General features: G+C 43.3%; 1 protein-coding gene and 1 pseudogene across 1 annotated transcript; both read right to left on the reverse strand.

The window, feature by feature from the left end:
• Nucleotides 1-33,824: 33,824 nt before the first annotated feature.
• LOC126485051 (glutamate receptor ionotropic, delta-1-like) lies at nucleotides 33,825-119,462 on the reverse strand (the record flags this gene model as incomplete). Its single annotated transcript, XM_050108652.1, has 7 exons — nucleotides 119,184-119,462; nucleotides 90,564-90,688; nucleotides 90,315-90,485; nucleotides 68,034-68,260; nucleotides 63,856-64,067; nucleotides 54,994-55,268; nucleotides 33,825-33,936 (listed from the first exon to the last, which is right to left on the reverse strand). Coding segments are annotated over exons 1-7 (1,401 nt in total), but the record flags the coding sequence as incomplete, so codon positions are not given.
• Nucleotides 100,450-100,567, reverse strand: LOC126485325 (5S ribosomal RNA; annotated as a pseudogene).
• Nucleotides 119,463-121,896: the final 2,434 nt, after the last annotated feature.

Consider the following 121,896-nt stretch of genomic DNA (forward strand, 5'->3'; position numbering starts at 1 on the left):
TTTGAAACAATGCTAAAATCCATTTTACCATAAGTTTATTTTTCTAAGCTGAGTGCCAACTCTTTATCATAAATATTAAACAACCTGAATGAAATTTTTGCAGGAAGGTGTCTTGATGTGATTACGCACTTCTATGCATTAATAATATCACAAATGTAATTTATTTATAATATAATAACATTTATGTACCGAGAATTAAAGAAAATTTAAGGCTGAAATTTGACATAAACACTGAAAACAAATTATTAAAATTTTTCATAAAATGAATGCACTGAACCTTTGGATTATGTCTTGGGGACGTGCCTAAAGAATTCGGGATGTGGCAATTGTGGTGTGAGTACCAAAAGTTGGTTTTAAAGAATACCATGAAAAAAATATTAAAAATCCAAAACCTGATAACCAGTGAAGATGCTGGCTTCCAAACTTGGGAATTGCTACATCTTTACATAACAATCGCGATTTTAAAATTTGATTGCTACCGGCAAGGTAGAAGGAAAGTTAAATTTTTGGCTGGAGTCTGCTCTTCAGCACCGAGACGTATAAACTGTATGTTCGTTTCTAACGCTACGCCAAACCTACAGTAATGACGGTCATTCTTCTGGAGGGAGCACATTGTTTGCACTTCTCCTGCGCCACCAGTCGGCCATGTGTTATTAGAAATTAATTTTAATGTATGTTGAAAGGCTGCAAAACTGCGACCAGTCACTTTTATATGATAATTCGTCTTTACCAATTTTATGCTGGTCTGCCCGTTTTCTAAAGAAGGGTGGAAATATGGATTTAATTGCTTGTCATTTGCCTGCGTTTCCGCTTCAAAGATTTTGTATTCGGTGTCCACCCACACAAATTGTGATTCTAAGAACCTCTCAAGGCGAATGCTGCGATTAATCCCTAGAAAAGGCTTGGCGTTTGAGATAGTCTTGTCAGTCTTTATCAGAAAATATTTTACAAATTTCCAAAGGCATATGGCCCACTTTGCGTCGTTTCCATGGAGCACCATGAGAAGGTAGTCGCTTTTTGACCCGCATTAAATTAATTTACGATGATTACATTGAACTACTTTTCAATATTTACAAAATTTTCAGTGATTCTGACGTTTTAGTCGTCATTGTTACTTCTGTGCGTAGGCAAAACAAGTCAGAAATGATTTTAAGATCCCATCGGTTCGAAGTTTCCTTAAAGCCTTTTCAGTCATTCATCAGTCCTAATCGCTGACTTTTTTTCTTCTTTTCCCATCAAAGTTTAAAATTAGTCGATCAAACTTGTATCCATGGTACTCTGCATCTTCTTGAAGATTTTTCACTAATGAGCAATTCGGATGATTTTCCGATATTAATGTATTTATTATTCGGTCCCATCCTTCTGAGAGATTATTAGCGCAATGGCGACTTCCACTGCAGTTGCACATCTCTCTAGCCACATTTTCGGTATCAAGCCACTAAACAGTCACAAACGTCCTGAAGCTTTTGCTTTTCATGCATTCTCTCCTGAACGCACAACCGACCATCATCCAACACTCCAGGGGAAGATGTACTAGAGCAGAACACATTCTAATGTGACAGCATATTTCCTCGTTTTTTTTTTTTTCATAGACTGGAATGAGGCCGTAACATTGAACTTGTTTCCACAAGCAGCGATTAAAATGAATTCTGTAACCCGTAGCTTCTGTTCCAGGAAACAAACTGTTAGATACTTCGATGATGATAATTTCGAAGTCCATCATCAGAGTTTCAGGGTTCCTCCCAGGCACATTAGTTTTAATAGCTTAAAAGAAAAAGTTCGTGTTTCTCACTTTTTATTTGGCAGCAAAGCGTAAACAAGAGCAATACTTTTTGTTTCATCCTAAGAACTATTAAGGTCGGCGTGGAATACAAACAACTGTCCAAACTGCTTGCCCAAATTCTTGAACGACCCATCCACAAAGAAGGATTCGCAGTTTGGTAAACACCAGTATTCTGTGATTAGACCCCCTGTTATATAAATAAAAATTGCTACCACCATTCGTCAGTAAATTATTTTCTCGGAAGAAAAAATGTGCTACCCCAGAATAGGTAGGATCTTGTGTAGTTCCCATACATTTCCGCCTAATACGATGTAACGATAGTTTCGCACCACTGTGTGATGGTAATGATGTTACTATGTCGTAGCCTCGGTTGAATAGCTACCCTACTGATTCAACTTCAACAGGTGAAACTGAACATCTGTTTCTTTTGCCCGCTTCTTTGCGCTGACAAAATGTTTTCACACCTTCATTTGTTGCTTCATCTGGAATAAAAACATGGCTAACTTTCCCTAGAAGAGTTTTATTTTTTGTGGATAGTCTCCGTTTGCTTTTATTCTTTTTAAGGCTTACTCAATGCCAGTAAGTCACTTCTTGTTTGTATGTACAGCCCACTATGTACCGACGCCCATTGTAAATCAGTAAAGGCTTCCCTTTGGTGGTCTCGTTGACCTCCGTTATCTGAGCACTAAAATACGGAACACTACTTGCCAGTCAGAGATGAGCTGCAGTACTGAACTCAGAGAGAAAGCCACACACGCTACGAACTTGTACAGGGGCGGGCAGGGAACTTTGTGCATGAAATGGGCTTTGGCCTTCTCCAGAATACGTCGCAGGTAGTGGCGGACAGGCCGGTGTATGCTACTTCTGGAACACCCTGTCTACCTACAGTGTCCTCAGCTCCGTGCAAATGTCAACACGTTCCATTTCCATACAAGTGTCACTCCGTGCAAGTGTCACAAACTCAGCAAAGTGTACTTCATTTTCCAATGTCACTTTCTACTTTCCTGTTGCAATTACACAGGCCAACGATGGAAAAACATTTTTGTTGAAAATACCTTATTCTTATGTTCTTTTAGGATGGGAAAGCCAAATATGATACTTAAAAAACTGTATCACACACCATTTATGCACATTTTACAATTAAATTTATTAAATTAAGTGATTTTTTAAAAGAATTTAACAGCTTTTGTATAGATAAAATAATTTAAAAAGGAGGTCTAATGAATGTAGATGACATTGGTAGCACTGCTGAAAAACATTTGCTGGCAAAAAAGATCAATTCTATTTTTGTGTTAACAGATGTTGTTTTGTTTACTGTCAACCTAACCTCACTTTCCCATTTCCTGTTCAGGTGCTCAGTACAATGTCTAATCGTGGTTGTAAAAACTCTGCTGTCAGTTTTTGTTATATTTGTAGTGAATTTGTGATTAAAAAGCACCAAAGAAACATTACAGACTTTGTGAAAAAGGTTTATCTATCATACTTTGGATCTAAACTTGGTGATCAAGATACATCTTGGGCGATGCATAAGGTACGTTATGTGTGTGTTGAAGATCTGAGAAAATGGTTCAAAAAGGAGAAAAAAAGCCTTTAGATTTGCTGTTCCTATTATATGGAGGTAGCCAAGAAATCATTCCGATGATAGCTGCTTTTGCAGTGTTGATATTGCTGGTCATAATTCGAAAAACAAGAAGATAATAAGTTACCCTAACATTCCGTCTGCCCCGACCAGTAGGAAATGGTGTACATTTGTTGGTTCCTGAACCACCAGATGATTTAAATTCTATTCCAACAGAAGTATTTTCTGATGTACAATGTGATTTAGATGAACCAAATGATGATGAATTCCATTGTAATACAGAAAGTCTAGAGCCCGGATTGTTTACTCAGACTGAGCTTGACGATTTGGTTAGAGATCTGGGCTTAAAGAAAGAAAAAGCTGAATTGCGTGGCTCTAGATTCAAAGAAAATGCCTTATTGGCAGTTGGAACCAACATATACATGTGTAGAAAAAGAGAACAGCAGTTTTCCAAGTTTTTTCAACAAGAAGGTGATTTAATGTACTGCTCAGACATTCCCAGTCTGATGAATAAGTTTGGTATTGAATACAAAAAGGAAGACTGGAGGCTGTTTATTGATTCATCCAAAACTAGTTTAAAGGCTCTTTTACTAGACAATTGTAACATGTATGTATCCACACCTCTTGGACATTCTGTACATATGAAAGAAAGCTATGAAAACCTAGAAATAGTGCTAAATAAAATAGGCGATTATGCTCGTGGTTGGATGATATGTGGCAATCTAATAGTAACATGCATGCTCCTTGGTCAGCAAGGAGCAAATTTCCTTGTTTCTTGTGCGAATGAGACAGCAGGGCTAGGGATCAACACTGGTGCAGAAAGAACTGGCCTGTGAGGCAGTCTTTAAAACCTGGTGAGAAGAACATTCTATGCAAAAACCTTGTACATCCAAAAAAACGCACTCCTACCACCTATATATATATATATATATATATATATATATATATATATATATATATATATATATATATAAACAAAGATGAGGTGACTTACCGAACAAAAGCGCTGGCAGGTCGATAGACACACAAACATACACACAAAATTCAAGCTTTCGCAACAAACTGTTGCCTCATCAGGAAAGAGGGAAGGAGAGGGGAAGACGAAAGGAAGTGGGTTTTAAGGGAGAGGGTAAGGAGTCATTCCAATCCCGGGAGCGGAAAGACTTACCTTAGGGGGAAAAAAGGACAGGTATACACTCGCACACACGCACATATCCATCCACACATACAGACACAAGCAGACATATTTAAAGACAAAAAGGAAGACTGGAGGCTGTTTATTGATTCATCCAAAACTAGTTTAAAGGCTCTTTTACTAGACAATTGTAACATGTATGTATCCACACCTCTTGGACATTCTGTACATAGTTTTTTGGTCTTTAAATATGTCTGCTTGTGTCTGTATGTGTGGATGGATATGTGCGTGTGTGCGAGTGTATACCTGTCCTTTTTTCCCCCTAAGGTAAGTCTTTCCGCTCCCGGGATTGGAATGACTCCTTACCCTCTCCCTTAAAACCCACTTCCTTTCGTCTTCCCCTCTCCTTCCCTCTTTCCTGATGAGGCAACAGTTTGTTGGGAAAGCTTGAATTTTGTGTGTATGTTTGTGTTTGTTTGTGTGTCTATCGACCTGCCAGCGCTTTTGTTCGGTAAGTCACCTCATCTTTGTTTTTATATATAATTTTTCCCACGTGGAATGTTTCCTTCCATTATATATATATATATATATATATATATATATATATATATATATATATATATATAAAGTTAGGCCTAATGAAACAGTTTATAAAGGCTTTGCCTAAAGATGGACCTTGTTTTAAGTATTTCTGCCAAAATTTTCCACACCTTTCAGAAGCTAAACTAAAAGAAGGCGTCTTTGTGGACCTGACATTAGAAAATTGATGTTTGATATTAACTCTGAATTCACAATGACCTTAAATGAGAAAGAAGCATGGGTATCATTCAAGGAAGTCATTACAAAGTTCTTAGGACATGAAAAAGACCCAGATTATGTTTCTACTATAGCTACAATGTTAAAGGAGTTTAAAACTGTAGGATGTTTAATGAGCCTAAAAGTTCACTTTTTGAACAGTCACCTTGATTACTTCCTGGACAATCTGGGAGATGTTAGTGAGGAGCGAGGAGAGCGTTTTCACCAGGACATTAGTGATGGGAAAACGCTACCAAGGCCGTTGGAACACCAAAATGATGGGGGAGTACTGTTGATCACTTCACTGAGAAGCTAGCTCATAAAAATCTATAAAGATCGGCTATCAAAGTAAAAAAACGTTTTAAAAAAAAAAAATTTTCGTTGACCTATGTTATTAACTGGCTTGGGAAGAATGACACCTGTCAAGTCGCCCTATAACCTCTAATCTATCTAATTTCAAATAAGTGCCGTTTTTCGCGAGGTATACGTAGGCTTACTCTTCTAGGAATGTAAGCACACGGAACTTCGACAGTAACCCATCCTATGATGTTAATCTCATCTCTTGTAAGTTTGCCATTGGAGTTAGATCAGCATATTTGTGACACATTCTCACTCGATGGAGAAACGCGTCAAGAAAGGAGCCATCGATTGCAGTTGAAGCCTAAGGGTGCACTGCCCTGCCACCTAAACCTTTAGGTAATCAACCTGCATCAATATGTAGATGCCCAATGAAGAAGGTAAACTATCACTTGTTATGCAAGGATTTTTTTTATTAACGTTAAATTATGACCATATAGACTTGAAAAGGGTGGTGGAATAGTGACAATGTACACTACTGGCCATTAAAATTGCTACACCAAGAAGAAATGCAGATGATAAACGGGTATTCATTGGACAAATATATTATACTAGAACAGACATGTGACTACATTTTCACGCAATTTGGGTGAATAGATTCTGAGAAATCAGTACCCAGAACAAACACCTCTGGCCGTAATAACAGCCTTGATACGCCTGGGCATTGAGTCAAACAGAACTTGGATGGCTTGTACAGGTACAGCTGCCCATGCAGCTTCAATACCTTACCACAGTTCATCAAGAGTAGTGACTGGCGTATTGTGTCGAGCCAATAGCTCGGCCATCATTGACCAGACGTTTTCAATTGGTGAGAGATCTGGAGAATGTGCTTTCCAGGGCAGCAGTCGAACATTTTCTGTATCCAGAAAGGCCCCTACAGGACCTGCAACATGCGGTCGTGCATTATCCTGCTGAAATGTAGGGTTTCGCAGTGATCAAATGAAGGGTAGAGCCACGGGTCGTAACATATCTGGAATGTAACGTCCACTGTTCAAAGTGCCGTCAATGTGAACAAGAGGTGACCGAGACGTGTAACCAATGGCACCCCATACCATCACGCCAAGTGATCCGCCAGTACGGCGATGACGAATACACGCTTCCAATGTGCGTTCACAGCGATGTCGCCAAAGACAGATGCGACCATCATGATGCTGTAAACAGAACCTGGATTCATACGAAAAAATTACGTTTTGCCATTCGTGCATCCAGGTTCGTCGTTGAGTACACCATCGCAGGCGCTCCTGTCTGTTCAAATGGTTCAAATGGCTCTGAGCACTTTGGGACTTAACATCTGAGGTCATCATTCCCCTAGAACTTAGAACTAGTTAAACCTAACTAACCTAAGGACATCACACACATCCATGCCCGAGGCAGGATTCGAACCTGCGACCGTAGCAGTCGCGCGGTTCCGGACTGTAGCGCGCTCCTGTCTGTGATGCAACTTCAAGGGTGACCACAACCATGGTCTCTGAACTAATATTCCATGCTGCTGCAAACGTAGTCGAACTGTTCGTGCAGATGGTTGTTGTCTTGCAAACGTCCCCATCTGTTGACTCAGGGATCGAGACGTGGCTGTACGTTCCGTTACAGCCATGCGGATAAGATGCCTGTCATCTCGACTGCTAGTGATACGAGGTCGTTGGGATCCAGCACGGCGTTCCGTATCACCCTCCTGAACCCACCGATTCCATATTCTGCTAACACTCATTGGATCTCGACCAACGCGAGCAGCAATGTCGCGATTCGATATACCGCAATCGCGATAGGCTACAATCCAACCTTTATCAAAGTCGGATGCGTGATGGTACGCATTTCTCCTCCTTACACGAGGAATCACAACAACGTTTCACCAGGCAACACCGGTCAACTGCTGTTAGTGTATGGGAAATCACTTGGAAACTATCCTCGTGTCAGCACGTTGTAGGGTTCGCCATCGGCGCCAACCTTGTGTGAATGCTCTGAAAAGGTAATCATTTGCATATCACAGCATCTTCTTCCTATAGGTTATATTTCGCGTCTGTAGTACATCTTCGTGGTGTAGCAGTTTCAATGGCCAGTAGTGTAATTTAATTTTGTGAGCTGGTGAGATACGTATGTAATTATTATTCATTATTATAAATCATCACACAAAACAAGTTCAGTAGTTGCACTGACGTATAACATGAACATTTTTAGTGACACCCTGTTCACTAACAAATGATCACAAGAACACGAAACAGTTGCAAGTAATTAAAACTGGCGGAAATTGAAGGCAAGGAAACTATAGGTAGGTTATTACATTATCCATTTCCGTGATCTGATAGCAGCGACTGCCAAAATTTGAGTTCGTAAAATTATTCATGCTAGAAGGGTGTCTTCCTCCGACCCAACAACACTCTAACGTTAACTGAATACATTGCGACCACTTACCCGATTAAGTCAACTGCAGATCTTACCATTTTTTCAACAGCGTCGTTGTGTTGTCGGCCATTGCTGCTGCTGTCGGCGGCCACAATGTCAGACTAGGCCTCTGAATCCCGAAAAGCTACCTAACGCAAACCTTACATCATCCTCCAGTTGGAACTGCAAAGTGAAATCACTACTTCTCACATCGAATTCTGCAAGCAGAACTCGAAGTGATTCTCTCACTACCAGAGGACGAAGTGACTCTTTAGTTCCTCCTATCTGCCTTCGTAACATTTGTCCCTTCTTCAAGAGGCAATCCTAGCCTCTCACGAGAAATCATCCCATGACAAGTGTCAATTCTCCTATAGTGTCCTCCCACTTCTCAGTAATTTTTCAAAACTACTACGTCAAACCAGGCTGACCAATGAAATTCCCGCATTTTCGCGCCCAGAGGCCTATAGTTAACGAAGCGAATTTGTTTTGACTCTGTCCTGTCGGTGCCTCAAAGGAGCACATTATTGTGTTACGGTATGTTGTTTCCTCCAACAGTCCTAAGATTCCTATCAGCTTTATATACACACATCAAAAAAAGTTTTGCATCAGCCCAGTTGCCAGAACTCCTGAAGACAGACGTTGACTGTCGATAGTGTATCACAGACACAGTCCCTTTGACTGTTCAGAGATGACACTAAACCCGCCCAAAAACGTAAGCAAGCATGCATGAGCAGCGCCTATTAGACGGAGGGGGTCCGACAGCCGATCAGTTGCAGTAATTCCACCAGGAAGGAGGTGTACGGCTCGCGTTGTCCGTAGTTCAGCCACGCCTAGACGGTCAGTACCGCGGTTCGATCGCGTCCGCATTGTTACTTTGTGCCAAGAAGGGCTCTCAACAAGGGAAGTGTCCAGGCGTCTCGAAGTGAAGCAAAGCGATGTTCTTCGGACATGGAGGTGATGCAGAGAGAGAGGAACTGTCGATGACATGCCTCACTCAGGCCGCCCAAGGGCTACTACTGCAGTTGATGACCGGAGGAACCCTGACAGCAACGCCACCATGTTGAATAATGCTTTTCGTGAAGCCACAGGAGGTCGTGTTACGACTCAAACTGTGCGTAATAGGCTGCATGATGCGCAACTTCACTTGCGACGTCCATGGCGAGGTCCATCTTTGCAACCACGACACCATGCAGTGCGGTACAGATGAGCCCAACAACATACCGAATGGACCGCTCAGGATTGGCATCACGTTCTCTTCATCGATGAGTGTTGCATATGCCTTCAACCAGACAATCTCCGGAGACGTGTTTGGAGGCAACCCAGTCAGGCTGAACGCCGTAGACACACTGTGCAGCGAGTGCAGCAGGTTGAAGGTTCCCTGCAGTTTTGGGGCGGCATTATGTGGGGCCGACGTAGGCCGCTGGTGGTCATGGAAGGCGCCGTAACGGCTGCACGATATGTGAATGCCATCCTCCGACCTATAGTGCAACCATATCGGCAGCATGTTGGCGAGGCATTCGCGCTCACGGACGCCAATTCTCGCCCCCATCGTGCACATCTTGTGAATGACTTCCTTCAGGATAACTACATCGCTCGACTAGAATGGCCAGTATGTTCTCCAGGCATTAATGCAATCGAACATGTCTGGGATAGATTGAAAAGGGCTGTTTATGGGCGACGTGACCCACCAACCGAATTGCCTTTGAGGAGTGGGACAATCTGCACCGACAGTGCCTTGATGAACTTGTTGTTAATATGCCACGACGAATACCGGCATTAATCAATGCAAGAGGACATTCTAGTGGGTATTAGAGGTACCGGTGCGTACAGCAATCTGGACCACCACCTCTAAAGGTCTCGCTGTATGATGGTACAACATGCAATGTGTGGTTCTCATGAGCAATAAAAAGGGTAGAAATGATGTTTATGTTGATATTTATTCCAATTTTCTGTACAGGTTCCGGAACTCTCGGAACTGAGGTGATGCAAAACTTTTTTTGATGTGTGTGCATGAGGGGCAGCTACAGGTAGTTTTGAGACGAGAAAGTTGCATTCTCACACTTATAGGATTCTCTCACCTCGCCTGCCGTCTTCTACCGATAGCATAGAGGCATACATACATATCAGTAGCTTTCACAGAGCCTGCATACTGTGGATTGGTATATTGCTCTCCTATCGGCAGACTGGCGCCGTCTTCTCTGCTTCGTCCAGCCAAGTGTCATTGTTGCCTGCCTTCCGGGACCTTCACTGTACTTCATAACAACGTCGCCGCAGAAAAACGCTTTAATAACCTGGGAGTGGCGGTCATGTCGTGCAGAATTCCAACTACTCCTCTGCGGCCGTCCGGATGGCCACGGTATTACATGCCGATGGCTCACGATGGTCGTCCGCTCGTCCTGTCCAGGTCACACAACAGTCTTCGGTAAACGTTGTCCTACCTGGAGTCGGCGTCATCTTTTACAACATTCGTTGAGTTAAAATTGCCCTTTGGCCTGCTTTGATCTGCTGTCTGTGTGAAACTGCCAGCCCAGCCAAACATAATTCTCAAGACATTAAAGGCCTACGAGTACTTCATGTATTGGTAGTCACTACTGGATAATCTTTTAAAAAATAAAGGAATACGCTATTTTAAAATCAAATTAATTTGATCTACATATCACTCTATATAATTTGTATCTCAGATATCGATAACGTGAAAGTCGACGAAATCGTCAGTTTCGCCGTCTTTCAAGGGAAATGTGTTGAGACGCTTGTCAATAATTTATTTATTTATTTATTGTTCAGTTAATTCAATCCATACAAGATGTAGCCTCTTTAAGTTATTAAATACATTTTTAAGAGGTTTTTTCCCATGCATCTCTGTCTTCTGCTGTATTCTGCCAGTTGAAGCCCGCAACTTTCCTGAGTTCCTTATCCCAGCGATCACGTGTTCTCCCTGGTGGTCTTCGTTTTTCTCTGGCACTCCGCTCTAAAACTGATTTTGTCCATCTTCCATCCATCGTTCGTGCAATATGTCCTGCCCACTGCCATTTTAGAGTCTTAACCCGTTCTGTAATATATTTTACTCCTGTTATTGCTCCAATGTCTTCACTTTTCTGTCGATCTTTCTTAGTGAGACCTAACATTGACCTTTCCATAGCTCTATGAGCGGTTCTAAATTTCCTTTTGAAAAACTCATTTAAAGTCGAACTTTCACACCCGTACGTTAAAACCGGTAGGACACACTGATCAAAAACTGTCTTCTTTAAGTAGACTGGCATGTTAGATTTGAAAACTGTTGCATTCCTTCCCTAATCCCTCCACCCCAGTTTAATTCGACGAAGAATTTCAGCTTTCCAATCCCCTTTTGTGTCAATTAATTGCCTCGGATAAACGTATTCTGTAACACTGTTTAGGATGTTTCCGTTCAGTGTTATTTGTCCTGCAGCTGCCCACTTATTATTCATAACCTTAGTTTTAGAGTGAATTATTTTAAGTCCAACTTCCTGTCAACGATCTGTTAAGTCTTTTATAGAGGATTGTATTTCCATCTTACTGTTAGCTAGGACCACTATATCGTCTGCAAATCTCAGATTGGTGAGCCTTTTACCATTTATCCTTATTCTCTGTTGTTCCAAATAATTTTGGACATAGCCATCTCGAGAACTGCTATAAACAACTTCGGGGATATAGGATCGCCCTGCATTACTCCTTTTCCAATGGGAAATTCGCACTTGTTTTTTCCTATGTTGATAGATGCTACAGACGTGTCATAAATGTTGCACAATATGTTAATATATTTTGTTTCCACTCCTTGCTCGGCCAGTGCTTGTAAGACTGCAGTGTGGCTGACAGAATCAATGGCTTTTTCGAAGTCAATGAAGGCTATGCATGGTGACATTTAGTACTCATTGGCTCGACTGATTACCTCACGCAGTGTGTATACACGGTCAATTGTACTGAAACCACTGCGGAATTCAGCTTGTTCTGTGGGCTGTGCAGTCTTCACTACCATTTTAATGCGATTTTTCAGGACTTTAGTGAACACTTTATATGAAGGGCTTATTTCAATAGTGGTACAATTCCATTTGTGTTCATTCTGAGATACAGGGTCCTAAAGTTAAATGAGCGCTGAAAAATCTGCAGTTGAGATACCAGAAATATGTAAGTATATATACTTGAATATTTATGGTATCTTTAAGTATATATATTTGAATATTTATGGTATCTCAACTGCAGATTTTTCAGCGCTCATTTAACTTTAGGACTCGTGTATCTCAGAATGAACACAAATGGACTTGTACCACTATTGAAATAAGCCCTTCATATATAACGGAAAGTAAGCTAATGGGGCGGTAGTTCTTCAGATCGTGAAGAATACTTCCTTTCTTATGTAGTAAGATTATGTTTGCTTTGTTCCAGCAGGTTGGGATGCTGCCATTCTGCATACACGAAGTAAAGACTTTAGCCAGGTATTTTTCTGTTTCCTCCCCTGTAAGCTTGAGTATGTCAATTGTCAGACCATCATGACCCCCTGCTTTGCCAGTCTGCATTGTCAATAATTGTCTGTATTAATTACCCGGTGGACAACATTAATGGTACTGTCCAACTTCCTACAGATGATGCTATTATCTACAGTGAAATACTTCTATAAAAGAGCTGCGCAAATATCCAGTCAGCTGTTGATAAGGTTTCAGAGTGGTACAAAGATTTGCCAACTTGCTTTAAATGTTTTGTAAAGTAAAATTGCACAGTTCACGAGTCACAAAAACATAGGGTCTACTGTTGTTTAACTGCAGTATCAGTGAGTCACACTCTGAATCAATAAACTCATACAAATATCTGCTATAACGATTTGTAGGGATACGAAGTAGAATGATGACAAAGGCTCAGATGCACGTAAAGCAGCTGACAGACAATGTCTCATTGACAGGATACTTGTGAAATGCAAATAGTGTACAAAGGAAACTATCTACAAAACACATGTTCGTCCCATCTTAGAATAGTTGATATTGTTCAGGTGTGTGAATCTATAACAAATGGAACTAGCAGGGAACATTAAACGTATCCAAAGAAATGTAGCAAGAACGGCACAGGTTTTTTTTGTTTCTGCTTTTTCCCCTCTCACGGGAGAGCGTCACGGAATGTTCAAAAATCTGACCTGTCAGATACTTGAACATAGACGCCAATTATCACGCGAAAACGTTACAGGCGAATCTTAAAGAATAAGTGTTAAGGGAAGAGTCTGGAGACATTCTGCAGCAGCCTACATATGGTAATGCCGGAACAAGATTTAACAGTTACAGTGAGAGGCACCCACTTGCCTTTCTCATACTGTGGCATCAAGCAGTCAGGCCTGCAAGATGTGTGGTTTGCCAAGCGAGTGGAATCTTCCTTAAATTTATCGAGCAACATGAATTCTCGTATCTTACTATTTAGTTACAAATTATCCTCCTGTATGAATAATACGCAACGGAAACACGCATCTGACTATCAGTGATTTATAGAACTCTGACTGTACACTACGCACTGGCAATACCACATTTACCTTTTGTCTTTGATTTAACGGCTTTTATATAAATTCGGGACATTACGATAACATACAATTTAATGAAAAAGGCCACCAATCTCTTTCTTTTCACTATTTGATTTATTCCTAAACACACAAATTCTACAACCTACAACAAAATCACATGAGAAATTCCGCCCAGTGGGCATGGCTTTACGTTAGTGAATCTCTATACTATGGTCTCGTAATCTATTTACCGCAACAGTGCACTCCCTGGATCGGATGGTGGATCTTTTATTATACCTCACACTTCGCCTCTCACAATAATCCTCACGAAACTTTCCTCCAGATCGAGCGATACAGAAGGAACTGGCATACCCACAAATCTTTCGAAACTACCTTGCTACTCCCATGCAAAACACACATACCTAAATTACAAGACATACACAACACAACAATATGAAATATTACACAAAGAACGGTTACAACTTCTTCACTTTCCGCTTTCCCACTTCAATCAATATTTATCCGTTTCATACGACACTGCCCCACTTTGTAATTCTACTTTCCTACTCTGAACTCTGGAGATAAACGCACGTCTTCCTGTGCAATGCAAGCCAAGTGGCGTTGCTGGAAAAACGGCCGACTCACCTTGATTCTCTCTCAGAGTTTAAATTTAGCGTCACACGGAATGATATTTCTTAAATACTTCAACTTATGATACACACGCTATTTCTTAAATATTTCAGCTTATTGTACACACGCTATTAATTCTTAAATATTTCAGCTTATTGTACACACGCTATTAATTCTTAAATATTTCAGCTTAAGCTCACGGAAGTATCTCAACTTATATCTACACGTGGGCTCTTTGTGACCGTTGGTTTACTACAATCCCCTTAAAATTACCTGCCTCACTTTGTAATTTTCCCCACAAAAGGTCCTGTGAAAGAGAAATTATTAATTCTAACTACTCTTAAATATTCCACATCCATACCATGCCTCCACTCTTTCATTCCGGAGCACAACAAAAAAACAGGTCTTTACAGCAGAAGGTTCAGCGGCAGAGTGCTGAAACATGGCCGTATTCTGATTCTCTCGCACCTCTCTCGAAGTGGGAGAAGCACCTTGCTACCTTATTGGTCAGCCACATTTCAGACGCTCAAAGCTCTGGTAACTTCCATCTCTTTGGTCTCACCAAAGGTAGCCAAAGGATCGACTCAAAGATGATCATATATTCCGATTCACTATCTGTGGTTAGCAGACGACCATACATTCATTCCTTTCACAGATCTCACCAAACTGGATGTAGGGATTTATTTTGAGGGAGTGCACATGTGATCAATTAAATAAATAAATTGTCATTCTTTCCCACACTGGTATCCGGCTTCGCTGTATTAATTGAAATTGAGTTACTTTTACATAAAAAATGTGTTGTTCTGACAAGAATTTCGTACCTATTTTCAGTGTTGGGCGGTACTGTACCCTTTCAACAGCTATCATTCTCTCTGCTCTCAGTGCCGTACTAGAATGAGAAGGAACGCTAGCGTTTGGAGCAATGATAAATATCCTCCGCTGTGGTCCTGACAATGTTTTTCCGAGTATACACAAAGGTTGGACAAAAATATGGCAACACGTGCCTCATACGGTGTTGGAATCCCGATGGCGTTCAAAACAGCTGCTAGTCATCTCGGAATGGATAAATACGGTTCCTGTACCGTTTTCAAGGAAATCTTGGACCATTTTTCCTGCTAAATAATCGCAAGTTCAGGTAACAGTGATGATGTGGATAGAGGTTTCCAAAACAGACCACAAAGGCTCAATAACATTGAGATCTGGCGACTATGGAGGTTATCAATTCATCCTCGTGTCACAAAATCAGCCCCGGACAATGAGAGCTGTCTGAACAGGGTCCTTGTAGTCTCTGAACGCAGCCTCAGCATTGGGATGGACCTGATCAGCCATAATGGTCACATAATCCTTGCCAGCAATGAGTAACCATGGCGACGGCGAAATACCATGATATACCCGCATAAATCGTCACCTAACTCACTTCATGTTTCGCTGTTACGACCTAATCTCGGCCAGAAGATGGAAACGGAGTAAAAGAAGACCTATCCGACCAAATGATCCTCCATTGCTCCACAGTCCAGGTTTTATGGCTTCGGTAGAACGTTTTCACCGTCCGGGCATTTGTATCACTGATGAATGGTTCTGGAATTACAAATCGCCCTGCAATTTCCACTTGTGGAGCTCTCTTCACATTATTTTAGTTCTGACAGGGTTCGCGAGTGCGGCATTGAGTTCTGCAGTGACATTTGCAGCTGTCGCCCTTTAATTTTTCTTCACAATCCTCTTCAATGACGGTATGTCACGATCCCTCAACACAACCACGTTGTCACTTCGAGCAAGATGTTTGTCCGTTTCCGCCGTGTGCGGTGTAAATTTTCGATACGGTGCACCTTGAAAAACGTAACACTTCGGTTTCCATTTGAGTACGAAGAATTTTCCCGCGTTAGAACTCACATAGCTCCGACATAACGCACTCACAACTACACAGAACGCTGTTCCGACCACGACCGACATTTGCAACGCATTGAGGGCATTGCACAGCTGCCGTTCGTGGTCAAATACAACAGCGCAACCTGCAGGGCTAGCTGGTATCTGCATTTATGTTTCAGCATACATTTCTCGCAATGTTTCCATGTTTTTGTCCAACCCCTGTATGTACAAGTAAAAGTTAACTTAGGAAAATAGTTCTTGAATTATGAAACGCAGCATTTGAAAGTCAAATTATTGGAATTTTTTGCAACCATATTTAAACTGTGTTTTTCTTTTAATCTGTTACTGTAATGTGAAACTTTTTACTGCAATGCGTACTCTCTCTCTATTTCTGACAGTTAATTTTTCCTATATACATTGTGCTGCTAAATGGTGTAGTGAACCAAAGTGTACCAATAACTGTTGTTGGAGATTCATTTTCATTAAAATTGTTGTACCGGTATTTGACTGAGAGAAATTCAATAATGTGATGCAATAATCTTTATTATTGTTGCGAATATTCATTTTTAACAGACAATAACACCCAGTGTGGTTGTTTACAATCACAAAGCCTAATGACTCACTGAAGATACTGTATTAAATAAAAATACATATAAAAAATAAAATACAGCACTGATTACGACTTTGCACAACAAAACTATAACGTTTATGAAATACTCTCTTTTATTCCTACCAATACTTGAGTCTTTCATGCTGATGTAATAACGTGACGAAAGCAAAATTCGTATCAAATGGTTCCCTATGTGGAGTATGGTTCACCTACTCACTTGTGCAGAGATTCTAGAACTATGTTCATTGCAGAGCTGTGATAGAAGAGACATTTTCCTACAGCGGCGAGAGGATGTAGCGAAGTTGGCCAGCGTGCAGATTATGAGATTCTCAGCTGTCATGAATTTACTGTGAAGGGTCGACCTGGTCCCAGTAGATGTTCTTGTCGAGAGACGGTAGCAATTTGACGAGCGTCGCTGAACTGAAACGTACTTTCTGCCGTCCTGTTTGTAAGTATCCAAGTTTCTTCTTCAGATTCTGACCGGAGAGGTTTGGCACCACAGGGATCACTTCAGTCTGCGACCTGAAAGAGAAAAGAACAAATGAAGAGCAACATTGCGCCATTAACGCCTCAGAAGTATGCAGTGCCGGTTCGAGAATGATTTTCCACGCAAGCGATACATCATTTGGCGCCTACTCCCTCCTCCCCCTACCCTGCCCCACCAGACAGACATTAATTACCTTTCCACAACACAAAGATTCCTCTACAACAGGACAAAAGTTTTGAATCGTATTGTAGTACTGCGTATGAAAAGAACAAACAATTCATTTGCATTTCAGATAAAACATAAGATCTTTAAAACATTAATGAAAGCTGGAAGAACTAGACCTTGTAAGCTCCTCCTCTCTCTGCGCATTATTTTGGTACTCGTCCGAATGTCCATGTTGCTAGGAAGCCAGCTCACAAACTTTGTTGTTCGGATCCTGTACTGTCACGTTAACACATAAGTCATCAGATACGAATGAAAGCCTACGTTTATTTTATCGATTCCAAAAATCTTAAACAGTTATTAATTTCCTTAATGACCATGCGCCACTAGCAGATCGTCCTACACGTAATACAGGGCGTCCCACTCAAACCACTCTGATTTCAAAGACCCAGGAAAGAAAACCACAGTAGATACGACATTGAAGAATGCGCCACATTGTAGAGCATCTCAAAGAATTTATTTATTTATCATCAATACACCTCTACATGTGAACCATTTGTAGCACGAAGAATATCGAGTCTATGTTCAATTTCTTGCAAAGTTCTTTGTAACATTTCCCCTGTTATTGTTGCAATCGCATTAGTGATACGATGTCGCAACGTAGGAATATCGTCCACTTTGGTCGCGTACACGCGGTTCTTCACGAATCCCCACATGAAGAAATCAAGCGGCGTAATGTCGGGGGAACGTGGTGCCCAGGTAATGGGTGCTCCGCGTCCATCTAACGATTGGGAAATTTCCTATCCAGGAACTTGCGAACAGCGGTTGACCAATGCGGTTGAGCTCAATCTTGTTGAAAAATGATGTTGGGTTGCAAGTCTTGTATGTGAGGGTACACAAACTGCTCCAACATGTCCAGATACTCTGACCTATTCACTGTTTGTTCCGCAAAGAAGAACGGTCCAACAATCCTGTCGTGCATTAGCCTGCACCAGACATTTAATTAAGGGCTATGACGAACATTTCAATGACAACGAGCGGATTTTGCGAACCCCAAATCTGAACATTATGCCTATTAACCCTTCCTGATAAATGAAGGGTTGCCTGATCTGAGAATAAACATCTTTCCAGGAAGCTGGAATCCATATCAATACGCTGCAGCATGTCCATAGCAAATTGTTGTCGGCATGGTTTGTCGTTCGGCGTCAGATGTTGCAGAATTTGCACTTTGTAAACACACATACGAAGACGCTGGTGAACAGCACGATGCATTATTGATCGAGGTATATCAAGTTGCCGGGATGCTTGACGAATTGACTCGTGTGGGCATCTGACAAGGGAACCTCCCCATCGCACCCCCCTCAGATTTAGTTATAAGTTGGCACAATGAATAGACCTTGAAAAACTGAACACAGATGAATGGAGAAAACAGGAAGAAGTTGTGTGGAAGTAGGAAAAAAATAAGCATAATATACAAACTGAGTAGTCCATGCGCAAGATAGGCAGCATCAAGGATAGCGTTAGCACCGGAGCGTCGTAGTCCCGTGGTTAGCGTGAGCAGCTGCGAAACGAGAGGTCCTTGGTTCAAGTCTTCTCTAGAGTGAGAATTTTAATTTTTCATTTTCAGACAATTATCAAAGTTCAGGCACTCACACAAAACCAACTTCGCTCTCCAAAATTCCAGGACATGTTCAGATTTACTTGGACATATGCAGGATTTGACGGTCTACACACGGAAAAATTTGAAAACGTTAAAAACATGCGTTTTGACAGAGCACAGGGAAAACTGAGCGACTGTGAAACTGTTGAATTCATTTGTTGCAGTTTATGTGACAAACTCTTATGTTTTCATCACTTTTTTGGGAATGATTATTACATCCACAAGAAAACCTAAATCGGGCAAGGTAGAAGAATCTTTTTACCCATTCGCCAAGTGTACAAGTTAGGTGGGTCGACAACATATTCCTGTCATGTGACGCACATGCCGTCACCAGTGTCGTATAGAATATATCAGACGTGTTTTCCTGTGGAGGAATCGGTTGACCTATGACCCTGCGATCAAATGTTTTCGGTTCCAATTGGAGGGGCACGTCCTTTCGTCTACTAATCGCACGGTTTTGCGGTGCGGTCGCAAAACACAGACACTAAACTTATTATAGTGAACAGAGACGTCAATGAACGAACGGACAGATCATAACTTTGCGAAAATAAGTAAAGTAAAATTTTTACTCGAGGGAAGACTTGAACCAAAAACCTTCTGTTCCGCAGCTGCCCACGCTAACCACGGGACCACGGCGATCCTGATCCCAACTCTCCTTGATGTTGCCTATCTTGCAGATGGACTAGTCACTTTGTATATTTTGCTTATTTTTTTCATAGTTCCACACAACTTCTTCCTGTTTTCTCGAATGATCTGTGTTCAGTGTTTCAAGGACTATCCACTGTGCCAACTTATAACTTAATCTGAGGGGGGTGCGATGGGGAGGTTCCCTCGTGAGAAACGTTTGTCTGATGTCCTCCACTGTATCTTCTGAAACTCCGCAACGTGCATCGCCAGAATGTTTCAGAACACTTCCTGTTGCCAGAAACTTCCTATACCATTGCTTAATTGTTTTCACGTCAGGTGGATCACATTCATACACACGACGACAATTTGTTTGCGCAGCAAACGGCGATTTTGTTTCTGCAAACCACACTACTGCTTGCGCGCGCTGCTGTGGAGTCGCCAATTTCACTTCATGTGACCATGCTGCGCTCTGGCGACGATACTTGGTACTTCTGATGTGGGAATATAAATTATTTGAGATGCTCTACAACATGGTGCATTTTTCATTGTCGTATCTACTGTGGTTTTTATTTCCTGGATCCTTGAAATCAGGGAGATTTGAGTGGGACACCCTGTACAAATCATGCTACTCAATATACGTGCCAGGCCAATGCAGTCTGCTAGACAAGCATTCACTCTCACGCACCCTATGCATTGCATTGAGCCCATCTGATTTGCACTTCTTTCTGTCTCTGTTAGGTATTGCGAAAATTTTATGCCGTCTTTTTGTTCTGCTGGCTGACTACTACAAATTAAAAATGAACTTTAAAACCATTTTGAAGTCCCATTCTGTCTCCATTCTTCTCCTTGGCTGATGATCAAAACAAGGTATATCGACTCCTCAAAATAGTTTTTCACCTTGTGAGGAAGAATATTTGGCACTAATAAAATGCTAGCGTGATGCCTCTAAGTTCCTTGTTTGGTAGTTCTGGTAACTGTGATTGTATGCGCTCATTTTTTTAAGGCACAAGTTCGAACTTGCATGTCTGCGTAATATTTCAACACTAAATTCATTTTCCGTGCTGTGATTCGAGTCGGCAGCCGCTGTATTCCGAGGAGCCAGATGTTATGGTGCAAATGGCTCTGAGCACTATGGGACTCAACTGCTGTGGTCATAAGTCCCCTAGAACTTAGAACTACTTAAACCTAACTAACCTAAGGACAGCACACAACACCCAGCCATCACGAGGCAGAGAAAATCCCTGACCCCGCCGGGAATCGAACCCGGGAACCCGGGCGTGGGAAGCGAGAACGCTACCGCACGACCACGAGATGCGGGCAAGCCAGATGTTATGTCCTCGTTGCTAATGATAAATGGGTGGAAAGTGGCCAAGGGGATCTGTCGGCGTAGGAATCTGCACAGGCCACCATAAGATTAGCTGACACAAGTGGACTTTAAATAAATGTATTGTACTCAACTTGTGGGTGAAGAAATGCTACACTGTTGACAACTTGTGGCAGCCGTGGCTAACTATAGGCAGACACCCGAGACGGGCATGCGTCTATGTATACCGAATGTTTGCCGGGAGAGCTAGCTGTCAACAACTCTGTGTAATGTTCAGCACCAACTACCGACATGGAAATAATATTGTACTAGAAGACTGGTGTCCAGGTGCCCGCCGCTTTTAACACCGTCCTGATGGTCTTCATTGGCTGGCGGCCTGGAAGTACTTCATTGGTGGCGATGTTCAAAGCGCAACTAACGGCGCCGGCAGGAAACTTCGAGGCATCGGCTTCGGCAGTATCGATAAAATACGACTCTACATTTGGCATACAGTAAAATGAATTTGCTTCACGCCTTGAGGCACCAGATAGAGCAATCATATATAATATCACTTGTTTTGATTTCAAATGCGTTGCACATTATACCTACCGCGTCAAATATACTTACCATTCCTCCAGTAAGCTTAAGCCTGGCACTTTCCTTCTCCAAGGCTAGATATATGTGAGCCGCTCGTGGGAGAAACTCAACTCCTAGCAACCACAAGATTGTAGCTGATCCCAATGACTGATGGTCAATCGTGTGGTGATGTGGCATCGGATCTTTTCTTCTACTTACGCTCATAACAGAGCATTTTTTGTTGTTCACACTCAGATGCCAATCTTTGCACCAAGCACTGAACATCAGCAAGTCTCTCAATATTTAGTGTAAAGATGTCACTTACTTGTAAATAACTATATCTTCTGAGAATAGCCTCCACGGTCTACAGATGTTATGTGCCGGATTATTTGCACTGTAGCGAACCAGCACGGTTTTGGACGGACAGTCTTCAGATACGGCCAACCGATTCGGCTTACATTTAGCGGGTCGGCTGTGCATAGCCTAAAATGAAACGCTCCGAGATATTTTGCTTCAACATGCCTCCATTTTCAAGAAAACCACCTCAAAAATTTCTTACATGCAATCGATTCAGAACTGACGGGATACATATACAAATAATGGAAAATTTCACATTTTCGTCGTCGTATATGGTGTCCGCAAACGCCCATTTTCGTAGACATGGAGGAAAGAAACTGTTACGACTGTCCCTTACGTACCCACAAGGTAGACGCTGATGAACGGAAGCGCAGCTGGCGTGCCGACCAACGAAATTGAGAACCTGTGTTCTGTTCCCACCAGAATTTTGCTTTTTTTTATTTGTACTTTCTTTGCAAAAAAAGGGAGAAATTGGTAAGAACACCAGCATTGATAAGGTAAGTATACCAATAAGGAATAATAACAAGGTAGTGAAGCGTTACATGAAGAACGTCATTTCTTTCTATGTACAGATTATTTCAAAGTAATTTTCTTGAGTGAATGTGCGCTTTTTTACTAAAGAAATATTTTAAGTTGCCTATGAAAAATGTAAAAAATCGTGTATGAACCGTAAGTTTCAGATATGCGCCGTAACTGTTTGTTGCAAATTTTTGACATGGTTTTCACATCTTCGGAAATACTAGTTTTGACTATTTTACGATGATTTGAAAAGGAGTTTCGGCCTGAAACTAGTCGTCGAGTGAATAGAACAAGGTAAAATTTGAAACTTTGGACAGGTCTTTCGTTGTATTAACTAGAACTGGGGCACTTCTGACGATATCCTTGTCTCTGATGAACACTCGCCGACGAGGGCAACATATTCGGTTCTCAGTCACTCACATATCTGTGAACCTGTTCTATAGGTTCGTACCTTCGTTAACAGTCTGCAGAGGGGCACCATGTCAAATGATTTTCGGGAACCTAGAAATATGGAATCTGCCGGTTGTCCTTCATACATAGTTCGAAGTATATCATGTGAGGAGGGTAAGCTGAGTTTCGCAAGAGAGATGCTTTCTAAAACCGTGCTGATTCGATCTCTAGGAAATCTATTACATTCGAACTGAGAATATGTTCAAGGATTCAGCAGCAAACCGATGTTAGGGATATTCGGCTGTAATTGTGAGAGTGCGTTTTATCAACTTCCTTACATACAGGACTTGCCTGCACTTGTTTCCAGTCGCGTGTGACTTTGAACTGGGCGAGAGATTCGCGGTAAATGAAGATAAGTACTCTTAAATGGTCAACGCCGTAGAGTACTCCTTGTAACTTAATTGGGATTCCATCCGGACCTGGCAGCCTATTTGTTTGTAACTCTTTCAGATGTTTCCAAAAAAAATGTTCAAATGTGTGTGGAATCTTATGGGACTGGACTGCTAAGGTCACCAGTCCCTAAGCTTACACACTACTTAACCTAAATGATCCTAAGGACAAACACACACACTCATGCCCGAGGGAGGACTCGCAACTCCGCTGGGACCAGCCGCACAGTTCGTGACTGCAGCCCCCAGACCGCTCGGCAAATCCTGCGTGGCAGATGTTTCCCTACGCCAGAGATGCCTGTTGCTATGTTCTCCATATGGGAGTCTGCGCGATGGTCAAACGACAGTATATTTGTACGATTCTCCTGCGTGAACGATTTATTAAACGCGAAATTTAAAACTTCGGCTTTCCTTTTGCTATCTTCAACTGCCACACCAGGCTAGTCAACGACCTGAATTTACTGGCAGCAGCAATTCCTCTAGGACAGGACTTTACAGACTTCACACTTTCTAGTACCACGGTCCGCAAACCCCTCACTGTGAGTGACTAAGGGCCGCATAATTACTTCACATCATTTGTTTCAGAAATATTGACTTTATGTATCAGATATACAGCGCGATCAAAAAGTCAGTATAAATTTGAAAACTTAATATACCACGGAATAATGTAAATAGAGAGGTAAAAATTGACACACATGCTTGGAATGACATGGGGTTTTATTAGAACCAAAAAAATACAAAAGTTCACAAAATGTCCGACAGATGACGCTAGGGTGGGAGGTACGCCGATATGTTACAGAATCGCATCATCCCCAGCCTGGCTGATAAACACCTGCTGGAACGTACGATGTTTATGCAGGATGGCGCTCCACCCCATATTGCTAGACGCGTGAAAGATCTCTTGCGCGAGTCGTTTGGTGATGATCGTGTGCTCAGCCGCCACTTTCGTCATGCTTGGCCTCCCAGGTCCCCAGACCTCAGTCCGTGCGATTATTGGCTTCGGGGTTACCTGAAGTCGCAAGTCTATCGTGATCGACCGACACCTCTAGGGATGCTGAAAGACAACATCCGACGCCAATGCCTCACCATAACTCCGGACATGCTTTACAGTGCTGTTCACAACATTATTCCTCGACTACAGCTATTGTTGAGGAATGATGGTGGACATATTGAGCATTACCTGTAAAGAACATCATCTTTGCTTTGTCATACTTTGTTATGGTAATTATTGCTATTCTGATCAGATGAAGCGCCATCTGTCGAACATTTTTTGAACGTTTATATTTTTTGGTTCTAATAAAACCCCATGTCATTCCAAGCATGTGTGTCAATTTGTACCTCTCTATCTACATTATTCCGTGATTTATTCAGTTTTCAAATTTATACTGACTTTTTGATCACCCAGTAGTTACAACAACGTATTCTCAATACAACTAAGTTCCGCAAAGGTCCACCCTCCCCTTTTCGGCAGCGAATGAAAGATGAGTGGAACGAAAAACTTAGAAGAACGAATGGACAGGGGCAGGCCGTCATCGGATCGACAGTCCGGTGCGGCAGTTGAAGGTTGGAAAAGGAAAGCCGAAGTTCTGATTTGTGATGGTGCCCACGGTCCGCGCTCTGTGCATCCCTGCAAATCTACTGCCTTTGCAAGGCGTGGTACTCGCCCCCGTCGATCAGGATGTTTACGCCGTGTTACATGGCTGCGAGTGGGACAGCATTCCTTGCAGACAGGATGGAGAGTTCGCGTGGATTCACCTACAAACAGGACAATTTCATTCAGATGATAACTCCTTTTCGACACTGTGTCACGTCTCCACGTCGGCCTTCTTACCGCATTGACTACATACAACCTATTGTCACGTACACACCCCTCCACCGCGATATCTTGCGTCAGTGGTCGAGGGTCGGTCATGTGACTGTCTGGTACCAGTTGTACATCCACCAACAACAGAGCTCCAGTTCAACCAGGCAGCTCTTTCATTCAAGGAGGAGACTAATATTTTTTCCTGTGAGCTTTTTTACACTGGGTGATTTTTCTGAATGGTGACAAACTGCAGGAGACTGTCGCTGACAGGATAAGCAGCAAAGAAGGTCTTATGGGTTTACGGCTGGAATATATGGTGCCCACGCAGTAGGGTATTTATTAATTCATCATGCCTGTACAGTACAATGCAGTGCACGACATGCTGTGATGAGACCACAAACAGACAAAACATGGAACGCATTCGCAGTTGCCGGCTGGAATGGCCATGCGGTTCTAGGCGCTACAGTCTGGAACCGGGCGACCACTACGGTCGCAGGTTCGAATCCTGCCTCGGGCATGGATGTGTGTGATGTCCTTAGGTTAGTTAGGTTTAAGTAGTTCTAAGTTCTAGGCGACTGATGACCTCAGAAATTAAGTCGCATAGTGCTCAGAGCCATTTTTTTGCATTCGCAGTTGCCAATATGGACAGCCATCAACTGTATAATGGAATGATGACGATGAACATTTGTGTGGGACCGGGACTTGGACCCGAATTTCCCTCGTATCGCGAGCCGTCGCCTTAGAAAGAGGCTATCCGAGCATGCTTCATGGCCAGACCCAAACTTCCATATGTTGTCAACCACGAGTTTACAACTTGCACTCCATCCATTATGTGTACTGCCGTACAGGGGAGACATATTAATTAAAAGTCGCTTGCCCGGTGTCGGCGGATAAATGCGATATTGCAGACCTTGTGTTGTTAAGAAAGCAGCGCGGAGTGGCCGCGCGGTTTGAGGCACCATGTCGCAGATTGCATGGCCCCTCCCGCCGGAGGTTCGAGTTCTCCCTCGGGCGTAGGTGTGTGTGCTGTTCTTCGAATAAGTTAGTTTCATTTACTTTAAGTAGTGCGCAAGTCTAGCGACCGATGACTTCAGCAGTTTGGTCCCTTAGGAGTTCACACACACGTACACATATTGTTCAGAAGTACTTTGCAATGTTCCTTCAGTCGACAACGTATGGAAGTTTGTGTCTGGCCGTGAATGGTGCTAAGATAGCCTAATGGAAAGGCGACGCTCATGACAAGCGGGAAACCCAGGTTCGAATGCAAGTCCGGCACAAGATTTCATTTTTATCGTTTCATTATACAGCTTATGGTTATCCATATTCGCAACTGGGAATACATTTCATCACGGCCACTGTAATATCGTACAGTCGACAAGGTGTTGCAGGCAGCTCCAATAGGCCTGTGCGAACACGATGCAGCAGCAACTGATGCACTTGTTCAAGTGTGCTATCCTGCAACCAAATGGGGTCACTCGCCGCGTGAATACGTTGTTCCAGTGATTGTACGCCCAGTTATGTGACTTCTCTCAGGCACGCCCACAGCGTGGCTCAATGTAACTGGACCAGATCACTCAATCCATTGCCCAGAGTAGATGGCGTCGAGATGCCTCTGCGCGAAAATGCGGGTGAGCTGGAGCACCATCATGTGGGAGTCACATTACCCTTCGTACCACCAAAGGCACGTCTTTCCAGATGGGGAAGCAGGGTCGCTCCCAGGCAGTGCAGATGTGCCTCATCTGTGAAGCATTGTGGAAGGGTGAAGAGTCTCACGAGGCGGTCACCAATAATCCCCGCCCACACTTTGTGGCTGAACTGGTGCTGTTGCTTAGCTGCCACGATACTATGGGAATTCTCGCTAGTCCACAGGTGGGCGTTGTGGAGGTTGACGATATCGCCCCTCGTAAAGGTAGTCTCGTCTGTGAATACGGTATATGACAGAAATACCAGCAGCTTGGTGGCCTGTACGATAAACCAGCGTAAAATCGTGGCTGCAGAGGCAGGTCCATAGATAACAATATGTAAATTACAGGTGGACAGGGGAGAAAGGAAAGGAAAGGGGATGGACTATTGATGTCAGCTACATCGCGACTTCACGCGGGATCAGCAGCGACGAGTGAAAATGTGTGCCGGACTTTGTGGCTGAACTGGTGCTGTTGCTTAGCTGCCACGATACTATGGGAATTCTCGCTAGTCCACAGGTGGGCGTTGTGGAGGTTGACGATATCGCCCCTCGTAAAGGTAGTCTCGTCTGTGAATACGGTATATGACAGAAATACCAGCAGCTTGGTGGCCTGTACGATAAACCAGCGTAAAATCGTGGCTGCAGAGGCAGGTCCATAGATAACAATATGTAAATTACAGGTGGACAGGGGAGAAAGGAAAGGAAAGTGGATGGACTATTGATGTCAGCTACATCGCGACTTCACGCGGGATCAGCAGCGACGAGTGAAAATGTGTGCCGGACTTTGTGGCTGAACTGGTGCTGTTGCTTAGCTGCCACGATACTATGGGAATTCTCGCTAGTCCACAGGTGGGCGTTGTGGAGGTTGACGATATCGCCCCTCGTAAAGGTAGTCTCGTCTGTGAATACGGTATATGACAGAAATACCAGCAGCTTGGTGGCCTGTACGATAAACCAGCGTAAAATCGTGGCTGCAGAGGCAGGTCCATAGATAACAATATGTAAATTACAGGTGGACAGGGGAGAAAGGAAAGGAAAGTGGATGGACTATTGATGTCAGCTACATCGCGACTTCACGCGGGATCAGCAGCGACGAGTGAAAATGTGTGCCGGACCAGGATTCGAACACAGGATCACCTGCTTCCTAGGGAGCTACGGTAACCACTGCGCCACCCGGTGACAGCGTGTATTGCAACAGTGTGGACTATCTCGACATGCTTCTGACCCGACCCACACTCCCCCCTAGCGCCACCTATCTGTAGTCCCTGCTCGCTACTCTGAGATTCCCACACATCAGACGTAATTGTGTAATTCTTCGCTGAAGAAGATGGATTCGCTGCCCAGCTAGGCGAATCAGTTATATGAATCCGTGGCGTCTGTCCTTTTGGACATGTCTGTAACAACTGACATCACGCCTTCATACAGGGTGTTTCAAAAATGACCGGTATATTTGAAACGGCAATAAAAACTAAACGAGCAGCGATAGAAATACACCGTTTGTTGCAATATGCTTGGGACAACAGTACATTTTCAGGCGGACAAACTTTCAAAACTACAGTAGTTACAATTTTCAACAACAGATGGCGCTGCAAGTGATGTGAAAGATATAGAAGACAACGCAGTCTGTGGTTGCGCCATTCTGTACGTCTTTCTGCTGTAAGCGTGTGCTGTTCACAACGTGCAACTGTGCTGTAGACAACATGGTTTATTCCTTAGAACAGAGGATTTTTCTGGTGTTGGAATTCCACCGCCTAGAACACAGTGTTGTTGCAACAAGACGAAGTTTTCAACGGAGGTTTAATGTAACCAAAGGACCGAAAAGCGATACAATAAAGGATCTGTTTGAAAAATTTCAACGGATTGGGAACGTGACGGACGAACGTGCTGGAAAGGTAGGGCGACCGCGTACGGCAACCACAGAGGGCAACGCGCAGCTAGTGCAGCAGGTGATCCAACAGCGGCCTCGGGTTTCCGTTCGCCGTGTTGCAGCTGCGGTCCAAATGACACCAACGTCCACGTATCGTCTCATGCGCCAGAGTTTACACCTCTATCCATACAAAATTCAAACGCGGCAACCCCTCAGCGCCGCTACCATTGCTGCACGAGAGACATTCGCTAACGATATAGTGCACAGGATTGATGACGGCGATATGCATGTGGGCAGCATTTGGTTTACTGACGAAGCTTATTTTTACCTGGACGGCTTCGTCAATAAACAGAACTGGCGCATATGGGGAATCGAAAAGCCCCATGTTGCAGTCACATCGTCCCTGCATCCTCAAAAAGTGCTGGTCTGGGCCGCCATTTCTTCCAAAGGAATCATTGGCCCATTTTTCAGATCCGAAACGATTACTGCATCACGCTATCTGGACATTTTTCGTGAATTTGTGGCGGTACAAACTGCCTTAGACGACACTGCGAACACCTCGTGGTTTATGCAAGATGGTGCCCGGCCACATCACACGGCCGACATCTTTAATTTCCTGAATGAATATTTCGATGATCGTGTGATTGCTTTGGGCTATCCGAAACATACAGGAGGCGGCGTGGATTGGCCTCCCTATCCGCCAGACACGAACCCCTGTGACTTCTTTCTGTGGGGACACTTGAAAGACCAGGTGTACCGCCAGAATCCAGAAACAATTGAACAGCTGAAGCAGTACATCTCATCTGCATGTGAAGCCATTCCGCCAGACACGTTGTCAAAGGTTTCGGGTAATTTCATTCAGAGACTACGCCATATTATTGCTACGTATGGTGGATATGTGGAAAATATCGTACTATAGAGTTTCCCAGACTGCAGCGCCATCTGTTGTTGAAAATTGTAACTACTGTAATTTCGAAAGTTTGTCTGCCTGAAAATGTACAGTTGTCCCAAGCATATTGCAACAAACGGTGTATTTCTATCCCTGCTCGTTTAGTTTTTATTGCCGTTTCAAATATACCGGTCATTTTTGAAACACCCTGTATATTTGCCGTCATATATTTACCGGTTGCCCATGCCTTCCATGTCACCCATTCTCATAAACGAGCGAGTCTCTCGCAAACGGAGGTACGCTGTTGCAAACAGTTCACGGGGCAGCCGCTGTCAGCGGGGCTACTTTTACCCGTACAGTTATGCTGCTGCCCCCGCATTATCACTCGCCTGTCCGTAGGAAAAGACGACATCAGCTTGTTCTTGGTTGGCATAGTAGGATAGAGTCTCTCAGCACTGCACTACACGATACGGGTCGACACCAAATTGGGCAACTGCGGTGAAGCAGATAACATAGCACCGACGCACGTGCGCACTGCTATCATGGATAACATTACTGCCCTGACGAGTGCGGCGATAACACAGAAGTACACACAGAACATTTCCACTTGTACGGTGAGCTCTAACGTGTGCTTTCAATTGCTGAAACCTACAGTGTCAAAGAACTTTTATCTACACCTCTATGTGGGTCTAATTCCCTTACAGTGCTTTCTCGGCCAGAGGTCCATATGAGCTTTTTTTGCATCTTATCCTCTCAGCGCTTTTTCCTGCAGTTTGTCCACATTTAGCATAACCATACTGTATAAGCACACTAGTGTCTCCGAGTTTCTCAGAAAATAGTGCTTGTGTAAAAACTATCTGCCAAAGTGTTGGACCATGAAGTTTGTGAGGTGACAGAAGTCGTGGGTTACCTCATAATATCATGTCGGAACTCCTTTAGGCCTGCCTGGCGCTGTGCAGCAGCTCAACGTGGCGTGGACTCAACAAGTCTTTGGAAGTCGTCTACAGAAATATTGAGCCATGTTGCCTCTACAGCCGTCCACAATGGGAAAAGTGTTGCCAGTGCAGGATTTTGTGCGTGACCTGACCTCTCGGTTACGTCTTATAAATGTTCGATGGGGTGCATGTCGGGCCATCTAGACGGCCAAATCATTCGCTCAAGTCGTCCACTACATTCTGAGAGGCACCCGCGTGCCTTGCTCATACTGTGGCATCAAGCAGTCAGGCCTGCAAGATGAGTGGTCTGCCAAGCGAGTGGATTCATTCTTATTTATCAAGTAACATGAGCTCTAGTACTCACAATTAAGTTACAAATTATTCTCCTGTTTGAATATTACGCAACGGAAACGGATAACGCACATCTGACTATTAGTAATTTACACAACTCTGACTGTTCACTACGCACTGGAAATTCCACATTTTCTTTTTTAACCAACGGCTTTGATCAACACGTGGCCATCGCACTGAATATGAATGGCTCATATATTATAAATTCTGGATATCATCACAACATACTATTCGAAGGAAAAGGCCATCAATCTTTTTCTTTTCACTATCTTTTTTATTCCGATAAATTCTATAACCTAAACACACCATTACATTTTCTACAACAATTACACATGAGAAACTCCGCCCAGTGGGCATGGCTTTACATTGGTGATTCTCTGTCTTATGGTCTCGTAATTATCTAACACTACAGTGCACTTTCTGGATAGGATGGTGGATCTTTTGCTGTATCTTACACTACGACTCTCACACCCATCACCGAAAATTTCCTCCAGACCGAGCGGTACAAAAGGAACGTGCATAACCCACTGCCTCTGTACCTATCTTGCTACTCTCCCATGCAAACCACACATACTTAAATTACATGAAATACCCCACACTGGCAACATGGAATACAACACAAGGAATAGTCACAACGTTATAATCACATCACTTTAAGCTTTCCCACTTCCATTAGTATTCTTCCAAGTTTCACACGACACTGCCCCACTTCGTGACTTTTCTTTCCTACTGTGAACTCTGGAGGATATATGCACGCCTACCTGTGCAATGCAAGCCAAGTGGCGTTGCTCGATAGACGGCTGACTCGGCTTGCTTCACTCTCAGAGTATTATAGTTTGAATCAAGCGTCACACGGAAACATAACACGCAAAGTAATATTAAGAACATATTCGTCACACACACGAGTCTTCAACTGATACCATGGACGAGTACTTCTCCTTATCCTTTGTCTCATACACAGATTGAGACTCACACGGTACTCACCACGTGGAAGTACTCGTCTCTAATTTCAAGTCCTGCACACGCCATTTCTTAAATATTTCCAACTTATAGTACACACGCGAGTAATTCAGCTTAATTTAAGCACTCGGAAGTATTTCAACTTAGTGCTACACGTGGTTTCATTGTGACCGTTGGTCACTTCCGAAAATTACTACGATCCCCTTAATATTACCTGCCTGACATTTAATTCTCCCCACAAAAGTTCCTGAAATAGAGAAATAATTATTCCAAACTACTCTTAAGTATTCCACATGCATACCATTCTCTCCACCCTTTTGCCTTTACGGAGCACACCTAAGACAGGTCTTACCAACACTAGATCCAGCGGCAAAGGTGACCAAAGGACCGTCTCAAAGATGATCATATATCGCACATTCACTATCTGCGGTTAGCAGACGACCATACATTCATTCATTTCGCAGATCTCACCAAACTGGATATAGGGATTTATTTTGTGGGAGCGCACATGTGATCAATTAAATAAATAAATTGTCCTTCTTTCCTACACTGGTATCCGGCTTCGCCGTATTAAGTGAAACTGAGTTATTATTACAAAAAATATGTTGTTATGACAGGAATAACGAAAAATGTTGTACCTATTTTCAGTGTCGGGTGCTACTGTACCATTTCAGTTCTTCAAACCGATTGCGAACATTATGTCTATTAATTGCTACAAATGATCCCTAAGTAGCTGGACATAACCATTTCCAGTCAATGACCGGTTCAGTCTGGCCAGAGAGCCCATTCCATTACATGTAAACACAGCCCATACCGTTGTGGAGCCGTCACCAGCTTTAACAGTACCACGGTGACCAAAGGACCGTCTCAAAGATGATCATATATCGCACATTCACTATCTGCGGTTAGCAGACGACCATACATTCATTCATTTCGCAGATCTCACCAAACTGGATATAGGGATTTATTTTGTGGGAGCGCACATGTGATCAATTAAATAAATAAATTGTCCTTCTTTCCTACACTCGTATCCGGCTTCGCCGTATTAAGTTGACAACTTGAGTTCATGGCTTTCTGGGGTCTGCGCCACATTCGATCCCTACCATCAGCTCTTACCAACTGAAATCTAAACTCATCTGACCGCGCCAAAATTTTCCAGACGTCTAGGGTCCAACCGATAGCGTGACGAGACGAGAAGAGGCGCTGGAAGTGATGTGCTGTTAGCAAAGGCACTCGCGTAGGTCGTCTGCTGCCGTAGCCCATTAACGCCAAATTTCGTCGCACTGTCTAACAGAAACGTTCACCGTACGTCCCACGTTGATGTCTGCGGTTATTTCAGTGTCGCTTGTCTCTGACACTGGCAGCTCTACGCAAAAAGCCGCTGCTGTCGGTCGTTAAGCGAAGGCATCTGCCACTGCGTTGTCCGTGTTGGGAGGTGATGCGTAAATCTGGTGTTCTCGCCATACTCTTGACACTGTGGATCTCTCAATATTTACTTCCGTAACGATTCCCGAAATGGAACGTCCGATGCGTGCAGCTCCAACGAGGATTCCGCGTTCGAAGTCTGTTAATTCTGGTGGTTTCAATGATCATGTGTGGTTTGTGGAGCGCTCAACTACGCGGTCATGGGCGCCCCTACAAAGTCCCAATTTTTACATAATCCAATCTAGCCACTGTCACGAATGATGACGATGATGATGATATGATGAGGACAGCACAAAAACACAGGCCCCGACCAGAGAAAATCCCCAGCCCGGCCAGGAATCGAACCCGTGATCCAGAGGCAGCAACGCTAGCCACTAGACCGCGAGCTGCGGACGATTCCGATGGTGCGGCCATAATGACGTCGGTCACCTTTTCACATGAATCACCTGAGTGTAGTTCCGTCAGTGCACTGCCCGTTTATATCTTGTGTACGCAATATCACCGCCATTTGTATATGTGCATATCGATATCCCACGTCTTTTGTCATCTCATTGTGATAAATGAATAGAAAATGTTTTGTTGCCATATACAGAGCTGCAACTGGCACATCGAAACTCCTCGCAATATGGGGCCACGTGTAGTGGCCTGAGGTAGCGATGTCAGCTTACCGACGGTACTGCCGGACCTCGAGCAGCAGCAGCAGGCCGGACAGGAAGATGGCGCAGCCGAGCAGCATGAAGGCGGGCGACATGGGCACCAGGTCCACGCTGGCGTACTCCGTCTCAGAGAGGCAGCGCACGCGCGTGAAGTACCACGCCTTGCGCAGGTAGCTGATGTGGCCGCGCTCCCACATCATGCGCAGTCTGCAGACACACCAGGTCTTCCTCACCAGCCTCGTATTATTATACACTACTGGCCATTAAAATTGCTACACCACGAAGATGACGTGCTACAGACGCGAAATTTAACTGACAGGGAGAAGATGCTGTGATATGCAAATGATTAGCTTTTCAGAGCATTCACACAAGGTTGGCGCCGGTGACGACACCTGCAACGTGCTGACATGAGGAAGGTTTCCAACCGATTTCTCATACACAAACAGCAGTTGACCGGCGTTGCCTGGTGAAACGTTGTTGTGATGCCTCGTGTAAGGAGGAGAAATGCGTACCATCACGTTTCCGACTTTGATAAAGGTCGGATTGTAGCCTACCGCGATTGCGGTTTATCGTATCGCGACATTGCTGCACGCGTTGGTCGAGATCCCATGAGTGTTAGCAGAATATGGAATCGCTGGGTTCAGGAGGGTAATACGGAATGCCGTGCTGGATCCCAAAGGCCTCGTATCACTAGCAGACGGGATGACAGTCATCTTATCCGCGTGGCTGTAACGGATCGTGCAGCCACGTCTCGATCCCTGAGTCAACAGATGGGGACGTTTGCAAGACAACAACCGTCTGCACGAACAGTTCGCCGTCGTTTGAAGCAGCATGGACTATCAGCTCGGAGACCACGGCTGCGGTTACCCTTGACGCTGCATCACAGACAGGAGCGCCTGCGATGGTGTACTCAACGACGAACCTGGGTGCACGATTGGCAAAACGTCATTTTTTCGTATGAATCCAGGTTCTGTTTACAGCATGCTGATGGTCGCATCCGTGTTTGGCGACATCACGGTGAACGCACATTGTAAGCGTGTATTCGTCATCGCCATACTGGCGTATCGCCCGGCGTGATGGTATGGGGTGCCATTGGTTACACGTCTCGGTCACCTCTTGTTCGCACTGACGGCACTTTGAACAGTGGACGTTACATTCAGATGTGTTACGACCCGTGGCTCTACCCTTCATTCGATTCCTGCGAAACCCTACATTTCGGCAGGGTAATGCACAACCGCATGTTGCAGGTCCTCTACGGGCCTTTCTGGATACAGAAAATGTTGTACTGCTGCCCTGGCCAGCACATTCTCCAGATCTCTCACCAATCGAGAACGTCGGGTCAATGGTGGCCGAGCAACTGGCTCGTCACAATACGCCAGTCACTTCTCTCGATAAACTATGGTATCGTGTTGAAGCTGCATGGGCAGCTGTACCTGTACACGCCATCCGAGCTCTGTTTGACTCAATGCCCAGGCGTATCAAGGCCGTTATTACGGCCAGACGTGGTTATTCTGGGTACTGATTTCTCTGGATCTTTGCACCCAAATTGCGTGAAAATGTAATCACATGTCAGTTCTAGTATAATGTATTTGTCCAATGAATACCCGTTTACCATCTGCATTTCTTCTTGGTGTAGCAATTTTAATGGCCTTAGTGTATATAAATTGAAGGTGGATGGGGCAGAAAGGAAAGGGAAGGAACTATTGATGTCTGCTGCATCGCGACTTTATGGGAATCAGCAGTGACGAGTGGAAATGTGTGGTGCACTGGAATTCGAATCCGGGATTTCCTGCTTACAAGGCAGTTATGTCAGTAAGTGCGATATCTTGAACCATATTCGCACACCTTCCAGTTGACCCACATTCCCATATGGCGCTAGCTATCCACGGTCCCCATCCACGTTTTCCGTGCTCGCTACTTTGAGATTCCCACACGAGGTCTAACTTAACTGTGCACGTCCGAAAGAACAGACATCACGCATTCATGTAACTGATTCGCTTGGATGGGCAATGAATCCCCCGCCTTCAGGACAGATGCCCAGTTACGATCGACCTTGTGTCGGTGTCGCAGAGTGGTGCCATGTGGGGATGTGGGGTGGCCGGGAGGTGTGCCGAGATAGTCCGCGCAGTTGTGACAAACACAGTGTCCGGATGGCGCTGTCGTTAACACAACTACCTCTTAAGCAGGAGATCTCGGGTGCGAGACGCAGTTTGGCACGCATTGTCACTCGCAGCTGCTGATTCCACATAAAGCCCCGATGCAACTGACATCAACAGTTCCATTCCTTCCTCCCCCCACCACCTTCAATTTACATAATTATATCACAGCTGCGGATTCCATGTGGTGCCTGTTCTTTCTGACATGTCTGACAGAACAGGTTTTGTTCTTTCTGACATACAGACTCCATTCATTCATATAAACTCATCTTAGATCCATTAGTAATAGTACAGTACATAATGGTACACGAAAGATCTGTGAACGAAAATGGTACTCGAGAGACATCGGTTGTGTCGCTGAGGGTTCGTGCTATTTCTATGAAGTCCTCCCTCCATCTTCAAGCGAATACGTTGACTACTACGGTATCAAACAAGATCTGTTACTGGGTTAAGGATTCCTTGGCAGGCAGGATGTGGCATATTATCGGTGACGGAGAATGATCAACAGAAGTATAATAAGCAGTTGAATGAAAAGGTGAAACATGGAAAAAAGTAAGTAAAATGTTTATTATTTTAAAAGTAATCGCCATAACTGCTAATACATTTAATCTACATGAGATAAGACGGTCAGTGCTTTCATGCAAAAATGTTTGCGGTTGCCTACGGAACCGTGATTGTACCCAGGTGTGTATCTCTTCCTCCGAAGCAAATCGGCAGCCATGAATGTCTTACTTCAGCGCTCGAAGATATGGAAATCACAAGGGGAGAGATCGCGCGGGCAATATCCTGCAACTGAATGATGCCGTCCCTCAATATTTCCAGGTGTTTGAATTTATGGCACGCTTTAGTTTTTGTGAAGTGTCCATGTACCGCTGTACGGTAATTGCTGCGCCGCGTTCCAGAAAGTCGATGAGCAGCGGGCCCTTCCAGCTAAAGAAAAAGGTCATTATGACTTTCCCGGAGACGTCGTGTCTGTTATTTCGACTATGCTACTGAAATCTCGATGGGGAGCCCTTAAACATCCTCCATACAGTCCAGATCTCTCTCAATGTGACTTCCATAGTTTTGGAGACCTGAAGAAAGACACTCGCGACCGTTGATTTGCTTCCGACGAAGAGATCCACGCCTGGGTACGATCATGGTTCCGTAGGCAACCGCAAACATTTTTGCATGAAGGCATTGATTGTCTTGTCGTACAGTGGGATAAATATATTAACAGTGATGGCGATTACTTTTGAAATAAAAAACAGTTTACTTACTTTTTTCCAACTGTTTTCATTTGAGTGTCTCTTATACTTCAGTCGATTACGATCCAAACGCGACAACATGCTGCGTCCTGCCTTCCACGAAAACCGCAACCCAGTAACAAATTTTGTGTGGTCCCCCAGCAGTCAACGGATATGTCCGAAGACGGACGGTGTACTTTCCAGAAATGGCATGAATGCTCCCACTAAAGTGTGTTGAGACTTATGTTGTATGTTAATGACCTTTCAGACAATATTAACGGTAACCTCAGACTTTACGCAGGTAATATACACACATCAAAAAAAATTTAGCATCACCTCGGTTCCCAGAGTTGCGAAATCAACATAAACATCATTTCCGCCCTTTTCATTGCTCATGAAAATCATCCATTGCACGTTGTACCACGATACAGCGAGACCTTCAGAGGTGGTGGTCAAGATTGCTGTAAACACCGGTACCTCTAATACCCCGTAGAACGTCCTCTTGAATTGGTGCATGCCTGTATTCACTGTGGCGTACTATCCACAAGTTCATCAAAGGCACTGTTGGTCCAGATTGTCCCACTCCTCAACGGCGAATCGACGTAGATCCCTTAGAGTAGTCGGTGGGTCACGTCGCCCATAAACAGCCCTTTTCAATCTATCCCAGGCATGTTCGATAGGGTTCATGTCTGGAGAACATACTGGCCACTCTAGTCGAGCGATGTCGTTATCCCGAAGGAAGTCATTACAAGATATGCACCTTGCGGGCGCGAATTGTCGTCCATGAAGACGAATGCCTCGCCAATACGCTGCCTATATGGTTGCACTATCGGTCGGAGGATGGCATTCACGTATCGCACAGCCGTTACGGCGCCTTCTATGACCACCAGCGGCGTACGTCTGCCCCAAATAATGCCAACCCAAAACAGCAGGGAACCTCCACCTTGCTGCACTCGCTGGGCGGTGTGTCTAAGGCGTTCAGCCTGACCGGGTTGCTTCGAAACACGTCTGGTTGAAGGCATATGCGACGCTCATCGGTGAAGAGAACGTGATGTCAATCCTGAACGGTCCATTCGGCATGTTTTTGGGCCCATCTGTACCGCGCTCCGTGATGTCGTGGTTGCAAAGATGGACCTCGCCATGGACATCGGGAGTGAAGTTGCACGTTATGTAGCCCTTTGCGCCAGTTTGAGTCGTAACACGACGTCCTGTGGCTGCACGAAAGGCATTATTCAACATGGTGGCGTTGCTGTCACGGTTCCTCCGAGCCATAATCCGTAGGTAGCGGTCATCCACTGCAGTAGCAGCCCTTGGGTGTCATGAGCGAGGCATGTCATCGACAGTTCCTGTCTCTCTGAATCAACTTCTTGTCCGAACAACATCGCTTTGGTTCACTCTGAGACGCCTAGAAACTTGCCTTGTTGAGAGCCCTTCCTGGCACAAATTAACAATGCGTACACGATCGAACCGCAATACTGACGTCTAGGCATGGTTCAACTACAGACAACACGAGCCGTATACCTTCTTCCTGGAGGAATGACTGTAACTCATGGACTGTCGGACCCTCTCCGACTAATAGACGCTGCCCATGCATGGTTGTTCACATCTGTGGGCGGGTTTAGTGACATATCTGAAGAGTCAAAGGGACTGCGTCTATGATACAATATCCACAGTCAGCGTCTATCTTCAGGAGTTCTGGGAACCTGGGTGATGCAAAACGTTTTTTGATATGTGTACTTATCTACAGGGTATTTCAAACTTTTTGCAGGAAAGATCAAGGTATGATAGATCAAGACATAGGCAACAGCTTTTATGGGAGACAAAATGCTCGTTGACGATTCCTGGTGACGTTAGGCGTCTTTTTGTTGGATTCGCCCTTCCTGAGACGAGGAAGTTTCACCGAATGTCAAGGCATCGATAATTACGCATATAAAATTTTTTTCGTGATTTTCTTTAGATTTCTATTCTTTTTCTTTTGTTCATATGGGCATTTCTAATTGTGATTATGTAACATTCTACTGTGATTTTTAAATGTAAAGATGTAATTGTGGTTATTTCGATAAATATGTTTCTTGCTTTGTACCTGTGGTAAAGTTTGTAAAGTTCTCTTTTGGAATATTATTAATTGTGAAAATTGCAGTCAATAACATTTATAAAGATTTATGTAATTTACGATAACGATATAACATCTATAGACAGGGGACAGTGATAGTGAAATCGATAGTCGAAAGGTTGTTGTGTAGTAGAGGGGATGGTGGAGCGTGGGCGGAAAAATAGTACTGTGTTTTATGAAAAGCATACGTAATTGTATGGACAGTGATACCGAACTATCAGATTGTTAATTCTCCTTACCACTACGGTATGTAAAGCCACCGCCAGGGAACTTAAAGAGCAAATAAACCGGACTTTGAAAGTGCCGCTAACAATACTTTGTTGTGGCCGACACGAACAGTGCTTTTATGCGAATGAACTTTGCTGGTATTGGTTTTTGGTGGTGGAAGTGTTGTCTATCACATTCTATAAAGCCGTGAAAGAGAAGACTTTCATTAACTGTGCAATATAAATGACTTTCAGTGACGTTGTCGAAGTTTGAAATGCGAGAACAGAGTGGACATTGTTTACGGTGTGCTTCACACACAAGAACAATTCTATGAACTGTGTAATTGTGGCTAAGACTATATGAATGTGACGAATTGTGTAATTATGGACGATAGCGTCACGGACAGTGCATAAAGTGTAAAAACGAGCGATGTCTACGTAATGTACTTCGTAAGAGAGGACATGTCAACAACGTTCGTATACTGGCGCCTTGTGGTTTGTTAATCACCACGTGGTTAATGACACAGCTGTGCCGGAACTTTATTTGCGTTTCGCCGGTGAAGATTAACCAGCGGAACTGCCTGTATCCTGCTCTCATCATCGTAACCCGCCGACATCGTGCTGCCCAACGCAACGCTTCGTATTTCGCCGAACACTATCCCCTGACCTAGAAACTTTCTTTCTCTATTAAAAGTATAAGAATTACAGACTCTATTCAAATAAATTCTTTGTTTAGTTTATGTTTGCTTTCTGCTAACGAAAATAAAATTACAATCAGTGAATTAAAAGTTGCCTGGTAGTCATTGTTGAAACACCAGTAAATATAAACTTCTTCCTCTCGTTAGAACTAATTCTCCTTGCATGTCAAAATTATTGTAGTTATTTTATGTAGTTTTATGTATTGTTGTGAGACTAGATATATGACAGTGACTAATAAGAGTATTTTGTGACTAATAAGAGTATTTTGTCGCGAAATATGGCGTCGCGCGAAAATTACGGCGACCGCCATAATTGCTTGCGTTCTGACCAATAACGTAAAAGCTGCTATTCCCGTATTGGTGCATTTCCTGACGTGAGCGTGAATTATAAATGTCAGCTGTCAAATCATGTAGGGACTGTTTGCCCAGTAATAAAAGGTTTTGATAGTGTATTGCTACGATTCGTAGTGTTAAGAGACACTGGTTATACTCAAAAGTGGGTAGATGTATGGTGAACGCCCCCAGTGTTCATGCAGTTATTAACAGTATTGTGTGTGATTCACGAAATTTTGTCACTTTTTCTAATTCCTTTCAGATATTGTCTTAGATGTCTTTGAAGTTTCAGAGAATATATACACAATTTTGTCGGTTCAGGTTAATTTCAGAGCAGTTTCTCGTGAATATTTGAGTTTTCAGTTCATAAACAAATTGGGATCGTGACCAATTGAGAAGTATAACAAAGAGTGTGGTTTTCCAACTAGAATTTTGGATGACTTCACAGTTGAGATTTTGATAATTATTTTTCCTGTGTGTTGAGGTCATCACACGAACTAGCAGTCATTTATTAACCAGGTGTGCTGTCTCTGCATACTGTCTACCCCAGCAAATTGACAGAGTAATTTTGAAAAGAAAACCATACGAAAGTATTTCTAATTGGAGACAGAATCAGGAACTTGGCTTGCTATCTTTAACGTGGAGGAGATGACTGAGTTGTAGTTAACACACATTGCACCCACACGCTCCGCAGTGTCTGCGCTCTGTAACCCCACATGGACGTAACCAACATTAAAAGACGCATAGCGTCCCCGGGAAGAGTCACCAAACATTTTGTCTGTAACAAAAGTTTTTCCCGATGACATGATCCTCCGCCCCTAGATGTTTGATGCGAAGGCTTTCCGACTTGTATAGTGAAGTGCAAGATGAAAAATCTGCAGAAATAAGCAGTCAGCTCTGGATAACATACGTATGTGGTATCTATTCTTTCTGACGGGAGACGTGCTAGGGTAGTCATTGCAGTAGTTATCAGCACTGTGTCCTGATGACTAGGTGGTCATAGTATCAGCCTAGTGATCCGGCGACCCGCGTTCGAATCACGGTCAGACATAAATTTTCAACTTTCCCCATTGATGTATGTCAACGTCCTCCGGCAGCTAAACGTCATTAATTCCTGTGTGTCTGGATCTGGACAACATTCGAAGTGCTGCAAAGACCGGCAACTTGTTTTAACCGTACGGAACTGTTAAATATGAATTTCACAAAACGAAAAAAGCATAGTATCCTAAGCGTACAATGTCTGTGATTCATAATTACGAGAGATGTTCGGCAAGTAAGGTCCCATCTGTCGCGAAATGGAAACCACAGTATTTGCAACCTTTAGCTACACTTCCCAGCTGCCGGCCGGAGTGGCCGAGCGGTTCTAGGCGCTAGAGTCTGGAACCGCGATACAGGTTCGAATCCTGCCTCGCGCATGGATGTGTGTGATGTCCTTAGGTTAGTTAGGTTTAAGTAGTTCTAAGTTCTAGGGGACTGATGACCTCAGATGTTAAGTCCCATGGTGCTCAGAGCCATTTGAACCATTTTTTGAACTTCCTAGCTACTTCTCTACATAACTGCAGCTCCGACTGATATATTTGTCATAGTGTTTTATCAACTTCCCGATATCCTTGTCATGCCTGTGCTTTCTGCCAATTCTCTACTCTGACCTGTAGCTTGTTGTCTGTGCCAAAATGTTGTCTTCGTAACCAGCGGTTCGTGTGAGCAGGGACAAAAATCTGAGGGAACCAAGTCCAGGCTGTATGGTGGGTGATCAAACACACCTCGTCGGCAACGCTGCAGCAGCGTCCGCATTGCGCTTGCAGTAGGCGGGCGAGAATTGTCATGAAAAAGGAAATGTATGACAGTTACGTTGTGTGGGCTGCACGAAATCAAGCGAAATGCCGCACAGGTACTCATATTTGGTGGAAGGCGCTATTTGCTAGGCATCTTTATGCTCTCACTGTGCGCTCAGAACGGAAAAGAACGACATGACGCGATCGACGAGCGTATTAGAGACACTGTCCAGCACATCCATGCAAAATTCATTGGATTTTCATTACGGTTTCTATTTCGTGAGCGATCGGATCTTACATTCCGAATAACCCTCGTAGAACCAGCCAACTCATACATGGTTTTGTTGTGGTCTTCAGTCCTGAGACTGGTTTGATGCAGCTCTCCATGCTACTCTATCCTGTGCAAGCTTCTTCACTCCCAGTACCTACTGCAGCCTACATCCTTCTGAATCTGCTTAGTGTATTCATCTATTGGTCTCCTTCTACGATTTTTACTCTCCACGCTGCCCTCCAGTACTAAATTGGTGATCACTTGATGCCTCAGAACATGTCCTACCAACCGGTCCCTTCTTCTTGTCAAGTTGTGCCACAAACTTCTCCTCAATTCTATTCAATACCTCCTCATTAGTTATGTGATCTACCCATCTAATCTTCAGCATTCTTCTATTGCACCACATTTCGAAAGCTTCTATTCTCTTCTTGTCTAAACTATTTATCGTCCACGTTTCACTTCCATACATGGCTACACTCCATACAAATACTTCCAGAAACGACTTCCTGACATTTAAATATATATTCGATGTTAACAAATTTTTCTTCTTCAGAAACGCTTTCCTTGCCATTGCCAGTCTTCATTTTATATCCTCGCTACTTCGACCATCATCAGTTATTTTGCTCCCCAAATAGCAAAACTCCTTTACTACTTTAAGTGTCTCATTTCCTAATCTAATTCCCTCAGCATCAGCCGACTTAATTCGACTACATTCCATTATCCTCGTTTTGCTTTTGTTGATGTTCATCTTATACCCTCCTTTCAAGACACTGTCCATTCCGTTCAACTGCTCTTCCAAGCCCTTTGCTGTCTCTGACGGAATTACAATGTCATTGGCGAACCTCAAAGTTTTTATTTCTTCTCCATGGATTTTAATACCTACTCCGAATTTTTCTTTTGTTTCCTTCACTGCTTGCTCAATATACAGATTGAATAGTATCGGGGAGAGGCTACAACCCAGTCTCACTCCCTTCCCAATCATTGCTTCCCTTTCATGTCCCTCGACTCTTATAACTGCCATCTGGTTTCTACACAAGTTGTAAATAGCCTTTCGCTCCCTGTATTTTACCCCTGCCACCTTCAGAATCTGAAAGAGAGTATTCCTGTCAACATTGTCAAAAGCTTTCTCTAAGTCTACAAATGCTAGAAACGTAGGTTTGCCTTTCCTTAATCTAGCTTCTAAGATAAGTCGTAGGGTCAATATTGCCTCACGTGTTCCTATATTTCTACGGAATCCAAACTGATCTTCCCCGAGGTCGGCTTCTACTAGTTTTTCCATTCGTCTGTAAAGAATTCGTGTTAGTATTTTGCAGCCGTGAATTATTAAACTGATAGTTCGGTAATTTTCACATCTGTCAACACCTGCTTTCTTTGGGATTGGAATTATTATATTCTTCTTGAAGTCTGAGGGTATTTCGCCTGTCTCATATATCTTGCTGACCAGATGGTAGAGTTTTGTCAGGACTGGCTCTCCAAAGGCTGTCAGTAGTTCTAATGGAATGTTGTCTACTCCCGGGGCCTTGTTTCGACTCAGGTCTTTCAGTGCTCTGTCAAACTCTTCACGCAGTATCGTATCTCCCATTTCATCTTCATCTACATCCTCTTCCATTTCCATAATATTGTCCTCAAGTACATTGCCCTTGTATAGACCCTCTATGTACTCCTTCCACCTTTCTGCTTTCCCTTCTTTGCTTAGAACTGGGTTTCCATCTGAGCTCTTGATGTTCATACAAGTGGTTCTCTTTTCTCCAAAGGTCTCTTTAATTTTCCTGTAGGCAGTATCTATCTTACCCCTCGTGAGATAAGCCTCTACATCCTTACATTTGTCCTCTAGCCATCCCTGCTTAACCATTTTGCACTTCCTGTCGATCTCATTTTTGAGACGTTTGTATTCCTTTTTGCCTGCTTCATTTACTGCATTTTTATATTTTCTCCTTTGATCAATTAAGTTCAATATTTCTTCTGTTACCCAAGGATTTCTACTAGCCCTCGTCTTTTTACCTTCTTTATCCTCTGCTGCCTTCACTACTTCATCCCTCAAAGCTACCCATTCTTCTTCTACTGTATTTCTTTGCCCCATTCCTGTCAATTGTTCCCTTATGCTCTCCTTGAAACTCTGTACAACCTCTGGTTCTTTCAGTTTATCCAGGTCCCATCTCCTTAAATTCCCACCTTTTTGCAGTTTCTTCAGTTTTAATCTACAGTTCATAACCAATAGATTGTGGTCAGAGTCCACATCTGCCCCTGGAAACGTCTTACAATTTAAAACCTGGTTCCTAAATCTCTGTCTTGCCATTATATAATCTATCTGAAACCTGTCAGTATCTCCAGGCTTCTTCCATGTATACAAGCTCCTTTTATGATTCTTGAACCAAGTGTTAGTTAATATTAAGTTGTGCTCTGTGCAAAATTCTATCAGGCGGCTTCCTCTTTCATTTCTTAGCCCCAATCCATATTCACCTACTACGTTTTCTTCTCTTCCTTTTCCTACTACCGAGTTCCAATCTGCCATGACTATTAAATTTTCGTCTCCCTTCACTATCTGAATAATTTCTTTTATTTCATCATACATTTCTTCAATTTCTTCGTCATCTGCAGAGCTAGTTGGCATATTAACTTGTACTACTGTGGTAGGCGTGGGCTTCGTGTCTATCTTGGCCACAATAATGCGTTCACTAAGCTGTTTGTAGTAGCTTACCCGCACTCCTATTTTTTTTATTCATTATTAAACCTACTCCTGCATTCCCCCGTTTTGATTTTGTATTTATAACCCTGTATTCGCCTGACCAAAAGTCTTGTTCCTCCTGCCACCGAACTTCACTAATTCCCACTATATCTAACTTTAACCTATCCATTTCCCTTTTTAAATTTTCTAACCTACCTGCCTGATTAAGGGATCTGACATTCCACGCTCCGATCCGTAGAACGCCAGTTTTCTTTCTCCTGATAACGACGTCCTCCTGAGTAGTCCTCGCCCGCAGATTCGAATGGGGGACTATTTTACCTCTGGAATATTTTACCCAAGAGGACGCCATCATCATTTAACCATACAGTAAAGCTGCATGCCCTCGGGAAAAATTACGGCTGTAGTTTCCCCTTGCTTTCAGCTGTGACTTATTAAACCGATAGTTCGGTAATTTTCACATCTGTCAACACCTGCTTCCTTTGGGATTGGAATTACTATATTCTTCTTGAAGTCTGAGGGAATTTCGCCTGTCTCACACATCTTGCTCACCAGATGGTAGAGTTTTGTCAGGACTGGCTCTCCTAAGGCTGTCATTAGTTCTAATGGAATGTTGTCTACTCCCGGGGTCTTGTTTCGACTCATACATATACCTAGGTGTAATAATTTGTAGGATATGAAATGGAATGATTACACACGCTCAGTTGTAGGTAAAGCAGGTGGCAAACTTGCGTTCACTGTTAGAACACTAGCAAAATGCAACCACTCTACAAAGCAGATCGCTTACAAGACACTTCCGCACGAATATTGTTCAAGTGTGTGGGAACCATAATAAACAGGACCGACAGGAATTAACTGGAGTATTCGGAACAGAGAAGGGAGGTACGAATGGTGAAAGGTTTGCTTGACACACGGGAAAGCGTCACTAAAATGTTGCAAAACCAGAGTTCGTAGTCTTTTGAAGATAAACGCAAAGTATCTCACAAAATATTACTTACAATTTTAGAATCAATATTAAGTAAAGAATCTAGACATATTCCTCAGCCCCTACGTATCGCTCCCGCAAGGACTTGAAGACAAAATCTGAGTAATTACGACGTGCACAGAGGAATGAATTTAAGCTGTCGTTCTTCTTGCACTCTATACGCGGCTGGAACAGGAAGAGAACCTAACGTGTGGTACAATGCTAAGTGCCCTCCACTATGCGCTTCACAGTAGCCTGTAAAGTAGGTATGTAGGCGTAGAAGACCCACGCCCTACATTCAAAATGCAGAGTCAAAGTGACACAGTCAGACACATTGCTCAGTGTTCTCAACTACACTCCCTAAGCCTGACAGGTTTCAACATTTAGTATTATTTAGAACTTCACTATGGTTTCTATTTCGTGAGCGATCGGACCTTACAGTCCGAAAAGCCCTCGTAGAATCAGCCAACTCATAATGAAGCATAATGGAATGCTCAACACCTTGGTACATAGAGCACACTCGACCTCTGATGAACAGAACTTGCCAATGGAACTGAAATACCTGGAGACCGTGTACCACAAGAATGGGGATGGCAACCGCCAAATCCAAAGGGCCTTCCCACAACAGAAGTGCAGCAAGAACCGAGATGAAGAACAACGCCAAGAAGAAAAAATGGCTCTGAGCAGTATGGGACTCAACTTCTGAGGTCATTAGTCCCCTAGAACTCAGAACTAGTTAAACCTAACTAACCTAAGGACATCACACACATCCATGCGCGAGGCAGGATTCGAAGCTGCGACCGTAGCGGTCTCGCGGTTCCAGACTGCACCCCAAGAAGAGAAGCAAGCTCTGGCCTTTTTGCCGTTTGCTGGCAACGTGTCGTCAAAAATAGGGAGACTGTTAGGGTGACACAAGATTGACACAGTCTTCCGACCACCAGCAAAGATTCGTGACCTTCCAAGACTGGCAAAAGATGACGTAGGCCTTAAGAAAGAGGGCATATACAAAATGCCGTGTGACTGCGGCCAAACAGTTCGCACAGTCGAGAACCGATGCAAGGAACACGAACGTCACACGCGCTTATGCCAACCCAGCCATTCGGCCCTTGCAGAACACTGCATTGAAACCGGACGCACAGCGAAATTCGAAGAGACAAAAATCCTGACAGCCACAAGTGCCTACTGGGACAGTATCTTCAAGGAGGCCATAGAAATTCGCGTTACAGATAACCTCATCAACAGGGACACTGGGTTTCAACTTCGCAAGGCCTGGAAACCATTATTAAAGAGCAACGGCGCGAGCGGACGCGAGATCCTTCCGCCACGGCGGACGGAGATGGACTGCGCCTACCACCAGGGTGGCTGCAGCTTCCCCCACCCCGCGGCGCCCCGCCGGCCGCCCACGCCGGGGTACGACTCGGGACGCCGCGGACATAAATACCACGGACACAGCGCACACAGATCATCGGATTCCCGCTCACGCTGCGGTGAGTAACGCATAAGCTGATTGTCACTGTTGCTACTCGAGATGTCGGGACGCGGAAGGGGACGCAAAGCTGCTGCCTTGGCGGAGTTGCTGCTCACGCTAGCAGGAACAGCCGGCAAGAAGAAGAGGAAGACTTTCGCTGCCAAAAGCTTGGCCACGTCGCCAAGCACTGCAGCGGAGCAGTCGCGTGCTTGAAGTGTGCGCAAGCACACGACACACGTGACTGCAAGAAGCAGAAGGACGCCCCCTGTACCTGTGCCAACTGCGGCGGCGCACACGCGGCCAACGCCCGTTCCTGCGCCTACAGAAGAAACTGGCGCGGACCGGAGAAGAAGACGCAGGAGCAAGTGACCACCACACACGAAGAGGTGGTCACTTGCACAAAAGACGTCGTCACCAGGCGGCTTAACGACGCCGTAGAAAAAGCCAAGTCTGCCTTCAAATCCGCCATGGCGGAAGAGAGGGCGGCCATGCTGGCGGAACTGGGCGAGGCTCGGCGTCAGATTGGTGAGCTGACGCAGGAGCTTCGCTCAGCCAAAGCAGCTTCCGCCACAACAGTCGACACCGCCACCCAGACGACTCCTCCACGTGAGAAGGAGTTCGCGACGGTGGCCACGCAGACCGACTTGCCTGCCGAAGGGGAGGCAACACAGCACAAGACGGACACCGAAGCAGCAGCGCAAGAAGAAGAGTGGGAAGAAGCCCCATTCCTCCCGCTTTCAGACATGTACAGCGCAAGCGCTGTAACGAAGAAGATCGCTGACTCGCTTCGCGATGGTACTTACACCCACCACGACAACCCCTATCCTTTCGTTCCACCTAACCATCCTAAACCTCCACCCCCATATCAACCAACTGAGTATCCAGAAGGCCTTGTCGGCCTTTCTAGGGAGGATTACATTCTGATTAATTCCTACCCTATTTTTACAGAGTGGCAAATGCGCTACATCATCTTCGCTCTGGTCAACGGAGAATACGAAAAAGCAGGATACTCTATGCCCAGTATCCCAACCGAGGAAGAGCCCTCAGCAACAGCCAAGAAGAAGAAGAAAAATCGTCCCACCGACAAGTACAGGAAATAGGTCATCGGCACTCCTTGCCAGTCCAGAAATACCTACCAGTACAGAAAGAAGATTCGACAAGATTCCCAGGGGAGTAAAGGCCAAACGGCCACAAACTTCCAATCGAACATCCTCACAGCGAGGAAGTCACAAAAGGAGAGCAGGCAGGCAGGCAGACAGATCATTCCATCAGCACCACCTGATGATGGCGGAACGGTTATTCGCCGAAATATCGTGGAACTTCGGCGATCGAATCCGGCTGGACGCTCGAGAACCTTGGATACAAATTGCACACTTTTTTTTGCCATCTGTCTAATTACCATTTGACTGCCCCTTGTACACTTCGCGGAACGGCCGCAAAGACGAGATAAGTGAAATCAAGGCTTATGTGGAGGCATATAGAGTACAGACAGTCGTCTTCCCCTGATCCCATTTACGAAGGAACAGGAAAGGAAATGACCACTTGGGATACATGATAGTCTCGAACAGACACCATATGCTGGCTTTCGGAGTATGTATTTAGATGTAGATATATATTTCTGGTTCCACTTTAGAGGATAGACCAGGGTGGAAATTTTTTCAGCCTATTTTTTGTTGGCTTAAAATGTTCCTTAGCTAGTCTATTTTTAAGATTAATTCATGTAAAGTATGCCATAAATGTTAAAATACCTTAAAACTGCAATTTACTGCGTGAGGTCTGGCGCATCCAAGCGCTCAAATGCAGCCGATGTAATAGTACAATACATTGACGGAGAAAAAATCGCAACACCAAGGTGTTCTGCGACAAGAGCGAAAGTTGATAGAAGCGTTTCTACATCTGAAAGATAATGTCTATTAAAATTTCGCGCCAGTGGCATAAGGATGAGATTGCAAATCAGGTTTGCATTACATACATGTTGTAACGGTCCCTGAGCGATAGCTACCTTTGAGACTGGAAGTGGTGAGCTGACGTTGATCAAGAATGCCTTTAACGTGACAAAGAGGCCATTCGCAACTAATCACTGCGTTTGAATGAGATTGCGTGATAGGGCTACGAGAAGTTGGATGTTCCTTTTGCGATATTGCAGAAAGACTTGGGGGGAATGTAGCCACGGCACATGATCACTAGCAGCGGTGACGTCGGGAACATACGCTCGCAAGAAGACCGACCGGGCTCCAGACGAACATGTGGCACTACCGAGATACAAGGCCGTCGTGTTCGGCTTATGGCTCTGGTGCATTGTACTGCATCTGCAGTAGCAGTTTGAGCAGCAGCTGTCACCACAGAGACACAACGACCTGTTACAAAGCGGTTACTTCAAGGGCAGCTCCGAGCCAGATGCCCTGTAGCGTACATTCCATTGATCCCAAACCACCGCCATTTGCGGCTTCAGTGGTGTCAAGCGAGAGAGTTCATTAGAGGGCCGTGTGGAGGTCTGTTACATTTTCTAATGAAAGATGGTTCCGCAAATGGTTAAAATGGCTCTAAGCACTATGGGACTTAACATCTGCGGTCATCAGTCCCCTAGACTTACAACTACGGGGGGCGTTCAGAAAGTAAGCTCCGATCGGTCGCGAAATGGAAACGACTATGAAAATCCGATAAAGCTTTGCACAGATGTGTTGGGTAGTGTCTCTAGTATAACCCCAGTTAGCATCACGTCGCTCTTCTCATTTCTGAGCTCGCAGTGAGTGCGTAAAGATGTCTAGAAAATAGTGTCTGCCGCCTAGTACGAGGGCCTGGTGAGAAATTTCGCCTGAAGCTATGCAGCTAACATTACATAACTGTCGTGCTGTTTCTTCTTCAAGACAATTCCCAGCCGCATTCTGCAGGGGCAATGAAGATGCTCCTGCATCGTTTTCAAATGGAAATGTGAGATTACCCACAATACAGTCCGCAATTGTCTCCCCCTGAGTCTCATCTCTGGGCACATGAACCGCTGTCTTTGAAGACAACATTTTGACACAGACAACGAGGTGTAGGCCAGCGTGGAGAATTGGCGGAAAGCACTGGCGGCTGCCTTCTATGATGAGGCTATTGAAAAGTTGGTACAACGCTATGACAAAAGTCTAAGTCAGAACGGCGACTACGTAGAGAAGTAGCTGAAAGGTGTAGCAAATTGTTACAAGTAAAACATTTCTGATGTTCACTGTGGTTTCAATTTGGCAATCAATCGGGGCTTACTTTCTGAACAGGCCTCGTATGTACACCTATCTAACTAAGGACATCACACACATCCATGCCCGAGGCAGGATTCGAACCTACGACCGTAGCAGCAGCGCGGTTCCGGACTAAAGCGCCAAGAACCGCTCGTCCACAGCGGCCGGCGCTGGTTCTGCCTCAGTGCCAGTGATGGTCATGTATTGGTTAGAAGGAGGCCAGCTGAGGATCTGTAACTAATCTGTCTGCGTGCTAGATACGCTGGACATACACCTGGAATTATGGTCTGGGGTGTACGTCCAATGTAGCCTGGAGTTATGGCCTGGGGTGCGATTTAGTATGAGAGCAGGAACACTCTCGTGGTTATGCCGTTCACCTGACTGCCGAGTGCTGTTTTAGCCCAAAGTGCTTTACAGGGTGTCGAAATGTCGCCTTGGTCTGCTGGATCACCAGATCTGTCTCCAACCGAGCACGTATGGAACATCATCGGACGACAACCTCAGTGTCATAAAAAACAAGCATTAACCGTCCGTGTATTGACCGACTAAATCCAACAAGCATGGAACTCCATCCCACAAAATAACATCTGGCACCAAAATAACATCTGGCACCTGTGCAAGACAATGCATGATTAGATTAGATTAGTACTCGTTCCATAGATCGTGAATACGACACTTCGTAATGATGTGGAACGTGTCAGGTTAATAAAAGGTGTCTATACAAGATATTACTGTACACAAAATATTACATGACACTTAATATTTTTAATTTTTTTTCTTTTTTTGTGGGGGTTGGGGAAATTACCCACTTACTATATCCAAAAATTCATCTAATGAGTAGAAGGAGTTGCCGTTAAGAAATTCTTTTAATTTCATTTTAATGCTTTATGGCTATCTGTCAGACTTTTGATGCTATTAGGTAGGTGACCAAAGACTTTTGTGGCAGCATAATTTACTCCCTTCTGAGTCAAAGTTAGATTTAACCTTGAGTAGTGAAGATCATCCCTTCTCCTAGTGTTGTAGCCATGTAAGCTGCTATTACTTTTGAATTCGTTTGGATTCTTAATAACAAATTTCATAAGTGAAGATATATATTGTGACGCTACAGTGAAGATCTCTAGCTCTTTAAATAAGTGTCTGCAGGATGATCTTGGATGAGCTCCAGCAATTATTCTGATTACTCGCTTTTGCGCAGTGAACATTCTTTTACTCAATGATGAGTTACCCCAGAATATGATGCCATACGAAAGCAGAGAATGAAAATAGGCTTGGTAAGCTAGTTTACTGAGATGTATATCGCCAAAATTTGCAATGACCCTAATAGCATAATTTTGAATATTCTATCTCAGCTACCGATTTCTAATCGAAGTCTATATTTATTAATGGTGTCATTCCATTTACTGTGTGGAACTGTATGTACTGTGTTTTGTCAAAGTTTAATGAGACCCCATTTGCAGAGAACCACTTAATGATTTTCTGAAAAACATCGTTTACAATTTCACCAGTTAATTCTTGTCTGTTGGGTGTGATAGCTATACTTGTATCATCGGCAATAAGTACCAGCTCTGCATCTTCGTGAATATAGAATGGCAAGTCATTAATATATATTACGAACAGCAGAGGACCCAAGACCGAACCTTGCGGCACACCATTCTTGATTGTTCCCCACTTTGAGAAATCACCAGTTTTTTGTATATTATGTGAACTGCTTATTTCAACTTTCTGCACTCTTCCAGTTAGGTATGTTTTAAACCATTTGAGCGCTGTCCCATTCATACCACAGTACTTGAGCTTATCAAGAAGTATTCCATGATTTACACAATCAAAAGCCTTTGATAGATCACAAAAAATCCCAACGAGTGACTTCCGGTTACTCAGAGCATTTAATATTTCATTAGTGAAAGAATATATAGCACTTTCCGTTGAAAAACCCTTCTGGAAACCAAACTGACATTTTGTTAAAACTTTATTTTTACAAAGATGTGAAGCACCTCTACAATACATTACTTTTTCAAGAATTTTGGATAAGGCAGTCAGAAGAGAGATTGGGCGGCAGTTGTTGACATCAGACGTATCCCCTGATGCACAATGTATGCTTGTATTCAAGTTTCTGGCGGTTACACCTGTTATTAATCCACCAGAATTACATTCTTAATGGCTTATCTCGCGTTTACATTAACGGTGATCTTGTAATGTTAATCACTTAAACATTTTATCTTGGTAAATGTATTCCCAATATCTCATTATTCTACATTAATTAGTTTCTGATGTTGCGATTTTTTTTTCGTCAGTGTAGTCACCGATGGATCTTGTTAGTTTAGGATAGTATCACAGAGGGAATTAGTATAACATAATATACTATTCTCGACAAGATTTCTCTATGGAACATTATTCAGTTATGATAAACGGTTTGAAAACACATGCTTGTCTCGCTCCTGCTTTGTCATTTCGCTTGTTTTTTATGCGAAGTGAAACGTGGGTGCTTGAAAATGACGAAGAAACGTATTTATACGGGTAGAAAAGGTTCGAAAAGTGGCCCCAGTCGCAGAAAAACGCTTGGATTGGTAGGCGAAGCCAGTTAATCGATACAATTTCGTCAAAACGAGTGTTTCGACACTGGCGAAAAAAGGGCAATTGTACGATGCTGGCATTGCCGATTAAACGTTTGTCCAAACTGAATATTAAAAACACAGCTTGTAACTTTTAAGACTTGTCTTTTGAAAGCAACACTTTTCAAGTGACGGGAGCTATAGCTCATGAAATATACCTTTTTGTAACTCTTGAGTCACCGTTTTTTTCTACTGTTGTACGTAGGATTTTTGCGATGTATTTTAATTTCGATTTTTGATGCACGTTTTTATAGTGACTTTTCGTCTAAAAATCGACTTTTAATTCAGAACGCCATCATTTCTTAAAATATTCCTACATACTACTTTATACAGTATCATCAGTTTCAAATCACTTTTAGAAATTTTGTTCTAGTCTGGAAATTGTTGTGTTCAGAACTCCCATTAATCGCCGTCGCACCCCGCGAAAGCCTTTTGTCGATATCGTGAAGTGTCCTCTGGATATAAGCTTTTTGCTTAAAAAATACGTAATACGATCTTAAGGGTGTACAATGAAGGTCTAAAAACAGTTTTGTAATTGGTTATTTTATCGAAAAAATCTCGAATATCAGTTACAAAATCGACTGTCACCCTGGTCTACCCCCATAAGACACAATTTTTAGAAGCCGCGTGGGAAAGGCCCATTGTGCGAGGAGGAAGGAAAGCCTTCACGATTAGGAGTGTGAATCTACCTCTCTGGGTCTCACAGCCTGCAATGCCATACAATGGTTTTTCTCTCGCTTTTTCTTTGCCGGGTAATCAGCTAGTGCAAGCTTATAACAGGCGGATAATTAGGTGAAATGATAATTAAATGGACACCCTAGCTGCAAACAGGCGTTGATATACTTCATTGGGGACATGTCGAAAATGTGTGCTCCGACCGGGACTCGAACCCGAGATCTCCTGCTTTACATGGCAGACGCTCTAGCCATCTGAGCCACCGAGGGCACTAAGGATAGTGCGCCTGCAGGGACTTATCCCTTGCACGCTCCCCGTGAGACCCACATTCCCAACATGTTCACACCACTACATTCGTAGTGCGCCTAATAGATGTTTGCCCATCATTCTCATTACTCGTGGCAGATTAATCTACCAAGTCCCGTAAGAGTTTGGGCATAGCATGTGCGTTCGCACAAGAACTTGGTAGATTAATCTGCCACGAGTAATGAGTATGATGGGCAAACATCTATTAGGCGCACTACGAATGTGGTGGTGTGGACATGCTGGGAATGTGGGTCTCACGGGGAGCGTGCAAGGGATAAGTCGCTGTAAGCGCACTATCCTCTGTGCAGTCGGTGGCTCAGATGGCTAGAGCGTCTCCCATGTAAAGCAGGAGATCCCGGGTTCGAGTCCCGGACGTGGCACACATTTTCGACATGTCCCCAATGAAGTATATCATCGCCTGTTTGCAGCTAGGGTGTCCATTTAATTATCATTTCATTCTAACGAAAGCTGCATGGTCATCAACGGTAACTGTTCTTTCGGGAAGAGATAGTACCTTCGTATATGGATAATTAGGTGTTTAGAGGAGGAGGTCTGCACGCTACCCGAAGTTGAAGAGCTCCTTGACGGGCGAGTTCCTGCGAACGGCGGTGTAGGTGGCGACGGGCGTGAGCAGAGGTATGAAGACCAGCGCGCACTTGTCGTCGTCGGAGAAGAAGCGGTCGATCAGCGGACCGACGCGCACGTCCTCGGCGTGGAAGGCGAACAGCTCGGTGGCCATCTTGCGCACGCCCACCTCGGCGGGGAAGAAGTTGGGCCGGCCGCCGGGAGGGTACAGCTTGCGGCTGCACAGCGCGCGATCCACCGGGTCGTCGCTCTTCTGCGGGCACGGGATCACGGACCAGCATAGCTCACTCACATCTATTTAGTTTATTTTTATCTACGAGAGGCGTTTGAAAAGTCCGTGCAAAAATAAAAACTACTTACGTGCTTGGCGTATACCTTTTTTTATCTTTCGACATAGTCTCCTTTTAGACTTATACAATCCATTCAACGCTGTTCTAATTTGTTGATCCCTTCCGAATAATAGGAAATGTCCAAATCTGCGAAATAGCTATTAGTTGCTGCAATCACCTCCTCGTTTGAATAAAATCTTTATCCCGCCAGCCATTTCTTCAAATTGGGGAACAAATAGTAGTCCGAAGGAGCCAAGCCTGGAGAATAGGGGGGGGGGGGGGGATGTGAAACGAGTTGGATTCCTATTTACATTAATTTTGCGACCACAACTGCTGAGGTGTCTGCTGGTGCATTGTCGTGATGGAAAAGGACTTTTTTTGTGGTCCAATCGCCGGCGTTTTTCTTGCAGCTCGGTTTTCAAACGGTACATTAACGATGAATAATATGCACCTGTAATAGTTTTACCCTTTTGCAGACAGTCGATGAGGATTATCCCTTGCGAATGACAAAAGACAGTCGCCATAACCTTTCCGGCCGAAGGAATGGTCTTCGCCTTTTTTGGTGCAGATTCTCCCTTGATAACCTATTGTTTAGATTGTTGTTTGGTCTCAGAAGTATAGTAATGTATCCATGTTTCATCCACAGTGACGAAACGACGCTTAAAGACGTGCGGATTCTTCCTGAATAACTGCAAACCATCGTTGCAACACTTCACACGATTCCGTTTTTGGTCAAGCGTGAGCAATCGTGGAACCCATCTTGCGGATTGCTTTCTCATGTCCAGATGATTATGCAAAATATTATGTACCCGTTCATTCGAGATGCCCAAGGCACTAGCAATCTCCTACACCTTAACTCTTCTGTCATCCATCACCATATCGTGGATTTTATCAATGATTTCTGGAGTCTTAACTTCCACAGGGCGTCCAGAACGTTCAGCATCACTTGTGCCAATATGGACACTCCGAAAATTTTGAAACCACTTATAAACTGTTCTAATCGAAGGTGCATAGTCACCGTAATGTTTATCAAGCTTCTCTTTAGTCTCCTGAGGCGTTTTGTCTTTCATAAAACAATGTTTAAACACCACGTGAAATTCTTTTTCGTCCATTTTTTGACAACCACTCGACTTCCTTGATTCACACGAATGCCAAACACAAAGAAATAGACCAATAAGGCTGAAACTTGGTGTGCGTTCTTTGCAAAGGTGCTACTAACTAAACATGACCTCGATAAGTGCCGGTGGTCCCACCTCTCGGACTTTGCACGGACTTTTCAAACGTCCCTCGTACATTTCCTTGTGCTAACAAACTATGGTATCATACACAAGACTCGATTCTGACATCTGAATTTATGTATTTATTTTCATGAAAACTACACTAAAGTGACAGAAGTTAGCGATATGCACACGTACAGATGGCAGCAGCATCGCGGTCAAGAGATATAAAAGGGCAGTGCATTGGCGGAGCCGTCATTTGTACTCAGGTGGTTCATCTGAAATGGTTTCCGGCGGGATCATGGCCGCACGACGTGAGTTAAAAGACTTTGAACGCGGAATTGTAATTGGAACTAGACACATGGATGGTTCACTCTAGGAAACCGTTGAGAGTATCAAATTTCAGGTATTATCGCTTACCACAGACAATGCAGTTGCAGACGGCCTTCACTTAACGACCGAGAGCAGAGGCATCTACGTAGAGTTGTCCGTACCAACAGACAAGCGACAACGCATGAAATAACCGCAGAAACCAATGTGGGACGTAAGCAAAAGTATCCGTTACGACAGCGTGACTAAATTCGTCGTTAATGGGCTATGGTAGCTGACAACCAATGCGAGTGCCTCTGTTAGCAGCACGACATTGCCTGCGGTGCCTCTCCTGGTCTCGTTATCATACTGGTTGGGCCCTACACGAATGGAAAATAGTGGCGTGGTCAGAACAGTCCCGATTTCAGTTGGTAAGAGCTGGTTGGTAGGGTTAGAGTGTGGCGCAGATCCTACAAAGCCCAAGTTGTCAACAAGGCACTGTGTAAGCTGGTGGTGGCTCTGCTCTGGTGTGGGCTGTGTTTACATGGAATGGACTGGGTCATCTAGTCCGACTGAACAGATCATTGACCGGAAATGGTTATGTTCGGCTACTTGGAAAATCATTTGACAGCCATTCATGGACTTCATGTTGCCAAACAAAGATGGAATTTTTATGGATGACAGAGCACATGTCACCTGGCCATAGTTGTTCGCATTTTGTTTGAACAACGTTCTGGACAGTTCGTACGAATGATCTAGTCAACCAGATCTCCCGACATGAATCTCATAGAACACTTATGGGACATAATCTACAGGTCTGTTCGGGGGCAATGTCCTGCACCCGCAGCACCTTCGCAATTATGGAAGGCTGCAGAGGCAGCATGGCTCAATATTTCTGCAGGGGACTTCCAACGACTTGTTGAGTCCACGCCACGTAGACTTACTGCACTGCGTGGGGCAAAAGCAGGTCCGACATGATATTAGGATGTATCCTATGACTCTTGTCACTTCACTGTATGTGATGCTCGCCGGCCGAGCAATGCGTAAAGGGGTGCGCTTGTGAATCATATTGGCAACATTGGTAACTTCTGGTCTAAGCTGACATGGATAGAATGTTATGAAGGAGCGGCAGTATAACAGCTCAATGCCAATCGACGTAAAGAACATTATAACTTGAAAATCATGGACTGAGGCGCAAAGAATGAAATGTTGAGTGGTAATACACCACAAAAAATGAACAAATATAAAGAGTATGAAACTTCCTGGCAGATTAAAACTGTGTGCCCGACCGAGACTCGAACTCGGGACCTTTGCCTTTCGCGGGAAAGTGCTCTACCCGCGAAAGGCAAAGGTCCCGAGTTCGAGTCTCGGTCGGGCACACAGTTTTAATCTGCCAGGAAGTTTCATATCAGCGCACACTCCGCTGCAGAGTGAAAATCTCATTCTATAAAAAGTATGTTTATGGGTTGTTAATACAAAATGCTGTAATGTTTTCTCTCTCTCTCTCTCTCTCTCTCTCTCTCTCTCCCCCCCCCCTCTCTCTCTCTTTCTCTCTCTCTCTCAAGGGCGAGTCAGAAAGAACGCCCTTTCGATTTGGCTATTGTGACTGCAGGTGCATACCCAGATAGTCGATAACACGCTAGCAGCATTGCAAGGGAGTGGGAAATTCGATTACGATGGCGAAGTCAATAGTAGCGACCCAACGAGCATCCTGCAGATTAAACCATCCCCGTCCAGTCACGCGGTATCAACAGGATGGTGGAACTGCAGACACTGCCTGACCGACAATGGACGAACTGCGTGAACGGTTTCCTGGGCGTCTCATCTCCCGATTTGGTGGTATGGCTTCGCCGGCACGTTCTCCCGATTTGACGGTTCCCGATTTCTTAAAGTCCAGAGTGATCGAAACCCGCCCTGCAAACTTCCAGGCGCTGGACGCCAACATCCGTAGGGAAGTCGTCCGGTATTCCTGTTTCTGTACCGTGGAACACTTTCCGTTGCAACTTCGTAGCTCGTCTACATGAGTGCTCCGATAGAGACAGTCCTCATCTGAGTGACGTGATCTTTAAAAAGCAGTGCTGTCTACTGCACGGAACACCAAAGTCTCAGTAACACTTCTGCATTTGTAAATCATGAAGGGCTGTGTTAATAAAGCTTTTGTAAACGATTCAAAATGGGCGTTCTTTCTGGCTTAGCCTGCATTATGGAGAAGGTTCGTCATTATCATTAATAATCATATTTTAAGGAAAATGTAGAAGATGTAATTGGTTAGCGGTGTTTTAAATAAAATATACTTCATCCTCATAATGTTTGTTACCCCTTTGAAGTGTACAGCTTAACAAGTTATGTAGATATGCGCTTCTGAAATTATTTGCTGTCTTGCACTTGCAGACGTTATTTCAAAAAATTAATAGATACCGGTCAGAGACATTGAGCCGTGGTAAAAATTGCTGTTTTGAAGAGCGCGCCGCAGCGTCTAGTGTGAAGCAGTCGTTCTCCGTTTCTGGCGGTGGCGCCGCTGTGGCAATCGCAGCTTTGGTGTCTCCCTCTGGTCGGAAAGGGGAAAGGTTGCCTGTTCACGTGCATTTAAGTGGCGCTATGAGCTTGTCAGTCTGGGGAGTCGGTGCAGTGATTCGACAGTCAGTCGGAAGGCAGACCTTCGCATGTTAGACAGTCGGCTCTAAGTTTCAGTCGCTGTTGGGCTGTGGGCTGAGTCCGGTTCGTCGTTACCCCGCTGTTGGACGAGTTGGCAGTGAGCAGCAGGCAGGTCCGCACGGTGCAAGTACGCACCGGGACCGTGGTCGACGCAGACGGAAGGCCGTTGGTCGATCGGTCGGCTGGTCGTCGGATGGCGACATGTGGTCTGCTGAGCACTGACGCCAGTATCAGTCGGGGAAGAGTTGGCAGCCAGCAACAGTCGGGTCCGTGGGGTGTTAGTATTCGCCGAGACTGCTGCCGGCGAAGGCGGGCTGCCGTTGGTCGTTTGCTCGGCCGGTCGTCTTGGATCCTCAGGATGAACACCATTTTCCGAGTCGGGATGTGGTTGGACCTTGTTGGTTCGTTGGAACTGAGCAGCGACGTAGTCTCCACAGCGCGAAGCCCAGGCCGGGGCTTTTGGCGGCGGGCACGCGCTGTTGCATCTGGAGGCGCTAACTGCGAGAGCGACGTTTCGCTTTCCTCCGAAGCAAGACCCTCAAGTTGAGTAATTAGTTACTTCTTTTAAATCTCGACTGTTACGGTTTGTTCGTTATTTCTGGATTGTTGTTTCCTCAGCCGTTCACGCGTGTGATAACAAATGGTGTGTGTTGTTCTCTAGAACCCGCAGCCTTCTTCCGTAGTGATTTGACAGTTGTGACTTGTATTTTCTGTATTCTTTTAAACTTGACTTGAGTGGTGTTTGTTGCCTTGATCTTGGTGAGGCCGAGTTAGAAGGTGTGCGTATCTTGGTTTACTCGACATCGGCCGATATTCTCTGTTGTTTGTGCAGTTGGATCTGACGGTTGCAAATCGGTCAGATCGTCGGTGGGAGTGCTAGTACGTCTTTCGTTCGGATCAACCTTTAAAGACGGCAAAATGAGAGTCTTTCCACATCGCCAGTAAGAGAACTCAGCGTGTGGTCGCCCGGTCGGGGCTTGGTTCCTGCATCTGAGTCTGCACGTTAGGTCGCCAGTCTGCTCGAGTTTGCTCAGGCAACGGTCATTGGCGGTTGGATAGATCGGTTGGTCGGTCGCGCACTGAGACACAAGATGACTTGTCCGTCTTGAGCGTCGGCTCATGTGAGGTCGCCACGTGAGTCCAGTGGGCCGTGCCGTATAGCGAGGGGTAGGGGCTTCGCGGTCGACACGAGAGCAACAGGAGTCAACCCACGACATCGGTCTGGCCGGTGAGAGCTGCGACGCCTTGGTGACTGGTTCTCCGAGCGCTTCTGGGCCCCTTCAGTTACCATCTTGTGGAGCTTGGCTCGGTCCTTGCCTGCTGCAGGGATGTCGTTTTGCCAGTGGGCGCGTTTCCTCTGCATGGGTCCGAGCCAGTATTTCCGCCGTCGTGTGTCTGGAAGTGAGTGGGAGACGCACCAGCAGGGCAGTCGCGACGGAGCAGCAGTCGCGAACGGAGCAGCGGGCAGTCGGTCGGTTGGTGCGGACCAGGAGAGACGGGAGATCGGCGCGCCGTCCTCCGTCCGTTGAAGCAGCTGGCAGCAGACGGCTCGTGAGAGCGATTTGGGGGTGCTGCGCCAGGTCTTCTCGAGAAATCGCAGTTTATTAGAAGTCAAGTAATTGGTGATATGTTGTGTGATTTACTCGTGTTAAATTCTACTTGTGTCAGTCTCTCGTCCCCAGCTTGCTCGTCTGTCTCTCGTCCGCATTTGTTAGGCAGTTAGTGTCTGTCGTTCGGAGCTGCCTCTGTCATGTTTGTCGGATGCGGTGTGTTAACGAATTTATTGCTTGGAGTGTAACGACCTAATTTCTGAAATATGTTTTTATCTTGCCTATCATCTTAAGAGGTGGTATATGTGTAATGTAGAGCATGTGTGGCCAACCTTGTATAAATTTTATATAAGATTGCATTTCATGGGCTTTTATTTAAATGGTCATTTTAGTGTATAAATTTGCCACCCTTCCACCGTAAGACTCTTCTTAGAAGTTAAAATCAAGTTGCACCTTCGGTAGCTAGTTAATCTTTTAATTTTAGTGTTTTGTACCATTTCCATCCCTCCTGCAGGGTGCATAGTTTGTGTGCTTGAGTGAATTGTTAAAACTTTTACTTTAAGGTAATCTGGTGTGTTGCAGATTTGCACCTGTGTAGTCTTTCAGAGGTTGTTGTCAGCGGTCGTGACTACGGCCATGTCAAAAGGGAGCGGCAAGGTTCTCAGCCCGAAAGCTCATACACTCAACAATTTGTTTCTTTCTGCCTCTGAATAAATTGTAACTTGATATTTAGAGGGTGCTTTCTGCTTATAATTTTAAATATGTTTCTTAAATAAAAAGCTTTTAGGAATAAAATTCCCATTTGTTGAAAGCAATTTGATATTGATTTCATCAGTTACTCCCTGGCAACTACTTCCACGCTCACATAGTGTGATTACATGTGTTAATGTTCTTGATGGATCGCTAGTAAATAAAATCAATTTTTAAGAATTTTCTTTGAAATTAAATCCACGGTTCAGACATAAAATTAACAAACCTGTTTTTACTGAGCTGTGACTTGTAAGACACACTGGCCTCGTGCCGTACCACAATGGGAAATCGCAGATTCCGGTCTCACAATCTCATTAAATGTTATTCACCCAGCGTAAGACAAGAGATGTATTCATTAGCATTATTTTTTTTGTTTCTGTTGAGGCTGTCACTGCGAACGTTGCGTGGCGACCAGTTGTAGTTTCTATAATATTCTGTTGCCATTTAAGCATCGCATCAGTTTGCGAGTACCGTAACTGGAACTTGTAAGGGCATGTGAGTCTCACAACTATCCACCAGAACGTTTAGTAGCCATCTACAAAAACACATTCCACTGGACGGCAGGTGTAGTTAACAAAGGTGGCACTACACATGCGGCACTCGGTCAGCGGGCGAGTGTGGGGAGTGGAAATGAGCAGACAGCCGACCGCCGTGACCCCATGTTCAGTGCTGTACTTTCACTGAAGAGATGAAGGATCTGCGCTGGATGAAGAAGCTGAGGGGACATTAAACGTTTGGATGAAGGGGGTTTAAATTTATGAGTCATTGGGAAATATCTGTAGGAAGACGGTAGGCGGTAAGATGGGTATTGGAAAAGACGGAAAAGAAGGACGAATGTGGATGGTGGACAGGGCCATGGTATCATGAGAGAAAGGGAGGAAGTGAAAGGGAGGGAGTGAAAAGGGGAGGGAGGAGAGAGGGGAAGTCCTGACGTTGAGTGAAAACAGTTGGAAAAAGCAGTAGCTGGTAGGACTGGTCAATGTCGGAGCAGATTTCACTGTCAAGGAGAGGGAGTCGGTTGAAATTGCTTTCAAGTAGGATACTGAGTGTATGTAGGTGTATGGACCGTGCGACGTGTTTGAAAGGCGCGGCAGCGCACCAAGGTGCGAGAGTTGTTGATTACTGTGCCATCTGCCAGTTTACGTGGTAAAAATGTGAAGTATATAGAACATATTTTGCTGTTTGACATTCTTGAAAATTTTATAGTTTTCAACCATTTCTGTTCCCAAATTACATTTATATATTACGTAATAGACATGAATAAAATCCGATTTATTTAATAGTTATTTGTATTGTTGACAAGATATTACTGTGACAAAGTCACAGTAAGTTTGCGTTCGATTTTCATTTTCTCTTTCGTGCATCAACACTCATTCACTCACTTATACACGCAAAGGTGCTTCGAGTAACAAGCAGACAAACACATAAAAAAAGAAAAGAATTATGTATACAAGTGAATGGGAGAACAAACCAATCACTGTTGCATATTTGAAATCAATTTATTAACTGGTCAGCTAGTCACTTTCTGGGATATTTGAGAGAGAGAACCAAGAAATGTCTTGAATGTTGTAGCATTTACCCATTCTGTTAACTACAGCCTACCGTACCTTCCTCATTCCAAATGAAGACCCCAGTACACTCTTTTTCCTGCATAGCTGCACTCCTACCCACCTCCAACCACCTACATCCCATCTTATGGCGCCTCTCATTCCTAATACCATATCCTTTCTTGTATCGTTTCCACTCCAGTCCCAATTACAACAAAATTTCTTACCTATAAAGTGTTACCAACATTCTCAGAAGACTTAAGACTGCACACGTTGCCAAACTCTCATCAAGCTCCACGTCCGTGTTTTTGATTCCTCTCTTCCTGTCTATGTGTTTTTATGTATTTTAACTGTTTCACTGAAAGGCTGAAGAAATGGAAGAAAGGGAACTTGGCTGCAGGCAGTCGGTTCCTTATTGGGGGGAGGTGGAGGCGGAGGGGATATGAATAACAGCCACAGAAAAAAGTAGGAAGTTAGCCGTACCACGAAGAACTGGTAGGTGTAGCTGACGTTCTCGAGGCCGAACCCGAGCGGGCTGTCGGCGAGGTCCTTCTTGTTGTTGATGGTCCTGGGCGGCGGCATCAGCAGCGAGGACACGATGCCGGCCGCGTAGTGCGTGTCCAGCAGGTTGGTGCACAGGAAGCTGACGAACAGCAGCACGCGCCAGCTCAGCCACTCCGAGCTCCGCGACACACCTGCCGGGCACCACACAGAGTCAGCGGAGGGTGCCGCCCGAGTTTCACTGTTGTCACCAGTGTGCGACACAGTTTTTCCACTTTAACCTGGTGTAGTCGACACCGAGCAACATGTTACACAGGACGTCAACATATAGTTCGCAGTGCCACTGTTCACCCCCTCTGGCTGGTATATAGCTCTCCGAAGCTGTATCATATGTGGTAGTGACAGTCCTAGCACTCAATAACATGTATGGAAATTTCTGCTCGCCAGTTGTGACTCCTCAAAGGGAAAATGGACAGTGGCTACCGATTCATGAAACAGTCAAAAATACTAATTGAACCACACATTATCAGTAAGTTACGGGACTGTCGAGCCCCTCCCCCCCCCCCCCCCCCTCCACAAACTACTTGAGACAGTGATAATGACTGCACTACCCTCGCAAAAAAGTGGCGTGTGACACATTAATAATGAGAATTGAAAATTAACGTTTTTCAGTGGTACCAAATTCAAATATGCCTTAAGCGATTTATGGAAGCAACGGGAAACCTACAGCTTGATAATTGGATGGGAGTTTGAGCCGATATTCTGTCGAATGAGAGTCCTTTGTCTTGTACCGTCTCGCTCGGTGTGCCAGAGATACCGCCCTTAGGCGGTTTCCTGCATCCACCTTGGTGAATATGGGACTGGTCCCCATGTACCGCCGCATTGACACGATGCACCAACATTTCGAAAGATGTTCTGACACTTTCACATGTATAACTCTAGACCACCAGATGGGAACAGATGGTAAGGGTAACACGAATTCCTTTGGGAGGCTGTGGGGCAGGGAGGGGGGGGGGGGAGGAAGGAGGAAGAGATGAGGGACAGGAAGGGCATACAACCACCATATACAACTAACACTGCCAAATACAGGTTACAACGCCAACCCCATTTAAAGGCACATTTGCAGGATGGGCGTAGACATATAGCAAAACGTACGTATAAGTTTAGAATATAAATAAAGAATTACTTAGGATATTAATCGGTATAAGCGGTTCTATCGATTGTGGCGTGCAACCGCTGAAACATTAGAATAATTACGCAGTTCAGATGTCTTGCCTAGATTTCGGCACCTTTTTTGTTCTACAAGCCGTCCTGATCGGGCGCGTATCTGCCATCGCTACAGAAAATTATTTGGCGCACCGCCATTATTCTCTGAGACGCAATCTAACTCGGCGTTCTCATAGTAGCACACAGCAACAGAAATAATGTAAATGTCTACGTAATTTAATTTAGTATAATATTTTGTGAATACAGTGATATTATTTATTTAATCTTGTGTTTCATTTATGTTTCAAGCTAATGTTCCAATTAAACGACGTCTTAACAAGGCTAAAGATTCCGTGTCACAAATTATATCAAAGGTCTAGAGCCAACCAAAGTTTTGGAATTATGCAATCTACGAAGTCCGATAAAGAAATATTTTCAGAAAAATCACTCACGGTCAAACTTACAATGAACGGACCTTATGCAAAAAGCCATCGTCAAGCGCGCAAAGTTTGTATAAACTGATCACATACTATTATCATTACTTATTATTATTTGTTTCTTCTCCGATATTGTCAAACAAGACAGAAGAAGCTACTATAAATTAAACCCATGAAGATACAGGATAACGCCAGGAAAAATAACAAGAAGAACAGAATAAAATGGAGAAATCTTGGAAAAGAAAAGGAACAAGGTATTAGGAAATACAACAATAGAAAACATATTTAAATTAAGAAGTAAAACAGATGTATACAATCAAGTACCAAAAAAATACCGGCAAAATTATGAAAAATCCAGTGATGTTCTGAGGACATATTCAAAGAATGTGTCCTAGCAGACTGAGAAGAAAAATTGTACAGGAATTTGAAAATTTAGAAGACAAACCGAACTGGCTTGGGAAAGTTCATGAAGACATAGAAGAAATTGACGGAAATGAGAAAGAAATAAAAGACAGAACAAAATGTAAGAATGATATTGAGGTTGAAATGCTTTCCGAGACAAAGCACCATAACAACTAGGGGGACAATGGGCAGCAGAGAGGAAAAGTAAAAAATAAAGAAAACAGGACAGATAAAGAAGTACTGGAGAAAGCGTAAAGCTTAATGGCTTAAACTTAATTCTTAGCAGGCTTGTACTGAAATAACAAAATAAAGAAATAGAAAGATTAAGTGTGTGAGCTGCAGCAATGCAATTAAAGTACGTTAAAATAGTTTTATGTAGACAAAATATTCTGTTTTGTGCAACTGCAGTCACCTTTCACAGAAGTCAATAACCTACTTTCCACCACACACTGACATTAGAAAGAAAAGAATAAAATGCCGATTGTGTCAATGAGTCACTTTTCCTAATTGTCAGTTACTATTTCGGGAAAAACATTAGCATGTTGGCATGCTGACTTTTGAGGCAGAGCTGTAGTATGTTTCAGTTACCAAACAGTGTGTGGTGGTGAGTTGATATAGCGAGACTCATGGCTCCCTGCGGTCATTGGCAATATTCCTAGGTGGTGGCTTCTGTGCATTAGTGACCCGGTTGGTATCAGATCTCCGGAACTGCCACTAACGGCTCTAATTGGCACTCACTGCATTCAGACCCAAAGTGATGAGCCAGCACGCGGCAGGTGCTGAAGTGCTTGACATCACATCTAGCGGCAAAGTGTCCTGTATAAAGCACAACATCGAACCGTCTCACACAGAGAGGATCTCTCCCCTAGCGTTCTAAAAGATTTGCCTCGGGCTTGTCTATGCACTTGGCTGACGCACTCAGATAGTTTGTCTTGCCTGTCGAATTATTTGTTAATAATGCACAGTCGCTAACAACGGAACCTCCCCATCGCACCCCCCTCAGATTTAGTTATAAGTTGGCACAGTGGATAGGCCTTGAAAAACTGAACACAGATCAATCGAGAAAACAGGAAGAAGTTGTGTGGAACTATGAAAAAAATAAGCAAAATAGACAAACTGAGTAGTCCATGTGCAAGATACGCAACATCAAGGATAGTCTGAGCTCAGGAGCGCCGTGGTCCCGTGGTTAGCGTGAGCAGCTGCGAAGCGAGAGGTCCTTGGTTCAAGTCCTCGTTCGGGTGAACAGTTTAATTTTTTATTTTCAGACAATTATTATCTGTCCCCTACACCTAAACAAACATCGAAACACACGACGTCAGTCGACTACAGCGCACGGAAGAGAGAGTATTCCTGCTAGAGAGGCTCCACGGCTGGCAGTTGACTGTTCGCTACTTTGGACGAGAGTGCATTAAATACGTGAGATGTATTTCGTGGGCAATATGAATCCAGCAAATATAGTCCGCGAAAATAAAGAGAGTAAACGGACAGACAATAACTGTCTGAAAATAAAAAATTAAACTTTTCACTCGAGGGAGGACTTGAACCAAGGACCTCTCGTTTCGCAGCTGCTCACGCTAACCACGGGACCACTGCGCTCCAGAGTTCACAATATCCTTGATGTTACTTATCTTCCGCATGGACTACTCAGTTTGTATACTTTGCTTATTTTTTCATAGTTCCACACAACTTCTTCCTGTTTTCTCGATTGATCTGTGTTCAGTTTTTCAAGGCCTATCCACTGGCCAACTTATAACTAAATCTGAGGGGGGTGCGATGGGAAGGTTCCCTTGTAAGAATGTTACTCTCTAAAACCAACCCTACATAATCGTGAGTAAAGCTTAGTTTTTCAAAATGTGAAAAATTCTATGCTATGTCGAATTGCCGATTTGTCAGGTCCCTTCGTCAACCTCCAATGCACTCAAGCTTAATTTACGGATCAAAATACGTGCTAGCCTGTCCAGCACACAACAGCTGATGGCAGCTACTGAGCGTGCTTCTCTCGGGAGCAGCATCGTCCAGGCCGGACGTTGAGTGTGCCCTGAGACACGCAGATCTCAACGCTGTGTGTAGACTCATTGGCCGCTGCTCTTCCGGACGTGGACGCTGGTGGCTCACCTTGCTGCCCGATGGCAGAGGAGACGAGCAGGAAGGTGGAGTTCCACGAGTTGTCTATCTCGTCGACGGTGGCGGTGACGCGGTGCTCGACCCAGCAGAAGAGCCGCGACACGACCAGGATCAGCACAAACAGCGCGCCGCTGCTCACCCACAGCTCCGCCGTGTACGGCTTGAAGATCGTCGTGAGGACGCTCGCCGACTTGGGGTGCCGAAACATTATTTCTGGCCTGCACGATAAGAAAGCATATCGGTATCTGAGCCAAACCATCAGTAAGCACAAACGTAGTTCAGCAACTTGTTATTTGTCTGTCATCTCGATTTATCTATGATATATCATTATTTATAGTGTGGAACATTCGTAAGTGAAACATTCCGTTGGTCCTTGTGGAAAATTACCTCGAGCAATTAAACAGAGAACCGACTCGTGGAGATAACATCTTGGACCTACTGATAACAAACAGACTCCAACTTTTCGACTCTGCAAGCGCAGAACAGGGAATCAGTGATCATAAGGCCGTTGCAGCATCCCTGAATATGGAAGTAAATAGGAATATAAAAAAAGGGAGGAATGTTTATCCGTTTAGCAAGATTAATATGAGGCAGATATCAGACTACCTAACAGATCAAAACGAAAATTTCTGTTCCGACACTGACAATGTTGAGTGTTTATGGAAAAAGTTCAAGGCAATCGTAAAATGCGTTTTACACAGGTACGTGCCGAGTAAAACTGTGAGGGACGGGAAAAACCCACCGTGGTTCAACAACAAAGTTAGGAAACTACTGCGAAAGCAAAAAGAGCTTCACTGCAAATTTAAACGCAGACAAAACCTCTCAGACAAACAGAAGCTAAACGACGTCAAAGTTAGCGTAAAGAAGGCTATGCGTGAAGCGTTCAGTGAATTCGAAAGTAAAATTCTATGTACCGACTTGACAGAAAATCCTAGGAAGTTCTGGTCTTACGTTAAATCAGTAAGTGGATCGAAACAGCATATCTAGACACTGTGGGATGATAATGGCATTGAAACAGAGGATGACACGCGTAAAACTGAAATACTAAACATCTTTATCCAAAGCTCTTTCACAGAGGAAGACCGCACTGCAGTTCCTTCTCTAAATCCTCGCACGAACGAAAAAATGTCTGACTTCGAAATAAGTGTCCAAGGAATAGAAAAGCAACTGAAATCACTCAACAGAGGAAAGTCCACTGGACCTGACGGAATACTATTTCAATTCTACACAGAGTACGCGAAAGAACTTGCCCCCCTTCTAACAGCCGTGTACCGCAAGTCTCTAGAGGAACGGAAGGTTCCAAATGATTGGAAAAGAGCACAGGTAGTCCCAGTCTTCAAGAAGGGTCGTCGAGCAGATGCGCAAAACTATCTAACGTCCATCTGTTGTAGAATTTTAGAACATGTTTTTTGCTCACGTATCGTGTCATTTCTGGAAACAGCGATCGTGTTAGACCCAACTCGCTTTATTTGTTTATGAGACCCAGAAAATATTAGATACAGACTCCCAGGTAGATGCCATTTTCCTTGACTTCCGGAAGGCGTTCGATACAGTTCCGCACTGTCGCCTGATAAACAAAGTAAGAGCCTACGGAATATCAGACCAGCTGTGTGGCTGGATTGAAGAGTTTTTAGCAAACAGAACACAGCATGTTGTTATCAATGGAGAGACGTCTACAGACGTTAAAGTAACCTCTGGCGTGCCACAGGGGAGTGTTATGGGACCATTGCTTTTCACAATATATATAAATGACCTAGTAGATAGTGTCGGAAGTTCCATGCGGCTTTTCGCGGATGATGCTGTAGTATACAGAAAAGTTGCAGCATTAGAAAATTGCAGCGAAATGCAGGAAGATCTGCGGCGGATAGGCACTTGGTGCAGGGAGTGGCAACTGTCCCTTAACGTAGACAAATGTAATGTATTGCGAATACATAGAAAGAAGGATCCTTTCTTGTATGATTATATGATAGCAGAACAAACACTGGTAGCAGTTACTTCTGTAAAATATCTGGGAGTATGCGTACGGAACGATCTGGACGTGTGTCCGTCAGAAAGAGGAAATTTGTAAGACTGGATGTCATGAACTGATAATGACTTTTGAACACTATTAAGGTAAATACATTGTTTGTTCCCTATCAAAATCTTTCATTTGCTAACTATGCCTATCAGTAGTTAGTGCCTTCAGTAGTTAGAATCTTTTATTTAGCTGGCAGTATTGGCGCTCGCTGTATTGCAGTAGTCCGAGTAACGAAGATTTTTGTGAGGCAAGTGATTGATGAAGGGTATAGGTTATTGTTAGTCAGGGCTATTCTTTTGTAGGGATTATTGAAAGTCAGATTTCTTGCGCTAAAATATTGTGTGTCAGTTTAGTGATGATCAGAATAAGCAAAGATAAAACAGTCTCAGTAGGTTTAGTTTTGCTCAGCTCTTTGAAAATCAAATAACTTAAGAGTTTTCCCAACACTGTCATTCTTAACTTTCAAAGCGGAAGTTGTTGTTGTTGTTGTGGTCTTCAGTCCTGAGACTGGTTTGATGCAGCTCTCCATGCTACTCTATCCTGTGCAAGCTTTTTCATCTCCCAGTACCTACTGCAACCTACATCCTTCTGAATCTGCTTAGTGTATTCATCTCTTGGTCTCCCTCTACGATTTTTACCCTCCACGCTGCCCTCCAATACTAAATTGGTGATCCCTTGATGCCTCAGAACATGTCCTACCAACCGATCCCTTCTTCTGGTCAAGTTGTGCCACAAACTTCTCTTCTCCCCAATCCTATTCAATACTTCCTCATTAGTTATGTGATCTACCCATCTAATCTTCAGCATTCTTCTGTAGCACCACATTTCGAAAGCTTCTATTCTCTTCTTGTCCAAACTATTTATCGTCCATGTTTCACTTCCATACATGGCTACACTCCATACGAATACTTTCAGAAATGACTTCCTGACACTTAAATCTATACTGGATGTTAACAAATTTCTCTTCTTCAGAAACGCTTTCCTTGCCATTGCCAGCCTACATTTTATATCCTCTCTACTTCGACCATCATCAGTTATTTTGCTCCCCAAATAGCAAAACTCCTTTACTACTTTAAGTGCCTCATTTCCTAATCTAATTCCCTCAGCATCACCCGACTTAATTAGACTACATTCCATTATCCTTGTTTTGCTTTTGTTGATGTTCATCTTATATCCTCCTTTCAAGACACTGTCCATTCCGTTCAACTGCTCTTCCAAGTCCTTTGCTGTCTCTGACAGAATTACAATGTCATCGGCGAACCTCAAAGTTTTTATTTCTTCTCCATGAATTTTAATACCTACTCCGAATTTTTCTTTTGTTTCCTTTACTGCTTGCTCAATATACAGATTGAACAACATCGGGGAGAGGCTACAACCCTGTCTTACTCCCTTCCCAACCACTGCTTCCCTTTCATGTCCCTCGACTCTTATAACTGCCATCTGGTTTCTGTACAAATTGTAAATAGCCTTTCGCTCCCTGTATTTTACCCCTGCCACCTTTAGAATTTGAAAGAGAGTATTCCAGTCAACATTGTCAAAAGCTTTCTCTAAGTCTACAAATGCTAGAAACGTAGGTTTGCCTTTCCTTAATCTTTCTTCTAAGATAAGTCGTAAGGTCAGTATTGCCTCACGTGTTCCAACATTTCTACGGAATCCAAACTGATCTTCCCCGAGGTCGGCTTCTACTAGTTTTTCCATTCGTCTGTAAAGAATTCGTGTTAGTATTTTGCAGCTGTGACTTATTAAGCTGATAGTTCGGTAATTTTCACATCTCTCAACACCTGCTTTCTTTGGGATTGGAATTATTATATTCTTCTTGAAGTCTGAGGGTATTTCGCCTGTCTCATACATCTTCCTCACCAGATGGTAGAGTTTTGTCAGGACTGGCTCTCCCACGGCCGTCAGTAGTTCCAATGGAATATTGTCTACTCCGGGGGCTTTGTTTCGACTCAGGTCTTTCAGTGCTCTGTCAAACTCTTCACGCAGTATCATATCTCCCATTTCATCTTCATCTACATCCTCTTCAATTTCCGTAATATTGTCCTCAAGTACATCGCCCTTGTATAGACCCTCTATATACTCCTTCCACCTTTCTGCTTTCCCTTCTTTGCTTAGAACTGGGTTTCCATCTGAGCTCTTGATATTCATACAAGTCGTTCTCTTATTTCCAAAGGTCTCTCTAATTTTCCTGTAGGCGGTATCTATCTTACCCCTAGTGAGATAGGCCTCTACATCCTTACATTTGTCCTCTAGCCATCCCTGCTTAGCCATTTTGCACTTCCTGTCGATCTCATTTTTGAGACGTTTGTATTCCTTTTTGCCTGTTTCACTTACTGCATTTTTATATTTTCTCCTTTCATCAATTAAATTCAATATTTCTTCTGTTACCCAAGGATTTCTACTAGCCCTCGTCTTTTTACATACTTGATCCTCTGCTGCCTTCACTACTTCATCCCTCAAAGCTACCCATTCTTCTTCTACTGTATTTATTTCCCCCATTCCTGTCAATTGCTCCCTTATGCTCTCCCTGAATCTCTGTACAACCTCTGGTTCTTTTAGTTTATCCAGGTCCCATCTCCTTAAATTCCCACCTTTTTGCAGTTTCTTCAGTTTTAATCTACAGGTCATAACCAATAGATTGTGGTCAGAGTCCACATCTGCCCCTGGAAAGCGGAAGTATCAACCTTTCTATGCCGTCCTGAGACAACTTAAGATCTTCATATCGAAACAGAAAAGAAATGTTACGAAGCATTAATACTGTGTATGTCAGTTTTTGATAAAATATATTATTAATTAATTCGAGAAAGAAGAAATATGTGTTGTGGATATATGAACTTGAAAGTATGTTTGAAGAATCCAATAAAACAGACAAGACATCAGCATCGGTAACATAAACAGCTTTAAATCTAAATTTGGGAATTATGCAGATGGCAAAAGTCGCGGGATACCTCCTAATATCGTGTCGGACATGCTTTTGCTCAGCGTAGTGCAACAACTTGAGGTGGCATGTACTCAAGAAGAACGGCTGCAGAAATATTGATACCTGCTGCCTCCATCGCTGTCCCTAATTGCGAAAGTATGCTGGTCCAGGATTTTGTGCACGAACTGACCTCTGGATTGTGTCCCATGAATGTTCGATGGCATTTGCGATCTGGATGGCCAAGTTGGTTCAGAGGACCCAGTCCATTCCATGTAAACACACCCCACGCCACCAGCTTGTACAGTGCCTTGTTGACGACTTCGGTCCATGGCTTCATGGGGTCTGCGCCACACTCGAACCCTACCATCAGCTCTTACCAACTGAAATCGGGACCCATCTGACCAGGTCACAGTTTTCCAGTCGTCTAGGGTCCAACCGATATGGTCACGAGCCCAGGAGACATGCTACAGGCGATGTCGCGCCGTTAGCAAAGGCACTCGTGTCCGTCTTCCGCTGCCATAGCCAGTTAACGCCAAATTTCGCCGCACTGTCCAAACGGATCGTCGTACGTCCCAATTTGATTTCTGTGGTTATTTCAGGCAGTGTTGGTTGTTAGCACTGACAACTCCTCGCATAACCCTGCTGCTCTCGGCCTTTAAATGAAGGCTGTCAGTTACTGCGTTTTTCATGGTGAGAGGTAATGAGAAACTTGTTATTCTCCGTACACTCTTGACACTTCGAATACTGAATTCTCTAACGATTTCCGAAATGGAGTGCCCCATGCACTATCATTCCTCGTTCAAAGTCTTAATTCCCGTCGTGTCATCTTCACGCTGGAAACCTTTTCACATAAATCACCTAAGTGCAAATGTCAGTTCCGCCAGTGCAGTGACCTTTTAAAACACCTTGTGGCCGCTACACTACCACCATCCGTATAAGTGCATGTCGCTATCCTATGGCTTTTGTCACCTCTGTGCATATTGCCATCAGTTTACAGCGCAGAAGCCCTACTGGCTTGGCACTTCATCTAAAGCAAGAGTTTGGGATCCTGGTGGTAGTGACCAAACTTCTCCTAATTCCTCACGGAGTGATAGAAAATTGAACCGCCGCGCGGTGTAGCCATGCGGTCTAAGGGGCGCCTTGCCGCGATTTCACGCGGCTACCCCCCTCGGAGATCCGAGTCCTCCCTCAGGCACGGGTGTGTGTTTGTGTTGTCCTTAGCGTAAGTTAGCTGAAGTTAGATTAAGCCTAGGGACCGATGACCTTAGCAGTTTGGTCCCACAGGAACTTACCACAAATTTAAATTTAAAATTGCACCGTTGACGGCGATCAGGGTCAACTAAATTGTAGACCCTCTTGACGCTATTGGACAGGAGTGGCATTTGGTGGTTTAGAGTAAGCACAGAACACTTATTATATGGTGACCTGGCCTGGATTCGAACCCCTCTCCTTACAAATGCGAGTCCAAAGTGCTAACCATTGTCTTGGCCACCCAGCTCAGTAGCCGACCACGACGCCAACACGTCTTCCAAGAGAACGCGCTTACTAAAGTAAGACTCCAATGAGACATTTTACACACTCACATTCTACAGCACATGTTACGATCAAATCTCTTTAACTGGCATCATCAACTGGTCTCTTATTACTCCTCAGATTCCACAGCCTTTGAGTGAGAGATTCGGCACTGTGAAACACACTGACGCGATCTATTTTCCCGTAGAATTTTTTCCCTAATGGACTGAAGAACACTGACTCTGTCGTACTCACATTTATCAAATTTATCTTATTCTTTGCCGGTTTTGAGTGTTTGTACGGATTCTACGGATTTTACACATTCATTTTATTACATAAAATAAATATCAGGTACGATATTTTTCTCAACATTTTCACAACGCCCTATACTTGCAATGTTAAAATAACGCTTATAAATTACTTTCCTCACAAAGTATTTGAGGTAGGAGGTTGAACTTTTTACAGATTATTTATTGGAATATGGGCTACAACTTAACACAGGGATTTTACAAAATTTTAGTTCAGTTATTAAAGATGATTTTTTTCAATTGTAATGAAAATTCACAACATTTTTTTGCAATTTTTTATTTATATATTCAAAAATATACAGTTTTTTGGAAAAAGGCTGTGTTAAATTATGCAGAAGGTACTGTGTAACATTTACTGAAAGTTTGAAACAAATATGTTTGGAAGATCCTTAGAAAACATGTAATTAGTATGAGAAAATAAAAGTTTTGGGAATCGAGCGACAAAGATTGGATTAACTTTTTAGTGCATTCCAGGTCCATAGGATGGATTATCTTCATCCTCTACAAACTCCTCCTCCAGCTTCCTCTTGTTCCTCCTCCTGTTTACTCTTGCTTGTATTTCTAGACTCTTTACAGCCCTGTCTGCAGCCCGAAGGCGTTCCTTGTCTAAAGCAAGCATCGCTCGTTGTTGTGTTCGTAGATTTTGCTACCATTTTCTTCAGTTGCAGTTACTGCAACACTGTTCCAAAAGGTGGTCATGTATGAACACTTATCACATTTCAGTTGTATTTCACTAGCAAGTTCTACGTGCTTTATTATGGAGAGTTCCAGACCAACTTCACTACAATGAATACATCTTACACAGTTTGAAAAAATTCCTTTGAGAACCGACATATCAAATATTTCATTCACATCTGATTCCCCCATAAAACATTCATAGTTTTCACTCATTGAACCAAGCTTCTTCTGTGAAGTATTCTCTTTCCCACTTTGACTGCTATGGGCAGGTGTACTTGAGAGGTTAGGTTCACTCACTTGGTTATCGTCTTTATTGTTTACAGTAATAACACATACCTTTGGTTTTCCAACATTTCTCCTTTTCTTAAAAGCCTTCAGAGGATTTCTAATAACTTTACTTTTACCCATTATTATACTTCAACAAAACAGAGACTCAAGAAACAGAATTAATTACGAATATTTTCGAGATAACGACAGAGTAAATAAACATGAAACAATCGACAATCACACGAGCGACATATATTGAACCATCACAGGTTGGCCACAACACATACTTTATCTCACATCACTAAAATGTACCTGATGAACACGGACGTTAATAATAACACCATTTGACAGCAGTTTAACAGCGCCACAGTGGGTCACGCCCATGTAGAACACATTTCAAAAAAAATTTAAAAATAGTTGTAGTCTTCGGAATTGAATAAATTATATATCTATTAAAAGGTAATAGTCTGCAGATTCAGAAAACGCAAAAAAGTAAAAATTGAACTTTTCATGATTTTGAGCCTTTCCGGAGCCCCTTAACGAAATATTAACACAGTGCCTTGTAACATAGTCCGCAGATCACTTGCACGTGAAGTTACAGCACGAAAGTATGTGTCTAACAGGAACACGGACATTAAATCAATTTTTACGCTATAGATTTGCGTAAAATGTATTGACAGACTGAGTTCGTTTTTGTGCGGGATTATGTCTAAGGTATTCAGTAACGTAGAAGATTTACCTTATATGAGAAAAGATATACACAATGTTTGACAATTCCTATTACAGACTATTAGGGGAATTAAAGGGGACATTGTAGATAAAGTTTAGATAAGGAACCCATGTCTTTAAATGTACCGTTTGGATATATAGTAAGTTTGATTGGCGGATCACTTTTCGATCTACCGCTTCACGTTATGTACCCAGCGAAGATACTGAGCTCTGACCTTTGTTATCTACAGGAGCTGCCCCACTTACCTGTTCGCTGCACAAGGTGGAACTGTGGCGCATGCTGTTATACACACAGTCCACATATCCTGCTGCGCGTACGTGGAGCACCAAATTCGACACTTTCAGTTGCGAACGTACCAGTTTATAGCAGCCGTTGTTGTCCTCACGTCAGCCGAAGATGGAAAACGTTCGCGATACACGCATTGTGCAGCTATGTCGTTTTGTACCGTACCGCTAAGTGTGCGGCCTTTCAAATAATATGAAATGATGTGGTGGCTCTTAACTACGTACTCTCTGACTCTGCCGAAATATTAAAAGTTTAGGCTGGTTTCGTTGTCTTGGGGCAGGGACGCGTAGTTGCCGCATTACAGGCTAAATACTGCTGAGTCTACAGTATACGATATGAATATACACACGAATAGAATCGTCGAAAGTTTCTATCACTCGGCAACTGCAAATGTAACATAGAAATTTATAAATGAAACATTGCAGTTAATTAAAATCTACAGGTACTATCTTAACGACTTTAAATTATGAGTACCATAGTAGAAGTACTTTTGAGAATGCGGTGTATTTCTGCAAAACACTTATTGGTGTCGATGGTCCAGCAATTAAATAAAATATAAGTTGAATCACAGGGAAACAATAGATTCCTGCTTCACGTAATTAGTTATGAACGACAACATAGCGCGTGAGATATTCACTTCTGAATGCATACTACGTCTTCACTGTAGAAACCACGGAAATCTCACACGTTCACAAGTCGGCGCTCCGAAGTATTTCTGTCTCCCACGATCACGAACAAACCACTCCACACTGACCAAGTCTCTCCTGCGACCGTACGACCGTCGCGCCGTCGCGTCCAGCCGCTCCCGGGTCCTGTGCCGTCCTGTCCAGAACTCTCCTGTCCTCTCTCGTACTCCTCTCGCACTTCTGTCCAGTCTCCCCATTCACGAGCGCTGTCATTAGCTAGAGCACTCTCGCCAAGTCTTCAAGCCAACGCACATTCACAAACACAATGAAACACATTCGAAATACTGGATTTACATTTAAATAACTTAAAATTAAATAAACATTCCTACGGCTGGACCATAAACACGCATACATTGTAAAATACATAAACAAATTAAATAAACATGTTGTTGTTGTTGTTGTCTTCCGTCCTGAGACTGGTTTGATGCAGCTCTCCATGCTACTCTATCATGTGCAAGCTTCTTCATCTCCCAGTACCTACTGCAGCCTACATCCTTCTCAATCTGTTTAGTGTATTCATCTCTTGGTCTCCCTCTACGATTTTTACCCTCCCTTGATGCCTCAGAACATGTCCTACCAACCGATTCCTTCTTCTAGCCAAGTTGTGCTACAAACTTCTCTTCTCTCCAATTCTATTCAATACCTCCTCATTACTTAAGTGATCTACCCATCTAATCTTCAGCATTCTTATGTAGCACCACATTTCGAAAGCTTCTATTCTCTTCTTGTCCAAACTATTTATCGTCCATGTTTCACTTCCATACATGGCTACACTCCATACAAATACTTTCAGAAATGACTTCCTGACACTTAAATCTATACTCGATGTTAACAAATTTCTCTTCTTCAGAAACGCTTTCCTTGCCATTGCCAGTCTACATTTTATATCCTCTCTACTTCGACCATCATCAGTTATTTTGCTCCCCAAATAGCAAAACTCCTTTACTACTTTAAGTGTCTCATTTCCTAATCTAATTCCCTCAGCATCGCCCGACTTAATTCGCCTACATTCCATTATCCTTGTTTTGCTTTTGTTGATGTTCATCTTATATGCTCCCTTCAAGACACTGTCCATTCCATTCAACTGCTCTTCCAAGTCCTTTGCTGTCTCTGACAGAATTACAATGTCATCGGTGAACCTCAAAGTTTTTATTTCTTCTCCATGGATTTTAATACCTACTCCGAATTTTTCTTTTGTTTCCTTTACTGCTTTCTCAATATACAGATTGAATAGTATCGGGGAGAGGCTACACCCCTGTCTCACTCCCTTCCCAACCACTGCTTCCCTTTCAAGTCCCTCGACTCTTATAACTGCCATCTGGTTCCTGTACAAATTGTAAATAGCCTTTCGCTCCCTGTATTTTACCCCTGCCACCTTCAGAATTTGAAAGAGAGTATTCCAGTCAACATTGTCAAAAGCTTTCTCTAAGTCTACAAATGCTAGAAACGCAGGTTTGCCTTTCCTTAATCTTTCTTCTAAGATAAGTCGTAGGGTCAGTATTGCCTCACGTGTTCCAACATTTCTACGGAATCCAAACTGATCTTCCCCGAGGTCAGCTTCTACCAGTTTTTCCATTCGTCTGTATAGAATTCGCATTAAACATATATCAAAGGAATAGCAAGCAAAAGTAGGCCTGTAGCCTAATGTGTCTGTGCTTTCTAAAACACAGTAAATGATTGACTAATTTCTACATGAATAGTATATATTGGATATAAACAATGACATAGATGAATAAATATATTTGTAAGCATGCTGCTACCGTTTTTTTTTTTCGTGTAACAGTGGAGTACTTATGACCTGACACGATCGATAGTAATCGGCCACTTTGACCTCCGATAACTCGTGTACTATTCTATTTACATGCCTGTAATTTATACCAATTTATGTTTACACTAATAGCTTTCTAAAGACATGTCGATCGACAAAATCGGATGAACCGTTGAGATTTTGGAAATTCGTTGCTGAATGTTACTTGTATAATTTACAGTCAGATACTAAACTTTAGACTAATAAAGGTATTGAAAATGTGATTACACCGTCAGAATCGTCGTGCAAATAGTGGTAACGTACATGTTTCTTTTTAAGGTATCATGATTCCTCTGGCTACTATTAATTTCTATGTGAACTGCGAAATGTCTGCCAGAAAGGTTCCACAAAGTCCGCCATCTTTGGCACTACCGGCATGTCTCCTTGACCGACACAGCGTTACCAGGGAATTCCCAGCCACGCTAATGGCCCAGACCCCAGCTAGCGTTCCGCACCAAGCGGCCACCGACGAGAGCCGAGGCCGGCTGAGAGGCACTGGTGAGCCATTCTTCAAACTTATTTTATACTAAAATGGTATATTTTCAGACATGAGTTTCTTATCAAATTTTTATCTACAAAGTCCCCTGTACAGCCCCTAGAAGCCCGTAATAGGAATAATTGTGAAACACCATGTACACATTACACTCTTCTTTTAAACAGGCTAGGGTAAAGACTAAATAAAAGATAATAAAATGAATCTGATAATCTGTATAGTGGCTTGCTGCTGCGATTTCTTTCTCAGTACCTTGACCTCCATGTTTTCATACAGCTGTGGCATGGGATGGGAAGGTCGTGTTAGTGAGCTGACAGGCATGTAGCTGCTGGACCAGAAAGTCGACCCTTATAATAGGTCGACGTTTCCGCCGAGTTATACGCTATGAACAGAGCCCAACAGTTGGACTGACGTCATTGTTGTATCGTAGGATATGTCTCACTTGAGCGACGTGTTCTCTTATTCGGACTCGTTTCGGATATTTTTCTAATTATCTCTTTGTTGTTTCGATGATGTAGTTTCCACAAAATACGGAACACAGTTTTCGGGCTGTTTTATACGGGTCACCCTGTTCTTCCCGTGCAGTACTCGCGAATCCAACTGGAGGAGTGTAGGAAGCACCCTCTAACACACATCGTAAGATGGCTCACCGAGCCCTCCCTGCTCGACCATCATATATTTCGCTGAAATTTAATGTAAACATTCGGACATGTCCCTAACGAACATTGGTAAATTTTAACGTTCGTTGAAGCAATACTGTCCGAGATTTAGTCACTTGTTTGACTCCTTAAGCGACTTTGCACGGAGCGAGCGTGAATTTTTGGCGAATATGAGCTGTTGTATTTCGGCCAATATTTTGTTGATAGAAATGAAATTCTGCCATCTTGTACAATTTTATGCATTCTCTCCAGAATAGTAATGCAAATAATTTTGTGAGCCATATTAGACCAGAAAATTTTACACAAAATCGCCCAAAAAATTGGCGCCCTAAAAAATTTCAAAGTTTGGCTTTTTATATTTCGGGGACTAGAGGTATGACGAATGTAAAACTTGGGATGCAATAACCTAGAAACACAAGGTTCTCAAATGTAAAGTTTCACTTTTGTACCGCTTTCCAATACCGAATAAATGAAGTATAAAATTGAAGAATTTGTAAAAGCCCCAGACATATAAGCAGCGAAACTTCGAAATTTTGTAGGGCGCCAATTTTTTGGACGATTTTGTCTAAAATATTCTCGCTGAATATGGCACATAAAATTATTTTCTTATTATTCTGGAGAGATTGCATAAAATTGCACAAAATGGCCACGTTCCATTTCTTTCAACAGAATATTGGCCGAACTATAGCAGTTTAAATTCGCCAGAAATTCATGCTCGCTCTGTGCAAAGTCGCGCATGGAGTCAAACAAGTGACTATATCTCGGCCAGTATTGCTTCGACGAACGTTAAACTTTACTTACGTTCGTTGGGGACATGTGCAAATGTTCACAGAAAATTTCATCGAAAACCATGATGGTCGAACACGAAAATGTATCGAAATTTGGCGATCTGACATGGAATGACCCTTAACCTGGTATACATGTAAATGTAGATGTGGCCGTTGTGTTGCCTCATAGTGTATTGGCCTCAATTTCGCCTTTGACAGCACATAAAACTATTGTTGTTTACTCCTAAATACAACTAATGGCGTGCAGATCGGCACCTGACAACTTTCCTCCATTGAATTTCGGACCGCTTACCGGATAATGGCCCAAGAACGCGCGAAATCGCACAGGGATGCATTTGTCTCTCACGAGACGTCACCAATTCTGGTCTCACACCTCTAGCCTGATGATCTGTGGGCACCAAAGTTATGGAGGGCAAACTACTCCAATAGAGGCTGTTTTTTTTTTCAGGAACATTGTTCTGAGTAAAACAATAACCACTCTGCAGCCGTTCTCAGCAGATAGTAGATATCGAAATAGACGACAGAGGGATAGAAAAACAATTAAAATCGCTCAGAAGAGGAAAGGCCGCTGAACCTGATGGGATACCATTTCGATTTTACACAGAGTACGCGAAGGAACTTGCCCCCCCTTCTTGCAGCGGTGTACCGTACGTCTCTAGAAGAGCGTAGCGTTCCAAAGGATTGGAAAAGGGCACAGGTCTTCCCCGTTTTCAAGAACGGACGTCGAACAGATGTGCAGAACTATAGACCTATATCTCTAACGTCGATCGGTTGTAGAATTTTGGAACACGTATTATGTTCGAGTATAATGACTTTTCTGGAGACTAGAAATCTAATCGGTAGGTATCAGTAGGGGATTCGAAAAAGACAAGCGTGGAAACCCAGCTCGCGCTATTCGTCCAAGAGACTCAGAGGGCCGTAGACACGGGTTCCCAGGTAGATACCGTGTTTCTACACTTCCGCAAGGCGTTTGATACAGTGAACAAAGTAAGAGCATATGGACTATCAGACCAATTGTGTGATTGGATTGAAGAGTTCCTAGATAACAGAACGTAGCATGTCATTCTCAATGGAGAGAAGTCTTCCGAAGTAAGGGTGATTTCAGGTGTGCCACAGGGAAGTGTCGTAGGACCTTTGCTATTCACAATATATATAAATGACCTTGTGAATAACATCGGAAGTTCACTGATGCTATTTGCGGATGATGCTGTAGTATATCGAGAGGTTGTAACAATGGAAAATTGTACTGAAATGCAGGAGGATCTGCAACGAATTGACGCATGGTGCAAGGAATGGCAATTGAATCTCAATGTAGACATGTGTAATGTGCTGCGAATACATAGAAAGAAAGATCCTTCATCATTTAGCTACAGTATAGCAGGTCAGCAACTGGAAGCAGTTAATCCTAAATTATCTGGGAGTAGGCATTAGGAGTGGTTTAAAATGGAATGACCATATAAAATGAATCGTCGGTAAAGCAGATGCCAGACTGAGATTCATTGGAAGAATCCTAAGGAAATGCAGTCCGAAAACAAAGGAAGTAGGTTACAGTACGCTTGTTCGCCCACTGCTTGAATACTGTTCACCGGTATGGGATCCGTACCAGATAGAGTTGATAGAAGAGATAGAGAAGATCCAACGGAGAGTGGCACGCTTAGTTACAGGATCATTTAGTAATCGCGAAAGCGATACGGAGATGATAGATAAACTCCAGTGGAAGACTCTGCAAGAGAGACTCTCAGTAGCTCGGTACGGGCTTTTGTTGAAGTTTCGAGAACATACCTTCACTGAGGAGTCAAGCAGTATATTGCTCCCGCCTACGTATATCTCGCGAAGAGACCATGAGGATAAAATCAGAGAGATTAGAGCCGACACAGAGGCATACGGACAATCTTTCTTTCCACGAATAATACGAGACTGGAATAGAAGGGAGAACCGACAGAGGCACTCAAGGTACCCTCCGCCACACACCGTCAGGTGGCTTCCGGAGTATGGATGTCGATGTAGACGTATGATGATGAGAGAAGGGAGACGGTTGAAAGCTGCGCTGGAACACAGCCTACTCCTCTTTGAATACCTCCGAGGGGACCAGCGAGCTCAGCATCTGTATCCGACGGACGGATCTCCATCGCCAGTGCTACATGCCCACACTCCATGAGACGAGGCGGAGAGGTTTGGAATTTAAACCTGGAAATGGCTATGGTGATCAGAAACTTTACCCCATATATTCTTCTCGCCTTTCCATTCAAATACTGGTGGTGAAAACTGCTTCCACCGCCTGAAATGGAACTGGCTACGATCAAGTCAAGCGCCATTGCATAGGCGTGTGCCAGCGACATCAGCTACAGAGATGGATCCAAATGAACCATGTCTTGTGGAACATATACACTGTCCCCATCACAAGTACTATAGAAGCCCCTTCTGAGAGGGGTGCTGATGGTTCAAAACCCCGTACGGCCACACGGATTCGGTTTCCTGATTTACCTAAATCGGTTAAGGAAAATTCCGAAATGATTTCTTTGAAAGGTACGGTCGATTTCATTCCCCATTTTCCCTCAACTCGAGCTTGCAGTTAATCTCTAATGACTTTGTCGTCGACGTAACGTTAAACACTAATGTTCGTTCCTCTCCTTTCGGGATGCCAAGTTACAGGACGTGTTTTATCGCCGACCTATCGATAGTCGCTCCTCTGACGTGGGTAGAGCGCATCAGTTGAGTCGTAGCTGGGCTACCGTGGGGCGCGTGCAATGTGCAGTGTTGATACCGTAGACTGCAACACGCATGTCTCAGGTTATTGTGATGTAATTAAAAATGTTTGCCAAAAAGTTGTACATTTCATGTCAGTGTTCACGGCTCAGAATTAGTGTTTATCTAATAGGTGACGATTTTTGATCTCATGTGTCGTTTCGAGAGATCAATCCTCAACCGCGTCGGGACGGTTACTGGAAGATAGCGTGGACTGGACTGACTCCTATTCCCGTTTCCAAATGAAAGAAAAATGTGTGGTTTGAATGTTTGAATATCATGAGCGTAGGTAGTTTCTCGTTTCGGATATCGCACACCAACTTCTGAAGCATCCGCGTCGCGGTTCGGTCACGCGCATGCTCTTGTAATGAACGAAGGCGTTGGTTAGTAGTTGTAAGAGGTCCATGACTAAGGAATTCATCGCTAGCGCACTCGAGCAGATGTAACTTCGATGGATTGCTCACGCTCTGCCTGCGATATTCATGCTACAATAGAATCGCAGACCAGAGAGTAGTCTCGGTAGCAGTAGTAATAGTAGTTCACAGTCTGGCGGTTGGGTCAGGTCGCTCTGAGAGAGCAGTTGTCTAGTTGTATGGCTCACAGAGAGCACTTGTGTCCTGTATGGAATTACCAAGGCCGGTCGTGGAGAACGATGGCGGTGCCTGAGCGATGCAGTATAAGGCAAGAGCAAAAATTATTATTATTTGTTGCTGCGCGCATATGTAATTTGCAACAGCTCATTTTGTACTACTGTTATATCAAAGTCACATGTAAAAAATTTTTCAATAATTTTTCGATAATAATCTTTCTTATAAAGATAGCTTTTGACAGTCGTTCATCTGAATTTAAAGCTTTTACTAATTTCTCCTATCCATAGTCATGCCAATTATCGTAAATAAAATCAGTTTCTTTTTATACATAACAAAATCTAGTGGACAGAATTGCACTGGGCTGTGCCAGAAAAATTTCTTATAGGAGCAGATACGTACGCGTTGTCCGGCGACATAACTGAGGTAAGAATTTTCAATTTATTCAGAATGACTTTTGGGGGCCATGACGCAGCGTTGATGACGTCCAGCTTTACCAGTTTAGATTCACAGTCAGTTAATTATTGGAGGTTATATATGAGTCACAATTTTATTGGGAGGTTAGTCACCATTTATTCCGAGATTACGGAAATAATTTAATCTGTTGGGAGGTTCCATAGTGACTGGAAGAACTGTGGCTCACTATAGCCATTAGCACATTTTGAACAGTGAATTTCATGCGTGTTCTTTGTTGCACGTATTTCAATTGGATAATATTACTTCAACAATAACTTTAGTACGTCAAAACAGATTACGCGGTTGGAATGCAAATACTGATTACGTCTATTGTAAAATAATGTTAATTGCGAACAGTGCAGCTCAACACTGTGTGTGTTTAACAGAATATAAAACATCCTACCAGAGTAAGTTGGCATTGCTTGTATGAATGCCTCCACACCGTGTCAAATAATAATTATTACAGGACACAACGACGCAGCCGGCCGCGGTGGTCTAGCGTTTCTAGGCGCTCAGTCCGGAACCACGTACTGCTACGGTCGCAGGTTCGAATCCTGCCTCGGGCATGGATGTGTGTGATGTCCTTAGGTTAGTTAGGTTTACGTAGTTCTAAGTTCTAGGGGACTGATGACCACAGTTGTTAAGTCCCATAGTGCTCAGAGCCATTTGAGCCATTTTTGAACACAACGACGCGGACAGTGCAAGGAGCGAAGAGCATCCGCCGTAGGAAAACGACTGTCTTTAGGGAATATTTGTGCATATACAGTGATAAACCAAAACATTATGACCCACAGCGACGTTCGTCGTTGCGGGCGTTTGACGCTATAACAAAATCATGTATGCAGAGCAGGCACGAACGGGGAATCACCCTGGCGACGATATGGGCTACAAAGGGGAAATCCTTTGAGATAAGCGACTTTGACAAAGGGTAGATTATTATTACACAGAGCCTGTGAACGAGTACCTCGAGAACAGCGAAGCTGGTCGAATGTTCACATGCCATTGTCGTCAGCATCTACGGAAAGAGGTAGGACAGTACAAGGTGCATTCAAGTTCTAAGGCCTCCGATTTATTTTCTCCGGACTGGAAAGAGATAGAAACATGCGCATTGTTTTAAAATGAAGCCGCGTTCATTGTCAATACGTCCCAGAGATGGCAGCACCATACGGCAGATGGAATTTTACCGCCAGCGGCGAGAATGAGAACTGTTTTAAATACTTAAAATGGCGACGTTTTCCTTACTTGAACAGCGTGCAATCATTCGTTTTCTGAATTTGCGTGGTGTGAAACCAATTGAAATTCATCAACAGTTGAAGGAGACATGTGGTGATGGAGTTATGGATGTGTCGAAAGTGCGTTCGTGGGTGCAACAGTTTAATGAAGGCAGAACATCGTGTGACAACAAACCGAAACAACCTCGGGCTCGCACAAGCCGGTCTGACGACATGATCGAGAAAGTGGAGAGAATTGTTTTGGGGGATCGCCGAATGACTGTTGAACAGATCTCCTCCAGAGTTGGCATTTCTGTGGGTTCTGTGCACACAATCCTGCATGACGACCTGAAAATGCGAAAAGTGTCATCCAGGTGGGTGCCACGAATGCTGACGGACGACCATACGGCTGCCCGTGTGGCATGTTGCCAAGCAATGTTGACGTGCAACGACAGCACGAATGGTACTTTCTTTTCGTCGGTTGTGACAATGGATGAGACGTGGATGCCATTTTTCAATCCAGAAACAAAGCGCCAGTCAGCTCAATGGAAGCACACAGATTCACCGCCACCAAAAAATTTCGGGTAAATGATGGTGTCCATGTTCTGGGACAGCGAGGGCGTAATCCTTACCCATTGCGTTCCAAAGGGCACTACGGTAACAGGCGCATCCTACGAAAATGTTTTGAAGAACAAATTCCTTCCTGCACTGCAACAAAAACGTCCGGGAAGGGCTGCGCGTGTGCTGTTTCATCGAGACAACACACCCGCACATCGAGCTAACGTTACGCAACAGTTTCTTCGTGATAACAACTTTGAAGTGATTCCTCATGGTCCCTACTCACCTGACCTGGCTCCTAGTGACTTTTGGCTTTTTCCAACAATGAAAGACACTCTCCATGGCCGCACATTCGCCAGCCGTGCTACTATTGCCTCAGCGATTTTCCAGTGGTCAAAACAGACTCCTAAAGAAGCCTTCGCCGCTGCCATTGAATCATGGCGTCAGCCTTGTGAAAAATGTGTACGTCTGCAGGGTGATTACATCGAGAAGTAACGCCAGTTTCATCGATTTCGGATGAGTAGTTAGTTAGAAAAAAAATCGGAGGCCTTAGAACTTGAATGCATCTCGTAAAAGGCGCTAAATGGTTGGACGTCCATAACTCTTCACAGAACGTGCGGTTCGGAGGCTTGTCTGCTCTGTAAAGTAGGACAGATGGTGATACGTGGCTACTCTGCTGAGAGAGCACAATGCTGGTGCACGCACAAGTGTTTCGGAGTTCACCGTTCGTCGTACACTATTGAATGCGGGGCTCCACAGCAGACTACCCATACGTGTTCACATATTGACCCAGCGACATCGTTACTTACGACTGCAATGAGCACTGGACCATCGACCATCGATCAATGGAAACGTGTCGGCTCTTCGGGTGAATCGCATTTATCCTACGCTACACTGATGTTCGTCTCCACAAACGCCGTCATCGAGATGAACAGTGGCTCGAAACGTACAGCGCACCACGGACCCAGGTTGTTGGGCACGGTATTATGCTATGGGAGACATTCTCCTGTCCTTGCATGGGACCTGTGGTAGTAATCGGAGACACGCTGACAGCTGCGAATCACCTGTACCTCTTCATGGTTGATGTCTTCCCCGACGGCCATGCCATCTTCCAGCAGTATAACTGTCCGTGCCTCGGAGCCAGAACGGTGCTCAGTGGTTTGAGAAGCATTATAGTGAACACACTATGGAACCCATCTGGGTCGCTATTGGGTGCCACCACCGCTGAAACTTCTTTATTAAGTTTCTACTTATTTACACTGAAATAAGTGGGAAGATGAAACTTCTAAATCTAATTCTGAAACTATACAGTGAAACTGAATGCGAGTGAACCTGCTTAAACTGCTGAGTGGAACTGAACGTACTGTCACTTTGCTTGTCTTTATCATTTCATATCTGACCTACAGAATAATTCCTGACAAATACAACTCAAACGCAATCTGACTGCTCAAATAATTAACACAAAATAATGGCCCTGAATTAGAAGGAATCCTAACAATAACCTATACATTTCATAAGACACTTACCTCACAGAAAATCTTCACACAGTAAGCACCAATACAGCCAGGCTCTAGCTACTAATGGGCATGTGGTTAGCAAAGGAAAGATTTTGTTGCAGAGCAAACAATGTATTTGGCAAATTTTACCTTAATCATGTGACATCCAGTTCAAAAAATTATATAATCGCCCTGACAACCAGTTCCAGCAAATTATATAATCAACAATAATCTTACATTTCTGTGACAGACACACGCACAGACCGTCCGCTCGCGCTAACACTTCAAACCTCTAACCTCCATCACTGCTAACTATTAACTCCCAACCTCCATCATTGCTGTCTATACACCTCCAACTGCCATCACAGCTGGCTGTTCACTCGCAACTGCGAGTCCGACCAGACACAGAAAGTCTGTTTCAGAGGGCGCTCGGCGCTGTCCGAGTTATTAATGCAGTCTATCTCGCTGCCAACATACACACTTATAAACAGGCTGCTTACACCGCGTACGCAAATCAGCGGCCTATTATTTAAGCGAATTACGTGACCTGTGGGTAGACATCTAATACCGCATACCTCCACAAACCTCCCAACAAACTGTCGGATCCCTGACACGCACAATCACTGACATACAGAGTGTCCGAAAAGACTTTCCCTGATTACATAAATTGATAACTCAGGCTAAAAGTAAGATACAAATATGAAACTTGTGTCGAATTGTTTACAGCTATCAAAGTTTTTTTTCTGTTTTAGGTTCGCAGTACGTAAGTAGGGATGAGATGCAGTGCCCAAGAAGCCATGTTAACCAGTCAGGAGAAGGCACAGTGTGTCCTGTGGTACCATGAGACACGATCACCGACCACAGTGAAGAGACACTTCCAGACAACATTTGGAAGAAATCCACCTGATGTCAAGAGCATTAAAGCCTGGTATGAGAAGTTCAAAAACACAGGATCGGTTGCTGACCTTCCGAGGTCTGGTCGACCAAGAACCTCAGCAGACAGGGTGGAAGCTGTAAGGCAGTCTTTTCTGCGAAGTTCGAAGAAATCGGTGCGCAGGGCCTCACGTGTATTACAGATGACAAAAAGCTCTCTCCATGACATTTTACACAAACGTTTATTGTTTCGTGCATACAAAGTGCAAATCGTTCAAGCCTTGTTGCCCAATGACAGTACACGTCGATATGACTTTGCAGTCGAAATGCTATCACGTATTGAGGACGATGATGGTTATCTCAGACGAATTGCCTTTTCCGATGAAGCGACCTTTTTTATCAGTGGAGTAGTGAATCGCCATAATGTGCGCATTTGGGGTTCACAACCCCCTGGCGATGTCATGGAGTGCACCAGAGGCAGTCCAAAGGTGAATGTTTGGTGCGCGCTATTGCACGATCGAATTGACGGGCCATTCTTCTTCGCTGAGGCTACCATCACATCTGCAGTGTATCTGGACATGTTGCAACTGTATGCTGTTCCTCAGCTGCTTCAGTATCACCCCGATGTCTCGTTTCAGCAAGACGGTGCACCACCTCATTGGGGTTTGGACGTCCGTGCCCATCTCGATATGACCTTTCCTGGGCGATGGATTGGTCGTGATGGGGCAACGGTTTGGCCTCCAGGCTCTGCTGACATAACCCCATTAGACTTCTTTTTATGGGGTTATGTCAAGGACGAGGTCAACCGAACACGTGAACCAGATCTTGAAACCCTGCGGTAACGGATAACCACAGTTGTTGAATCGATCCCTCCAGTGATGTTGGCTAATGTGTGGACGGAAACTGAATATCACCTAGATGGTCTACGTGCTACTAAGGGTGCTCATGTGGAAGTTTACTGATGTGTGAAGAAAACTTTGATAGTTTGCAAACAATTAGACACCAGTTTCACATTTGTATCTTACTTCTAGCCTGAGTTATTAATTTATGTAATCAGGGAAAGACTTTTCGGACACCCTGTATTTCGTTTAAAAGGCGGGCAAACGAGCTATTAACCAGGTGGTGATAATGTTTTGGCTCATCAATGTATAACTATCCCCCCGGCGGGTTTCAGTCCCCACTTGATGCCTACTTACGCCCACAGCCGGCCAGGTCCCGTGTAGTCCATGAAGTCCATGCGCCTGGTGGTCATTATGAAACCAGCCGCTCCAAACTCGACGGTGCCGTTGTGAATGAGAGCGACCGCTCCGTCCATTTCGTTGTCACTCACCAGTGACCCAAAGTTGCGCACGCGGTACAGTATGATCCTGCAGTAAAATGGCGGACATGTTGGCACGAGTCGTAGAAAAGTAAGTGTGATGCAAAGCAGGTGGGATGGAGCTTACGAAAAGTTGAGCAGCCTGGCCAGCGTGGTGGAGAGACCCCAGCCGAAGCGCGCCATCGTGTCCAGCTGGCGGTCGTTCACGTTCTTGAGGCGCTCGCCCAGGTTGTCCAGCGGCGTGTCCACGATCTGTAAAACCAATCTCAACCTGTGTGTAAATACACTGACGGAAAAAATCGCAGCATCAATTTTCGATTTTTTTTTTTTTATTTGTTAGTACAACTCACGAACAATAAGTTCCCAAAGTTTCGATGTTGAAATCGCATCCGAAGTGCCTGAAAATTAATTAAAAGTGTGACGCGGCCTCCTTGCCACGTCCACTGAGGCGTAGCGCCTTCGCATCGCTCCTGTCACTTGTTAGGACGATAATGTTATAGGTATGAGCCATCGACAGATGTCACCAGCTGACATGGACCTGAGTTACAGAGCTGCGCGTAGTTGTACTAGTAGGCGGCAGAGGTCAGCAGCTGACGGACAGAGCTAGCAGTCGTAGTCGAAACAATGTTGTAAAGCTATGTTTGATTAATATTTAATGTATTTGCATAATTATAATTGTTTTATATGTGTAGTAATTAGCAGTGTGAGTGTTGTATGAGTGAAGATGAGCAGAAGTAAATGAAAATTGTTTTGTTTATTCACGAAGTACCAGTTAAACTATACAGGGGATTTACTATAATTAAATGTGCAGTCATTTTATGGTACTAATAAATCGTGAGTAGAACACAAATTAATCGGTAATTTCAGAAGGAATAATTTTATATTTGATACTTCTCTAAATTTCTTTATTTAGCAATTGCCAGAGAAAGAAATGTTTTACTATGATTGCTCATTGAAGTAAATCGCGGGTTAGCGTGGGATAATACTGCAACCTGATTTGCTGTTTGTGATATCATCCAATCAGAAAAATGCAGGCTCGCGCCAATCTGTGCTGGGAACAAAGCCTTTGGTGTGATATAGGGGAGTCAGGGCTGAGTGTTCGAACTAGTAACATCTCATTGAAAGCAGCTCCGACGAAAGTACTGTAAAATCGCGGAAAAATGCTAATTACGAGTTCGCGAAGTAGTACAAAGTGTATTTAAGTGAACGGTTTAGTGGAAGTCGTGTGGAATTTCGGACGGAATATCAAAATTATTGCTTTTGACTGTTAGTTAAAACCGCGTGGCGTGTTGTGCGATCTGAGACTGGAACAGGTATTACGTGTAGAGCAGCGTGCACAACATTTGAGCGAGCATTTTCATAACTAAACGATCCGGTGAACTCTATTAACTTCGGTAACGGGTGTAAATACCATAACCTGGCTACGTGTGTGATTGTGGTGTGCGTGTGAACTTTACATTGTGTTGCCATTTAGTACGGACTTGGCAGTATTAACTGTGATCTTTATCGTAAAAATACACCTGAAAATTTACATTGCCAAGTTAAAACTTTTATTTCATCCCGTTTACCGGACAATTCTATGTATGTTGCGACCTGCAATAGACAGTAGTGGTCTAGTATTTTCTACTACAGCTTTTAGCTAGACAAATGAACATTGCTGGACACTGGCAGGGCGGTAAAAAGTAACGTGCCGCGCCGAACCACGTTTTGAAGCAGCCCTTCGATACCAGCCCAGTGAACAACGATTCTGTGTATTACTTTCAAACAAACGTGCGCGGGATACATCTAGGAGGCCATGATAAACACACTTTGGTTTTACAGATCATCTTCGACTCTGTTCCGTATCTTATAAACAATAACAAACTAGCTGCATCGTTTATGCCTTGTGATACTGACGGAGATTTATGCAGGTGTTCGATTCTTTCTTCATTCAGTTATGCCACGATCACAAAGAGTGTATGGGCTACATATTTCCACATGTTGTCAACAGATGAACACCCTATTCATAGTCTGTGCCACATTAGCTGGTGTAAATATCTATAAGGTCAGAGGGATAACAACCCCTACATTCACAAAGAGAGGGTTCCAGATTGTATCCTGTATCTTGTCAAGCCCACTTACAGGTTTCTGGCCGATCCTGCACTTCTCAAAAAGTGTGTTCATGACAAAACCAAAAATCCAAATGTGTCTCTAAATTCATTCATATGGAAACGATGCCCTAAAAACACATTTGCATCTGATACAGTTGTTAGAATTGCAACTTATGATGCAGTTATTTTATTTAATGGTGGGAACGTCGGGAGGATGAAGGTATTAGAAACAATGGGCTTAAAGATAAGAAAATTTACTCAAGACAACCTGAGAAAAATAGATTTACAGCGCGTCTCTGCAGCTGAAAAGTCAGTTGAAGACCTGGTAAAGGAAAGAAGACAGACAACAAGAAACCAGAAGAGAAGCGTTGAAGGGAAAGACAACTCAGAGTACGAATGTGGTGCCTTCTGAAGAAGTGCCATAAGGAAAAAGTTAGGTTGAACTTTAAATTGCGTTTCCTGAAAAGTTTGTTTTTTAAAGTTTATGTACCTTTTCCTCAGATACTATGAATGCTAGAATTACGAAATTTTGTACACATACTTCTGTGAACCTGATAAACGTTGTCTGCAGAGCAAATTTTGAAATTCTGGATGCAAGCTGAGATATAGGGCAAAGTGCTTGGAATTTTGCATGAATTTAAAATTGTACTTGTGGAATTATAATTAAAAAATTTATGAAAATTATACTATTTGACCTATTCCAAAATCCTCATGAGAGAAGCCTACAACATATAAAGAGATGAAACAGAGAAATTACTGTAGAAATCTCTTGAATACTTTCTGATAAAAAGGAGCATACATTATTTTTTTAAATAAAACTTCAAATTTCATTCAAAAAAAAGTTGAAGATGCGTAATCTAAAGATTTTATATGTAAATGTGTTACTTTCATGTAAAGCGCAGTACAAAATTTCGCTGCCATATCTCCAAAACTGTGGATTTGGTGCATTTTTTGAAATAGTGTGTGTTTTTCATCGACGTTCCCCCTTAATGTAGAGTAATGAAATTTCGGGAATACATGTGTCTAGATAATATATTTAAGTGATTAACATTGCAAGATCACAGGTTAATCTAAGGGCGAGGTAATCCATTGCAAATGTGAAACGCTGGTACGTTAATAAACGGTGTAGCTGCAAGACCATGGAAGCTTGCAAACGTGCAAGTATTGTGTTATGCAGGTGCCGGATGTAAGTTTGTGGGATGGAGTTCCATGCCTGTTGCACTTGGTCGCTCAGTACAATGATGGTTAATTGGTTGTGGATAACACTGGTGTTGTCGTCCGATGACATCACATATGTGCTCGATTGGAGACAGATCTAACGATCGAGCAAGCCAAGGCAGCATGCAGGCACCCTGTAGAACAGCTGTATGTGGCCGAGCGTTAACCTACTGGAAAACACCCCCTGAAACGCTGCTCACGAATGGCAGCACAACAGGCCGATGCACCAGACTGAGTTACAAATTTGCTGCTAGGATGCGTGGGATAAACACGAGAGTGCTCCTGATGTCATACGAAATCGAACCCTAGACTTTAACTCCAGGTGTAGCTGTGTAAGTAGGCTGTTTGGGTTTTTATGTTCGTAACGCCACGTAGCGCTCTATACGAAAATCACTGACTGTGCTGTGTGAAGTCTGTGGCTGGTTTGCATTGTTGGAATATTTGCTATTGTAGTGTTGGGCAGATGGATGTGAACAGCGTGTAGCGTTGCGCAGTTGGAGGTGAGCCGCTAGCAGTGGTGGGTGTGGGGAGAGAGATGGCAGAATTTTGAGAACGGACGATCTGGACGTGCGTCCGTCGGAAAAAGGAAATTTCTAACACTGGATATCATGAACTGATGTATATATGATGACTTTTGAACATGATTAAGGTAAATACATTGTTTGTTCTCTATCAAAATCTTTCATTTGCTAACTATGCCTATCAGTAATTAGTGCCTTCAGTAGTTAGAATCTTTTATTTAGCTGGCAGTATTGGCGCTCGCTGTACTGCAGTAGTTCGAGTAACGAAGATTTTTGTGAGGTAAGTGATTCATGAAAGGTGTAGGTTATTGTTAGTCAGGGCCATTCTTTTATAGGGATTACTGAAAGTCAGATTGCGTTGCGCTGAAAATATTGTGTGTCAGTTTAGTGTTGATCAGAATAAGTAAAGAGAGAAATGTCTGAGTACGTTCAGTTCTGCTCAGCTGTTTGAAAATCAAATGACGTAAGAGGTTTACTACCACTGTCATTCATAAATTTTTCTAAGGGGACGTTTCAAGTGCAATGAGTCGGCATGGAGACAGGTTAGTTGCAGGCCGGCCTACTAACCAACACACGGCCATCACTGGCACCGAGGCAGAACCAGCTTACATCAGAAATCTCAACAGACTTCCACCTTGCCCTCCAGTGAGCTCTCGCTAGACACAACGGAAGTCACAGTTGGTGGTGGTTCCGAATCAATGAAACGGACGCATCAGTAGGATGGACGCTGCAGGGCGACCTGCTCGGAGCTGTCCTTGAAGTAACCGATTTTCAACAATTCGTTGTTTCATTGTGGTGCCAACTGCTGCTCAAATTGCTGCTAAAAATGCAGTACGAAGCGCCACAGCCACACACCGAACGAGATGGTATTCCCTCTCGGTAGTGCTACGCTGCCGTCTGGAACCCGTTCCTTTTGCGGCTGTTCATTCTCATGATGACCGTGCTAGCAATCCCAAGTCTTTCTGCAGTATCGCAGAATGGACATCCAGCTTCTCGTAGCCCTATTACACGACCTCGTTCAAATTCAGTGAGGTGTTGATATTGGCGTCTTTGTCACATTAAAAGCATTCTTGACTAACATCAATTCACCAAAGATAATAATAATGAGCGTATGGCATTGGTGGCCGGGAGACCCCTCGCGGAGGGGTTCGGCCGTCGCTCCACAAGAGTTTTAACGCCACTACGGCGACTTGCGAGTGAATGAGGATGAAGCGATGATGAAAGACACACACAACACCCAGTCATTTCGAGGCAGAGAAAATCCCTGACCCCGCCGGAAATCGAACCCGGGACCCCATGCGCGGGAAGCCAGAACGCTACCGCAAGACCACGAGCCTCGGACATCTCAAATATAACTAACGCTCACTACCGTTATTGCGTGTATTTGAAGTGAACCTAATTTGCCTCCTCATTGTGGCACTGAAGTGTATTTCTTATGTGACCGGCACGAAATTTCAATAGACATCTTTCAGTTGCAGAAAGACTCCTACCGACATTCGTTTACATCGCACAACTCCTAGGTATTCTGATTTTTTTCTGTCAGTGTATATACGCTGATGAATAGCTCTCAATTTTCTGTCTCGGAGTACAATTGAAAAAAAGGAAAAAAGAAAAAACATTTCGACATTTGAAGCACTCGTTATCTACTGGTAAAATGTTTCTTAAAAATGGCACCCCAAGTCGCTACAAACAGGCAATCAGGAACAGTAACATTTTTTTGTGGTTTTCACAGCACAGTGGTACCTTTCACAATGACAAACAAACAACAACGATTACGCACTTGCACTTAAATCGCAGGAAATTTCAAACCCACCTGTCCCAAATAGGATTGAAGCATTCTCCATTATGTGATTTATGCAATGACGAGGGAGATGTGGACCATCTAGTGTTTTTCATACCAGATACAGGTCAGAACTTTTTTTTTATCCGTGAGCTGGTTAATGTAGGAATTCCCATTCCAACATCGGCTGCATGTTGCTGCCACGCCAGTAGGTTCAAATGGCTCTGAGCACTATGGGACTTAACTGCTGTGGTCATCAGTCCCCTAGAACTTAGAACTACTTAAACCTAACTAACCTAAGGACATCACACACATTCATGCCCGAGGCAGGATTCGAACCTGCGACCGTAGCGGTCACGCGGTTCCAGACTGTAGCGCCTTAGAACCGCACGGCCACTCCGACTGGCACCCCAGTAGGATGCGCTAGTATTAAATGTGATGTTCAACCACTTAAATATAAGTGATATAACTATCAATGGCTACTTTGCACTTTATGTGTAGAAATTTTGTATGATGCTATATTTTTTTCTAAATTTGTAATATAATTTCTTCACGCGTAGTTTCTAGTGGACTCATGTTTCAGTAATTTATTCACACTTTCATTTTTTTTTTTTGTAAATGGAAATTAACGAAATGTGTCGTAGTATAGCCATTGAGAATAACATACACATGTATATGTAACTACTTATTTACTTTCCCAGCGTAGTTTCCAGCTGGGCGCCAATGTTCTTTTCTTTTCATTTCTTTATTGGAATTTGGCCTTCACCACACCGCCATTCATCACATTTACATTATACAAGACGCTCTGCTTAACTCTGGCACCTCATACAATTCCGAAATGAAACAAAATGTGTGCCAGGGATGCACCTGTTTCAGGTTACTCCAGAGAAGGAACGAAATATTGGCTGTCATGGCGGCCTTCATGTGCTGTACGTTTTATATTTGCTATGGTTCCATTTCTTATCACGAAGTTCAAACTTTTAAGATTGTACATCATTCATATTAGAACTGAAACACGGTTGTTCAAAACAAATCTGTCCAGAAACGCACTTCGTGCTTTGTATCTACCCAAAAGAAATAATACAAATGAAGTTAATACTATACTTTAGTACTTATGAAGGACAGTCTTCTAGTCAGAGAAAAATGTCACTTGTGGTAAAATTAGGTGGCACCTCCAAGATGCAGTATCCTCCATTCCTACTTTACAAAACCGATAAACCACCTAATTATACATGCAAACTGTCTGTACGCCCGGGCCGCGCAAGGGAAGTTAAAGAATTTGATTAGTGCGCGAGAGGAAAAAATATTTATTTAACTAGGAACAATGATTGGAAACGTTAGGTAAAGCCTCTTAGTTTTATTTCGTCAGTACCTGTATTATTCAGCATCTGATCTGTAATGTGATTTAACTTACAGTTAAAGTCAATGAACTGAGTTGAAGATTATTCTGTGACGTGATCTTCTTTGTATTATCTTTTGAAGCCACTATGTTTAAGTTCTCATTCCTGAATTTCTTCACAATGCTGTGATTAAATGGATCAACAAACTCGTAAGTCCTATCCATAATTTACACTGTCCACTGAATTTCAACAATGACTCCCACATGTGGCTCAATTATTTGTAGTACTTCTTGAAGAGCTGAAAAAGTCTGACGTTCCTTCAAATCACCGTAAGAAACTTAGGATTTCTGTTTTTTGCTTCTTCACGACGATACACCTGTAGCATATGGGCCTGTTCCAATGTGAGAGCTTTAAGGTTCCTAAAGTATATCGTGTTGTTCGAAATGCTGCTCTTTTTTCACAGCTAGACAGATATGGAAGTCACGATAGGTTACTTGAACACTGTCTTTTCTTAACTGCCCATCAGATACAACAAAATCAACTCCATGTAATACAGCAGTCTTCAGTGATGCTATTGTATTCTCATAGATTTCAGAACAAGTCTGCATTTCTAATTTAAGTGATGTTCCAAGCTCTCAATGGTCACCGAGCAAGCCTAACCATGACTTCTTCCAGAAGTCAGAGTATGAAACAGTGATGCTACATTCATACTGCTTGACTGGTTCTAAAACGAGGATGTCAACATTTAATTCATCAAAAGAGTGCCGTTTAGCAGCTGTTTTTAGTGGAACGACAGAACGCCCTTCGTTTCTCAGCTAAACTTTATTGCTGATGAAACAAAACATTTCCAATGATTTTCCCTAGCAAAATAAAAAAATTTCCCCTTGGACAGTAATTACATTGTCTGTTCAAATTATTTGTTACTTCTTGCCGTTGCTTTCTTACGAGATCTTTTTTCTACTGTTCATTCACCATCTGTACAGGTAAAGCATGAAGTTCTGCCTCTCTTAGAATTAGGCTGTTCTCAACAACATGCTAGGCGAGGTGGTTGTGGTGAGGCGTAGCGCCGTATACCGATCCTGCCTTGGAGGCGGTTAAGTGGGAGATGTGTCTCAGAGCTGGATAGTGACAGATGGTGACGCGAGACTGGACGCGCACGTAGTTTATCTATCAGCCGATAGAGGACAGTATTGGATAGGGGACTGTGATTTAGTTTCGATTGTGCCCACTAGAGGCACTAAAGTGATAGAATGTTTTTCATAAACTGTTCTAGTACTTTCGTAATACGTTATTATATCTTTTTGTATAGGTAAAATGTTATAAATGTGTTTTAGCTGTATGAATGATGCGTGAGTGTGGTTTAAGGTTAATATGAAGATATTGGTTTAACGAGTTATGTAGTAGGATTTAGTGTGGGAACATTTCGAAGAAGTATGGATATGGATAAAGGGAATTTTTGTAGAATAGATTTGTAAAGTATGTTTATTGTAAAGGGAAAGTTAATTCAGTTATAAATAACAATAGTAAATAACTTTATGCATAAGCAAAACTTCAGCATATTAGATAATTGCCTCGGTAAAAAGTGCAGTCGTCAGGTTTACTATTTTGCAATTGGTTATTGGTGAAAAGCGCGGATTGACGCGGGAGAATGTTGTTGTGCTATTGGCTGTTGAGTAAACTGACCAATGGTAAAGCAATATTCTTCGCGCGCCTTTCTCTGCTGGTAGAGAAGACTTAAGAGTATTCTAGAGAAGAGTGGGAGCCTAGCCATGAAACAGTTCGGACGTGTGTAGTAGTAGTTCCGATGGAAACGATAAGTTGCCGGACCTAGCAGTGTTTCATACATCAAAAGTGTGGTAAAGTGACGGCATAATTATTCCGATGGGCGTGTAGAAATTTCGGAATTTTTGTGACGAGAAAAGACATATATCTGCGTGGCGTATTGAGCGGGCCGGTGGCTAAAAACTGTGACTGCATTTGGTACCGACAGGCTTAATATTTGGCGAGCATTCTCAATCAAAAACAATCAGTATTTTTGTAGCTATTACGTTTTCGGGAAATGCAGCACCATAAACTTGCTAACGTGAGTGAAAGGGATTGAGTGACTGTGTTAAGACTAGCACGGGCTTGGCAGTGACACTTGTTCACCTAAGTTTCAGAATATATTAATTGAGGACAAAATTTCCAACCTTTCATTTGTGTGAAAACTTTCTCCCGAAACGTAGATTAGTGACTTCAATTGCAGCCTGGTTTACGTCGAAGTACAGTAGGTTTCACTCGGCTTTTCTACTGATGATCTGCTGAGACAATGTTCACAGGTAGGTGCAGGTCCGTCGTAAAGGGACGGAAAGAACCGCGCCGCCGTAATGGGGCAGGAGTTCCAATTAGAAATACTTTGGAAGGGATTTGCAGTTGCGACATTTGCCCAACAGCAAACCTCGGGCAGAACCGGTGGAAACTAGAAGTTAATTCTGAGCTAGGGTGATGTCGAAGACTTTCGCGGCACGTGACGTCAGTCGCTGGCGATGTGATCGACGGCGGGAGTGATTTTATGGGAACTGCTAATGGAGTACTATTGGATGGTGAATCTTGAATAGACAGCAGTAAATGGAGTAAATATTTCTGTAGAGTCATACGCGAAGCGCAAGTGCAAAATTTAGAGAAATTCGGACAGCCGTTTATCGAACACCTTGTCAGTTAAACCCTATACATTTCCTACTACTGTCTCTGTATCTGACGGCCAAAATATACTGACTACGAATAAGAAAATTCATTAGAAGATGCTGTTGCGAACTGGACAAACCAAAACAAACACATAAGATCAAATACTTTAGTACACTGTAAAGCCAAAACAGCTCCTCCCGAACTGGCCATGAAGGCCCAACGCTACTGACCGGCCGCCAAGCCATCCTCAGCCCATAGGCATCACTGGATGCGGATGTGGAGGGGCATATGGTCAGCACACAGCCCTCCCGGCCGTGATGTCAGTTTCCGAGACCGGAGCCGCTACTTCTCGATTAAGCGGCTCTTCAGTTTGCCCCACAAGGGGTGAGTGCACCCCGCTTGCCAACAGCGCCCGGCAGACCGGATGGTCACCCATTCAAGTGCTAGCCCAGCCCGACAGCGCTTAACTACGGTGATCTGACGGGAACCGGTGTTACCACTGCGGCAAGGCCGTTGGCTTAGTACGTTATTAGTATACATAAATTCGGACAGCCGTTTATCGAACACCTTAGCAGTTAAACCCTATACATTTCCTACTACTGTCTCTGTGTCTGACCGGCTAAACTATACTGACTACGAATAAGGAAATTCAGTAGAAGATGCGGTTGCAAACTGGACAAAACAAAGACACAAGATCATATACTTTAGTACATTATTAGTATACATAAGTCTCATTTTGTACGCCCAGCTTTTTACAGTATCCCTTCGTGAACAACTGACTTTCTTCTTCCGTTACTACCTCTTGTTTACTTTCGTGCTGTGTAATTATTTTCTTCTAAGGGGCAACAGTGCACCCGCATTCTTATTTAGTTCCTCGGGATGCTAGCTGTGGAATGCAATTTTAAATACGTATTTCGTACCCATATTATTCCCTTGGGGTTGAATTTTGAAAAATCTTTTGTTAGTCAATGCTTACGTTATGTAACTAATGTTTGACAGATTTTCAAGTTTCTATGACAAATAGTTTAGAATGGGTATTTATACGCGAACAGAATTTTGAACCCCTGTTTATGGAATTGAGTGGTTGTATTTAGAAAAATCTTTTCTCAGCGGGCTTCTAAGTCACATAAGGAACATTCTCACCAAATTTCAAGTTTCTGGAACCATTGGTTTACGCTGGATTTCGGTTCGACAAGGAAATATGAGCAGCGGGGCTGAATGTCAAAGTTTCCAAATTTCATCTTTCTCGGAGCATTGGCTTAAGGTTGCGCGATGTTATGTCAGACAGTTTTTTTCTTTTATAAAGTGCCTGAGAAAAGAAGTGAAGTACACCGATGGAGGGGAGGAAACGAAATGAAACTCCACTGGTTGGGAGCGTGTGTGATGTTATTGCAGTAATTACAAAACTGATTCAGATTTACAAACATACTGGAAGTGTGAGCCCACTTGTCAGTATGACGTTGCACACCCTATGGCGTGGAGCGTGTACCAATTCGGGTGGGATAAGCCGCTGCATGTTCTCCCAAGGCAAGCTGGCCCACAACTGTGCATACTTGATATCCTGCATAGTGACACTGGGGCGGAGTAGATGCCCCAGCTGACACGCACATGTTCTATTGGGACAGATCTGGAGATCTTGCTGGCCAACTCCAACATCACGCAGACATTTCATAGAGGCACGAGCCATGTGTGTACAAGCGTCTTCCTGTTCGAAAATGGGACCACAGTGGTGTCACAGGAGAGGTGACACGCAATTTGCGTGCATAGATCCTGAGAAATCAGTACCCAGAACAACCACCTCTGGCCGTAATAACGGCCTTGATGCGCCTGGGCATTGAGTCAAACAGAGCTTGGATGGCGCGTACAGGTACTGCTGCCTATGCAGCTTCAACACGATACCACAGTTCATCGAGAGTAGTTACTGGCGCATTGTGACGAGCCAGTTGCTCGGCCACCATTGACCAGACGTTTTCAATTGGTGAGAGATCTGGAGAATGTGCTGGCCAGGGCAGCAGTCGAACATTTTCTGTATCCAGAAAGGCCCGTACAGGACCTGCAACATGCAGTCGTGCATTATCCTGCTGAAATGTAGGGTTTCGCAGGGATCGAATGAAGGATAGAGCCACGGGTCGTAACATCTGAAATGTAACGTCCACTGTTCAAAGTGCCGACACTACAGCGCACAACTCATTTAGAGACCGTTGTAACATCCACAGGCGGCTGTTTTCTACAAATAATAACTTTCATTCCGCGTGTAATGAACTAAGAAATCAATGGAGCAGCCTTCAGCTGCTACATTAATCTTTTGCATCGACATGTAAGAATATCGCCTTAGCTATTTAAAAAATATATTCCTACCTATCTATCGCTCTCTGGTTTTCTGGTAGTTCCAGTAGACAGGTGCACCTGTGTATGTTCTAGGGCTAGGCGAAAGCTAGTATTGTAAAAACGCTTTCAAATAAACAAGTTGATTGTAGAACAGTTTTTATTTATTAATTTCTAATACGACGGATGAACTTCTCTAGTCCATAAGTTTTAGAACCAGCTGAGAGCAGAGCTCGATCAGATATTTTCTGCAAAAAGAAAGCGACGACTGGGAGAAAAGAGGTAAAAGTTAAATTTCCATGAGTGTCTGACTGCCCTCCTGCAGATTAGGAATCCAGCGTCCCCAGCAACGAAGATTTTGACGTCATCTGCTTCTGGTTAGTCATTGCTTCTTAGATGCACAAAAGATGTGAAAATTACCGGCTGGCGTACCACCTCTCAAATGCGCTCTCACATTTGTATAAGTTTGAGGACAATAATTGAGCATCACAGAGGATATCTGTTGAGACACAACGTATGTTCTTTTGATATTTCAGGTAAAGCTTGGCGAAAGCCTCTCGCTAGTAACCATGTGACATTACCCATTTACTATCCTGACTATCAAAAAATTTTGCATGAAGCAAGACCCAAAAAATGGGCCAGTGTTAATGAAGTACCAGAACTGTTAGTGGCACTAGGCTAAAGGGTGGACAAGAACTATATACCATCCTGAATGAAATTTGTGTAATTGAGGAAGATTCATAAGACTTTGTTAAGAATGTAAACACCTAACGAAAACTTTCATAAAAAATAGTCACAATAGTATCTTCTCGAAGACTGGAAGGGAAAACATATGAGAAAGGTCTAGACGCGCAGACCTCGTTAATACTGGTGATGTCTTAAAATTGTTTTGATGAAGTAATTTTCGTAATATAGACTACTTTCCTGTTAAAATACCTCTTTTGAGCTGAATTAAATTTGGCAAGAGGATTGTTCACCATTGACTAGGAAGGGAAACCAAGGAAAAACTAATCTGGTGTTGATCAAGAACATAACTAACGACGGAATACGTCTGCTTAAAATGGAAACATGTTTTCGTAGCCATGAGTTCAGAAGAAAGGAAACAGACATTTATGTAGTATATTCATTTTGAAACTATTTCTGGATAACGCTCTCTTCGAGATTAGCACCTAACTTCGTGGTAAAATCTCTATAACCTTTGAGTCTGGCAGAGGTTGACGACAACCTTCTGTAGGCATTGTGTATCTTCCCTTGTGACGACATTTTCGTCATGCGGTTACCATAATTTATCAATTAACATCAGTTCATCTGGAAAAAAACATAACGGGTTTGTGAGTTGGCAATGTTCAGTACTGCCGCGCTAAAGTTGCCCGTGGTAGTCAATAATTTTAACAGTCGTTCAGGACTCCTTGATGAGTACACTCGCGAAGTGAATCCGCCTATATTTCGGGCCTATTATGATTTAGTATTTGCTTTAATTCGCGACCCATCCGCACAGGAGTCGAGTAGACGCCGTACGTTCAGTGTCGAATACCTCCTATGCATACAATGGCAACCAGTATAGTTATTTGTAATTAATGTTCAGTCTTGATGATTAATTCAGCTGCCCGCATCTCGTGGTCGTGCGGTAGCGTTCTTGCTTCCCACGCCCGGGTTCCCGGGTTCGATTCCCGGCGGGGTCAGGGATTTTCTCTGCCTCGTGATGGCTGGGTGTTGTGTGATGTCCTTAGGTTAGTTAGATTTAAGTTCTAGGGGACTGATGACCATAGATGTTAAGTCCTATAGTGCTCAGAGCCATTTTTTTTTTATTAATTCAGCTAACTCGATAATAAAAGCAGAAATTCACAACAATGACTTTTTAGTATTTGACTCACACAAGTAAGTTTGTCTCCATCCATGCAATTGAATGTAGCAATCTGATTCAAACAAAGAACGTTCAAGACAATTTTGAAACTAGAGCAGCAACAGCTTAAGTAATTATACATAATCGATTGACCATTCATACAGTATAGCATGTATTTACATACAGGAGTTAAAACTTGTAAAATATAAAACTGAATGACATAGGCCCACTGAAGCATATTTTAATCGGTCAAGAGATGACACTTCATGGCGACTTTAATACAGGTCAGTCCCGTTTTTTGTCAGCTGCTCCACGTTTTTATTTTAGTAACTGGTTTACTGTTTTTTCGTCAAGAATCAGTTTGTGATTCCTCATTCCATTCCTTCGCTTTTATAGACTGGACATTCATCATTGATGATGGTTTTTACCAACTAAAGATGGCTGATAACGTTGCCTAGCCACACCAAGTGTTACTTTGCGGCATTCTGTAATAGCTCCCTATAACATATAACATAGGATTGTAAGTAACCATATGTCTGTACAAGTATACACTAGAAGACGCAACTTAAAAGTTGCAAAACCCGTTGTAGTGGTCTCTAACCATCTTCAATAAATACAGCTATTGCGGACTATCTGCATTGTTATTCAGTCTTATATTTTAAAAGTTTTGACACCTGTATGTTTAACACCTGTTATACAGAACGAACGGTCAATCAGTTATGTAGAAGAACGTCCCTATTGCTCAGCCGTAGTAGGATTAATACGTTGATGGAAATGGAAAGTGTTATCTCGAATGCCCTGAACGAGCACACCAAACTGACATTTCTGTATTTCCATTCCTGCGGTGTATGTTGATTAAAATTTCATCCTTATTCAAGTTAATTTTCAGTAGAGAAAAATGGCTTTTTTACAGACTAACAATGGTGTGAGTGCCCGCTGTTAGCATCTAACATTGCTGGAAGTTTTCAGAAGGAGACAACAATACAGGAGGTGCGCGCGCTGCTTTTAGAAAGTCTAATCATTGGCACGAAGGACATGCGACCGTTATAGCGACATATCACACAGAGTTCCGCTCTGGTTCAATGATCGCGGAATAAGCGGTGATAAGACGGAGTTAGGGTAACAGTGTGGCAAGAAGGGCACTGGTCGTTCCAGACGGTCTACTGCACAAGAAGATCGTAGTATTGTTAGACTGGATGCGACGAACAGACGGGTGACAACAGCGAAAATCTGGGCAGAGGTTGCAGGCATAGTTTCACCACGAACATTCGGGAACATATTAGTGGGTTGAGATGTCGAGTTGTCATGTGTCGCTTACGGCTGACACCGTGTCAGAGATAACAAGGACTTGCATGGCGTAGAGCATGAGGCAACTGGGAGGTTGAGTGTCATTCTGTGGTGTTCAGCGATGAGTTTCGCTTCTGTCTGTGACGGTAATATCGACACCAACGAGTCCACAGACGATCGTCTGTGGGAACTACTGGATTTGACAACAGGGTGGATTTGGTAATCACTGAAGAGAGGCAATATGAGACAACAATCGTAAGCTCTGTTGTGATATCCTTCATGATCAGGGAACCAAATGGCATTTTCCAGCAGGATAAAGGAATATCCCACACTGGAGTTCGCACCAAAAACGCCTTGATGAATGTGCAGATACTTGATTGACTTGCCCAGTCCTCTGATTTGTCAAGCACAGAGCATGTGTGGGATATCGTCGGTAAAGCAGATGCCAGACTGAGATTCATTGGAAGAATCCTAAGGAGATGCAGTCCGAAAACAAAGAAAGTAGGTTACAGTACACTTGTTAGCCCACTGCTTGAATACTGCTCACCGGTGTGGGATCCGTTAGAGAAGATCCAACGGAGAGCTGCGCGCTTCGCTAGAGGATCATTTAGTAATCGCGAAAGCGTTACGGATATGGTAGATAGACTCCAGTGGAAGACTACAAGAGAGACGCTCAGTAGCTCGGTACGGGCTTTTGTTGAAGTTTCGAGAACATACCTTCACCGTGGAGTCAAGTAGTAGTATATTGCTCTCTCCTACGTATATCTCGCGAAGAGACCATGAGGATAAAATCAGAGAGATTAGAGCCCACGCAGAGGCATACAGACAATCTTTCTTTCCATGAACCATACGAGACTTGAATAGAAGGGAGAACCGACAGAGGTAGTCAAGGTACGCTCCGCCACACACCGTCAGGTGGCTTGCGGAGTATAGATGTAGATGTAGATGTAGAATACATAGACCTAAACCTTCATACCAGCTTCCAGCCAGCAATCTTCATGAACTGACACAGCATTTGTCTCAGGCATGCCAAAAAATTCCTAATATTGATGATGGACATCAATTACGAACGGAATGATAGTTCAATGATTCAGTATCTGTAACGCTTCCCACTTCCGCCAATGTATAACTTCGGTAGAATGTGTTTTAACTGGAAGCAACCTCTCGTGTCGAGGCTTGCCGTCATAGACGAATCACTAACACACAGGGCTCGAGGAATCTGCTGCAGATGCAATCTTCTCTGAAGCTAACAACCAAATTCACTTTTCTTACGCGCCATTGTCTATCAGGCCAGATACTAATGGATCCCTGCCCATTTAGAATCCATATCAGATACCAGCTCCTATGTGCAGTCGCACATTCAGGTTACTACATCACTGGCCATTAAATTGCTACGCCAAGAAGAAATGCAGATGATAAACGGGTGTCCATTGGACAAATATATTATACTAGAACTGACATGTGTTTACATTTTCACGCAATTTGGGTGCATAGATCATGAGAAATCAGTACCCAGAACAACCACCTCTGGCCGTAATAGCGGTCTTGATACGCCTGGGCCTTGAGTCAAACAGAGCTTGGATGGCGTGTACAGGTACAGCTGCCCACGCAGCTTCAACACGATACCACAGTTCATCAAGATTAGTGACTGACGTATTGCGACGAGCCAGTTGCTCGGCCACCATTGACCAGACGTTTTTACTTGCTAAAAGATCTGGAGAATGTGCTGGCCAGGGCAGGAGTCGAACATTTTCTGTATCCAGAAAGGCCCGTACAGGACCTGCAACATGCGGTCGTGCATTATTCTGCTGAAATGTAGGGTTTCGCAGGGATCGAATGTAGGGCAGAGCCACGTGTCGTAACACATCTGAAATGTAACGTCCACTGTTCAAAGGGCCGTGAATGCCAACAAGAGGTGACCGAGACGTGTAACGAATGGCACCCCATACCATCACGCCGGGTGATACGCCAGTATGGCGATGACGAATACACGCTTCCAATGTGCGTTCACCGCGATGTCGCCAAACACGGGTGTGACCGTCATGATGCTGTAAACAGAACCTGGATTCATCCGAAAAAATTACGTTTTGCCATTCGTGCACCCAGGTTCGTCGTTGAGTACACCATCGCAGGCGCTCCTGTCTGTGATGCAGCGTCAAGGGTAACCGCAGCCATGGTCTCCGAGCTGATAGTCCATGCTGCTGCAAGCGTCGTCGAACTGTTCGTTCAGATGGTTGTTGTCTTGCAAACGTCCCCATCTGTTGACTCAGGGATCGAGACGTGGCTGCACGATCCGTTACAGCCATGCGGATAAGTCCCTGAGCGCTAATAGAAAGCACAGGAGCTGAAATCGTTATAGGTACAGAAAGCTGGCTAAAGCCTGAAATAAGTTCTGCAGAAATTTTTACGAAGTCTCAGACGGTGTTCAGGAAAGATAGATTAGGCAGAATTGGTGGTGGAGTGTTTGTCTCTGTCAGTAGTGGTTTATCTTGTAGTGAAGTCGAAGTAGATACTCCGTGCGAATTGGTATGGGTGGAGGTTATACTTAACAGCCGAACTAAGTTAATAACTGGCTCCTTCTACCGACCCCCAGACTCCGATGATATAGTTGCTGAACAGTTCAGAGAAAATTTGAGTCTCGTAACAAATAAATACACTACTCATACGGTTATAGTTGGTGGGGACTTCAACCTTCCCTCGATATGTTGGCAAAAGTACTTGTTCAAAACCGGTGGTAGGCAGAAAACATCTTCCGAGATTGTCCTAAATGCTTTCTCCGAAAATTATTTCGAGCAGTTAATCCACGAACCCACGCGAATTATAAATGGTTGCGAAAACACACTTGACCTCTTAGCCATAAACAATCCAGAGCTGATAGAGATCATGACTGATACAGGGATTAGTGATCACAAGGTCGTTGTAGCTAGGCTCAATACCGTTTCTTCCAAATCCACCAGAAACAAACGCAAAATAATTTTATTTAAAAAAGCGGATAAAGTGTCACTAGAAGCCTTCCTAAGAGACAATCTCCATTCCTTCCGAACTGACTATGCAAATGTAGACGAGATGTGGCTCAAATTCAAAGATATAGTAGCAACAGCAATTGAGAGATTCATACCTTATAAATTGGTAAGAGATGGAACTGATCCCCCGTGGTACACAAAACAGGTCCGAACGCTGTTGCAGAGGCAACGGAAAAAGCATGCGAAGTTCAGAAGAACGCGAAATCCCGAAGATTGGCTAAAATTTACAGACGCGCGAAATTTGGTACGAACTTCAATGCGAGATGCATTTAATAGGTTCCACAACGAAACATTGTCTCGAAATTTGGTAGAAAATCCGAAGAAATTCTGGTCGTATGTAAAGAACACAAGCGGCATGACGCAGTCAATACCTTCGCTGCGCAGTGTCGATGTGTAAGTAGGCTGTTTATGTTTTCTCTATGTAAGTAGGCTGTTTATGTTTTCTCTATGTAAGTAGGCTGTTTATGTTTTCTTATTGGCAACGTTACGTAGCGCTCAATATGAAAATCACTGGCTGTGCTGTGTGCAGTCTGTGGCTAGTTTGCATTGTTGTCTGCCATTGTAGTGTTGGGCAGCGGCAGCTGGATGTGAACAGCGCGTAGCGTTGCGCAGTTGGAGGTGAGCCGCCAGCAGTGGTGGATGTGGGGAGAGAGATGGCGGAGTTTTGTAATTTTTCATGAACTGCTTTATTTATATATGATGATATCAAGGTAAATACATTGTTTGTTCTCTATTAATATCTTTCATTTGCTAACTATCCCTATGAGTAGTTAGCGCCTTCCATAGTTTGAATCTTTTATTTAGCTGGCAGTAGTGGCGCTCGCTGTATTGCAGTAGCTTGAGCAGCGAAGATTTTTGTGAGGTAAGTGATTTGTGAAAGATATAGTTTAATGTTTGTCAGGGCCATTCTTTAGTAGGGAATTTTGAAAGTCAGATTGCGTTGCGCTAAAAATATTGTGTGTCAGTTTAAGCACAGTCATTGTAGAATAGTTCAAAGGGGACGTTTCATATGTCGACCCTTAGCCTAGGATACCTCACTGGAATCTTCTGATTTTTCTTGTAGTTTGTGTATTTAGTGTAGCTTTTGTTTATTGCTAGCGCGTAATTGTAGAGAGAATCTCCTTTGTAGTTGTAGCCTTTCATTGTTGTACAGTAAAACAGTTGTGGCATGCATATAGATTTGCACCAAGTATTTCGCAGCTGTAATTAACTAGATATTATTTTCAGTGTTATGTTAATGTGTTCTCTTATTTTTGCTCTTCAAATTGTGTTTTTCTGTGTTGTCGTGTGAAATACTGTGACAATAATGGCGTGTGAAAAACGTAATACTAGGCTCCAAAGTAAACTGAGAAATGACAGTGAAAATGAGAGCAGTGTGTTAGCGCCACCGAGTAATGAATTAACTGATGTTCAAAGTAGTAATTTGGTAACTGTGCATAGGGAAATGGAGCGGGCGGCAAACAATGGCGTAGACAGTGAAACAATTAGTGAAGAGGGAAGCATTATCGATCGATCGGTCGGCAACAACTCGCCTCAGGAATCCGAAATGATAGGACACAATTTTGCAAACACTGTAGATTCAGGTTTTGCGTCCTCACCGTTTTCTCAAATGAGTCAAGACACATTTTCTGCTTGTCAAAATGTGAATGTTTCCGGTGCAAATTCATTGCCGAAAAGCACTGAGGAACATGTTTCAGACACCAATGCATTGTTATTACAATTAATACAACAAATGGAACAAACACAGCAAAAGCTTCAAAAGTTAGACACAATGGAACAAAATCAGAGACAAACACAGCAAAAGCTTCAAAAGTTAGACACAATGGAACAAAATCAGAGACAAACACAGCAAAAGCTTCAAAAGTTAGACACAATGGAACAAAATCTTAAAAAGTTAGACTCATTGGAGCAAACTCTTGAACGAACACGTGAGGATTTAACTGCTGAGTTACATAACATTGTATCGAAATGTCAAAAAGTCTGCAATGACGTAAAAACTCAAATTTGTGAGCATTTTCAACCTATTTTTTCGCGTCATGAAAATGCATTACAGAATCACGAAGCAGCCATAAAAGAACTGCAAACTATTGTTCATGAAAATCACAACACCTTGCAAGCTAAAATTGACGCAGTTGCATCTACCGATTCGGTTACGCAACTTGCAAAAAGTCAAGAAAACTTAAAAGACACAGTAGATACGATTTCAACACAAATGGACACTCTGAAACTTGGTTCAGAAAAACACACTGAGGAAATAAGTACACTATCGGATAAAGTAGCCGAACTTTCAGATCAGTTCACTAACTTATCTACAAAGGTAGATGATGATCTGAATGACACAACACCTGTAGCCTTCACTGACACAGAAGAGTATGAACAAATTAGGAAATTCAAACAAAATCAGAATCGAATTAATATACAACACCAAAGAGAAATCCGGGAAGTACAAGATCAGTTGGCACAAGTAGTACAAGAATTACGTATTTCAGAGGACACTCGCGCCCCAATACGGGAAGAGGGACATACAAATACGGAACAGACACAAAATAACAACACAGGGCACTTCGGAAATTGTGAAAGAAGTTGGCAAGGTACGCCGAATTTTGAGATGGAACCGCCGAAACGACGTAACAATGACCGACATGCGACTTGCCGACATGATGATTTTGACTATAAGCTGTTCATTACTACACGTAAATTCAAAACGTTTAAGAATTCTGCCAACGACATTCATCCACAAGCATGGCTCCATCAATTCTCTCATTGTTTTCCTCCCAACTGGTCGTTGGAACACAGATTAGAATTTATGTGTGGCTACTTAGAGAATGAACCAGCTGTAAGAATGCGATCGGTAATTCACGATTGCCACAGTGAAGGAGAGTTTTACCATGCCTTCCTCTCAGCATATTGGTCTCAAGCCACACAAGACCGTGTAAAACATAGTATCATAATGATGAAACATTTCGAACAATCTGAATTCTCCAGTCTTGTGAAATACTTTGAAGACATGTTGCACAAGAATCAGTACCTGTCAAACCCATACAGCCCCTCAGAACTCATCCGCATTTGCTTACTCAAATTGCCTGAACATTTACGGCATATTATTTTGGCAGGACGTTGCAAAGACGACATTGAAGCTTTTCAGGGACTGTTACAAGAACTGGAAAGTGACACTGACAATCGCGGAACGCGAAACCAGGAACACAACAATTACAGGTCACATCCGTCACAATTCCGTGACGACAGAAACAATAATCGGACACGACTGGTCTATTCTTACAACGCAAATCGTGACCAAAATAGACACCACCCGTACGACAACCGTTGGCAGAGTAATAATAGTTACAGAGAAAGATCGCATTTCCGTAGTAATGACTATCACAGAGACAATCAGAGAAACAGACAATATGGGAACCAAAACAAGTATTATCAAGGGAAGCAGAATAACTTCAGACAGAACAGTTCGGCGCAGAGTTACGATTCAGGGAGAAATTCTCCACCACATGACCGACAAACAAGAAACTATGTAAACTACCGACAAAACGACAGACGTGAATTTCATCAGAACTGGCGGGATTCTAACAGAGCTGGGCCCTCTCGGCAAGGCGAATTTGTAGAAGTTAGGTCTCCTAATCCCAATAACAACGCGCGCCAACAAAGAGACAGACAATGACTCGCGCCGCAGGCACCCACGTGCGCCGGCTGGCTCAGAGAAAAATAACATAGACGCTAACCTTGAGAAAAATTCCAGCATTCTTTGCCGACGTATACCGCATGACAATTGCATTCAAGTTCAAACTCTGAGCACTATGAAGAGTAAAGGTTTACACCAGGTTTCACATGTAAAACCATTTATTGAAAGATAATCTGCTTTTTAACTTTGTCTTTGTCATAAAATTTTTCGCTTCACATTACTAAAATGCTTTGTCAGACGTAGAATCTGTTAACATACAACAATGTTTGAAGTTAAATATCCAATCAAGAACCAAGAGAACTTATTTAAACAGAAATGACGAATGCATTGTTATAGTGAACAGACGTCACAGTGTTATTGTGTGTGTACATTCTTGCTTGTTTGTTGCACGATTACGTAACGACTATAAAGCTCACATACTTAGAACATTTACCAGTACTGCTAATAAGATTTTAATGCAACATTTTGTTTTATTTGAAAATACATTCTGAATTTAAAGTGCTTTCTGAGAGATACCAGATGACACAGAGGTTAGTTTATGTGACAGCTACACGATTTTTATCATGAATGAGTGACAATTTACAATGTTGCTTTTGCGGTGTATCTGTTTTATATCTGCACAGTTTTCTGAATTCTTCTGGAAAGAAAAACATGTTTTAGTAGTAACTTTTGTGGTATAGCTACAATGAGACTGCCTTTTCCGTAGCACAACAATACGTTACAGCACAGTACTTTCTTCATCACGGCAATAAGCGTAATAACTAAGATATCTATACACAAAGCATTTCACTTTTGTTTATCATGAGGTAAGTACATTGACTTCTGCAGAACTTGGCTTTCGGAGGACGATAAGTACGACACTTCCACAGAATTATCTTACAGCAAGACGCACATTTAGCGCTACAGGACACGCATTTGAGAGATTTTGTACTTCAGCCATTTATTTTTCAAGATTTTTGAATTACAAAGAAAGTTTTCCGTGATATATTTCATTCTATTGCTGTAATCTGTAACACCTGGGAGTATAATTACATTTATCCTCAGAGGGGTATACGCTTACTTTGTGTACCATGTGTTTGGCAAACACAAGGAGCCCTAGCTAATATGGTATTTGCTTATACAACTTTACACATCGGTACCATATTTCTCCAACACAAATTACACAGCTATCTGATCATTTAACTGAGAGATAAACATTTTTTTACTACATCAGTGTCACATGTTTACGCAATACACAGTTGGGTAACTTCACACTTATGAAATTGTATTTTGTCTGTACTTTGTAAACTGTTCATATTTTTTCGGAACCATTGTGATACTATGAGAGCTTTGAATGATGTATTTGGTAAGGGAGCATGATTTTAAAGTACGTTTGAGGTAGATGACACTATGGAAATGAGCAGAGATTTTTTTTTAGGTTTTGAAATTATTGGAGGAAGCTACGACGATTTTGAGAATTGACTGAGATGTTATGATATTATTTTTACGATGATGTGTACTATGCTGTTGAGATATGTTTATGATCAATAAGATGTTGCTACCGTATATGAGGAATAAGAAGTATGTTGGCTACCAAGAATCGTACTTTAAGAGTTTTGAAATGTGCGTAAATGCGTGACTGTATCACAATGCTGACGAATATTTTATTTGGACACTTATATTTATAGGATTTTGTTTCTACAGATTTGCAACGCTAATTCTTGACCTGTGAAGTATTTTTATGTGAGACTGTCACTTTAGCGAAAATTGCTGTCGTAAATATTTCCGTACGAAAGTTAAGTGACCACCTGCACGTAATGCGTCGCGGGCACCCAGCTGTGTCAGACGCCTGGAGAAAAAGTCATTAGCGCGTGCCTTTCAGAGCACAGGAAGAAAAAAAAAAGAAAGGGAAGGCCATTATCCTGGCCATTGTCATTCCTTTGTAGAAAGCATCGCAAAAACGACACGGTCGAACTTGAAAACATATGATTACACTGGATGCCTAATGAAATGACGAGAAATATTTTTATGTCTATACACCTGATTATGACTACTGTCTCTCTAGTTGAGAGATTTTTCTACTAACTTATGAAATGCCACATGGCTATTGAACGATGTTCTTATGCTTTGCTGTGTACATAGTTGCTTATTTCATTTGATATCTAGTTTCTAGCTGCACTGCTGCATTGGTTCAAATAAAATTTTATAGATGTACTAATATAAATATTTTCTGTCTACAGATCCAGTAAATAATAGTTTTGTGATATATTTCAAAAAATGAGGGAGCACAAAAAGATATTTCCCTTCACAGGAACTGCATACATACTTTTCTTTACAATACTTGGTAATTTATTTCATAGAGTAAGTTATCGTGATGCATCACCTTAGTGTTAAGATGTGACATAGGTATTAGACATGGCCATTTTTAGTGTAATATTTTTTCTGCTTGAGCTTTGTCATGTTTAGGTATTTCATTTTCTGCTGCTGTTTGCCAGGCATAGTGCTGCTAAATTTAACTTTGTATTACTCTGTTAAGCTTTTCTCGTTGCTGCACATTGGCTCATATTAGTTGTAATGTTGCATTGCTTGGTAATTTAGATTCACTGTAGCTTGCTTTGCAAATTTCCATTTTTTTGTCATTGCTGTTTGTGTTAATTGTTTTGTGCTGCGGCATTGCTTCGTCCCTTAGTTTAATATCTGAGCTCAGTAGATTTAAGTTAGCTTAAGAGGGGGTAGACTATATAAGAACCTAACTATGGAGAATAGGGAAAGAATGCTTTGAAAGTTATATGAAAAAGATTTGGGCCCAAATGAGTATTGTACAATCAGAAATAATTATTTTGAAAGAAATATGAACAGAATACAGAAAGCAGGCTTAGATAGGACTTTTTGGGAATAATGATGAACAAAGGGAGATCTCCATGCAAAATACTGCAGTAAACAAACCCTGTCCTTTCCCTATTGGTGTTATCCCACTATGTGTTTGTGTACCCTTGTGTATTTGTTTTCTTCCTGTCGCTGTGTAGTTTCATAGAATTTTTTCTTCTTTTAATATTAAGCTACATTCACTATGATGAGGAATACTGTTATCCTCGAATATAATTGGCATTAATAATATGTTATTTACTTTGTAAAGAAGTTAGACATTATTAATTCTTTTCTGTCTAATGCTCATGTGTGAAGTTGATGTTTCAAAAGTTATTGTGATCTTTTATGTATGTACTCATGTCATAATTCCACTGATGTATATGTTAGTTCGATTCTTTTGTAAAGCCTGTACTACAAATGTTATCTGTATTATTATGTTTTTAATGATGTGTTTTGTACCTTTATTATTGTATTCTTATGTTATAAAATTGTAATTGTCACCAGTTCATGATATTATTAACTTGTTAGTTACATTTCACTGCACAGGTTTCTTTTGGTCATAGTATATGGACAATATGTGAGAAGTAGGGACTGTTAGTGTTTGCACGTGTGTTAATAATTCAGCAAGGGACTGGATAACAGCATTGCTGGTTCTAAGGACAATTCCAAAAACTTTGTGAGCGCACAAGTGGTGGTTATGGACTTGCTACATTATCCGCAAGACTCTTCAATGGTGATTGTGCACCTGCACAGTCACAACAGATGGCTGCTGGCTATCTCTACAAGGACTGCAGTGGGTCTACATCTTTGATGATCCATCAATATCCTTATTTCTACAAGGACTGCAGTGGGTCTGCACCTCTGATGGCCCACCAAACCCGTAATCTCTACCAGGACTACAGTGGGTCTGCTCTGTGATGACCTACCTATAATATTCTTCAAAACGTCGAATGAACTCTGCTGTGGGTTTGCTCTGTTGTGGCCCATTACCTGTCAGCATGTCAAGAGTCAGCACTGTCTTTCCGTTGGAAGGACAACACTACTTCTTCAAGACTGCATGGAAATCCACTACTTCTGTGTGCATTGTCTTTTACTGCTCAGACTTTGAGAAAAGAAACGGCAGTTTCACTGTGATGAATGATCAAGACTGTCTTTATAGACTGTGAGAAAATTTGAGCTTTTGACCAACATAATATCAATAAGTGTGTGCATTTGATTTCTTTGTTATTGTAATTACGATGGTGAAAAATTTTAACAAATATGTATTGGCCACTGCCCAAAAATATTTTGTAAAATTTTTTGTGGGGAGCATCGGGGCTATGTAAGTAGGCTGTTTATGTTTTCTCTATGTAAGTAGGCTGTTTATGTTTTCTCTATGTAAGTAGGCTGTTTATGTTTTCTTATTGGCAACGTTACGTAGCGCTCAATATGAAAATCACTGGCTGTGCTGTGTGCAGTCTGTGGCTAGTTTGCATTGTTGTCTGCCATTGTAGTGTTGGGCAGTGGCAGCTGGATGTGAACAGCGCGTAGCGTTGCGCAGTTGGAGGTGAGCCGCCAGCAGTGGTGGATGTGGGGAGAGAGATGGCGGAGTTTTGTAATTTTTCATGAACTGCTTTATTTATATATGATGATATCAAGGTAAATACATTGTTTGTTCTCTATTAATATCTTTCATTTGCTAACTATCCCTATGAGTAGTTAGCGCCTTCCATAGTTTGAATCTTTTATTTAGCTGGCAGTAGTGGCGCTCGCTGTATTGCAGTAGCTTGAGCAGCGAAGATTTTTGTGAGGTAAGTGATTTGTGAAAGATATAGTTTAATGTTTGTCAGGGCCATTCTTTAGTAGGGAATTTTGAAAGTCAGATTGCGTTGCGCTAAAAATATTGTGTGTCAGTTTAAGTACAGTCATTGTAGAATAGTTCAAAGGGGACGTTTCAGATGGTACTGTTACCGACGACTGTGCCGCTAAAGCGGAGTTATTGAACACAGTTTTCCGAAATTCCTTCACCAGGGAAGACGAATGGAATATTCCAGAATTTGAAACACGAACAGCTGCTAGGATGAGTTTTTCATAGAAGTAGATACCTTAGGAGTTGCGAAGCAACTCAAATCGCTTGATACGGGCAAGTCTTCAGGTCCAGATTGTATACCGATTAGGTTCCTTCCAGATTACGCTGATACAATAGCTCCCTACTTAGCAATCATATACAACCGCTCGCTCACCGATAGATCTGTACCCACAGACTGGAAAATTGCGCAGGTCGCACCAGTGTTTAAGAAGGGTAGTAGGAGTAATCCATCGAACTACAGACCTGTATCATTGACGTCGGTTTGCAGTAGGGTTTTGGAGCATATACTGTATTCAAACATTATGAATCACCTCGAAGGGAACGATCTATTGATACGTAATCAGCATGGTTTCAGAAAACATCGCTCTTGTGCAACGCAGCTAGCTCTTTATTCGCACGAAGTAATGGCCGCTATCGACAGGGGATCTCAAGTTGATTCCGTATTTCTAGATTTCCGGAAAGCTTTTGACATCGTTCCTCACAAGCGACTTCTAATCAAGCTGCGGGCCTATGGGGTATCGTCTCAGTTGTGCGACTGGATTCGTGATTTCCTGTCAGGAAGGTCGCAGTTCGTAGTAATAGACGGCAAATCATCGAGTAAAACTGAAGTGATATCAGGTGTTCCCCAGGGAAGCGTCCTGGGACCTCTGCTGTTCCTGATCTATGTAAATGACCTGGGTGACAATCTGAGCAGTTCTCTTAGGTTGTTCGCAGATGATGCTGTAATTTACCGTCTAGTAAGGTCATCTGAAGACCAGTATCAGTTGCAAAGCGATTTAGAAAAGATTGCTGTATGGTGTGGCAGGTGGCAGTTGACGCTAAACAAGGAAAAGTGTGAGGTGATCCACTTGAGTTCCAAAAGAAATCCGTTGGAATTCGATTATTCGATAAATAGTACAATTCTCAAGGCTGTCAATTCAACTAAGTACCTGGGTGTTAAAATTACGAACAACTTCAGTTGGAAAGACCACATAGATAATATTGTGGGGAAGGCGAGCCAAAGGTTGCGTTTCATTGGCAGGACACTTAGAAGATGCAACAAATCCACTAAAGAGACAGCTTACACTACACTCGTTCGTCCTCTGTTAGAATATTGATGCGCGGTGTGGGATCCTTACCAGGTGGGGTTGACGGAGGACATCGAGGGGGTGCAAAAAAGGGCAGCTCGTTTTGTATTATCACGTAATAGGGGAGAGAGTGTGGCAGACATGATACGCGAATTGGGATGGAAGTCATTACAGTAAAGACGTTTTTCGTCGCGGCGAGATCTATTTACGAAATTTCAGTCACCAATTTTCTCTTCCGAATGCGAAAATATTTTGTTGAGCCCAACCTACATGGGTAGGAATGATCATCAAAATAAAATAAGAGAAATCAGAGCTCGAACAGAAAGGGTTAGGTGTTCTTTTTTCCCGCGCGCTGTTCGGGACTGGAATGGTAGAGAGATAGTATGATTGTGGTTCGATGAATCCTCTGCCAAACACTTAAATGTGAATTGCAGAGTAGTCATGTAGATGTAGATGTAGATCTCCACTGCTAGTGATACGAGGCCGTTGGGATACAGCACGGCGTTGCGTATTACCCTCCTGAACCCACCGATTTCATATTGTGCTAACAGTCATTGGATCTCGACCAACGCGAGCAGCAATGTCGCGATACGATAAACCGCAATCGTGATAGGCTACAATTCGACCTTTATCAAAGTCGGAAACGTGATGGTACGCATTTCTCCTCCTTACACGAGGCATCACAACAACGTTTGACCAGGCAACGCCGGACAACTGCTGTTTGTGTATGTGAAATCGGTTGGAAACCTTCCTCGTGTCAGCACGTTGTAGGTGTCGCCACCGGTGCCAACCTTGTGTGAATGCTCTGAAAAGCTAATCATTTGCGTATCACAGCATCTTCTTCCTGTCGGTTAAATTTCGCGTCTGTAGCACGTCATCTTCGTTATGTAGCAATTTTAGTGTAGATGATAGTTTGGAATCTGACTACAGCTGTTTCGACCGCAGGCAGGTGCTTGGTTGGGCGAGGTCGGGTTACGTACCGGCAGCGCGGCGCCCAGCGCCAGGCGCTGGAGGTTCTTCTTGGCGACCCACTGGAGTCTCCGGTTGTCGTACTGGAGTCCGGCGGCGGGCGCCCACCTCCCCACGGGCCAGCGCGCCAGCGGCCAGCCGGGGTGGAGGCGGATCAGCCCCCACAGCACGGCGTCGCCCCAGCCCACGCGCCACGTGGCCCACGTGACGTCACTGTCCACCCGCACCTGCAGCCTCTCGTCCGGTTCCTGAGTGCTCCACACCAGCCAGCGCGTCGACGTGTTCATCATCTCGGCCTTGGCGCACTGCAGCGTAAGAAGTAAACGTATGTGAATCGGAGATTGAAATGCAGTCGCAGGTGAAGATAGGAAACATAAAATAAAGAGAGACTTTGGTCACGACTAAGCTAAAGGGAGGAAATTAATACACACAGTTCTATGCAAGGCAAGAGTTAGCTGTGGCAAATAAACTTTCTTAGAACCACTTGAGTAGGCAGTACGGTGTAAGATTCCAGCGACCAAAGCAAAGGTCAGATCCATTATACAGGGTGATCAGAAGCTGTCTGAAAGTCTTGTAGGGGTGTTGCATGAGAAGTTGTGTCGAGAAATAATCTTTACGAAAAAAATTCGATGCGTTGCGCCGTTCCCGATTTAATTGGCATTAAAGTTAACCAGTCGCGTGAAAATTCAAACAGCCTGCTAGACACAATGTTGCCAAACGCGATCTTTGTTTGGTTTCCTCAAACTGAAAGAAGTGGCTTTTGCTCACCTAGATTAAATTTGTCGGTTCCAAAAAAGGCACATCTTAATTGGTAGTCTGCGTTTGAGGGAGTAATAGCTCACAGACCCACAGACGTCTGTGTACTGCCGAATTTAGGCGCATGTACGTGCTTGAATGTGAGCAGGCAACTGGCATTTGGCTAACATCAGTGCTAATTAAATCAAAAACGTCGCAACATATAGAATTTTTTTGTTAAAAATTATTTCTCGGCACAACATATCCTGCAACACCCTTACAAGCTTTGAGACTTTTCCTGACCACCCTGTGGTTTAGTAAAACAAAGATTCAGGAATGAAGAAATGCAGTTTATCTATGTGTCCATACTGACAGTGATCATACCCTTGTACTAATGAAATGTCAGTTGAAATTCATGAAGTTACACATCTGTCTGCTGAAACGTTAGAATCTACATAACTTAAAGGAACTGCAAACTCAGTCTTAAAAAACATATGACAAGAAATAACGGCGCCACGAGGATCTGCAACGATAAAAGCATATGGCGCAATGGTACAAGGAAAAAAAGTTCAAATGTGTGTGAAATCTTATGGGAATTAACTGCTAAGGTCATCACTCCCTAAGCTTACACACTACTTAACCTAAATTATCCTAAGGACAAACACACACACCCATGCCCGAGGGAGGACTCGAACCTCCGCCGGGACCAGCCGCACAGTCCATGACTGCAGCGTCTGAGACCGCTCGGCTAATCCCGCGCGGCAATGGCACAAGAGACCGAACCAGGAAAGATACGAGCCAGTGCTGCTCTCTGTCACAACTGATATTTAATTTGAAAATTGAAGACACAGCAAGGGAAGGGACTATCCAGATGTGATATTTGTTTGACACGGACAGAAAATCATTGTGGTACATTTTGTTGGTGTCACAACATTGGCCACCGAACAGGAATTGAGAACGGTGCTTTATTAAACTGAACTACTGCTAGCTGAAGGCTATAACACCTACAGAAACAAAGGCAAAACCAAGGTAATGGTGTGCACAGCAGCTAAACTTCCTTCGGTACCTAAATAACAAGCTATTTAAGAGATGGATGAATTTCGCTATCTCATAGTATTATAGGTAACATTGTTGGAGTCGACTTTTAGCTACCGTTTATAGACTAGGATGACTATGGATTCATTGAAGAGGGTACAGACAGACAGTCTTGTGAAGTATTTTTGAACGCTTTTTCCGAATATTGTCTTGAGCTGCTAATTCGACAGTCCACACGCAATGGAAATATTTTAGATCTTGTAGCTAGAAGCAGATGCGACCTAATCGACCACGTCAGTATTAACACAGGCACTAGTGACTACGATATCAACATAACGACTCTGGTTACCGAAGTTAATAGGTTAATCAAGAAAGCTAGGAAAGTATTTCTGCTAGAAAGATCAGAAAGCAGTTATTAGCAACTCACTTAGGCAATAAATTGACATTATTTAGTTCCAGTATGATAGACGAAGAGGCATTATGGGCAAATTTTATATGGATTGTATATCGTGTTTTTGAGAAGTATGTGCCGAGGAAGTGGTTTAACAAAGAAACTCGGAAAATGCTGAAGAAGCAAAGACTGTTTCACTCTTCTCAGTTCAAAAGAGAACGCGCAAATAACGACAGGCAAAATTAGTAGAAATTCTTGTGTCTGTAAAAAGATCGATGCACGAAGCGTACAACAACTACAACTGCCATACCTTAGCCGAGAACTCGCAAAAATTCTAATCCTACGTAAAATCTTTAATCCAATCTAAGGCTTCTATCAAGTCACTACTTGACAAATCTGGTGTGACACAAAAGTAAAATCTAAGTTTTAAATTTCGTGTTTAAGAAATCGGTCACGCGAGAGAATCGTACAAACACATCGTCTTTTAACCATCGCACAGACTCCCGATGGAGGACATCATAATAGGCATCCTTGGTGTAGAGAAACAACGGACGGTTGAAAAC

Source organism: Schistocerca serialis, chromosome 6 (assembly GCF_023864345.2).
Source record: "Schistocerca serialis cubense isolate TAMUIC-IGC-003099 chromosome 6, iqSchSeri2.2, whole genome shotgun sequence".
NCBI lineage: Eukaryota > Metazoa > Arthropoda > Insecta > Orthoptera > Acrididae > Schistocerca > Schistocerca serialis.